Below are 144,179 nucleotides of genomic sequence, written 5' to 3'. Positions count from 1 at the left end.
AATATAGATATGTATATATGTTTGTATGCATGTGTATATATGTATATATGTGTTTGTGTGTGTGTGTGTAGCTTGTCATTTGTATATTTTCTCCTACTGACAATCTGTGGGAAAGAAAAACGTACCATAAGAAAACTGGTTTTCTTCTCTTGAATCACCTAATACCTGATGTACTTGTGGGGTTACTGAAAACATACTTCCCAACAAAACCACTAGTAATTATACAGATATCGAAATTTCCCAGTGAAAACAATAGTCCAGTGAGGTTATTGCTGCATATGCTATAAGCTGTTCCAGTGGTCTTGACACAGCAGTTTGGGGGATTTCTTAGATGGTATAAAAGGCCGTTGGCAGAAGCAGTAAAATTACAGGAGGCGCAGCCAACCTCACCTACCTGCCTAATCAGTGCCAGCTTGGGTGGGGCATACAGGCCACTAGCACTAAAAACCTAAGCTTTGGGTTGGACACAGTGCCAACCCCCGCCAACTCACTGTGACTTGGCATCCTAGCTTATGTATTCACAAAGCTCTGCATTCTCCCGTTGACAACCAGTTCACCCACTTGTCTCAAACCCGTGGGTCCTGGCACTTGACAGACATTTCAATCATTGATCCAGCCTAGCTTTTTGAATGACACCTGCTCTCCTCCCAACTCCTAACTTTGCCTCTCCTGCCCCAGGTGAAGATTATCCTTCACCTCACCCTAATCTCTGCCTCAGAAGGGGGTGTGAAAAAGCCTTCCAATGCAGCTTCTTGACTGAAGTAAATCTTATGTTGAGAATATTTTAAGATTAGCTCCTGGCCAGTGAGATTGCATCACTAGGTGTCAAAAAGGAGCCATCAAGTTCTTGCCAACTGGGTTGGCAGAACATGGGGAATGTCTTCTTTAAAAGAGCTACAGATCATTTCAGGCACAGCAACATGCCAATACCTGCTCAGATTGGGGAGAATTACACTGCTATTTTCCTTAAAGATTCCAGGAAGCAGAAAGTGGATTTTTGTAACAGAGGTCATCTTGAGGAAAGCATACCATTCACTATCCATCAAAGGGAAGACCAAGCATTGTCAAGGCAGTTCACATCACCTGGCACTGGGGGAGCTGGATTACAGCCAGGTCCCAGATGAGTATGAATAACAGATCCCTTGGAGTGGTTGCATGTATTCTAATTTGCATTATTCAGAGTTATAATTACATAAAATGTGGTCATTGGTTCCAGCCCACTAGAAATATGCAGTGTGATAATGTGAGTCAGGACTTAGCTGTAATTAATGGCAAAGCTTGAGAGTTGTGTTGTACACATATGGTCAATGGTAAGATGCTTCTGAACATTGCAATATTTAAAAGAGCTTTCACAAATGACTAGGAACACATAACTCTGGTTATGGTATATCAGTAGCCATTAAAGATACATATCACACAAAACTTTTTCACCAAACCTATTGCAAAGTTCTACAACTTTGCCTCATATGGCCTTCAAGATTATAACATTCACTCAGCTGGTATTTGTTCAAAGTTATATTATAAATGTGCTTCTTTCTTCCTTCATGGGCAAATTTCTATATCTAACTGGTGGGTGGCAAAAAAGTACTTTGGACAGGAACTGGTTCATACCACCAATGATTAGTACCCACTCTAGTTATACATTGAAACAGGAAGTTACCAGTGTATTTCCCAGAATATTATTCAAGGAATAAAGTTACGTAGGAGAAACTGTTTTTGGTACTGCAAGCCAGTACTACTGAGTCATCATTCATAATGAAAGCTTTTGCTTTTGTAAATGAAATTGTGTGTTGATTGTTTTTACATTTCTGCCAAAAATCCTCAACATTTTATTGTATCAATATTATCCTCCATGGTGTAGAGGGAAAACCTCAGACTGATAGTTCTACACTTATCTATAAAATGGAAATAATAATAGCACCTATCTCCCAAGGTTGTTGTGAAGAGTAAATAAAATATTTTTAAAGCACTTGCCATAGTGCCTGGCACGCAGTAGTCACTTAATAAATGATTCCTTCCTTCCTTTTTTCCTTGCTTGCTTGCTTCCTTCCTTCCATAGGTTATCAGAACCTGCGACAGACCTCACAACAGGCTGATTCACTATAATATGAACAGTCCAAAGTTACTCTTGGCTTGAACATATTGCCCACCGATAGCCAAAACAAAGAGGTTCTCAACTAGGGTTCTCAGCTCTCCTTGGGAAAACAAATAAACAAAACTAGTCCCCTAAGGTTCCAAATCTTATGTATGGAAATTCCAAGGTGTTTTACCAATATCTAAGAGTGTGGGGATTCCCCAGTTCTGTAACCTTGTCCTGATCTGCATAAAGATCTGATATCAGTAGCTCTATGGGTTTTTTTCTGATTTCTCCTGAACTAAGATTTCTAATAGCAAGAGCACCAGTGTCAGACAATACTCTGTTTTCCATTAGTTGGTGCTAGGAAAGGATCAAAAGCATTTGCCCTCCAATGATTAGCTGAGTCAGGCATTTATACTCTCTTTATTCGTGTGTTATCATAGGGGAATGGCAACATCTTTTTCCTGTAGGTGAATTTATGCTCATAGATTATTATAGGTGCCTTCAATCAGAGGCCTGAGGGTTTTCTTGGAAATTCAATTCTATTTTAACTCAATTCAATTATTAAGGGCGTATGGAAGATGCTATTACATGCTTAATAAAACTAATATCACTATTAAATTACTGAAAATACTAAATAAAAAGGTAGAGCCTACTTAGAGCCTACCGTGAATTATTGCCTCCCATAATGGATATATTTGGTACTTAACAGCTATGTTTTGCCGTATTCTGTCTCCACCAGAGGACCTTAAACAGAACTTATTTTTCTCCATGGAATATTACTTAAGATATCCTCTAATTAAGGTATCCCCTTCACAGATCAGAAATTGGACCTATAGTATGGAAATTACTTTGGTATATCATAGAACCCTTACATCATATAGTATATATCATTGTAAATCATATCCCTCATAAACTACAAATGCTAAGTTTCATGTTGTTGTTGTCCAGCTGTCTCAGTTGTGTCCAACTCTTTGTGACCCCATTTGGGGTTTTCTTGGCAGAAATACTGGAGGGGTTTGCCATTTCCTTCTCTAGATCATTTTACAGATGAGGAACTGAGGCAAACAGGGTGAAGTGACTTGCCTAGTCATACAGCTAGTAAGTGTCTGAGGCCAGATATGAACTCAGTAAGATGAGTCTTCCTGATTTCAGGGCCAATACTCTATCCACTATGCCACCTAGCTTCATAGAAGGGTGCAATGAGCTATTGCAGTAGTACTCACAGTCTGCCAACTCCCCAGACAGACTTTAGTACCCATTGAACCAAAACAATCTATTAGCTGAACACTTTATGACATCAGTCTGTTTGCCAACTACCTAATGAGAAAATAGATGAGGAGACAAGACATATCACTGGATTTGGAGTTGCAGGACTTGGATTCAAATTCTGCCTTACCGCCTGGGTGATTTTGTAAATCACTTAACCTCTCTTGGCTTCAGTTTATCTATATATAAAACAAAAGGGCTGAATTAGATGTCCTCTAACCGCCTTTCCAAACCTAACATTATGATATAGACAACTAAGGAAGGTATAGAGAAGGCAGAAACAATGATTCAATCAATAACTTTGCCCTCCTCCTCAAACCAAAATAAGAGCCAGAATTTCTTGACACCTTTAGGAGTTTCTGGCTAGGAAACTGGTAACATTAAGGCTAGGGACATACTTTCATGTACCTAAAGGAAGAGGAGGGAGAGTCATCCCCTGTCAATGGAGAGATTTTTAAAAAATACGTGATACATAAGAATTTGGATTGAACCAGGATATTGTTTGTGAGATATCATATTAATCATTTTATTATTCAATAAATAATATAACATTTTGAAGAAAAATGGAGACCACATGGGACCTAACAAGTCTTTTTAATTATTAATTTATTAGGGTACATCCATATCCATAGAGTGTCATCATGTATCTGCTTCCCCACTTTCCTCCTTTGTGCAGGTACAGGTGGAGGCTCAGATTTAAACTAGGTCACAGGCTGCTCACTTGCCACTGCTTCTTCTAATACCACACTATCAGAGCTCCACCAAACCCTCAAAGCTCACAACTGGACCACAGGGTACCATAAATAAGATTTCACCTCCAAGACACATGGATGATTAAGCCAATCACATACTGAGTGAGTGAATGAAGCCTGGTGGGAGAACATGCAAATCACAGGACAAGAGAAGGAGGGAGTCTCACCACATCTTCCAGGAGTTGGATGCTTCAAGTAATGTGATCTTGTCATGCAATGACACTACAATCACAATCCAGATTCAGCACCCCATGTTGTTTAACTTCAGCAAACAGGAGCAAAGATGGATGGGAGCTCTTCTATTAGTTCTTATAAAACCTGTCCTTAGGTGAATGCATTTGTATTTCTAGCATCTGTCACAGGACCTGGAACACAGTAGGCACTTAAAAATGCTTATTGGAGTCAACTTCCACTACTTTATTCCTTGAGTGGGGGTGGGGGAGAAGAGGGGAGCTTCAAGAGTGGGAACCCACTGAGCTGGGAACATACTACTTGCTCAATGCATCAACTAACAAGCATTTATTATGCACGTACTTGGTGCTTGGCATATGCCAAGCACTGTGCTAGTTGTTGAGGAGGTGCATATAAGAGTGAGATAGTCCTTGGCCTCAAAGAGCATATATCCAGTGCCTGTAAACAAAATTATTGCAACCTGCTGTCTAAGTGATTTTAATTCTCCAGGCTTCAATTTTCTCATTTGTAAATTGAAGGGATAAGACAAGATGTTCTCTAAGATCCCTTCTAATTCTAAACCTCTGATTCTACAACCCTATGGCCTAGCAAGCTGTGGGTATATTTCATAAGCTTTCTTATTTGATAATTTGAAAACTTGTCAGAGACACCTCAAAACACAGCTGGGGTGCAGTTAAGCAGAAGAGAAGGGCGGTTGGATGACCACACACCCCAGTGCAAATTGCTCTGCAGTGGAGATGAAGGCTAATCCATCAGATTGTCAGTTCTGGCAGTTGTGTGGAATCCCTCTCTGCTTGTTTCTGGCCCACAATCTCTATTGACTTTGCTGGAACTCATTTTCTACCTGCAGCTTTGTCTTCATTGCTCTACAGATCAGTCTCTTGACTACGCATATCTTACTGCAGACTATTTCTATTAGATTAGAAATTCATACCCCCCTCCTCTTTTCCCCAATATTATTGTGTTAGTGCTTATTTAAAGTATCAGGATGCGAACCAGAGCCTCCATTCCTAAGAAGGATGCCCAGGCCACTCATGTCTTCATTCTTCTCCAAGTTGTACTTCTGACTTTCCTCCCCAACTTTCTCTACAATGCCCTAGAAGCCTCTCCACCATGGAAGTTCACTCCATCCCTTGAATTGGCTAGTTCATACCAGAATCTCCATTTTAGGAAGAACACCCAGGTCATCATGTCTTCATTCCTCCCAGGCTGCACTCCTGATTCTCCCCCTAGGCTTTCTCTACCTGTGCCTCTGAACTAGGTACCAGACACCTCATCCTTTCCCAGTTTCCTCTCCTATTAGAATGAAAGCTTCTTGAGGTCAGGAACTGTCTTTCTTTCTGCTTGTATTTGCATTTCCCAAGTTTTGTACAATGCCTGGAACGTAGTAACCTCTTAATAAATGCTCGTTGATGTGATTTGATGTCCTTATTTCCTGCTATATTACACTGGCCCATCCTTGTAGGGCCATATACTCACTTCCCCCTTTCCCATCCCCATTAATTACACATTCAATTCAGGACAGAAAAATGTAAATAACTGGTTTGAGAAGTTTTGCCTGAAGAGAGAACAAATTAGTCAGTTGTCAGTGCATTCCTTTTTAGGCCTTTTTGGTCACTCCATTTAAGCTGTTTAACAGTAGATACAGACCTTTTTACCTTTGCAATAACTTTTTATTGAGTGATTGTTAAAGCAAATGAAAGGAGATAGCTTATAAGCCTACTAAGACTAGCTGTTGAATTTGTAATTGCTTATCTTTTAACAGACAAACCTAACATAGTCTCATTGTCAGAAAAATAATACTCCCTTAAGAAAAAGGTGCCAGTCATCTTTTACACATTTTGTGCTGAATAGATAATATCTTTCCTTGATGAGTTGTGCAAAGTGTGATGTTGAAGCCAAGCATTGCCGGGAAGCCTGTGCACCTTAACAAGAAAAGTCAAAAGTTACCCTGAGCCAGGATGCTCAGCTTGTTCTTGCTCAGGATGAGCCTAGTTGCTGCAGAGCTCATTGCAAAAAGCAAGACAGCCTACCCGTCCACCTGGCAGCTGGTGAGGCAGCCACAAGGCTATTTTTTTAGCCTCAAGGCATTTAAAAACATAAATAAGCCATATTTGGAAGTAGGAAAGTAAGGCCTTATGGGAGGGGTTCACCTGCTCAGGGCCTCTTGAGACCCACAGGACTTTAAACAGGCATAATGATTCCTGCACAGGCATTAGGCAGCTGATGAAGCAAACTTGGTGGAGATGAATCACTGGGAGTGGGTAATGAGTCACTGGAAGAAGCAAAGGGAGGATAATTGGGAGGGGGGTCCTAAGAAGGGGAAAGAACACTTATGGATTCTGAGGGGCTGGTGGGAGAAGGAAAGATGGAGGGAGCCATTAGAATATGTGAAGTATGGGATGCTGTGGTCTACAGTAACTACATTCAGCAGAATCATAGAATCTAGTAAGTATTGGGTAGAGAAGAAGAACCAAAGAAAGAATAGCACCGTTACTTAAGGTGAAAGGGACTGTTTACTGAAATTGAAACCAACAGCCTTTTCTAACGCTAGCCACATCACAGTATGGTGGTAACCCTGACTTCTTGAAGGCTATATAAGCAGTGCAGAAACTATTGAATTTGGAAAGGCTTTGATTATAAGCCCATGGATGGGCCACATGTCAGTCACACAAGGGCTAGCCAAGATACATATAAAAAGCTTATCCCAAGGTTGGCTAAAGAGAGATGAATTTTTGTACCACAGCAACTTTTAAAAGCAATCTACAAATTCATAGAAAGGTCATTGACTACATGGGTGGAAAGAGCACAAACTTATCCAGACTCTTGAACTTGAATCATCATATGTGACAGATTGTTAAGATGTATGGCGCTGTTTGTCCCTGTCTTAAAAGTCAACAGATTTTGATACTTAATTTATGTGTGTGTCTTAAAAATACAGTTCTAGATTCTTTCAACTACCTCAGGCATCTTGCCATCATCTCTTCCTCCTTCCCCACTTTCCCAGATGGAACAGCCTTCCCCTGCCCTAGATGCATAGAGGCCATGATTCTTTTCCTTTTCCTAGGGGAGATAATTTGCTGTGCTTTGGTACTCCTCCCTAGAGGTTGTGCAGTCCTGATTAGTTAACGAGAGAAGGAAAACTGGTCAAACCCACTTGATCTAGCTGGGCCCCTGACAGTGTTCCCCATCCAGTCACTGGGTCACCCATGTGCCTTGCTTGATGCACAAGGTACTTTACTTTCTACTTCTTTCTTTGAGAAAGTTTATCAAATCAATAGATAGTTGAGTGGCACAGTAGATAGAGCACTGGACCTGCAGTCAAAAAGACCTGAGTTTAAATCCAGCCTCAGACACTTACTAGCTGTGTCATCTTGGGAAAATCACTTAACTTTGTTTTCTTCAATTTCTCATCTGCAAAATGAATTGGAGAAGGAAATGTCAAGCCACTCCAGTATCTCTGCCAAGAAAATGCCAAATGGGGTTATGACGAGTAAGACATGACTGAAATAACTACACAACGATAACATCAAATCAATATTGCCATTACTTCTGGAAAGTGTGTGACTATTGCTATTTATGGCTCCACTCACTACTGCTGTGACTCCTCAGACTCAGACTCCCCTTCCTGGCCATCCCTGATTTGTGTTGTCTCCTCTTAAAATGTGAGCTCCTTGAGAGCAGGGGAATGTCTAACTTTTGTCTTTGTATTGCTAGTGCCTAGTACAATTCCTGGCACATATCAGGTAAGTAACAAATGCATTTTCATTTATCCATTCACTAGAAGTATTTTTTTAAAAGTTTTTTTGTTGTTTTCTTTTTAAACGATTGTCTTTCTCCTGTCAGCTTCCTGCAATTGAACCCTTTCTCATAATAAATTAAAATATTTAAGCAAAGTCAATCAGTGCTGAAAGCATATACCCCTTTCTGCAATCATAATCCTTCACCTTTCTACTGAGAGAAAGAAGGTCATGCCCATTGCTTCTAATCTACCTTCTGCTATAATCTAGGAAAATCTAAATGTTGGGCAGTAATCTTTGTTTTATACATAATTCCAAAATATGAGATTAATAATAAAATAATAGTATTTATGCTGTGCTTTAAGGTTCTCAAAATGCTTTCAAATATTATTTAACATAATCCTTACAACAATCCTGGGAGATAAAAGCTATTATTAATTTCATTTTACAAATGAGGAAACTGAGGTACACAGAAGTTAAATGACTTGCCTAGTGTCACACAGCTAGTATGTGTCTGAGGCAGGATTTGAACTCAGGTCTTCCTGACTCCAGGCCTAGCATTCACATCATTCTAGGTAAAAAGCTTGAGGGTGGTTCCATGACTCACTCTCGTTATGGAATAGAGGCATGAGCTAAATAACATCCTTGCTCAAAGACTTTTCCCTACTAACTTCAAGGTTAATCTATTAAACATAAAGATTTAAAGGAAAATCTGAAAACTCCAACATAAGCTAGAGTAGGTAATTCAGCTTTATACTCAAAAGTGGCTTAAATGAACAGGGGAAAGCTTTTCATTAGCATTTCCCCATTTAATAGTAACTGCAGCAATCCTAACTTTCTCTCATTCTGTGTGAGCGCATAATCAAAAACATCAGTTGTAGTTTCAGTAATGTCCATTCCATTTTGTAGCTCCTGGATGTTTTTCATGTTGAGTTCAATATTATTTTCCATTTCCTCTCCTTAAACTAACTTCAATCATATGTGCTCTAGTGAAATCTGATTTAATGTTAGTATGTTGGTCACAAAATCCAGCAATGGAAGGTACAAACATTACCTCATTGAAAAGAGGTGGTAGGGAAAAAAAAATTAGACTTCTCATTTTTTCCTCTTTGGAATCCTGAATTGACACATGAATGAGGTTATGCCTTCACTACACACTCTAGCAGAACCATCCAGGGACCAGGTTGCCTGGAAGTATGAGTCAATCCCATTAGCCTTGGTTGGGTTGTGTGATATGCAAAGAGTAAGTTGGTGGAGCCAAGGCACTGTCATGTAGGCAAAGTTAGGTAGTTAGACAGGAAGTTACCACAGAGTAGTCTGTTGTTCTGCTATTGAATGGACAGAAATAGCCAAAGTTACTTAACTGTCTTTCAAAACATTTGAAAATGATCTTTAAGCCCTAGAACTGTTCTGCTATTCTTGTAACTCAGGTTATAAGGGGGCAAATCTTTCCTGAGCTATTCTACCTCTTCTTTCCTACAACCTCTCCTGGCAATACACATGGAATCTTCCTTTCTATCCCAGAAAAACAATTAAGAACCAACTCATTCAGAGACTACAATGAAGTAGGTAACATTCTGCTTAGATAGTCACCTACTTCTCTTCTTGGAGGAAGGAAGTGTATTTCATTGTTCTGAGGCAGATGCCTGGTGACAAATAACCAGAATTTCTAATTGTAACTTTGGGCAAAACTAGCCCACCACAGTCAAATCACTGGCAGAGACCCAAAAGCATTGGTTGTTATGATTATGTGGTCTTTAAAGTGCCCTGCAATCAAGCAATACAAAACAAGTTATACTTGGAATAATAGCTGAAATTCATGTAGCACTTCACACGCATGATCATATTTGAGTCTCGCAACAACTCTGCAAGATAGACATTATGAGTCATAACAATAATAATAATAATAATAATAGTAATTATTATGATTTTACAAATGAGGAAGCTGAGGTTGAGAGAGAGGTTACATGTTTATAGTAACCTAACTAGTACAAGTCAGAGGCAGGATTTGAACTTAGTTCTTTCTGGACTTTAGGTCAAAGATCCTTCTACATAGACCAAGAAGTTTAGTGAGACGTGGTAAGTACACAGTTAGTTGGTAGGGCTATAATTCAGGGTGACCCAAAAGTCTTAGTGCTATTTTAAGCTTTAATAAGTTTAATAGATTAAATATTGTTTTATTAAATATTTTATTTAAAAGAAATATTATTATATGGTCTAATGAAAAGAATATAGTATTACATATTTTATTTAAAAGAAATATCATTATTTTATTTAAAAGAAATATTAGCATTGAATTTTTTATTTAAAATAAATACTATTAAATATTTAATAACATGGCTATTAATGCTTAAAACAACTTTAAGACTTTTGGTTCACCCTGAATATTTTTAAAGTGTAAGTATTTCAATATAATGGGAGTATTATGTGAGGTTCATACCTCAGATTATCTCAAAGGAGCATTAGTTGTGGGAATGGAACCTTAAACTCTTATTTTTAAATCATCTACCCACTGGGTTAAATGATTTGCTTATTGATAGGAGTAAGGTAGCCTAATCCTCACCCCTATTTCCCCCCCCACATAGTGAAGTCTCTCTGACTTCACATCCAGGCAATATTTCTACTCGGTATAAACCCAACATTTAAAAAAAATCTTCTCAGTGCTAGGAAATGATAATTAAAGTATGACAATATAATCAATGGCTAACCATCTCCATCCTCCCAAAGAAAATTATGTCATAGCCTACGAAGTAATGAAACATTTAAATATAAAAACTCATACAGTATAGATAGATTATAGACAGACAACACTTCGTTTGTACAAAGCATTCTACATGAAAGGTGTCCCAGAAGTCTTAGTGCAGTTTTAAACTTGAAAAGCTTAAAGCTTAAAACTGTATTAAGGCTTTTGGGACATTATCTATATGAATCTGAGCCTCAGAATAACCCTGTAATGTAATCAGTACAAGTATTATTGTCTCCATTTTGTAGTGGGTGAACTGAATTGGTGAGTTACCTTAAAAGGTTACATTCATATTTACAACATTGACAATTGAGAGCAGAGAGTTAAAGAACTATATATAGTTAGTTAGAAGGGACCATAGTGGTAACTGAGTCCAGCTCTCCTCATATTTTAAAATGAAGAGGCTAAGTTCTAGAGAGGTAAAGTAATTTCTCAAATTCCCTCATCTAGTTGAGAGCAGACAAAACGGTTTTCAGATAAAAAAATGCTAATTGTGAAAATAATAAGATCAGTTCTTTGTCAATATTGTTAATGAAATACCCTAGCATGACTGCTGCAGGCAGAGAATCTCTTTTGGGAAGGGATGAGGAGGGGATTTCAAGGACAGTGATTGAGAATTTTAATCTAGGATTTTCTTTTATTTTACAGAAACAGAATAAAGTGTGCACTTTTTGGGGGGGGCAAATGCTAACGATTATTAGTGCACATAGTACTTAATTTAAGAAGGTTTGGTGAAAAGGCATTTTAAAAGCTGATTATGACAATAGCTGAAATTTCTACATTTCCTAAACTTCAAGTACAACATAGCAATTTCTTATCTCTGCCACAAGCCCCAAAGAAAACCTATTATATAATTCTCTTGTTAATTTCCCCTTGAATTTTAGAGTATGCTCTCAAGATTTACTTACCCCGTCTCTCCCATAATAAAAATCATTCTTCATAGGACTAGAATATGGATTCTTCTCTGCCTTCTGAAAATATTGATTTCATTTTCTCTCCTCGAACTATTGGAACAGTTGCTTTAAAAGCAAAATTCCTGAGAACAGGAATGAGAGGGTGCTCAGTTATGCACTGTCTTCTGTTAAACCCAGAAGGGTTGGGGGGAACCTACAAAAAAGAAAACCGCCAGCCAGAATCTGCAAGTAGTTTGTTTTGGTACCTTCTTTTTTTTGCTCCTAATGAAATAGAGGAAAAACAAACCATCTTCATTCCAAGCAGGAGGTTCTGAAGATTAACATTAACCATAGTTGAATAGGAGATGAAAATACTTAGCAGTTAACTGTGATTAAAAACTACTAAATACAGCTGTTTAAGGCACTATCAGAGAAGCCCAGAGTCCCTACAGTGCCTAAGCTGAGGCTTATCATGATTTGGACTCTCTGCAGCTGAATGTGGAGGATGGGTGCACGGAATGACAATGGAGATACTGTATTTACAACTTGAGATTGTGAGCAAAAACTGAAGTGTTTTCAGACAGTAAAAGAAACCCTTATCATGAGGTAAGCAGTGTATCTGTTGTATTTCCATGGCAAAGATGAAAAAGACGGAATTAAGAAGCAGACGAATTCCCCAAGAGAGGGTAAAATCGTATGTACTAGGAAATGAACTCTTTGCAAAGGAAATCTAATAAACGTCGGATGACAAGACAAGCACACAAATAGCTTTAAGATACACACTTTGCTAAGTGTCCTGTTAAAATACAGAAAGTGATTCATTGTTTGAGCCATGATGACAGAGTACACGATGTCCAGCATTCTATTGCTTCATTCATCTGTAGCCAGGTCAGGCTGGTATCACTGAAGATTATGTAGTTACTAAAACACACACAGACACACACAGACACAGACACAGACACAGACACACACACACACACACACACACACACACACACACACACACACACACACACACACAGAACTGGTGGTAAGCCAAGGGGAAAGGGAAATGTCAACATTCCTTCTCTAATGTACCCAGGATTTACTTGCCTATAGCAAGCAGTATACATTTTTAAAATTTCTTGTGTTTATAAAAACAGTTTAGATTTTTTTTTCAAACTATACCATGTGTTAAGCATCAATCAAAGACAGCTCTTCCAATTGGCACATGGCCATTTATAAAATGTACATATGTTAGGTCTTAAGGAAATGTAAATGTTTTGCCATTTTCCCTTGGCAAAAATACTGTATTATATGCATAGCCTTTTAATTGCTCATCTCCTTCCAGCTGTTTTGTTTAATATGCCTGAACCCATGCATTTTTAAAAAAATTCATGTCCCCTGTATAGGTGAAAGCGTGTGTTCTTTGTTTTCCTTCAGGATCCGAGTTCCTGTAATAATGTCATGTTCACAGTGGACACTCAGGATTGGATTTGGCACAACATTCACGTTGTTTTTCTGCTACTGATGATGGATTGCTACTGATCTAGCTACTCTTTATTGCCTCCCCCCTCCCTTTTTTTGTCCAATGAGATATTCAGTTGTTAAATGCTAGATTGAATTAGCTAGAGACAGTCCGTGGACAGGGAATATAAGGAAGCCTTGGCTTTGTGAGCAGATTGTTCTAACTCAGTGAGCTCCAATTCTTTTGATCATGAATCTTCATCAACAAAAAATTTGAACATGCATCCCTAATATGTGTATATTTTCTTATTTATAAATAATATGTGTGCTACTTTAACAATGACTAGGTGTAATATAAAATTTGTAAAAATAGATATTTTAATAAGATGAGATGCAGATGAGTTAACAACTGCTAACAGAGTCAGCAGGGAGTCAATGAAGTTTCCTGAATAGGGGAGTGGCATAGTCAGATCGATCCATCCTTTAGGAAAATTGTTTTGGCAGTTCTATGGAGAATGGATTGGAGAGGGAAGATACTTGAGGTGGGAAGATCGATTAAGAAGGTATTGTAATAGTCCAGATGAATGATTATGAAAATCTGAACTTGAGTGCTAAATATGTACTTGGAGACAAGGGGACAGATGTGAGAAGTAATGGGACAGAAATATCAATGTTGAGCAACTGAAGAGGGGTGAATAAGAGTGAGGAGTCAAAGATGAAACCTGTGTCTTTCATAATACTTAGCAATGTTTGGAAGAGAGGAAGTTTTGTGGGAAAGATAATGTGATCTGTGATGAAAAATACAAGTTTTACCATGCCTGCTCATCCTATGGAATTTACTCTGTTCCACCTGTTAAACACCCAAAACAAAAATGGAGGAGATGAAACTTTTATTCAGTGGCAGAGGGACTACCTCTGCCTCTGAAGACTTTTGCCCTTTAAGAAGTGCCTTTTGGGGGCAGCTAGGTGGCACAGTGGATAGAGCACTGGAGTCAGGAGGACTTGAGTTCAAATCCAGCCTCAGACACATAACACTAGCTGTGTGATCCTGGGCAGTCACTTAATCCCATTGCCTAGCCAAAATTAAAAAAAAGTGCCTATTATAGCCACAAGATGATCTGGGTGACAGGGAGTGGTTATGCTGGGGGTGGGGAGAAGGGGAGTTGGGATTTTCCCAATGCATAGGCAAAGCTGTAGCTATAGGTGCTGTGTAGTGGCTAGATTACAACTGCCCCAAAGGATTGGTATCTAGCTGGTAAAGGTGGAAGTTGGGAACCTCCACAGTAGAATGATGAGAGAGTATGGGAGTTCTATGGTATGAAGGTAGGTGTGGTAGTGCTAGAGAAAAGACCCCTGACTGACTATTTTGGAGAGGGTGGAATGTGATTCACTTTCCTACCTTCTAATTGATTGATCACATACACCATGGGGTTAGATCACCATAGCTGAGGCCCAAAAGATAGAGGCCTCTGGATATATCAATCTCATAAGGCAGCACTAAATTCCAGCTACACATTATTGGGTATATTGCTTTGACTTGTGGTACAATCAGGCAGATACGCTAAAGAGATTCAGGAATTAGGTATGAAAATAGTTGTCTAAGTTTTCTCTATTTTGTTATACTTCTATAAAGTTTTGATGAGAAATTGTGTGTGTAGAGGGCCCTTTTATGTTATTATTCAGCTGTTTCAGTCATGTCCGACTCTGTGACCCTATTTTGGGATTTCCTTGGCAAAGATACTGGAGCGGTTAGCCATTTCCCTCTCCAGCTCATTTTACACGTGAGGAAAATTAGGCAAACAGGGTTAAATGACTTGCCCAGGGCCACACAGCTAGCTAGAGCCTGAGGCTGGATTTGAACACAGGAAAATGAGTCTTCTTGACTCCAAGCCTGGCACTCTATCCACTGTGCCACCTAACTGTTCATAGAGGGCCTCGGTATATACCTGATGCTACGATTAAATGATTATGTAACAAAAAATTCCAGCAAAAAAAGGTTTTGTTGGGAGAAAGAGAGGAACTAATCAATGTGGGTAAAGATATGAATTATGTGAAAATTTAAAAAAATATTGTTTTTCTGCATTTCCCAATGTACCCTTACTCTTTTTTCTAAAAGACACATCCCTTATTAAAAAGAATAAAAAAGAGGGGGGAAAACCAGTTTAGCAAAACTTACCAACATTTCTAAAAGGTCTAACATTACATATAGAGTTCCACACCTATAGTCCCCTACTTCTTCAAAGAAGGGAAGATGATATGCTTCATTATTTCACAAGCATTTAGTTTCAATTGCTTTGTTGTTCTTTACATTTACATTGTTGCAGTTATTGTACAAGGGCAAATTGTTTTCCTGGTTCTGCTTATTTCACTTTGTATTAGTTTATGTATTTCTTCCTTTGGTTTTCCATAGTCATTATTTCTTATGGAGTAATAATATTCTATCACCTGTATGGACTAGAGTAAGTTTTGCCATCCTCCAATTGATGGACATCAGCTCCCACCTTTCCTCTCCCCCACCCCCGCCCCACCCTGGTTCTATGCTACTACAAAAAAATTCTGCTACAAAGATTTTGTTGTATATGAGGTCTTTCTTTTTATTGTTGAACTCCTTAAGGTATGCTTAATAGTAGAATCTCTGGGTCAAAGGATATAGGCATTTTAGTCACTTTCTTAACATAATTCTAAATTGCTTCCTAGAACAGTTGGACCAATCTGTAGCTCCACCAACAGTGCCTTGGTATGCCTATATTTCCATAACCCCTCCAATATTGCCTGTTCCCATTTTTTGTTAACTGCTGGAGTGAGGCAAAATGTCAGAGTTGTTTTATTTGTATTTCTCTTATTACTGGTGATTGTGAAAAGTCTTTCTTGTGGGAGTTAATAGTTTGCAATCCTTCTTTTGCCTTGGATTTGAACAGATACCATTTTGTTATTTTTTGAGAGAATACCCAAGTATTGCTTTTCTCACTCTTTTATTGACTTTTCTCACCTTTTTATTCCATTTCTTCTAAGAGATTCTTGCCCACAGTAATATGTAGTGATCACCTGAATTTAAAATTCACCCATTCCCATCCATTTAAGTTCACTGACATCCAAGATGTTAATGTTCAATCTTTCCATCTCCTGTTTGACCACATCCAGATTACCTTGGTTCATAGAGCTTACATTCCTGGTTCCTCCACAATTTTAATCTTTACAGCATGGGCTTCCTTTCAGCTTTGGCCCAGCACTTCATTAGTACTACAGCTACATGTAGTTGTCCTCTGCTCTTCCCCAGTAGCATATTGAATACCTTCTGACCTGAGGGGTTTATCATCTAATGTCATCTCTTTTATCATTTTAGTACTGAACATTTGTTTTCTTGGCAAAGATATTAGAGTGGTTTGCCATTTCCTTCTCCAGTAGATCCAAATCTCTGATTGGTTTAAGATTGGAAAAGTGGTACGATAAAATTGTATTCTGTCACCTTATTTACATAACTTATATGCAGAGTACATCATGTGAAATACCAGAATGACTGTATCAAAAGTTGGAACTAAGATTGCCAGGAGAAATATCAATAATATCAGATATGCATATGATACCACTCTGATGGCAGAAAGTGAAGAGGAATTAAGAAACCTCTTGATGAGGGTGAAAGAGGAGAGTGCAAGTTGGCTTGAAACTTAACAGCAAAAACAAAAACAAAACAATACAAAACCAAACTAAGATCTTGGCAACTGGTCCCAACTTCCTGGCAAATAGAGGGAGAAGAAATTGAAGCAATGTCAGATTTCATATTCTTGGGCCCAAAGATGGCTGCAGATGACAACTGCAGCCATGAAATTAAAGACACTTGCTCCTTGGAAGAAAAGCTATGGCAAATCTGGACAGCATACTAAAAGGCAGAGAGATCACCTTGTTGACAAAGGTCCATATAGTCAAAGCTATAGTTTTTCCAATAGCAATGTATGGCTGTGAGAATTGGAATGTGAGGAATGCTATACACTACAGAATTGATGCTTTTGAATTGTGATGTTGCAGAAGACTTTCAAGAGTCCCTGGGGGTTTTTTGAGGGTGGTTTTTTTTTTTAGGCAATTGGGGTTAAGTGACTTGCCCAGGGTCACACAGCTGGTAAGTGTCAAGTGTTTTAGTCTGAGGCTGGATTTGATCTCAGGTCCTCCTGACTTCAGGGCCAGTGCTCTATCCACTGCACCACCTAGCTGCCCCTCAAGAGTCCCTTGGACATCAAGGAAATTAAATCAATCCATACTTAAAGAAATTAATTCAGGCTATTCATTGGAAGGTCAAATACTGAGGCTGAAGCTTAAATACTTTGGCCACATAATGAGAAGATGGGACTCATTGGAAAAGATCCTGATGTTGGGAAAGATTGAAGGCAAATGGAGAAGGGGATGGCAGAGGGTGAGATGAATAGATAGTGTCATGGAAACAATGAACATGAACTTGAACAGACTTTGGAAGAAAGGAGGATAGAAGGGCTTGGCTGCTATGATCCATGGGGTCACAAAGAGTTGGACATAATTGAAGGACTGAACAACAACAACAAAAATCCTTCTTGTGACAACTGTTCACACTCTCACCCACTTACCAATTAGGGAATAGATTTTGGTCATCGATATTTCTGGTAGTTACTTATATATCTTGGTTGTCAGACCCATAGCAGAAATATTTGATACCACAATTTTCTCCCCAACCACTTTCCTTAATATTCCGATTGCATTAATTTTGTTCATGCAAAAGTTGTTTATTTCATGTAATAAAAATTACCATTCCTTGTTTGGCTAAGAATCCAGCTGCTTGCCATAGATGCAAAAAGTACATGTTTTTATACTTTTCTAATTTTTTATGCTATGATATTTAATAACCTGATTATGAATCCATTTTCAGATCATTATGGTTTATGACATAAGATGTTGATCTAAACCTAATTTGTAATAGATTGCTTTTTAGTTTTCCCATCAAGTTTTGTCAAATGTAGAAGGGGATGGCAGAGGGTGAGATGGATAGATATGGTCATGGAAACAATGAATACGAACATGAACTTGAACAGACTTCAGAAGAGTGGAGGATAATTCGTGTTTTGAGGTTTATGGAACATCAGGTTATTGGGTTAAATTATTTCTTATTCTTCCATTTCTTGTCTGTTCCATTGATACACTTTTTTTTGTTTGTTTGTTTTAACCAGTACCACATGATTTTGATGATTATTGCCTTATAACATAGTTTGATATCTGGAAATACTATTTTCCCTTCATTCCTACTTTTCTCATTATTTCCTTTGGTATTTTAGATCTTTTCTTCCTCCAAAAGAATTTTTTTATTATTTTGTCTATTCATGTGAAATAGTTTGAATGCAAAAACATTAAATTTGTAAATTAATTTAGGTACTATAATTTTATTATATTATATATCCCAAACACGAACATTGAATATCCCTATAGCTTTTTAATATGTTCTCTTTTTTTCTTTCTTTCTATTTATTTTTAGGTGAGGCAATCTGGGTTAAGTGACTTGCCCAGAGTCACACAGCTAGTAAGTATCATGTGTTTAAGGCTGGATTTGAACTCAGGTCCTCCTGACTCCAGGGCCAGTGCTCTATCCACTGTATCACCTAGCTGCTCCTTGTTCTTTTTTTCTTTAAGTAGCATATTATAATTGTACAAATCCCAGTAATAAATATGCTTTGATAGATAAACTTCCTGATATTTTATGAATTTTGTAGTTTCTTTTTTTAAGTGGGACTTCCCTTTCTGGATTTTGTTATTGATACTGATTTGGGGGAGAAAAAAGGGGTGGCTATTGTGGAAACTAATACTGCTTCTGACATACTGATCATGTGATCCTAGGGAACTATGACTATATATGCAGAAAAGGTACTAATCTACACTGGTAAAAGCAGTTTTCTCAACTTGGAGTTCTTTATATTAGTGAAATGCAGGTCAAGTCTCTGTACTATCCCTATTAATTGTTTCAATAGTTTCTTTAACTATTTCCTAGGATTTTATAGGTAAATCATTATGTCAGAAAATAAGGATAATTTTTTTTCCTCTTTGCCTATCTTTATATCTTTAATTTCTTTCTCTTATGTTATTGCTATTGCTAGCACTTCTAGAGCTACATGGAATAACAGTAGGGAAAGGAAACATTCTTGCTTTATTCCTGCATTTATTTGGACAACTTCTTGGGCTTTCCCACTGCACATGATGCTAGCTTTTGGAAGCATGGTATAGTCTGGGCTCAGAGCTACAAAGACCTGGATTCAAGTCATATCTTTGATATGATCTGGGGTAAGTCATCGAACCTCTTGGTGCTCTAGGAAACTCTATAGACTATATGTTGCATAGAAGTAGTAGACCTGCACTGGTAGATGGAGCTTCCTCCCATGGAAGTTCCCTATTGCAATGAAATCACAACTCTAGTCCCTATATACTATACCTTATTTTTAATGTGATAAATTATGTTGTGTTTTCCTAATGTTAAACCATCCTTACATCCCTGTTATAAGTCCAACTAGATGCATGATTTTTGGTACAAACTGGCGTCGTGGGTTTGGTTTTTTTTTTTGGCCATAATTTTACTTTAACTAGTTTAATGGAGATAAAAAAAGAAAAGGATATAATATATACCTATAGTTCTGTTTCTAAGCTTTATTCTTCCATGGTTTAGGTATTAAGACTTTATTTATCTCACAAAAAGAGTTTGGCAGGGTGCTTTCTTTCTCAAATTTGATAATGATTTACACAATATTGATATTACTTTTTAATATCTATAATATAATGCCTACCTAATACATTAGTTTGGTAAAAGGTTGACAGAACTCTGCTTTAGGTCCATCTGGTCCACTGTTTCTCTTCTCCCACCCCCACTTCTGATATTTCCTTTAGAGTTAGTCTAATTTCCTGTCTCAGATTAGATTTTTTAAAAAATGTCTATTTCCTGTTCTCTTGGTTTGGGTAGTTTATTTTTATACATAATCCATATTTCTCTTAAATTCTCGGGTTTTTTGGTGTACAACTGCATATATCATAGCTTTTAGTTTTGCCTATTAATTCTAGGTTTTTTTAATTTCTAATTTATTTCTCTTCCACTTTTTAACATTTATTCTTTTTAAAACATTTTATTTTGCTCATTTGCTCATCTGTTCACTTTCTAATTTTTTCAGTCATATATTCAGTTTATAATCCTCTCTTTTTCTATTTTCTTAATGCATGTTTTTTTTCCTTTGTGTACTGTTTTAATTTCCAGTCTACTCTGACAGACAGGGAAAACAAATCAAATAAATACACAAACATTAGCTAAAGCAGCTTGATTTAGAAACCTTGGGTAAGCCACTTAACTCCCAGAGCTTCAATTTGCTCTTATATAAAATTAAGGGTTTGTCTAAGTGATTTTCAATTTGTCTTATAATGCAAATTTTCTGTGACTTGAAAGCTCTGAGAGTGTTTACTTTCAAAATGGGCATAGGAGACTTAACTAAGACTGATAGCTCCATGAGGGCAGGGACTGTCTTATCTAAAAAAAAAATTTTTTTTTTAATCTATTTCATTGCCTAACCTCTGTATGTATATGTCTATGTGTGTGTACACATATATCATATATCCAATAATATCTGTGGAACTTAACTTCTATGATGCTGCCCTCAATCAAAACACTTTTTGGGAACTTCTTTTTTGGAAAAGACTCCAAGGACAACAGCATATTCCTTTTAATTCAAGCCAACAAGCTTGAATTAAGTTCTAAGAACTGTGATAGGTATTAGGGAGATAAGGAAGGGAAGCAAAAAAACCCCCAGTTCCTGAATTGAGAAGGTTATATTCTGCTGGAGTGGAAAGGACACAACATACAAACACACAGTTAAGTAAATCCAAAATATATTGGTGTTGATGGTGAGACATTACCAAGTGGGAGAATCAGAAAAGATCTCATAGAACATATCAATGATGTTAAGACTACATGGTTGCAAGATGGATTGGATTTTTTTTGGGGGGGAAGTATATAATGAGACAGAATAAAGTAGAAGGAAATTCATGACACTGCAGATAAGCAGTGAAGTTTGATTATTGTATTAAATTAAAAACATACTTTTAAAAACCTTGCTTATAATAGTTCAGTTTCACAAATATCCTCTTTTTTCTGTTCTTTGTTTATTGAAATGTTTGTGCTTGTTGCTGTTTGTTAATTTATAATATTTTTTTAAAAGAGAAAAATGTATAAAGGATATTTGAGGCCAAGTCTGGAAAAATGAGACATTCAAGTAAGCTGGGTGATACTGTTTTGATTATTTAGAAATAGCTAGATAATGCCTGGAGCACCCCTCAACTTGCAGGGGGGTCCCTAAGACCTAACTTAGGTTCAAGGTACTCCTTAAGTCTGTTCTCAAAACCTTGGCTCAAAAGCCTCCATCAATGTAGCTACATTTTATAATCAGGCAGAAGACACAATTAGTTGAAAGCAAAAAGAGTTAACAAAATTACATAGTAAGAAAAGTAGCAATAAAACAAAATCCAGGTTCCTGAGCAGCTAGCCAGAGAAGAGGGGAATCCCCTTAATCTTCCACCCTTGTAGGCTGACAAGTCTAGGAAATTGTCTTATTCTCTTCACCCTTGGTTCAAACAAAGCCAAAGGGAGCTCCTTATATCTACCTAGAGCCTACATGATCCCATTTCTTTTCCCTACATCCCAGTACAGCTTGACCCTGGAAAGATCATCTCTCTCATCTTAATCTAAACAGAGCCATGTGTTTACTTATTCCTATACCAGCCTGAACCCCAGAAAACCTTATCACCCTACCCAAATCTAATTAGAGCCAGATCTGCCACATGTAAATGCCTTGGCTTCTACCATCTCCTGAGATCAGAACCTGGGAAGTCCCTTTTATTCCTCCATCCTTCAGGCTGATCTGAGACTTGGGAAGAATTTTCTCCTTTCTTTATTTACATTTAAACAGAATCTTGGACATGGAGATTTTCCCCAAAACTCCTAAGTCTCTTCCTATTCTGGCTTTCCTTACATCATGTTTTCCTATCAGTCTCCTCTTTTTTGTCTAGCCAGTCTATTTTCCTGCCTTATGATATGGGACATTCTTTCATATTTCCAATCATGTGGTCTCCAGAGGTACTCTAAAAATCATTCCATGCTCACAGTTCCAACCTTCTTGCTGATCCTCTACTTTCTCATCTCCACCATGTAGCAGGTAATGGCCACAGCTTCAGACTCCAGTAGCTGCCATATCAACCACCCATCAAAATTTAGCAGCCCCTAAGCTGACAGCTCCATGCCATAGCTCTGGCATTCAGCAACCACTGGGTTGGTCAATTGCCACTACTGGTCCACATACCAACAACAACAAGGCCATCATGTACCTCCACAATTTCAACCACCAGAAGCTTCCAGTCAACCACACTGGTCACCAAAACCATAGCTCTGGTTTCTAGCTTCCAGGCTGAGTTCTCTCTGAGTTCTCTGCTGCTGTGATTTTCCTATAGTCTTTAAGTTTCAGGCACCCCTCATAGCTCTTACCCTTAGGGTAAAATCCCCTTCATCTGCAACTCCTGTTCATGCTTAGATCACCATTGCTAGTCTTTTTTCTACCATTTAAAAAAAATTTTTGGATAGAAAAAAAATGTTGTTATAAGAAAATTGAGACATAACACAACATATTTTATAAATGACCTAATACTAATGTATATGTTAAATTTTGTATTATTAAAGTAATTAAAAGAAGGAATCTAGTTCATTTAAAGTATACATTCATAAAAAAAGTAGATATGAAGGAGTTATTAGGGAAAATGAAAATAAACATAAAAACTAAAAACTTGCAGCAAAGGATGTGGCAAATAACAGATTAAATTTTAAAAGATCAATAGATAACAAAAATAAAATTGAAGAGGAAGGGCAGAATATAGCAGAATTTGAAAAACAAGTAGTTATTATGAGGGACAAAGTAGCAAAATTTGAAAGAAAAAGCAAGCACAAACATTAAATTAATTTGGATTCCAGGAGGTACCCACAAAGAAAAAAAAACTGATTTAAATAGTGAAAACTTTCCAGAAATGACAACATCAAGCAACAATCCACAAGTTGAGAGGAGACATAAAATCACATCTCATATATCATTATAATTCTCATTTAAATTTTTTTTCCTAAATAATAAAAATAAATTGTAAATCTCCTTTCCACCCATCTTTACAATTGAAAAAGAAAAATGAAACAAAAACCATGAAACAATTAGGAGATTAGTCAAAATATATAATTTTACTGCAAGTTCATATGAAGAAGTAAACAACTGAGAAAAGCAAATTCAAATCAGAAAACATTAGCTGGGACAGACAAGGGTATTAAATAATGTTGAAAAATATATTAATGGACAACAATCCTCAATTTGCCAAAAAAGTTAAACCCTTACATTGAAGATGTCAATTACTAAACATATTGATATAATTTAGAGGGTCGTAGTTTCTCAGTAGGATTTGTGTATCTCCTCTGCAACAAGTATTGGTACATGAGCTATGCTTATTTTCTTGGTAGTTCTGGAAATGCTTATAATGAGCATCGCAACAAAAGAGAACCAAATGTCCCACGCAATGGTGTTTCTTGTTGCCTCTGGACGCACAGTAAAACCAGCTGTGCTAACTCTATTTGACTCTAAAAGCAGAATCTGTGAGTCACCCTTCCATTTAGTTTCAACCATTGTTTATCTTCTGGTTTTACTTAAAGAGTGAATGAGAAAATTTATAACAATTCGCTTCCTGCAGTAGTATTCCATTGGTTGGTCAGGAACAGGACCTTACACTGATAATACCAATAGCTGACTTAATGCTTGTAGGTGGTCTAAAAAACTGTCTGATTTTTATAACCCCTCTTACTGAATGCCCTTACCGAAGAAGTGAAAAGGAGCTATACAGGAGAACCATTTTTCATTTTACTTTGTTTCATGGCTCGAGATAGCCAGACTTTATTACTAAGCAGCAACGCAGCTAGATAGCATACGGAATAGATCTTTGGAGCTGGAGTCCTCAGTTCAAATGTAGCCTCGGATATATACTAACTGTGTGACCCAGCGAGTCACTTAACCTCAGATTTCTCAGTTACAAATGAGATAATAGCTCCTACTTCACAGTTGTGAGGATTGAGTGAGATAATATTCGCAAAGTGCCAACACAAAGTAATTGCCTAATAAATGCTTGTTTCCTTCCTTATTGGAGGAGTTAAGCTTCTCCATACCGAGTCTGGTCCTTAGAAAGTACTCAGAGAAACAGTCTGTTCTGGAATCTCACTTAAAGCTTTTCTGAAACGGTAGAACAAATTGTAAGCATTTGGCTTTGCTGGCAAAGCCTTGTAAAAGTCAGGGTGTACTCCATACTTCTGTGAGGCATCTGAGTAGGACTGTGTGGACTTTCTCTCTTTGATGTTAAAAAAAAGACTTTAAAAATGAATACATTTGAATGTATTGAATGTACAAATGAAGCATAAACCTAAATATACTAGAAGAACAGGTATATTCTGAAGGAAATGAAAACAGAGAGATTATGAGGCGAATAGCAGAAATAAACAGAATAGACAATGAAAGAATTGTGTGGTCATTCAGTAGTCTCTGACTTTTTGTGGACCACAGCAGCCAGGCCCTTCTATCTTTTATCTTCCACTCTTCCGAAGTCGGTTCAAGTTCATGTTCATTGTTTCCATGACACTATCTATCAATTTCATCCTCTACCATCCCCTTCTCCATTGGCCTTCAATCTTTTCCAAAATCAGAGTCTTTTCCAATAAGTCCCACCTCTTCATTATGTGGCCAAAAGTATTTAAGCTTCAGCTTCAGTATTTCACCTTCCAGTGAATACTCTGAATTAATTTCTTTAAGTGATTTGATCTCCTAGCTGTCCAATGGATTCTCAAAAGTTTTCTCCAGTACCACAATTTGAAAGATTTAATTCTGTGGTGCTCAGTTTTCTTTATAATTCAATTCTCACACTCATAGATCACTACTGGAAAGAATAGCTGAATTGATAAATAAAACCAGAAGCTTTTTAAAAGATCAATAAAATTATATACCAGCAAATAATATATATGGAAAAAGAAATATAAATCTACAAAATTGCAAATGAAAAAGAATAAATAACAAAAAAGAAATTACTATCAACAGAAAATATTATAGTTAGCTATTTGTTAACAAACCTGAGAACTTAAATGAAATAATTATCTACTAAATTACTAGTTAACAAAATAGGCATAAATGAACTATAATAACTTAAATGAACCAATCTCAGAATTGGGTAAGCCATCAATGAATTATCCTGTAAAATAAAATAAAATAAATCCAGGTGAAATGGATTCAAAACTTTCCCATAATAAGTGAATTACTACATGACTATTATAAATATGTTTTGCATGACTACACATGTATAACCTATACAGAATTGCTTGCCTTCTCAGTGGGGGGGGGTAGGGTTGGGGGGGAAGGGAGAGAATTTGGAACTTAAAGTTTTAAAAACCAATGTTAAAAAGTGTTTTTTACATGTTACTGGAGAAAAATAAAATACTAAATAAAAGCTAAAAAAATGAGTGAATTACTATAGGCTAGAGGGGAATTATGTTTTAGGTTTGAATAGGTGATGTCTGAGGTCCCTTACTTTTCTAAAATTGTAGTATTGCATACATAATTAATAAATACAGAGAAATTCAATTCAACAATTCTTGCCCATACTTTGACTTATATATGGTATTGATTAAAAAAAAAACAGCAAAAATAAGGCAAAAAAAGAAAATCACATTCCATTATGAACATAGATGTAAAATTATTAAATAAAATACTAGCTAAGAAAAACCAGTATTACACTTTTAAAATAATTCATTGTGATCAGTTAGGATTTCTGCCAGGTATACAAGGATAATTCAGCATTAGAAAAACTATCAATGTAATATATGACAGGGACAAGACTTGTGATTTCACTGGAAAAGGGAACCCCTCAATGAAGAAACACCTTCTACCAATGGATTTCAGTACCTTTTCTTCAACTTATGGTTTTATTTATTTATTTATTTTCAACTTATAGTTTTAGAATATGACCAAGAACATTGAGAGGTTAAGTGACTTGCTCAGGGTCACACAATCTGTGTCAGAGGTGATATTTGAACTCTGGTCTTCTTATATCTAAGGCCACTTCTCTCTACCACATCATGGCTACCATTCATGATACATTAGGGCATGAACAACAACAAAAAGTCATATATATATATATATATATATATATATATATATATATCTCAAAATGTCTTTGATAGAATCCAACATAAATTATAATAAAATGTTATATTGATGCAATTTGTTTTATCTAGCCCGTCATTTCTGAAAATATCCTTAAGCCCCCCACATTGAACCTTCCCTTGTAACAAAGAAAAATAGTAAGCAACATCCTATACCCACAATCCACTTTCCCTATCCTCCTAACTTACCCCATACATACCTGTCTATTAAGAAGAGGGATATGTGCTTCATTCTTTGGGACCAAGACTAGTCATTAAAATTATTCAGAGTTTAAGTACTGTTCAGTGTTATTATTTATATGATTATAGTCATGGTATTTATTCTTCTAGTTCCACTTCACTAAGCATCTATTCATAAAAATTTTTCCATTCAATATTCACATGTAACAAAAAAAAACTTTAAAGAGAATAGGAATAAAGAGATGTTCCTTCACCACAGTAACCTCTACCTTAAACTGAGAACCAATATAATATGAAATGGAGAAATATTAGTAGCATTCTCACTAAAAGAAAATGTACTGAACGGGGGTACCCACTATTTCTCTTTGACAAAATATCAGAAATAATAGCAATTGCAATAAGGTATTAAAATATATTAGGGAGTTTAACATTAGAAATGATGAAATCATTATTTGCAGATGACATGATAGTTTATCTTGACAACCTAAATATCTCAAACAAAAATTGAAATAATGAATGAGTTTAGCAAGACTGCAGGTTTTATATATATATATATATATATATATATATATATATATATATACACACACACACACACATATATATTTAAGGCAATTGGGGTTAAATGACTTGCCCAGGGTCACACACCTAGTGAGTGTCAAGTGATTGGTCTGAGCCTGGATTTGAACTCAGGTCCTCCTGACTTCAGGGCCAGTGCTCTATCCACTGTACCACCTAACTGCCCCCACAGGTTATATTTTTAACAGATAAACATTCTTCCTCTTTAAATACTATTTGCTTCTAATGACAAACAATAAATTCTGCAAATGGCCAGGAGAAAGACCTTCAAATATAAAGGGAAGGAAATATGAATAATACAAGACTATTCTCTACCCACCAGAAACTACAGAAGGGAATGGAATACTGTCTTCTGAAGAACAAAGAAGACCAAGATCCAACCCAAGGATGACACACCCTGCAAACTTGAGACTAATCATTTATGAAAAAAAAAAGGATATTCAATAAAAAGTGACATTCCTAAGAGGAAAAATAGACGTAAGCAGTTTCGGTGGTACATTGGATAAAGTGCTGAACCTGGAGTCAGGAAGGTGCGAGTTCAAGTCTGGCCTCAAACTCTTTCTAGATGTGTGACTTGGGGCAAGTTACTCTGCCTCATTTTCCTTTGTTGCAAGGGTCAAATAAGATATTTGAAAAATGCTTAGAATAGTACCTAGCACATAATAGGTGTTATATGCTTACTCCCTTCCTTTTCCTACCTGAACAAATTATTTGTTTTTCAAACACCCCAGAGAATAGAAACACAAGAAAGGCAAATAAATAAAACAACCAAGGACAACACCAACAGCAAAATAACAACAGAAAGACAATTAAGAGATTCCATTGCTGTTGAGACTCAAGTTCTCTGGGTTTTTAGCAGTGATTAAAAAGTGTTCTTTGAAACAAAAAATAAAAAAAGAGACATTTTACTTAAGAGTACAGAAGGAGACAAGGGTGAAAGAGGAAGGTAAATAAAAGTGATAGTGGAGAAACAGGTTTTCAGGTCTTGGACTAAACCTCACAACACCCTGCTTTTGAGTGAGTCAATATTTTTTGTGAGACTGCATCATAAAATAGGAGACCTCTTAAAAGGGGAGTGAGGAGGAAGAAGAGAGAGGAATACATATAATATACCCTAATCAAGTCAAACATTGACAATGAAGAAAAAATAATTCCTGTAGTCTCTTGGGAAGAAGAAAGCCTATAGGAGAAAGGGCAAAAATACAAAAGGAGGGATTAAAACTGGGGGAAATAAAGGAGGAAATCTTCTTCTAGTGGTGGGAGGTGGAATAACCATTGAATGCTCCCATGAGGGAAGAGAGATATTCTATAAAGGGAGATGGAAAACCTTACAATGGATGTGATCTACAGAGATTTGATGCTTAAAGTGACCACTTATCCTGACTCAGGGAATCAGAGCTTCTCAGGGCAACCAACACTCATAGGAGTGAAGGGCATGGACTCAGGGAGGAGATTTCATGGTAAATGGGGGAAAATTACCATGTGGAGGGCAAAGGTCAATAATGAAGGAAACAATTAGGGACATGGAACATCCCTATGATGGAGGCAATACCGTTTTAGTCACCTATGAGAACTGGTATTTATGAGAGTGTGGCACAACAGAAAAAAGAGGCTCAGGGGCCATGAACTACAAGGTAATAACAGAAAATATTTAGAAGAAGGAGCACGAAATAAATATCTTAGAAGGTTTAATTCCATGAGGAATATACAGTCTAAAGAAAGTCTGAATAAATATAAGAGCCACAAATCAAAGAATAAAAGTCTAGAGCAGACAGAAAGAGAAGGTAAATAAAAAAGATAATTAGGGAAAGAAACACTTTTACAAAAAGGAGGAAAAAGTGAAATTAAAAAGACTCTACAGACAAAACAAGTTGAAGGGGAGAAGAGGAAAGGTAATTTATCTGATGCCTTAATTGAGAGGGGAAAAAAGAGAGGAGGAATTAAATAATTAGATAAAATAAGAAAACAAAGGGAACTGATATGTTAATGAAAACTCCAAAACTAGGGGAAAAAGTAACATAGGGGAGGGGAGCTTGAGATTAAAAGAAAGAGAGCCCATTAGAATGGGGTTACCTTAAAATTGATTGAACTACAATAAGTAAAAATGCAAAGTATTGTGTTTGTGGAGGAAGAAAAGAAAAACTCTAATTTGGAAAAAAAATCTAATATTAGAGAAAAATGGAGTAATATATAAACCTAACTCTATAACTTTAAATTTAAATATGTTAAATGATCCAATAAAATGAAAGTGACACATTGGAGAAGAAAAAACAAAATCCCAAGATCTATTGCTTATAAGAAACACACTTAAAAACAAGACATAAATAGGATAAAAATGAGTGTCTGGAAAAAATATTGTGCAGAAGTTATAATCATGCTATCAAACAAAGTAAAAATAAACATTCAAAACATAAAAAGGGATAAATAAGGAAGCCAAATTATGCTGAAAGAAAACACAGACAACAATAATAACTGATATTTATACGATGCTTACTATGTGCCAGGCACTATGCTAAATGCTTTACAATTATTATCTCTTTTGAACCTCATAACAACCCTGAGATGTAGATACTATTATTATACCCATTTTGCAGATGGGGAAGCACAGTTAAACAGAGGTTAAATGACTTGTTGAGGGTCACAAAGCCACTAAGTGTCGAAGGCTGGATTTGAATTCAGATCTATCTGACTCCTGGGCTGGTGCTCTATATACTGCACTACCGAGCTGCCAATGTTAAATTTATATGCTCCAAATTTCTCAGCATCAGAATGCATAAGTGAAAAAGTTAACTAAACTACAAGAATAGATAGATTGTAATACAATAGCAGCTGGAGATTTCAATGTCTCTCTTTCAGTTTTGGATAATTTTAACAGAAAGATAAACAAAAGGGAAAACACAGAACTGAACAAATAGTTGGAGAAACCAGAGCTAAAAGACTTATGACTACTTTGAAATTGAACTCCTAAAGAATATATTATATTTTCAGTATAACAAGAAACTTCTATAAAAATGACAATGATTCAGGACACAGAAATGTGGCAAACAAATGCAAAAAGAAATAGTAAACATCCTTTATAGACCACAACACAATAAAAATAATAATCAGTTCAAGAAGCACAAGCAAAAGATATACACCCAAGTGGGGACTTAACAATAAAATTCTAAATAATGAGTGGATCAAAGAACAAATCATAGAAACAGTTACTAATTATGTGAAAGAAATGATAATGAAGAAACAACATGCCAAAATTTCTAAGATGCAGTTAAAGCAGTCCTCAAAAGGAAAAAAAAACAAATCTAAAATAAGCACAAAGAGCTATTAAAAAGTTGAAATGAATTATATAAACTGGAAACACAAAAAACCATAGAAATGACAAATTAAACTAAAAGTTAGTTCTTTGCAAATATAAATAAAATTAGTAAACATTTATCTAATTTGATTAAAAAGAGAACAGAAAAATCAAATCAACACAATAACAAATGAGTAAGATGAAATCACAACAAAATCAAAAGAAATAAAGTAATCAGAATCTATTGTACACTTCGTTAAGTTGTTTTTCAGTCATGTTCAATTCTTCTTGGGACTTTCTTGGCAAAGATACTGGAGTGGTTTGCCATTTCCTTCTCCAGCTCATTTTACAGATGAGGAAACTGAGGTGAACAAGGTTAAGTGACTTGTCCAGGGTCACACAGCTAGTAAGCTTCTGACGCCAGATTTGAATTAAGAAAGATGTGTCTTTCTGATACCAGGTCCAGCACTCTATTCATTGTGCCATCTAGCTGTCCACTAAAATACACAATTATGTGCTAAAACAAACTGAGAACACAGAAGAAATAGAATATTTTCAAAACCATAAATTACTCAAACTAACAGATGACCAAATAGAGATATTAAATAAGGCATTTTCAGAAAAAGAGATAGAGCTAGCTGTAAAGTAATTACAAAAGAAAAAAAACCCTCCTTTTCCTGCTATCTGATATTAGTTACAAAATAGTGAGGTAGATAGATGGAATAGAGTAGATAAGAGAGAATCAGAAAAAAAATGGAATTCAACAATCTAGTATTCAATACACCAGAAAACATAAGTTACTTAGGAAAGAACTCCCTATATGAGAAAAATCGTTGGAAAAACTGGGAAGTAGTCTGTCAGAAATTAGGCTCAGATTGTAACTTTATACCACACTCCACAATACATTCTAAATAGATATGTGACCTTAATATTAAAGATCATACTATAAAATAATTAGAAGAGAAACAAATCATATAACTTTTATAGTTACAAGTAGGAAATGTATTCTTAACCAAAAAAAGAGCCAGGGGACAATTACAAAAGATAAAATAAATAACTTTGATGACATGAAACTTAAAAGCTTCTGATCAAACAAAATTAATTCCTAGGGTGAGAAGGGAAGGAGTTGAATGGGTCAAAATCCTTCTATAAATTTCCTAATGAAGGTTTGGTATCCAACATAAATAAATATAGGTGTATATGTTTATATATATATATATATATATATATATATAATACACATATATATTATATATGTATATATGTAATTAACAGTTATGTATATATTTGCTTTCTATTTCCAATATATTTGTTACAGATATAATAAATATCCACATATTTTGAAAGACATCTCTAAACCACTAATAGTAAAGGAAATACAAGTCAAAACAACCCTGAGGTTTCACCTTTTAGTCTAAAAATTCTCAAAGATGATAAAATATTAGAGAATAGTCAATGTCACAGAAGGTATCAGAGGCCAAGCACACATTTGTTGGTAGAACTATGTACAACCATTTTGGAAAGCAACTTGAGACTCCACAAATAAAATTTCCAAAGCCATTCTTCTAGAGATTCAATTATAAAGCTTCTATCCCAAGGATGCCACTGATAAAAAGAATCTTCACATACACCAAAATATTTATACCAGTACTTTTTGTGGTAACAAAGAATAAGAAACATAATAGATTTCAATCTATTAGGGAATGGTTAAACAGATTTTGGTACATAAATGAAATGGAATATTACTATGCTGTAAGAAATGATAACTATAATGAATAAAGAAAAAAACGGAAAGATCTAATGAACTTATGAGACTGAAGTACACATCACTAAGAAAACAACATATACAAATACTACAGTAATGTAAATTAAAAGGACAACAACCACATACACACAAATTAAAAGCAAATGCTGCAAAATTAAAGATCAAACATAAGTTGAAAGAAAATGTAAGGGAAAACATGTCCCACTCCACCCCTTCACAGAAATGGGAAATCCTTAAGTGTTGAATGTTGAAATATCTTGAAACTTTCTTATGTATTGGTCAGTTATCCTGATTTCTCCTCTTCTTATCTTGAAAAAAACTACTATTTGTCATATGGGATGGCTCTCTGGGAATGAGACAGGGAGTTCTGAGGGAAATTATGTGATTTTAAAAAGACATCAATAAAAATGTATTTAAAAATAATTGGAGACTAAAATAATTCTAAGGAAAGAGTTACAGAACAAATTATAGAAACAATAGGAAATTTCATCAAAGAAAATAACAATAATGACACAACATATCAAAATGTATGGGATCCAGCCAAAGCAGTTCTGAGGGGGAAATTTTATTTTTAAACTTTTTCATCAACAAAATAAAGAATAAATCAAAGAATGAAGCATACAATTAAGAATGAACAAGTATAAATTAAAAAATTCCCAACTAAGTAACAATGTAGAAATTCTTAAAATTAAAGATATTAATAAAATAATATTTTATAAAAGACCATAACAAAACCAGGACTTAAGAAAAAAATAATTACCAAATTTTATTTTTAAAAAGAAGATTCATTGATAACTATAGAAACATGGACAATCATGCTCAATGATCCTCTGACTTCAAGTATCAGTTATCATTAAAAAAAAAAAGACTTGTGTTCTCCAGAAGATTTCACCATCGTGATGGAGGAGATACAGAGCAGAGTCTAAAGCAAAGAAAGATTTCTGGTGGAGGGTGAGGTTCTTCAGGTGCTCCAAATTATGGATGATGCTGTGATGACTGCATTAAACCCCAAAAGAGACTGCAGTTTCCTGGATGAGATCTGTAACTACTCATCTATACAGGATCATCTATACAGGAAAAAGTGAGTAGATGTCTCATGCCCAGATTATGACATGCAGTTAGATGGACAACCTATAGACCTTGTCCATCATTATTCCTGGGACAGATAATACAAAAAAAAAGTTGAGCCTAGAATTAAATAGGAGAAAGAGAACCTGAAAGAAACAGCAAAGCTTTTGTAATGATCATAAGCTTCTTCCCAAAACAAAGACCCATATCTTTAATACATCTCTTTAATATAATTTTTTTAAACTGGTGTTGTTGCATGGCTGTGACACATGGAACAAAATGGTCTCCAAAGAAGTGAAAATGAATATTACACTAAAGTCAGCAGAAAAGTGCATGGTGGGTGTGAACAGGCTGTAGCATTGAGGACCTAAAAAAAGAACAGGAATAAAAGATGTCATCAGGAAAAGGTATGATAGGAAACAGAGAAGGACTGGTCAGATATTGAGGGATGACAGATGGATAGCCCAGGTACTCTCCTGGTATCCCTTTGATGAAGTGAGGAAGGTCCACCTGCATTTTGGTTAGATTCTCTGTTGCAAAGTCATGGAAAGACATGGATAAGAGTCATAAAGAATGGCAGGCACGAATTACTTATAATCTACTTGATTATAGGTACATTCAAATTGATGAGGTCACAGACAGATTTGAGCATTTTATTTCAGTAAGAAGAGAAAGTTGGACTAGATTAGGGCTATATCCATTTTTTCCACAAGTGGGTCATATGATCAGAAAGTCATTATGCATTGGCCACCTGAATGTAATTAAAAAGTTAATTACATTCAACTTCAATTACAATGACTGATCTAGTCAGGTTTTTTTGCATGACACCTGGTAGCAATCAATTAAACTGTTACAGAACAAAGGGCAGGTAGTGAGGCTCTACTGGCCTGTTATTTTCTACTGGCTTGTGTAGGTAAATTATTATTGCTGTTTTTGTCATGGTCGTCATCATCATCATCATCATCACCATCTAAAAATCTCAGATAGGCTATACCATAGGGTCTGGTAAGCTATAACTGATCCTTGGACAACATATTAAGATTCTGTCTTTCTAAGGTGCCTTCTAGCCCTAAGACTCTTAGGATTTTTTTACATGAATTGCACTCACTGCTTGTTGCTACCCATTTGTTGCTTTTTGCCCCCTGTGCCTATGCATCAATATCTTTACTACACAGTTCAGGTACATCAAGTCACTAGCTTCAGGAATTGCAAAGGGATTGTTTGCTTTTCATATGGAGCTTGGAGGAAAAGCATTGGAGTACTTTAAAAAATAGGTCCCTGATTTCTAATTAATGAGCGTGCTGCTCAAGTACCACTGAACCCTGGTTGAACAAATTTCAGCCACCCTGCACCTAAGAAGAAAAGCACGCCCTTCTGGGTCCTGTTGCTATAGTAACAGATACTTAGCACTCAGTTCAGTTTCATTGATGAGTACTAACTGCCTTTAGGAATTTTGGGCATCTGATTTATGGAAAGAAAGATAGCAAAGAGGGAGAATTTTATGAATGTTCCTCAACATAATGGATATAGGGAGCTTCTATTGTTAGACCGTATGTATTTGGCTTCCTTCCAATATATCTATGTATGATTTAAGGCTTGAAGAAATGAAGTGTATGTATCTTTGCATGTGAAGATCCAAGATGGTTAGGAGAGGATAAAGGGATTTGTGTGCTATCCCTTGCTAAAATCTACTCATATTAGGAAGTCATCCCTGCCTGAAAAGAGAATCAGCTCCACTCTCTATACCCACAAAGGAGGAAGACTAAGAGATAGGTTGCTAGGCAACATCACACTGAAGATTGGAACTCTTTGAAATTAACATAGCTGACCTCTCTAGAGCTCTCTTATTCAAAACCATTTTTTGAAGCAGTAAGATGAATGTATTACATATAAATAGTATATATAACATAAACATATAATACTATTACAGTTTACTACTGTAACTATAGATACTATAGTATAACATAGAGTAGCTATTAGTATAGAAGTAATACTATTATGTTACATAGTATTATATTACCTAATATATAGTACTATTATGCACTATTTATATTATGTAACATAATAGCATTACATATTATGCACAATATAATCTATATTATGTATATTACATAGTATTATATATAGTATAGTTTACTTTAATAATAGCATACTTTATAGTATATATAATGTACTTTACACACACAACAATAAGATACAGGGAGGGAAACTACTATTTTCTAGCAAAAGCCAGGAAACACTCAGGGAACAGAAAAAAAGGAATTTGGAAATAAAGCTGTATTATAGAAAAGGTTGTGATTTACCATAAATTAGAATTCTATTTTTAATAATCTGAGATGAAATATTTATTCAATAAAATCACTATTAAAGATATTTTATAACATCCATACAAACTACAACCAGCCAAGAGTCTGGGGGAACAAATTAATCTGAAGCTTAAAAAAAAATTAGGATTCCTGAAAGTAAATTTTTTAAAAATTACTTAATCTGAACCCACAATAATCAAAATGTTATATCATACTTAGGCTATTGGTCTTCTTGACAGCTTCTGCATCTTTACTACAACATTGTTTAGTATAAAAAGTGATGGGAAATATTTGGCAAGTTGAGAGTTTTTTTAAGGATTGTCAACAAGGTTGGTCTATAAGTAAGGATAAATTAATTTTTTTAATTGATTTAAAAAAAACAATTCTATTACTTTATAATAACCTCTGACCACAATTGTCCCAACTAAAAATTTGTTGATGCTTAAAAGAATCATTGCTACTTTCCAATAACCTCTGACTGCAGTCCTCTCAGTGAAGTAGAGGGACTGGACCTCTGAGCTTATGGACATAGGGCATTCCCTAGTAAGGAAACTCCTCCTACCAATGTAGGTCAGTATCTTTTTTGCAATTTATACTCTTAAAAGAATGTCCTGGGGGCATTGACATAGTAATTGATTTGCTTATGGTCACAAAGTATGTATGTGTCCTTTAACCCAGCTTTTCCTGGCCTTTAGGGCAGCTCTCTAACCACTAAAACACAACGCAAAACAAATCAACATATTGGTCATATCTGAAAACATATGCCTCCCTCTGCACCTTGCTCCCAAGAAGAAGATGGCATGTTTAACTGTCAGACATCTAAAGTCAAGCTTAATAACTTTATTGATCAGAGTTCTGATGTCTTTTGATGTTGTTTTCCTTGACATTATAACAATTGTGTAATTATTCTCTTGGTTTCTTCATACTTTGTTCTATGTCAATTCATAAAAGCCTTAAAAATTTCTTTAAATTCTTTATATTTGTTATTTTTTATGGTGCAATAATATCCTATTACCTTCCTTAAGACAATTTTTCCAGCTGTTCCCCAACTGATGGGCTCCCTCACCCCTCGGTTTTGTCTGCCACAAGAAATCCACTATAAATATTTTCCTCTGTCTTTGACTTTTCTGGCATATAGATCTAGTAAGCATAAGGTACAGTCAAAGGCTATGTACATTTGAATGACTTTTCTAGTATAGTTCTAAATTGTTTTCTAGAATGGTTGGACCAATTCACAGCTTCACCAACGGTGTGTTCTTGCCTTCCCGCAGCCCTGCTAACCTTGACCATTTTCATCTTTTGTCATCTTTACCAATCTGATGGGTGCCAGGTAAAACCTCAGATTTGTTTTATTTGTAGTTATTTTATTATTAGAAACTTAGAGTATTTTTTCATACTGTTGTTGATAGTTTGCATTTCTTCTTTTGAAAAGTTCTGGATTATGTCATTTGACTATCTATTAGACAGTAGCTCTTGTTCTTATCTACAGGTGTTTGTTTTTTGAAAAAATATGCCATACTATCAAAACCCAGTAATATATATAACAGCACCAGGATAAGCAGTTAAATAGGACAGCTAGGTGGTGCAGTAGATAAAGTTCTGTGCCTAGAGTCAGGAAGACCTGAGTTCAAATGTGGCTTCAGATACTTATTAGCTATGTGACCCTGGATGAGTCACTTAACCTTGTTTGTCTCAGTTTCCGCATCTGTAAAATGAACTGGAGAAGAAAATGGCAAATCACTCCAGTATCTTTGCTAAGAAAACCCCAAATAGGGTCATGAAGAGTAAGAAAGGACTGAAAAGTGACTGAACAATAAAAAACCGTTAAATAATTCAATATCTAAAAGTCAACTGAGAAAACAATCTATTTTCACATAATTTGATAAAACAAAACAGTCTCATTGGTACTGGATTACTGAATATCTACCATTTTAACTCAGTAGCTTTGTCTCAGGGTATTGATTTGTAGAGGCACTTCCCATCAAGAGAGTACATACTCCCACTCCACAATGACCATGGTCCTAGAATTTTGCCTTGAAGTCCTCCACCAGGATATCTGCCATGGCATTTCTCTTACATCTGCCTTTCTCCCTTATCTCCTAAAGGTTAGCTTTGCCCCTTCCCAGCATGATCCCTTTAATTGTCAGACTGCCCTTTGCATTGCCATCACCGCCTCATACTTCTTAACCAAATTTCTCTGAGGTTCAGAGATACCTATTAATAGGGGCTTGGAGCTATAGAAGGGAGTTGTTGGTTCATTTTTACAATTTCCCAGGGCAGGGAGACAATGTTTATACTTGAGTCCTGTAGGCAATGAAATTAACCATCATAGTGACCATGACTAGTACTAAGGTAGGGCCTTCATAATTTTTCTTCCTACAGGGTTTTCCCGGCCTGGTTTGAAAAGAAAGCCACTCCTCCAGAAGAGGAAGGGCAGAGGGCATGGCCTTGGGGAAATCAGATCCAAGGAGAGGAATAGCCAGATTCACAAAAAGCTGGAGGCAACTAGAAGTGACCAACAAATATGTTCTCATTTCACCATAACACCCCCACACCACTGTTAGACACCACTGATGATGATGATGATGACAGTATTAATAACAGCTAACATTTATACAGGACTTAATATGTGCCAGGCACTGTGCTAAGTGTTTTACAAATATCTCATTTGAACCACACAACCATGGGAGGTAAGTGATATTATTATCCCCATTTTACAAATGAGGCAAATAGAGGTTAAGTGACTTGCTAGGGTCCCACAGCTAATAAATCCAATCCAAAGCTGGATTTGAATTTATGTCTTCCTGACTCCTGGCAGATGCTCCATCCATTGTGCCACCTAACTGTCCCAGAACCATAAAGTTTTGCTTTGCTTTATAGTTATTTGCTGTTTCTTTCCTCCTTGCTAGATTATAAACTTCTTGAAGGCAGGTACAGGATTCTATGTCTTTGGATTTCCCTATACTATGATGCTTTTAGAAAGCACCTAAATTTTGTTGAATAAATATTGAATGAAATTGACTTTAACTCTGAAATGTACAACGGGATGTATTTTTAAGTAAGGAGAAAAGTTACACAATTTTCACAAATTTCTCATCTTTAAAGTTTACATATTTAACCATTAAGTTCTTCAGATGATCCTTTTTTAAAGTTTCCTTTCTGGTATAAAAGTAATTTGGAGAAAGATAAATATAATATATGTGCTATTTGAAGACACAATAGTCCAAAGATTACCCTAGATTCCAAGGCTGTACCGCTCGGAAGGAAGACATTCAGAGCCTACTCATTACTCAGCTTTCCTCATTTATGGGATAAAATTGCCTTTATGGGCATTCTGCCAGTAGCATTTATGTACAGTGTAAGGCAGATTGCTAGAGGAAAGTACTTTTCTAAAAAACATCTGTTCCTCATGAAGAATGTTAGAATATGTATCACCCATTATTTTGTCCATGACTATTATATACTTCATTACAGAGCTGCCCTATTGGTTTAGTGGTCAGACTTCCGGTAATCTTAACCACCAAACCACAGGCACAAAAGTGGAAGGAAGTGAAAAAACCTCTGAGCAGCAGGAAAACAGATGCCATTATGCCCAGGAAGGCAGCATGGCCCGTCAGGCTAAAGCTTGTTGACTTAGAAATACTGTAGAATTAAGAGTCAGCTTGATGGAGTAGAAAACTGAACCAAGAGATGTAAATTCCAGTGCTAGCTCTGCCTCTAATAAGCTGGGTTATATTAAGAAAGATATTTCATCTCTCTGGGTCTCAGTTTCTTCCTCTGAAATAATAAATAGTATTTATATAACATCTATGATGTGCTAGATGCCATGCTAAATTCTTTACAAATACTGTCTTATTTGATCTTCATAACAACCCTGTGAAGTAGGTACTATTATCATCCCTATTTTACAGCTGAAGAAAATGAGGTAAACATAGCTTTGCCTCTGTGACTTGGCCAAGGTCACACAGCTAATAAATGTCCAATGCAAGATTTGAATTCAGATCTTCCCGACTCCAGACATAGCACTCTATTCATTGTGCCACCTAGCTCGCCTTTGTAAAAATTAAAGGGTTGGACAGGACCTCTAAGTTCTTTCCAGGATTAGGATTTTATTATTCCATTCAATTGCTTAATTGAATGGAGCAGACTAGTTAATTTCTTTTGCAAACTTCTAGTTGTTTCTGGGTTATAGCTAACTATTAAAGGGTATATATATGCCTGTGTGCATGTGGGAGTATTTAGGGGAGAATCCACTAGAAGATAACACATTGAGAATTAGTGGTTGATATGGAAGAAGGGAAGAGGTGTAGAATTGTCGGTGACAAACATAGGTGAGATTTAATAGGAGTGCTGGTGGTTTAACTTTGGTTAAAAATTCAGTCAAAGGGGGTGCTGAACTGACTCAGAGTGCAATATCTCAGGTAGCCACCAGGTGGAGTTCTATCTGAGCCATCTTTCCTAGGCTGCAAATGAGCAAGATGATCAAGCTTTTTATCAGGCTTTAGTATCCCTGCTGGCCAGTAGAGAGAGGTCAAAACCTTCAAATACCTTGTTGCTTCCCTCCACAGTGGTGTGATTTTTGCATTTAGTTCAGAAGCAGATTTATGCCTTGTTAAATGCTATTAATTCCACAAGTCCTAGTCTAGGAGAGGAAATTAAATGAAATTATCTGGATTTTGGCTCCACTTTTATCCCTTGGAAGAATTCATCATTTCTCAGTTTTCCTGCTGTCATATCCATAGATTTAAATACAAGGCAGAAAAGTTGACTGCAGCTTTCTTGTACATGGAATCTTCACAGAAACAGTGAAATGAGGCAAAATTTTCCCAGGCTATGCAGTCATAAGTTGGTCTGGGGCCACTGAGTTCATGGGCAAACATTTCCAAAGTTCTCATGTTCTATACTAAATAAGAGATGCACATAATTTTGATCCCAAATCATTAAAAGTCAAAATTATGTTCAAAGTCTTCTCTTTAAGGCAGTGAAATGTGTAAAATTGTTTTACATGATTTCCATTTTTTTTAAAAAGACCTCTGATTTTCTTGATGTAGGGAACTCCTAGGAAGGAAACACTCTGTATCAATGCACAGTTGTCTGGGGGAGAAGAGTTTAAGTGACTTATTGTATGTTGGCAGCCATTATGCATCAGAGGTAGGATGTGAACTCTGGTTTTATTGACTCTGAGTGTAGGCCTCCAGCCATTAAGCCATATGGCCTCTTTATTAAACACTATAAGAAAAGTTTCTTTTGCTGTACTTTTCCTCTCCCCAGTCCCCCTTCTTCCTCCCAAAGCACCTAGTAAGGTGTTAGGTATTGAGTAGGCCCAATGATTACTTGTCAAATTAAGTGTTGTTACTACTGTTCTTCAGAACAACTCATACATAGATTGAGATCTGGAAGGGATCTTACAGGCTATGGAGTCCAGCCCTTGGGGGAAATTAAGCAAAGATTGGTTAAGTGACCAATATTCAGCAGATAAATGAGGGGATAAACCAGGTAACCAAATCACAGTGGATGGGGCTTTACAGTGGGACTTTTGATCATTAAAATGCAGGCTCCTTGAGGGCAGGAACTCACTTTCTTTTTGCTTTTATTTATATTCCTAGCATTTAGCACAGTGTATGATGTATAGCAAGCACATAATGAATGTTTGACTTTTGAAGTCACAGAACAATTATATTATTCCTGTAGTCCTTACAGCTGATGCTGAGGTTCTGGTGGTGCCAATGTGAGGAAGAGGAGATGAGGTCAGATGAAGGTACAGGTAGGTGCCGATTGTTTTGAATAATGAGTCCTGTGAGTTAGTCACATTATTCAAATTCATACTCTATACATTGATTGGGCTGGAACCAATGACTCTATTTTATACAATTATAATTCTAGTATAACATTTATACAGCACTAATTATGTTCCAGGTACTATGCTAAGTGCTTTACATATATTACCGTATTTGATCCTCTACTATATATGCCTACTTCACAGGATTCATTATTCACATTAATTGGGACTTATCTATAGAGAGAATCTAGAGGACCTCAGTCAGCTTCTTTGCATCACTTTCTCTTGGTTTTTTAGGAAAACCCAGGGACATATTCCTGTGTACACACTTATCCCACGACTAAGGAATTTTTTTTCCCTAAGCAGAAGATATAAAACTTTGTTTTTTTAAGCCCTTAATAACCAACGCAGTGCATTTCCTTTGTACACTGTACTGACACGCTTCCCTTTAAATGATATTTGAGAAAGGATTCAATCAGTGGATTTAGTTAGTATGTTCAAACTATGTCACAAATAAACACAGAAAGTGAAAATTGAAAATAGGGCCAGAAAATGTTTTTTCTTTCATACCTTACTCCTACAGTACAAGTAGCAATGTGTAAAATTCTAGTAATTTGGCTGCATTTTTATTTACTAGTTTCAGATTGTCTTAACACTTCTAATTTGAGATCTGAGGTGATTCTTTGTACTTTTCCCATTAGCTGAACTTAATATTACTTGCCTCTTTCCAGGGTTGGTGCATTCCTATAATGTATTATAGTGTTTTGAGACAGAAGGATATCATGTCTTATAAAGGTAAATACTGTAATATATGTTTCACATTTTTTTAGTAGTACAAGTAAAACTAGATGATCTGTAGGTCCTCTTCCATCTCTAAAATCCAAATATTAAAGTAATGAGGTTTCTATTGGAGAGTTTTAGTCTATAATCTGATTTATAGGATTATTACGCAGTTTATTGCATTTGAAGTGTTAATGTAATTTTTAAACGTTTCTAAGAAGGCAAATTCTTAGGGAAGACATAATAGCTGTTTTCAAGTATTTGAAGGGCTGTCTTAGCCCTATGGGTCAGAACTAGGAATAGTAAATGGAAGTTGAAAAGGCATATTTAGCTCCATGTAAAGAAAAGAAAGCTCCATTATACTACTACTACTACTACTACTACTACTACTACTAATAATAATAACACTAAACACTAACATTTATATAGCACTAATTATGTTCCAGGTACTATGCTAAGTGCTTTACATATGTCATCTTATTTGATCCTCATAACAACCCTGGAGTTGAGCACTATCATTAATCTCATTTTACGTATGAGGAGAGTGAGGCAGAAGTCAAGTGACTTGCCCAGGGTCACATAACTAGTGAGTGTATAAGACTGGATTTGAACTCAGAAAGACTGGACCTGACAGACCTGGTGCTCTACCCACTGTACCACCTACCTTTCTATTCTCCAAAGGTGGGATGAGTTACTTCCTCACTAAAGGTTAAGCAGAAGTTGAGATGTTTTACAGGGGATTCCTGTTTAAGATGGCATCTGAGGTCCTTTCCAACTCTGATTCTGTGATTCTATTTTTAAGTACTAAAGGGCACACAGACAAAAAGATAGAGTTATATTAGAATGAACAATTCCCTTTTAACATATCCAGTTGCTTAGAAGACTAAAGAAAAATGCAATTGAGATGAACACAATATTGAATTAGAAAATATTTATTAAAACAAATTGATTTTCTCTTATGAGTTATTTACAAATGACATTTAGACTGATTCCAACAATTGAAACTGCTTAAAAATATTAACAGAAAAGAAATCTCATTGTTTTAAATGCATTTTCATGAAACGAACACAAGTATTACATTAAAAATTTTGGCATTAAGTTTGTTTTAATTTGATTTTGTGAAGACATTTTTTAAAGAGAAAAGCTCTTCCTATTGTGGAAGACTATAGTTTTGGAGACAGTTTTTAATCCAAGATAGTCAATAAAAGACAGCTCTTCTCAATTAACTTCCCCTATGCTTGAAAATATCTATTTGAATGTTTCTCTTCATATACAACAGCAGCCTCTGCTGGAGAATAACTATCAACTCTGAAAAAAATTTTTTCTTTGTAAAATAAATTTGAGCCAAATCCTAACAACAATAGAAATAATTTAACATCATATTTCTTTTTTAGTCTCTGCTTCAATTTAGGAATCTAGGGAGGATAAAGTTCAAGTTCTTAAAGCTGCACGTGCTTTATCAAGTATATCTTTTCGGATTTTCGGATAAGTTGGATGCGCTTCGAGAACCTGTAAAGTTTAAAAAAAGTTAAAAATAATTACTAAGTGTACGGAACTAGGAAATCAGATGAGCTTTCTGATTACTCATTTTTACAAAAAGAGTTATGATTTTCTGATGAATATCTTTCAAAAGATTTTGGAACCTTAGCATATTAAAAAAAACAACTAAAGAAATCTCAGAGTAACTGAATATGAAGTGATTACATGTCAGAGTGATAACAACAGGATTTTACTGCATGTTTTAAGAAAAAAGGATATGATTTTTCTCATACTATATCTATTTAGTCTTACATTAGGTTTACTTTACATTTAACCACCCACAATTAAGGTTTCATAAAACCAAGGTTAAATTAAATCATCTCAAGTTGTAGCTTAAAAGATCAGCTCAGACAACTGATTGTCCTCTAGATACTTCATTACTTCATTCCTGAATTTGAAAGTACATACATCAAAACAATTTATAATGTAGTAAAAGCTTTATCAAACAGATCTTAAATACAGCCTCTTTTTTCCATTTTAATTACATTTAGGAGAATCAGATCACAAGAAAACAACCTGTCATTAGAGATTTATTTTAAAATAAAACAAAATTTTATAGGCCACATCCTGGGGGCAGTATACATTTTGCTTCATCTCTTACAACTTCAACACCTACAAAACTATATTATAAGAACTGTTTTGAATGATCACCCTGGGGCACTAAAAAGACCTCAGCTAATAAAAAAGATTTAATTATATTCATTATGTTGTACTTGTTAAGACATGAAAGTAAACTAATATTTTAAAAAAGATTTTAACAACAAAAACCAAAACCAAAGCATTTGCTTTCAAATAAACAGTATGCCAACTTCCTCAGATATTGTGGTTCAAATTTTATTGCACTGGCAGGATACTCTTATCATGGAAAGACCCCTTTCTTATCATGATTAGAACCTTTTTAAAAATCATGATTAGACCCTTTTTTTCCTGAGAAATAACTGACTTGTATAAATACATGTTAGTTTATTTAACAGGATGAGCTATTCATAGTGGTAGTTATCATGAGTCTAATGACATCACTGAGATACAATAAGTGAAGGGATCACCATAAAACATATCAGTTGTAATGTCTCAATTTCATAATTTTAGGAATTTTTATATGAAAAAGATATGACTGATTTGAAGCATCAAATTCCTAAAGAGACTAGATAACAGTAAAAATGACAAAAACTATTTATTTAGCATAATTACATTTCAGTGCCATGAGAGGAGTAATTTAATTTCAATCTAATATGCTACCAAACTGAAGCAACGTTCATCACCCAGAATTCTATTCATCTGAACTCTATTTGCTAACATTTAAGCCCCTCAACAACAGAACTCTCTTTGAAATTATGCTCAAGATAATTTTAGTGTTAAGCATATTTTGTCACATTCCAAACTCTGTGAAAATTTATAATTGAGATTTAGGGAATATCGACTATCTATAATGACTAGAACACTCCATTTCACAGCAATGCTAGATAAGAGTGTTTCTGATAGTTGTAATATAGCTAAAATCTATCTTGAGGTTCACTAAAAAAAGGCTATTACATAGTTACACCAATGTCTCATTATCTTAAACTGTGTAAGTAAAAAACTATTTTTATTTTAAAAGTATTTACCTTGTGACATATATCAATGGCATCAACATATCTTTTCCCTTTTAAATAATTAAATGCAAGTTTGTAGCCTATAAAGAAAAAATGATAGTGATAAAATATATATTTATAAATATGCCCCATTTTTTTTACTTATTCTACCAGTTTGCTTTAATTTTGTGGGATACAAGGGACTGCATTGCGATGGGCAAGAATGAAGCAATAAGAACAAGACAATAAGGTAGGAAAACAATTACAAAAAGACACGGCAGAGAGTATTTGCTGTTATTCAGAGAAGACTCTGTCAGTCAGGCAAAGAATGTTTGTAAGGTGCCTATTATGTGCCAAGTACTGTCCCGAGATATCAAGAAAGGCGAAAACAGTCCCTGCTCTCAAGGAGCTCAGTCTAATAGGGAGGCAATAGCAAACAACTATGCACAAATGAGCTATATACAGGGTATCTTGAGGTAATCTCATCAAAGCAAAGTCATTAGCCTTAAGGGGAATCAGAAAAGGCTTGCAGAAGGTGGGATTTTCACTGAGACTTAGGATGACAGGGAAGCCAGGAGGCTGAGGTGAGGAGGCAGGGCACAGGGAAAACCAGTAAAATGTATGGAGTTTGAGATGGAGTGTCTTGTGCAAGAAACAGAGGGAGGCCAGTGTCAGGATTATGGAGTATGTGGAGTGTAAACAGAGTGGAGAGATGGGAAAGGGCCAGTTTATGAACAGCTTTAAAAAGCAAACAGAAATTTTTATCTTTTATCTTGGAGGTAACAGGGAGCCATCGGAGTTTACTTTCACTTTGGGAAGATCACTTTGCTATCTGAGTAGAGGATGAAATCGAGTGGAGAGAGACTTGGAACAGTGAGACCAGCCAGACCAAATGGGCTCACACATTATGACAGGTTGGAAGAGATCTCATAATTCACACATACCACCACAGAGTTTTTTGGGATTTCAAACTTCTGTTTTTGTAACAACCTCAGTTATCTAAACTTTTCCTGGGACCTCCAACTTCTCTTCTGAGAAATACTGTACTAGAATAAAGTGAAAACCCATCCCAAGACACAAAAATCCTAAGGTATATTATAAATAAAACACTAGAGAATTTCAGGATAAATCTACTGTGCATCTAAATCACTAAGTGCCACCACCAACAGTGTCACGGTAAACTATACACGTCTACTTAATCAAAATTGAGAAAAGTGTCTCAAATTACCAAATTCATATACAAAATTAAATGTAGGATCAGAAGGAGGTAACCCAGAGTTTTTTTGAGCGACCTGGAGGAAGATGGATAATAAATAAATATATGTTGACTTGAGCAATGGATTTAAATGAACAAAATAAAATTTAATAGGAAAAGATATAAAGTCTTATATTTAGTTTCAAAAAACATTTATATAAAAGCAACATGAAATATCCTTAAACAAGCAGCACTTCAAGTGAAAAATACTTAGAAGTTTTAAACACAAGTTCAATATAAACCAATCTGACATGGCTACTAAAGAAAGGGCAATATAATCATATGCTGCATCAATTCATTAAATGTATATGCAATAGCCTTTCCGTGCTAGGTGCTGCAGGAGATAAGTCAAAGAACAAGTCACAATTAATACTCTTATGAAGCTTAGTCTAATAGTGCCTAGATCTTCAACCTGTGCTGGTCAGACTACAAGTGAGCATTGTGTCCAATACTGGAAGTGCATTTTAAGAGAGACATAGAGTACATAGATGGATAGCAAGGATTATGAGCATTCTGGAAACTATTTCATATGGAAAATGATTGAAGAAATTGGGGATGGTTGGCTTGTATAAAACTGAGGACATGCTAAATGTCCTAAAGCACTTCAAGATGTGTCATGCAGAAGAGGGATTAGGCATGTTTGGGATACTGCACAGGGGATGAACTAGGATAAAAAACTAGGTGCTTCTATTGGGAAGAAAATTGGACTAAAGACCTTTTTTGTGGTCATTATCAACTCTAAGATTTTATGAACATGTAATATGTTAAAAGAAACAGTGAACGATGAAAAGTTTTAAAGAATTGTCCCTTGCAAGCATGGCATAGTTAAAAGATTAGTCAGGATATCAAGATATTCTCATTTCAGGAGGGCTCTCAAAAGAAAGATCTTTAAGTAGCTACTTCTTACTGTAGCTTCTGTTGTGTATCCCATGAACAAAACCACACAATCCTATCTAAGTGAAGATTTAGAAATAAAGTGTGACCATTTACTAACTCTTTCCCCCACTCACCCACTGTTGGATTTGTCTGATTGCCATATTTCCATGCCATCTCATAATTCACAGAAGCATCCTTATAAGCTTGTTCTTTCTCCATTATATATCCCATATATTCATAGGCTTTGCAGCAAGACTGAAGAAAAATATTTATACAGATATATATATAAATCAATACCTCCAACATTTCATTCAGAAAGTTTGAAACTATGTACTTACAAGAAATAATTCTTTTTTTTTTTTTGGCAAGGCAATCAGGGTTAAGTGACTTGCCCAGGATCACACAGCTAGTGAATATCAGGTGTCTGAGGCCGGATTTGAACTCAGATCCCCCTGACTTCAGGGCCAGTCCTCTATCTACTGCGTCACCCAGCTGCCCCAATAGATAATTCATAAAACTCTTTTATTTACTTTTGTTAAAGCAGTCAACTCCTTAAAGATTCCAAAGTGTTTAGAAATGCCATAGTACAATAATTAGAATACAATTTATCTTTTCCAACCTGTCATCATCAACTAACAAATATCTGGAAGTATGCATATTGTTTTTGAGTTACTTAATTACAATCAATACAAAGGTGCCTTCAAATGAGAGTAAGTGAATATACATGAGAATTGTAAAACGTGAGGTTTCTAAGCTATAGGTTCTTTTTCCCAAGTCTCACTTTTTATGAATTTATAGACACAGGAAACCAGTGAGCATGACTGCTGTCTTAGAAAAAGCCACCATATCCAGGCATACTGTGCCAAGAGGCCACCAAACTGAAATTTGGTGTGCCCCACGCCCCTCTCACTGCTGAATAGACTGTTCTTCCTCTACTGCGTCAAGCCTAAACACATGACCAGGCCATATATTTATTTCTACAGTTTCTCACATTTTTCAAAGTTGTGTTTTAAGTCTAGTTAAAATGCTGTCTACTTCATCATTTGGGAAAGACAACTGATAAATGACTTATCTTTAAGTTTCCTAAGAACTTAGTAACAATATTCTTTCATTAGAAGGTCTCATTTATCACTCTAGAAACAGTTTTTGCTAATACATTTCCCTGAAACTACAAATGCAGTTTAGGTTAGTATAGCAGAGATCCTGAAATAATTTATATGAAACTATAATAACAAATATCCCCAAGAAACTAAGGTAAATTCAAGGTACTCTTAGAGTAATTAGATAAATTAATTTTGAAAGAATCACATATTTAAAATAATTTTGCCCCTTATGAGAGAATTCCATGTTTAAAAATAATTTTGTTAAAAAGGGCTTTATGCTGTAAAAATATATACTACATTTTGCAATTGAACATTAACATTTTCATTAAACAATCCAAATTAAAACCTGAAAAGGCATTTTTACAAAATGTATTTTGCACAGAGTATTTTAAAACATGGGAATGGCATCCAGCTGCAGTAAATTCAGTGTTTCTTTTAGCAAATGAGTCAGAAGCCCACAATTGATATTTTTCTGCAATTTTCATTAGCTTTGGATAGGTTAGATAATCAGAGTCAAACACTTGACATTCCACAAACACCTTTAGTAAGTACTGTATACTCACAGCTGAAACTTGAAACATGCATAAATTACTTATATGAATGAAAATGACTGAATAGCATCTGCAGTTATTTATTTTTTAATTCAAAGATAAATTGCTTATCTCCTGTTTTTCTTAAGTTTATTTCCTGATCATGTCAAGAATAAGCATTCCATTCTCCACCCCAACCCTGCCATTCCAACTCTTGCAAAGGAACATAAAAAAAACTTCTTGAAAATGAACAGCATATAAACAGTACAGTTTATTACCAAAAAAAAAACCCTCTGAATATACTTCATAAAACAAAGGAAATTACTTTTATTACTTACCCTATTATGACGCAGGCATCGTCTTAGCAGTTCACCCGCCATATCATATTTTGCTGATTGAATATAAATATCAGCAAGCAGCAGCCAACTCTTTTCAAACTCCTCAGCATCAATAGGATTCCAATTCATTTTTGAAATTCGTTTCAGTTGATTCCTGGCTCGTGGTGTCTGTTTCAAGATCATAAATGCTGTTGCCATCCCCAAAAGTGCTGGAATGTGATCTTTCTGTAATTAAACTTTTGAAATTGAGACACTGTAGATACACATATAGATTACTAGTTTTTCTTAAGAAATTTGCTAATATGTTATTTGTTTATATGCAATACAGAACTAGAATTTGACAGAAGGATCTTATTTTGGGTTCCATCACTTCTCAAATATATAATTATTTGAAATGGTCATCCTTAAATGACATTCTATATCCTCATATTCAAAGCACTACACTAGAAGCTAGATGAAGAAACTTTGGCACATCTAACAGGGAACACATAATTCCTATGCAAGTAACACATCCTGATGCCAGATAATTAGTCTGACTCCCCTTTTGGTGTGTTTTGTTGTACACATGAAAACAAGCATTTTAAACACAGTCCTTACTTTTCAAGTGTTTATGTTGAAAAGTCACTTAATATTTCTGTCAGTTTTCCTAAAATATGCATTATAACAAGAAATGAATTTGTGTATATGTAATTATATATGTAACCTTATCTTCCCGCTTTTTAAATTAGTCTCCCCTTTTTCTTTTTTTCCTCACCTTTAATTTTGTTCATCTTTCATCCAGTGCACCTGACCAAATATTAAAATTGGTGTGGATTATCTTTCTTTTAAGTAATTGTGAGAAATTTCAAATTCGTATTTATAAAATGCAGAGGAGACTTAGAGGTCTAATTCAGCCCCACTATTTTTTCTGAAGAAACGAGAGGCCTAGAGAGGCCAAATGACTTGGCTGCATAGGTCAAGCAAGGCTTTAAACCCAGGTTTTTATATGCCAAATCCTGTGTTCTTTCCACTGTACTACATTTCCTCTTTGGAACAAAAAGTGAGAAACAGTAAAGATAATCAATTATTTATGATTGCAAGGAACAAAGTTCATCCATGGACAATACACCTGCATTTGAACCATGGTAAACAGAACGTACAGAGAAGCACTAAATGTATGTTCCTAGAAACACTGTTTTTACAGTATAATAAAATATTGTGGAAGTGGTATATAGTATGTGGGTCAGCAGTTAGAGGGGAAAATGTGGAGAACAGTCTATTCAGTTTTGGTGAGAATACAGATCACATATAGCTAAGTGAATTAGTTTAATATCATAACCTACATCTTAAAAGATTATGATATTACTATTATTCACATATGTGCACACGAATGAAATTAATACAGACACAACTGTCAACAATGACAAGATGCATAGTCTATTATTTGGAAGATAGCTGTAATTGGCTACAAGACAGCAAGAAGGATATCAGTCACTAGTTCTACCTCTTTTTCTCTTTTCTCACCTCATGGGGAGCATAACACCCTTGCTCACAATGAACTCTTTTTGATTATTACACACTCAAGTGCTGTTTTTCCAGCATTCTGCAGCTATGACATATCACTTGAAACTGAGTTTCACTCTGTTCTTACAGATTTTCTTAGACTTGGCAAACTTGTAATTATCCTCCGTCTGCACTGCAGATAGCAGCTGCTGTCACCCATCTGCCACACACATACATTTCAGCAAAGTGAAAACTACTGAGGGCATTGTTAGAATGTTAGTGGAAGATTGTGCTTTAGGACCTTGCTATTAAATGATGCCACTTTGCAATTTTATATTTACATGTATATGCTAAGGGAAAATGAAACTGCTCAAGAATCTGATCATGTTCAAAATATTTATGGCACTCCTACTAGGTACACAGCACTGCAAAAGAACCTCAATGAATGGAGCAAAATGACAAATTATCAGCAGAATAAGATGAACATAACATAAGAACATAGGGCTAAAATCTTTTGAGCTCACTAATATGACCTCATCAGTATTTACTTACACAAGATGCCCCAAGAATCTTAATGTAAATTTTAAGTCTTCATAACTTCAGAAGTATGAATGCTTCAAAATTTAAAAAAATTATTGGAAGGTTAATTATTTTTTATATTTAGTCTTATGAATTTTTGATTATTTTTAATTTTAATAAGAAGGAGCACCCAGTCATTATACATTATGTGTGTTGAAACTTTCTGGCTGACACTTTCTCAGACTGGTGTAGGAAGTCATTTTGCCTGGCCACCCTGATCACAATATCTCTCTCCATTAGACTTTTTCTTGTGGCGGGGGTGTCACACCAAAGTTATTATGTATATATCAAAACCTTATTCTTTGGATGATCTTAAGGCTGTGATTACAAAGGCAATCCTTTTAGTCACTGAGCAGCAGCTGATGAAAGGTTTTTACCTACAAAGTTTGAGAACTGAATACAGCAATGTATAATACAAGATCATGATTACATTGAATATTAATAAGAAAAATCAACATTTACAAATTCAAATTATTAACCTTTCAATTTTTTTAAAGTTTGTAGCATTTACACTTTTTAAGTAATGAAAGATTAAAACTGAACTGAGATTTTTGGCCACTGTATTTCAATACTTTTAGAAGCAATGTTTAATCTATGTGATTATTCCTTCCATGGTCACAGATTATAATCCTTTCATGTAACTTAGTAGGCAAGTGAATTAATGTAGCCAATTTTCTGATAATGAGTCTATGAACTTAATATGGCTGATCTCCATATGACACACACAGTTTGCTACCAGGCCCACACCTGAAGCCCTTTCAGTGCAGTAATATCTGCCAAAGCTTGTATTCTACTGGCATAGCCTTTGAGAACCCAGAATCATCTCTATGCCACCATGAGGCATCACAAAGGGACTCTCAGTGGAGGCACTAATATTTATCAGCATTTAAATGATGCAGAGAGGTTGGGGGACTATAAAATATATGGTAATTAAATAGTTAAAAGACAGACCAAGGAAGGGCCAGTATTTCATTTTCCTTTTATCATGTCTGTATACAAAAGGTAATATAAAGACAGGGGTATTAAAATAAATAAATGGAACCAAGAAATATTCAGACACAAAATTTCATAATAGAGAAATGAGAGTTGGATATTTTGTAGCCAAAACAGCCATACTGATGCTCTGGGAAAACAAAGCTGCTGGGGACCCTTCAGCACCTTTCTAGGTTTGGACCAGAGTAAGCTTTGGGGTATCTTGTCCTGGTCCAAATTAGAATCAGAGATTAGTGTGATTCTGAAACAGAAATCTGGAACTGCTGGATCATTCTGTGAAAGGCACAATCACATAACTAATCATGGTTTCTTTGCAACAGTCAGCACTTGCTCTCAAAGTGTGGTGACTTCCTAGGGCACTAAAAGTAGGATTTAAGTAACATAATGTTATTTTAAACATTTGTGCTACGTTTAAGGAAACATTCAGCTGCTGCTTGTCCAGATGTCCAACTGGAGACAGCAAATTACTAGTTTCCAGTGGTCAGTAATGTGGCAAAATAGTACAAAATGGAGTATCTTGGAATTAGTTTTCACCTGAAAGGAATAACTAAAATTTCCTCTTTGCCATTTTCATACCAACACCAGAAATGTGGTAGTGTGGCTGAAGGGAAAAACGAACACCAGTAAAAAAGAAAGTTGTTTTTGTTTTACCTTAGGAGTGGGGAGAAGTTGGTATAGACTAAGAAGGGAAATGATTCACTCCCTCTTCTAAGAAAAAAAAGGTACAGCTGAAAGCTTCCCAGGAAACAAGTGGGAAGAGCTGAAGGTAAAAATCAGTTTCCTGTGGCTAGAACTTATGCAGTATTCCTATACAAGTAAGTCATTATCTGCATGACTGATAAGTAATATATTCACACACTGTCAACACTGTCCCCATTTAGCCTCACAGTTGGAAATATTCCAAGTTCCCATCAGTTGATAAGCTTGGATACCTTGCAGCAGCCAAATCTTTTTTTCTTAGAGAGTCAAACAAGGACACCTTTATAATTTGGAAATTCTCCAGAGGATTCATTCAGCAGTTGCCCTGAGAATTAACTTATGATCTACAAGCCATATTGGGGATTTTCTGTTCTTTGCATCCTAACAGCAGCTCTTAAAGAATATCCACATCAATGACAGTTCTAAACACAGAAACACATTATCTTCTGAAGTAGGGATTTGCTAAGAATTTTTTTTGCCAAACAAACATTTATTTAAAAAGCACCAAAGGAACTAAATTTTGGAAATAAACAACTATTTAAAATATGTACTTCTGTAATACTTTGGAAAGAAAATATGCATTCATTAAATAAATTTAAAAAACCTACTAACCTCTGAAGTTGCTATTTCAGTGAAGGTACTTAATGCTCGCTCAACGTTAGCTTTCTGTTTAGTTGCCATTAAGCAATAGTTCTCCATTATTCGAAGCTGTATGTGACCTTGGACAGTCTGAGGCTTTAGTTCTTTGAGGAGTTTTTCAGCTGTTCTCACAGCTAACTGCACAGATTCTTGTTTCTCTGTGGAATTACTATATGAAAAAAACAAACGATATAACTCTCTATCCATAAACATACACACACACACACACACACACACACACACACACACACACACACACACACACAGAGAAAACCACTCCCTCCTGCCTACTAAATAAGGTTTGCTGAAATTGGAATCAGATCATCGTGTAAGTGGCCTTGTTTTAAAAAATAGGCCACTTAGTGTTTTCCTAATATAAAGAACATAGTAAAGAATGTTGAGAATGTTTTTAAGACAAGATGAACTCAGCTCTTAATGAGAAAATATTCATCAATTCTGATTTCCTATGGAATAAAAAGACAATTTATGTGACGTTTGTGTGTATGGTAACACTTCTGTATTATGAATGTTAGTTTAGCAGATGTTATAAACTAGGGAAATTAGCAAGCTAATATTATTAGGATGGAAATGATAGGATAAATATTAGTAAAAATGGTAAATTCCTCATATGTGACATTGTCAAATAGTGTGCCTATTTAGGTAGCAATAGCATTTTGGTCATTAACAGGTTATAGATTTCAGATGCAATAGAACATGGAATGCTCAATGACATTTTACTTACTAAATATTTTGTAAACAAAATTTATTAAAACTGCTCTTGAAAGATTCCAATGGTCTCCCTTTCACCAAACCCAATGGGTATTTCTCAGTCCTCATTCTCCCTGATTTCTCTGTAGTACTTAACCCTGTTAAATACATCCCCCCCCCCACTGTTAAACTTTGTCCCTGTTTCTGGGATAATACACTATCCTGGTTCTCTACCTTTCTAATTATTTTGTTTGTTTGTTTTCTCTCTCTTTTGTTCTTCTTCAATGTTTGCTTTACCTAAGACTTGGTCCTTGGCCATTTGTTTTTTTCTTGAAACTCTCAGCATTGGGTATCTCAAGATTTCTCATTCATTCTCACTGCTGCAATAATCATCTATATGCAAATGACAACCAAATCTTTATCTTTAGCCATGACCTCTTTTCTAAAGAGTTCTGATTCTGCATTTCCATCTAGCTACTGAACATTTCCACCTGGATGTTACTTCACAAGGAACATTATACCCTCTCACATACCTATACTTTCCTTTCCACTGCCAAGGTTGTGACTTTATCAGGTCTTTACCATCTCATGACTTGACTAATGAAATAACCACTCAATTAGTTTCCTTTTCAACCTTCAACCTATTTTGCATATTATTATCAGATTGCTTTCTAAAAACACAGCTTTTATCCTATCATTTCCCTGCTCCTTGAATTTCCTGTCCTGCTATTTAATGGACAATGGCCCCTGTCTCCAATCTCCCTTTTCAATCTAACCTCCTATTCTTCTTCTTCATCCCTGACTTATTCTAGCTAGGCTGATCTAGTTGGGCTCCCCAAGCAACACTTCAGCATACTCACCTGTGTGGTTCTGCCATTTCTCCCCACGTGAAATATCCTTCTAACTCCTATCCATCTTCCAAAGTCCAGTTCAAGTCTTACCACCTTCCTGCAAAATCTTCCTCAAGCACTACAATCCACAGAAGTCTCTTTGCATTCTGAACTCACTTCTTGTCTTTAGATTAATTTTGGTACTTAATTAAATATTATCTTCCAATGTTACTGAATTATTTAATTTATTTCAATTATTTCAACTAGATGGGATGCTTCCTGAGGTCAAGGATCATTTCTTATATTTTTTCTGTGTTCTTAATGACGCTTTATGTTGGAGAAACGAAAACACATGATATTGACTATTTCTGACTGATATTTGGCTACTATTTAGATAAGAATGTAATAACTAAAAATTCTACAACTTACCCTGTTTTGTTTCCAAACTAAATCTATTTTAATTCAATATATGATTGAATGCCTACTATGTATAAGGCAGTATGTTCAGTGATGCAGGGGATGAAAGATGTATAAGTCACAGTACCTTCCTCAAGGAATTTATAATCTAATGGGCAGATAACATAAGATCACAAAGAACTGTAACTCAAGTCAAAACAAATTAAATCTAAATAGATGTAGAAAAAAAGCTATGAGAGTTCCAGGGATAGAGAGCTAACACTTTAGTGGGGGTAAGGATCAAAGAAGGACGAATAGAAGAGGTGGCATTTAGGAAGGTACTTGGACGAGAAAGCACCAGAAAGATCATATATAAAGATGTGAACAGAGGAGACCTCAAAATACTCAGCAAGTTTGGTTTAATTGAAATGTGGAGTACTGAAAAGTTAAGTGGTATGAAATTACGACAGAGAAACAAATCTGAATTCCAGGCTAAAGAATTTGGACTTTATTCTACAGGCAATGGGAGCCACTTAAGACCTTTGAACAAGCAAGTCCCAGGATTAGAGCTGTTCTTCTGGAAGATGAATCTGGCAGTGACAGCTAATTTTTACAATTAAAGTCTGTTCTGATTCAGTGAAACTCCAAATACTTTCTCTGTCTCTGGTCCACTGACCAAAAGGTCAATTATTCAGTTGAGACCAGCTTTTCTGACCTTTTGGTAGTGCTCTCACTAGAACTTTACTTTTCCTTGTACAATGGCTCCATATCTCTCTCCTAGCCAAGCTGTTAATAATGAAAAGAATGACAGATTTTCAGTGACTCACCCTAGGTCTCCATCCAGATTTTCAAATACTTCACCTCCAACAGTTTCATTATCTGGGTTCAAACAGATTTCTATCATGTTATAAATGGCATTTTGACCCCAGTCACTGTCTTTCCGGGCTTTATTAAAATGTCGAAGTGCATCATTTGGTTCTCCAGTATACCTTGGTGGGTTAAAAACAACAAACAACAAAGTATTTATTGCTTTTTTCTTTCAAATATCCAACTACTATGATTAAACTTTCAATTATAAATCTTTATTTTGTGTATTAAATATAAAGTGTAAGAATATTTCACAATGTTCAGATTGTACAATAAAAAAGTAAGTTTCAGTTTAACACAATGGTAGAATTAAAAGAAACCATTACAAAGTAAATTTATTTACCAAAGATAAAGTCCTCTACAGTATTGAAATCCTGGCTCAAATTTGGCTCTGGCATTATGTTTCTCAGCCATCAAAAGAAATCTTGGAACATCTTCAAGTTTTCCAGCTCTTCTTAGTAGATCAATTAAACGAGATAACGTTGTGTAATTGTCTGGCAAGACACAATATTTAAGATTTGAACAAAATGATAAATGAAGTGTTAAATGTACTTGAAAGTATATTTCAAAGGTAAACATGAAAGCATATTATGATGGATGGATAAAAATGTATTATTGGATGACTGGATGAACCACTGGATGGGTATGGGTTAATTATATTGGTAGCCAGCCTATCCTGGCAGTCAAAGTCTACACCATCAAATCTGGAAGTTATATCTTCACTGGGAATTGTCACTCATTTCTCTGCTAGGGCCACTGGCCTTTAAGCATATGAGCCACATTTCACTTCGGAATAACTCTTCAATATTTCCATGCTACAGAATTTAGGATCTATGTGCCACATCACTTTTGACCTCAAAGTCCTCTTTCATATTTATGTAAATGTATTCACATGTTCATATGTTGTATAGAATTATAAATGTACATATATTTATAAGTATATATATTTGACAGTTTATATTTACACTAAATGGAAGGTTAAGGATACTTGCTGTCTAGAAAGGGTTTGACAGGTAACTTTGCTGCAGCTGACAATATCTGATAGCTGGCAAGCTAGGAGTTCTATTTTCTTATCCTCTTTCAGACACTTACATACAAAGCATATGAGATAGATGTCAACATATAATCAACACTTTTATATCTATTTTTTTCTTTTTAGACAATCATAATTGATCTCCGTCCTCTTCCACATAAAATAATTAACTCAGTTTTCTTAATATAACAAAGTTTTATTCGCAAGAAGCCATCCTTGATTATTTATATTTTTGATGACTGTACTTCTATTCTGAGTATTCAAATATTTTTATTCATTTCTTCAGTATTTAAACATACAGATGTTACACAAAATAAATTAATACTCAACTTTATCATGTTTGTAATTTTTAAGTTTCTTCATTTGTGCATATTGTGTATCTCTGGCTAAAGTAAATGGAAGATAACATCTACTTTTGTATAAGCAGCTGGTACAATACTATAGACAGTCATGATTTGTGAATATTACCAACTGACCAACCCAATTTTCTGTGTCAAGAGAGGTTGGGCCAGTATTTAAAAACAAAAACAACTTCTACTGTTGCAAATTCTTGGATGAAAGGAACTTCCTGTAACTTCCCTTCTCTTCTCCAAGAAGCCATTGCAGTAGGGTATCTACTGGAAGCTATTAAGTGATATGTACATATTAAGTGCTGGGTGTCCCAAAATATAAGGTCATTCATAAATGGAAGGAACTAGAGTAGAGTTTCTTTACCATTTTTACCTCTATTTGGAAATCTGGTGAAGTCTATGAACCATTTCTTAAGACTTTTTTAATGCAAAAAATAAGACACATAGTATAACAAAGGAAACTGATTTCATTGAAATTCAGATATCAAACTTTTTTTTTAGCATTTAAATTATTTTTATTAGTGAGACTTTAAAAATAGGGAGTGGGTTGCAGAATTGGCAGGCCCACTGCCCCTACTGATAATAAAGCTCCAGGTTCATTCCATCATGGATCTCATAATCACCCAGGGAAACATGGTCCTGGAAGATTGTGTACCATTTCTTCAGAACAATCTTGTTCCAATGGGTGCCTGTCTGAGCCGCAATCAGTTTCTTCAGATCTCCTATCGTGTCATCCGTGTTGTACTTCACACAGACCTTCTTGCCCAGCCGGTCGTTACACACAACCTCAATCATGGTTCTGGGGACCACAAAGGATCTGAAAAGTCTGGGCTCGGGTCTTTCTTCCAGCCCACCTGGCCTCTTTGCCAGCTCTCAACCCTGTTCTTGCTCCCCTTCGCCTTCAGGCACAGCCCCTGCCTCACCCAAAATATTTTTTAAAAGCAAGATCATGGAACCCATTAAATCTATCCATAGATGCTTTGGGTCCATGGACCCAAAGTTAAGACCTATGGTCTAGAAGATCTTATTTTAGCCTTGGAAATTCTTTAATTTGAATTCTAAGCCAGACATTCCATGATGGTGACAAATACCTTTGGTAAGTATATATCTTCCTATTTTATGTTTCATGTAATATAAATAAGAAGGGGATGAAACAAGGTTATAATTGTTATGTCTTTCAGGAACTATTATATAATTCACTTACATGGGAGACACATTGTTAAAAGAAAGCCCTTAATGTGGCCTTTTACTCTATAAAGCAAATGCTTTTTAAGTTAACAAACAATAAGCACTATACGATTTTGTATTCTTTAAAACTTTTGGTCAATTATTAAGATATTGGGGGCTACAGAATATTGTTTGTAAAAGCACTCCTGTTCTCTCCTGATACTTTCATCAAGGATGCTATGTATGTATAATCTTTATATACATGCAGATCATTCCCATAACATTCTGTAGTGGTAAGTCTCACAAAAGGCAATGAGAAATGCTGATGCATGGTAGACATGAATATAGTGCAAAGCATTTGCTTAGAATTCAAATTAAAGAATTCTTTAAAACTTTTGGTCAATTCTTCCGTTGTTAAGATGTATTGAGGGATCCCCTGTAAAGGACTTACAGAAGGATGTGCACAAGAATCACACAGAAATAAAAGATCGCAGATTCAACGAAGATTCAAAGTAGAATTTTTGGTTTCAGATTAAGAGGTCAGTCAGTCAAGCATTTATTAAGCAAAAGGAAAGTGTCTTAGGAGTACTGTGCCTCTGATTACTATAGCTACTTCATTAGATTGTAAGATCCTTAAGGCAGGGACTGTTTTGCCTCTTTTTGCATCCTCAGTGCCTAGCACAGTGCCTGGAACATTGCTATTGTTTTGGATGGCAGACAGATAGTCTTGGTTTCAAGATAGTCTCTGTCTATCACCATTTTTACTTACTCTAGTAGTCTGCCACTCATAGGCCCCTGTCCTTCCTGTGTTGTGACAAACATCATTAAGGTTTTTGGTGGATAATTATATGGCATCTCTTTTATGAAGAGATTTGTTTCCAACAGTTCTTATGTGATTTACTCTGTCTTCTAGGTTACATAAAATCACTGATATCTAAGGTCAACCCAAACCCTAACTTCCTGAATTACTAAAGCCTTGTAATATTGCTAAAAAAGCAAAATGTAATAGTGAGAGAGCACTGGATATATACTTAGAAGAACTGGGCTTGAGTTTCAGCTTTGCCACTTACTAACTAGCCATTTTGCTTTGAGTAAATTACTTAATCTCTTTATCTCCAAGTTTACTTAATTTTCCACAGATTAAATAAAATCTGGAACTGTATGTCGTTTCAATTTCAATATAAAGATGCTGAAATCTTACATTTAACAACTAACCATGTCTGCAAAGTACTTTAAGCATTTTTCCTCATTTGATTTTCACAATAACCCTGGAAAGTTGCTACTTCAAATAAGATCTCCATTCTACATATAAGTAAATAACATCATGGGGGAAAAAACCTATTAAACTTGATTGACATGGTGTTTGTTGTTGTTAGACGGTACGCTTAAAGTAAGATCTTTTAGACAGCTAGAAGGAGTTAAATCAGACAGAAAATAAGTCTGAAATAGTTATGCAGCTGAAGAGAGGGCAGTGGTGGATAGAGGTTGGCTGGGATGAACAGAATATTTTGTAAACATATACAATCCTGCTACATAAGTTTTACATTTTGTTTACAAATGAGTATTAGTCAAAATACCCTCTCTTCTCTAGATTTTTGCAACAGTGCTCTTTCTTGGTTCTCTTTCTACTTCTATGACCATTCCTTCTCTGTCTCCTTTGTTGCATCTACCTCCACCCCATGAACACTACCAACATATGTCCCACAAGGCTCTGTCCCTGGTCCTTTCTCTTTTTGCTCTACACTCTTTTATTTGCTGATTCCATCAGGTTCCACTGGTTCAATTATCATGTCTATGCAGATTATTTACATATTCAGCCCTATTTAGTCTCTTTCCCGAGCTCAAGTCCTTTATCACCAACTGCCTTTCAGATATCTTGAATTGATGTCCTATAGGCATTTCATACTTAATATACATAAAACAGAACTCTTTATCTTTCCTCCCAAACCTTTCCCTCTTCTCAACTTCCCTGTTACTGACAAGGTCACTACCATCTTCCTAGGTAGCTGGTGGCACAGCAGATTGAATTCGGGCCTTGAGACAGGAGGATGAGTTCAAATCCCAGACATTTAAAGCTGTGTGATATCAGGCAAGTCACTTAACCTCTACCTGAGTTAGTTTCTGCATCTGTAAAATGGGGATAAGAACAGTACCTACCCTCTTAGGTTTTTGGTAAGGATCAAATGTGAGAATATCTGTTAAGGTGCTTAGCACAGTGCCTGGCATGTAGCAGATGCTTAATAAATACTTGTTCCTTTCCCTTCCCCTAATCACACAAACATGGCGTCATCCTTCACCCTTCACTCTCAGTATCAAATCTTGTTTCTACCTTTACAACATTTCTTGTTCATATTCCTTCTCTCTACTCATACCACATATTAGTTCAGGCTCTGACCATATAATACTCTCCTTTTAAAATAAACTCCAAGATCAAATAAACTGCTCTGTTTGACATATAAAGGTCTTCATAACCTGGCCCCTATGTTATTGTTAAGGAGACCTTTCTAGTCTCCTTACACTTTATTTCTCTCCGTGTACTATATGATTCTGCTACAATGGCCCACTTGCCGTTCCCACACTCCATCTTCTGTCAGTTTCCCTGGCTTCCTCCAAGGCGGTTCAAATTTCACCTTCTTCAGGAGGCTTCTCCTAGTCCTTTCAGCTACCTGTGCCTTCTACCTACTCTATATCTATTTCGCATGTACCTATTTATACTCTGTCTTCTCCATAAGAATGTAAGTTCCTTGAGAGTAGGGGCTAGTTTCACCTTTATTGGTATTCCTAGTATCTAAGTAGTTGTGCCTGGCACATATTAAGCACTTCCTAAATGCCTGTTGACTATTCAGTTATACATGCCTAAGGTAGCCAACTCACTAAGCCAAAGCTGCTAATATTTGGAACCATTTCTACCTGGGTGACAGGTAGTGAGATACAACTCCTAAAACTGAAGGGAAGTAAATAAAACTCCTAAAAAAGGTTAAAAGATGAACGGCAGAGAATTATTACAAATGGTTTCAAAATGTACAGGAAGTATATAGGTCTGATTCTTTTAATTAAGCAGTGAAGTTACATGCTTTACCTAAAAAAGTATCTCTGAATTAGGACAGATTGGGGGTAAATACAATGATATCACATACATCTATCCCCTTCAGAATTCACTGATATACTAGGTACAACATGGAAAAAAAAGAAAAAAAGGGAAAAGGGTAAGAAGAGACTTAAAGAGAGCAGATGGCAGGACAGCTGACATGATGGGAGAAAATTAAAGTTGCTTAGAGGTATTTAGCCCTCAGAAAGTAACAAAAGTGGTAAATAATTAATACTTATATTTTCCATAGCAGCCTATTAAAAACTGAAACAGTCAAAGCTAGAAGCTTTAAAAATGACCTCAGGCACCTATAGGCATGACAAATGACAGTCCAATGGATAGGTATCAGTGACCTCTTTGATGAGGGAACTCCTGTTCATCTTGTACAATTCTTATCCACATCCTCCCACAAGATTGCCACAGGGGATCCACCCAAGGTGTTAGAAACCTTTCTCTCAGAGATATCAGTGGAACAGGAAAGAAATAATGAGGGAAATGGAAATTAAAACAATGAAATGGTTAGTAATGAACTACTTCAAATTTTTTTTCCTTCTTAGTCTTTATTTTAACTGGACCTTTTCATGGTTGAAGATAGAAGGCATCAATAACAACTGACCTATATTATTTACTTTCTCATCTCTATAAAAAACTTTATAAAAAGGATCAATGTATCAATAATGAAAACATGAGAAAAGGTTAGGCTTTCATGGATGACTTTTAAAAAATATTTTTATTTTGTTAAATATTTCCCAATTACATATAAAAAATTTTAAACAATCATTTTAAAAACAATTTGAGTTCCAAGTTCTTTCCCTCCCTCAAATTACAAAACAATTTGCTATCAATTATACATGTGAAGTCATGCAAAACTTATTTGTATATTAGCAACATTGCAAAAGAAAATAGACAAAAAAGAAAAAAGAAAAATAAAGAAAGTAAAAAAAAGGATGCTTCAATTTGCATTCAGAGTTCATCAGTTTTCTCACTGGAGGTAGAAAGTATCTTTCATCATGGGTTATTTGGAATTCCTGGATCATTGTCTTGATCAGAGTAGCTAAATCTTTCACAGTCGATTACTGTTATAATATTGCTATTACTATGTACAATATTCTCCTGGTTCTGCTCACTTCACTTTGCATGAGTTCATATAAGCCTTCCCAGGTTCTTCTGAAACTATTCTACTCATCACTTCTTACAGCACAACAGTATTCCATCACAATCATATGTCAAAACTTCAGCCATTACCCAAATGATGGGCATCCCCTTAATTTTCAATTCTTTGCCATCACAAAAAAGAGCTCCTGTAAATATTTTTGTACAAATAGGAGCCTTTCTATTTTCTTTGGGATACAGACCCGGTAGAAGTATTTCTAGGTCAAAGGGTATGCACAGTTTATAGCCCTTTGGGCATAGTTCCAACTTGTTCTCCAGAATTGCTGGACCAATTCACAACTCCAATGACAGCGCATTAGTGCCCTTATTTTTCCAAATCCCTTCCAGCATTTGTAATTTTCCTTTTTTGTCCTGTTAGTCAATCTGATAGGTATGAGATAGTATCTCAAAATTGTATTCATTTGCATTTCTCTGATCAGTAATAACTTAGAGCATTTTTCCATGTGACAACTGAAAGCTTTGATTTATTCTTCTAAAAACTGCCTGTTCATTTCCTCTGACCATTTATCAGTTGGAGAATAGCTCCCATTTTTTAAATAAAATCGACTCAGTTCCCTATATAGCTGAGAAATGAGGCCTTTATCAGAGAAACTTGCTGTAAAAAGTTTTCCCCCAGTTTCTTGTTTTCCTTCTAATTTTGGCTGTATTAGTTTTGTTTGTGCAGAAGTTTTAAAATTTAATGTTATCAAATTATCCACTTTACTTCCTGTGATCCCCTCTATCTCCTGTTTGATTATAAACTCTTCCCTTAGCCCGTAGATCTGACAGGTACATTTTTCCGTTCTCCCCTAATTTTACTAAGTCATTTATTCATGTTGATCTTATCTTGTTATATGGTGTGAGATGTTGGTCTATGCCTAGTTGCTGCCAAACAATGTTCTAGTTTTGCCAGAATTTTTTGTTAAAGCTTGAGTTCTTACTCCAGAAGCTTGGATCTTTGGGTTTATCAAACACTAGATTACAATGGTAATTTACTACTATGTGTTCTGTACCTAATCTATTCCACTGACCTATGACTCTATTTCTTAGCAAGTGCCAGACTGTTTTGATGAGCATTGGTGGTGTCAAGTCATTTTGGCCGTGTCTGACTGATTTCATTTGGGGTTTTCTTGGCAAGGATACTGGAGTGGTTTGCTATTTCGTTCTCCAGCTCAGTTTACAGATGAGGAAACTGAAGCAAACAGGGTTAAGTGATTTGCTCAAGGTCACACAGCTAGTAAGTATCTAAGGTGAGATTTGAACTCAGGCAGATGAATCTTCCTGACTTCAGGCCTGACACTATAGCCAATGCTCCACCTAGCCACCCTGTTTCGATGATTACTATTTTATAATATAGTTTGAAATCTGGAACTGCTAGACCACCTTTCTCCATATTTTTTTCATTGATTCCCTTGATATTCTCAATCTTTTGCTCTTCCAGATGAAATTTATGATTTTTTTTTCTAGCTCTACCAAAAAAACCCCACCAAAAACCCAAACTTTGGTAGCTTGTTATGGCACTGATTGTCATTTTTATTATGTTGGCTCAGCCAATCCATGAGCAATTAACATTTTTCTAATTGTTTAGATCTGACTTTGTGTTAAAAGTGTTTTGTAATTGTGTTCATATAATCCCTGGGTTTATATTCACAGGTAGACTCTCAAGTATTTTATATTGTCTGCAGTTACTTTAAATGGAATTCCTCTATCTCTTGCTGAAGGGATTTGGTGACAGTATATAGAAATACTGATGATTTATGTAGATTTATTTTAAACCCTGCAACTTTGCCGACATTGCTAACTGTTTCAACTAGTTTTACAGTTGATTCTCTAGGGTTTTCTAAGCATACAATCATATCACCTACCAAGAGTGGTAGTTTTGCTTCCTCATTGCTTATTTTTATTCCATCAATTTCTTTTTCTTTATTGCTGTAGTGAGAATTTCTAGTATAATACTGAATGATAGTGTTCACCTCTGATCTTACTGGGAAATCTGAGTTTATACCTATTACAGATGCTTGCTCTTGGTTTTAGACAGACAGGAGTTATCATTTTAGAAAAGGTTCCATTTAGTCCATCCTGTTTTCTTCTGTTTATTCTTCACTATCTCTTTTCATTCTGTGCCTCCTCTAAAGTCTGCTTTGCTTCTGACCGTTGCTTTCTTTTATTTGCCTCTCTGACATCCCTTTTCCCCCTTTCCCTTATGCTCTTCCTCTTCTACTTCTCTATTACGTAAGACAGACTTCTGTTATGGGTTCAGTGTATGTGTGTATGTATGTATGTATGTATGTATGTATATATGTATCTTCCTTCTTTGAACCAATTAGATGTGAGTGCAGGTTCAAATGTTGTCAACCCTCCCCCACCATTTTCCCCTCCAGGGTAAAAGCTCTTCATTGCAAACCTCTTTTATGAGATATATTTTCCCCTATTCTTTCTCTTTCTTCCTCCCTTTCCCAAGGCATCCCTATTTCTCCCTTATCCATTTTCTTACATCATCTCAACATAATTGACTCACTCCAGCACCTTCTATATAGAATCCTTCTAATTGCATAGTAATGATAAAGTTCTTACAAGTTACATGTATAATCTTTATATGTATGTATATATATGTGTGTGTTTGTATGTAAACAATTGGACCTTACAGGTCCCTTATGATTTCTCTTTCAAGTTTACCTTTTATGCTCCTCTTAAGTCTTTTATTTGAAAATCAAATTTTTTCTTCAACTCTGGTCTTTTCATCAGGAATACTTGAAAAGTCCTCTATTTCATTAAATATTAATTTTTTTCTTTGAAAGTTTATACTCAGTTTTGCTGGATATGTTATTCTTGGTTGTAATTCCAGGTCTTTTGCCTTTGGAATATCATATTCCAAGCCCTCTGCTCCTTTATCTGACAGCTGCTAAATCTTTTGTGATCCTGATTGTGGCTCCATGGTATTTGAATGGTTTCCTTCTGGCTGCTTGAAGTATTTACTCTTTGATCTAGGAACACTGGAATTTGGCTATAATATTCCCGGAAGATTTCATTTTGGGATCTCTTTCAGGTGGTGATCATGGCTTTTAGGTAATCCAATAATTCTTTAATTATCTCTTCTTGATCTATTTTTCCAGCTCAGTTATTTTTTCTGATGAAATAGTTCACATTTTCTTCTATTTTTTTCATCCTTGGTCTCATTGTTTCTTGATGTCCATGCAGTCATTAGCTTCCACTTGTCCAATTTTAATTTTTAAGGAATTATTTCCTTAGGCGGGCTTTTGTACCTCCTTTTCCATTTCACCAATTTTACTTTTAAAGCAGTTATTTTCATCAGTGAACTTTTGTACTTCCTTTTTCATTTGGCCAATCCTGCTGGTGTTTTCTTCAATATTTTTTGTGTCTCTTTTGTTGTTGTTGTTGTTGAGTCATTTCAATCATGTCTGAGTCTTTATGATCCTATTTGGGGTTTTTTTTTTTTTGTGAAGATACTAGAGTGGTCTGCCATTTTCTTCTTCAGCTCATTTTACAGATGAGGAAACTGAGGTGACTTGCCCAGTCACAAAGCTAGTAAATGTGAGAGGTCAGATTTAAGTTCAGGTTTTCCTGACTCCAAGCTCAGCACTCTATCTATTGAGCCACTTGGCCCTGTGCCTCTTTGACCAAACTGTTAATTGTCTTTTCATAATTTTCTTCCTTTGCTTTCATTTCTTTACCTCATTTCCCTCTACCACTCTTATTTGACTTTCTTTTTTTTTGGCTAGGCAATAGGGTTAAGTGACTTGCACAGGGTCACACTGCTAGTAAGTGCCAAGTGTCTGAGGCCAGATTTGAACTCAGGTCCTCCTGACTCCAGGGCTGGTACTCTATCCACCGTGCCACCTGGCTGCCCTGACTCTAACCTGATTTTGAAAATTATTTTTTAGCTCTTCCAGGAATTCTTGTTCAATGTGTGTCCAAATTCACACTTTTTCTTTGAAGTTTTGCTCATAGTTCTTTTGACCTAATTGTCTTCTGAGTTTGTGCCTTGAACTTCAATGTCCACATGATACCTTTTGATTTTTTTTCCTCTCACTTTTCCTCCCCATTTCTTGATTTTGAATTTTAGGTCAAATTTGGGCTCTGTTCCTGGTGTTGAGTGGTCAGGCCACTGTCAATATTCAGGCCTTTTCACACTTCTGTTTTGAGAGCTAGTTCTGGGGGTTTGGAAGTTTTTGGTGCTTTCAAGGTGGTGTGATCTAGGGAGAGGTGTCCTTACCCAGAAAGGGTCCCTGATATCGCAGAATTATAATCAATACTGTTCCTCAGGATCCCTGATTCTGTGGGACCGGAAGTGATATTATTCCTCAGGGTCACTGATTACTTGTGACCAAAAGTGATACTGCCTCTCAGGGCTTCCACTCTCTCTTCACCCTTGATCTACAGACCCAGAAGTAGGTATAAGCAATGGAGTTGCCAAATGGCATCTGATTCTGCATCCAGTGCTAGCACAGGAGTCTCCTGTGATCTCTTTCTGACTACTTCTCAGGTCTCCTTACCATCTCTGGCTTTAGAGCTCCTAAAGCTGCTGCTGCTTTTGTTAGTACCGTCTGGTCCCACCACGGGTGTTTCATTTATTTGGGCTCTGTTTAGCTTCTACCCCTACATCACAGATTTCTCTTTCTGACTTCCTAAATTGTCTTGGACTAGAAGAATGTCTTACTCTCTGAGCTTTTGTTGGATCTGCCACTCCAGAATTTGACTTGAGGTCTTATTTAAAAGTTGTTTGAGGGGGGGGTGTTTTCTCTTCTCCACTATCTTGGCTCTACCCCTAGAAGTCTTCTCACTGATAATTTTTTGAAAGGTGCAGAGAATACAAGATTCTGCTATGTTTACTATGTTAATTACAAAAAAAAAAGCATTTGATTCAACAGAACAAAATGCTACCTTTAAGTCTTTTAAAATTCTTCTCCATAAATTATGTTCCATGCATATTTTAAAATCATACAAGACTCTGACACAGAGATAACATTGTTCAAAGACTGTCTGAAGTGTTAACAAGAAATTTGCCAAAGGTGCTTGCCAGTGTCATAGAGGAAGCTTACTCATGAATAGAGGTGTCTCCAGATGCTCCTGTGTTTAGATGGCCCTGAAATTATTAAATGAAGCCTCAGAACATTACACAGAGTGTAGATCAAAGAGCTCTACAGACAGACAAATTAGCCTAGCAATCCATATGGGAAAACTCAAGCAGATGAGGAATTAGAGAGGCAGGCTTTTGAGTTAGTAAATCAGTATACATACCTTGGGTGAATACTGGCAAATGGACAATCAGCAGGACCCAGAAATGAGTAAGAGGAGACAAGCAGAATATGTAACATTTGAGAAACTGCTCAAAGTTTTCAGTGATCCTAAGCTTGTACTATCTCCTTACCCAGGGTTGAAAAGCCTGTCTTTTAAAATGTCAATATTCTCTCCTGGTGATCCTGTGTGGCTATAAATCTCATGATCTCTAACAATATGCATAAGTGGAGTGCCCCAAGAAATGATAATAGGTTCAAGTATAAGTAAAAAGTGAAGTTAATGGCATATATAATTGTCTACATACTCAAATGCATTTGCGTTAAGTAAATACACTGAGTGGCATCATTTTCAATTCTTTGAGTTGTCCACACATTAAGAAAGACTAACCACACTGGTTATATTATCTCAGGATCACATATCACTTAAGTGATATAGGACCCTGGAACAACCAAAAGACTTACTGGACTTACCTTGAACCACAAGTTCTTTTCAATGACAAAAATTTCACAGACATGCATATTAAGTATTATTTTAGCAGCTTTACAAAAAAATTATGATAAATTATTTATGACTAACATCTACTAGAATAGGACCTTAATATTATTTTCACATTTTGAAAGTATACTTAGAAAATATTTACCTGGTTTGCGTTCTAAAAGCTGTTGGAAATGAAATACTGCTTGTTCATAGTCCTGTTTTCTGAACATGAGATCAGCCATCATCTGCAAAAGGAAATATTAATTGTTTTAAAAATATTGTCACATATTCAAAAGTGTTTTCTGTAGTACTGGATTTATAAACATGAAAAACATAGCCTGAAAACATGAAGAAAGTACAAAGATATATGAAAAGGAGTCTTTTTTCACCCTACAAGATGGGTGGGGTGATGATTCCAGCTCTCTTTAAATCAACAGGAGCTTTGCTCTGAGATTAGCATGGTGGGAAGTAATGAAAGATGAAAACTGGATCCCATTGTTAGCATAAAATTATATTTTCATCAATTATATGTTTCTAGGCATAATTTAAAAGGACTGATTGCCTAAAATGTTTGGTCCAAAAGTAAGCTGACAAGTATATTTCACTCTCACATTGCTGAAAGGGTCATACTAGACCAAAATGCTGCCCAAAATTGACAGTGGAAGAGGTAAAATAGTATTACCATTGGCTACAGTTTTGATCGATACTTTAATAGAATTAAAAATTAACGTCCTCATGTGAGTCTCTTTTTTTGTTTATACTTTTAAAAGTGGGCATCTCTTATGCTTTTCACCTTAGATATTTCAATAATGCATCTGAATCACTGAATAAATAGATAATAGTATTTTAATCTTGGAAGACTGTAATCTAATCTAACCTTTTTTTTTTTCATTTTGTATAGGAAATTGATGTCTACAGAGGTTAGATGAGGGGCAGCTAGCTGGCACAGTGAATAGAGCACTGGCCCTGCAGTCAGGAGGACCTGAGTTCAAATCTGGCCTCAGACCAAACACCTGACACTTAGTAGCTGTGTGACCCTGGGAAAGTCACTTACCCCCAACTGCCTTTAAAAAAAAATAGAGAAGTTAGATGATTTGACCACGGTCATATCAATGACAAGTGATAAAATGAGGCTACCAGTTCCTTTCTTGAAATTTCCATTGAGTGATGAATTGTGTGGAGGTGAGGTGGACTGGAGTTTGAAGGAGTTGACTTTCTAAGAATACCTAGTGCTTTCCTTGTTTAACAGTGCTTCAATCAGAGGATGGTTCCTCTACAAGTCAGTAGGCTGTAGGAGTTCCTGCAGCACCCCAGGGAATAAGGGTTGATTTTTCTATAAACCCCAAATGTTGTCCCCTTACAATGGAGCCCTGACTCTAAGTGGTCGATTGTTATCGGTCTTCTTTGGGGGAGGTGAGACTCATCAGTGGCAGGAAAGAAGTGTTTCTGACTGTTTACTGGCTCTTCGTTTAAGTCTTTTGTGTTTAGAGTTTTTTGTAAGGTAAAATAAAACCTTCTCGGTATTCAATGTTTTGTTAGTCTGAGTATTTGTTTTCGTCAGAGCTGAAAGCTCTTTTACTTTTTTTCTGTGGAGACCTAGACATGAGCTATATTATGATATTCCCAAGGGAAGCTCTAGGTGACATAAGCCAAAGTGAAAATTTTGTGAGAACCCTTACCCTCTCTTTCCCAAAACCTTTTCCCAAAACTGAACCCAGTCCCTGTAAACCCAGACATTAGGTCTGGACTACACGTTTTATCTGTTACACTATCATATCATCTGCAGTTTTCTTTGTATGAACTTCCACAAAAACCCAGCCTTCTCTCCAAACTCCAAAGAACATAACTCAAACACACTTTTTAAAAACATGTATCAGTCCTAAAATAACCTGAGCAAAAATATGATGCTGGATGAAAGTGACATCAAAAATCAAATTATCTTACTGTATCTGACCAAGTTCTTAATTTTAGTCTCTAATATATGAAAGTAGTCTAAATATCTTTTTGGGCAAGAAGAACAATTTAGTGCTAAAAAGACAAGTAAAGACTTGAACTGTACCATTATCCTATGTTCTGAAATAACTAAAACACCCTCATGTATACCATAGCAATGAAGGCAAAAAAAAAAATCTGAATGAGGGAATACTACAGATCAAATACTCTGCTGAATAAGCGAAATATTCTTTCAATACTATATATGAATAATCTTTAAATCAGGCAGCATAAGCAGATCCTGAGAGTTCAGCTTTTAGACACTAGTTCCTGGTCAAACAGATTAGATTATTTGCGGGTCAATACAATCAATTGAGAATTTATCTGTCAAGCTATAGAAATTGTCTGTGTATATCAAGTCTAAACTTCTGAAGTTAAATTCTGTGAAAAAATGAAGTAATAACGATAGCTAACATTCACATAACATCTGCTATGCGCTATACACTGTGCTAATTATTATCTCATTTGATACAACCACCCTGAGAGTTAGGTGCTATTATTATCCCCCTTTTATAGACGAGGAAAACAAGGCAAACCAAAATTAAGAGACTTGCCTACCAGTCATACAGCTAGTTAGTATCTGAGGACAGATTTGAACTCTGGTCTGCTTGATTCTGATCCCAGTGCTCTATATACTGGCCTATCTACCTGCCTTAAAATAAATCTTTCTATCCCACAAACACTTGAAATGTCAACAAATATTGTTTTCTAGTCACAAATTTAGTGATAATATCATAACTCTATTTATTCTTCAAAGAATAAACATTAATTTGATTTTTTTCTGATTAATATTAAGAAGTCAACTAATGGAAGTATAAATTCAAGTTTTGACATTATTCACTTAACTACGATGCATTTTTCTTATTAATGGTAAGAATAGTCTTAATCTTTGCAATGTAGGTAACTCCTTCCAGTATTGCAGATTGCAACCACATACACATTCTGCTTGAATCTTCAAGTTCTCCTATAAATCTTCCACAGAGGTCCACCCAATGTCCTGGAGATCTTCCCCCAGATCTTGACAAGCATGTGAGCCAGCTGTCATCCCTCACTGTCAGTTCTGCCTTTTCTGGTAAGACCTCTATTTCTGATAGTATCCTTTACAGAATGCACAATTCTTTTAGTAACACACTGTGGCTCACTCATACCCATCATGCACCTTTACCAAAAGGCATTCCCTTTTGGTTGACCTGTGACTTTCATTCCACAGTAACTGACTCACAGTCAAACCTTAGCACCAGATGAATACTGATGTTTACAAGATGGGCTTTTGTTTCAGAGAGGGGACTGGGATCTTTAAAAGTACTATGTAATTTCCCAAATGTCATCCTATTCCATTCTGGGGCCAGTTCATTGTCCAACCAGGGTGCTCATAAACCAGCTCTACGAGCTGTGCAGTTAAATGCAATAACAGGCAGTAACAGGCAACAGGATAACAGACATCCTTCATCTGTGTTGTTTTTCATGTAGAAATAGTTAAACCAATATTTTTTGAATGAATCATGTGAGATTGATTGTATATCCTTTGAAGTAAGGTGGCTATAATAACAGATCAAGGGAATACTGCAGATAAAATTCACCTAGATTTTAATAAAAGTATTATAAGTCTCTCATACTGTTTGTGTGAAAAAGAGGGAGAGACAAAGACTAGACTAGTATAACTATGTGGATTCTGAATTGTTTGAATGGCTGGGACCAGAGAAAGTTACTAAAGATGTGATGCCAACTTGGAAAGAGGTCTCCATAGAAGTGTCTTACAGATTGGTGCTTGGTTCTGTGTGGTTTAAGATTTCTATTAATGATCTGGAAAAAATATAGGACTTGGATAAATATAGGAATGACAAGGTTATTCAATTTACAGGTGAACAAAGCTGAGAATAACAGCTAAAACAACAGGTGGCAGTTGGCATTCAAAAAAACCTTGACATAACACAGAACTGAATGAAAAAATACAAAATTTAGTAGGGATAAATGTAAAAGTCTTATTCTTGGGAATAAACAGATAAACCTCACAAATGCAAAATGAGAGAGGCACTCAAGACAATAATACATGTAAAAATACTTGGAGGTTGTAGTGTCCTTTAAACTCAATATGAGTCAATAGAAATATGAATATGAAATAGAATATGAAAGACAGCTAATGCAGTTTTAGTCTGCATTAAGGGAGGCATAGTTTCCAGGGATAAGGAGGTAACAGTCCTTTTGTATGGTGTCCTAGGCAATGTTTAGAGTACTGTGTCCAGTTCTGGGTGCTAGAGTTGAGAAAGCACATTCCAGAATTTCCAGAAGCCAGTAATAAGAGTCATATCACATCTGTGTTCCATGCTATATGCAGATTAACTGAAGGAATAGGAAAATATTTGCCTGGAGAAGAGAGGACTTAGCATTCTTCAAGTATGTGAAAGGCTGTCATCTGCTTGGCCCCAGAGGGCAGATCTAGGAACAATGGAAGATACAGAGGAAAAGGTTGACTTGATGAATGTAAAAACTTAATATTAGAGATATAAGAGAAGTGGAATAGGCTGCCTTAGGAGAGGCTTCTTCTTCACTGGAGGTCTTCAAGCAAAGGTTGAATGATCACTTGTTTGTTATGTTGTAGAACAAATGTGTCAAACACGAGGTCCACAACACTCCTGAGTGCAGCCTGAACCAGATTAAAATGTAATTGTGAAATATTAACCAAAAAATACAAATAATGTTTACATGTGCTTTTCGTTATGCAGGCCATAGGGATCCTTTTGCATATGTTAGTGGTCTTTGTTTCTGAGTTTGACACCACTGCTGTAGAAGACTTTTTTTTTTTTATCAAGTATGGGTTGGACTAAAATGGCAAGTGAGGTAAAATTCTAACTCTGAAGTTCTGTTTCAGACATTTTTTTTTGTCAAGATTGATATGATTCAATTCCTCTGGTAGTACATATATAGTCACTAGAGATTAAAAAAGGATCTTACATTAAGAGTATTAATATTTAAGTTAATGTTTACAGGTTGTCTAAAATGGTGCTTTAGCAGTTTTCTGCCACTATCATTGTAGAAATGGAAGGAGGCCTCATAGGACTGACAGACAATTTGTATTTTTCTTTGTTTTATAAGTTGCCATTGCTGAAGAATGCATCACTAAGTGGCAAGTTTACTGATAATGAGCCTCTCCATAATTTGCTAGGCTGGTCCTTGGAAAGTTACCTTAGTGTAATACCAGAACCAAGCCTTTCCCACATCAATGATCTGATGAAACTTGTGATCCTTGTCCATCGTGTTTCTGTACCCAAGGTCATTTATGTCACAATGACTCACTGAAGCAGGGACTTAACTCACAACACAAAGAATTTCTGAAACTTTACCTGGAACACATAATTATTTCAGCAACTTCTCTTGAGAAGGTGTAAAGAAAAACAAATACCTATATTTGTTCTAGTTGAATTTCTTATAGCAAAATTCACTAACCATGGTAGCAGCTTCATTATCTTGGTTATTCTTGAGTAGGAGTGTACAATGACGCTGACAGGCATCCGGGTCATCTTGTGCCAGGTACAAACGTGCAAGTTCCAACATTGCCTATGTATATGAAAAAAAAATGAATATATATCAAATTTTTCAGGAATCTCTAGAACTATATTGTGAATAAGAGAAATATTTTGCCAAAGTCTAAAATTTTAGGGTAGCCAAAAAATAGCTGAGTTGAAAACTACAGGGCTAGATCCTAAATATAATATTATGGTAGTAGAAAAACATCAGATGCTTTCCATGTGTTTTTTGTAATTCTTCCAGGATTTTAAAAAATCAGCCATTTCAACTTTTGTAAAGGCAATGTGGTATAGTAGAAAAAGTACTTAACTTGGAGTCACAAGAGTTGGAGAGGAGAGTAGGTCAAGTCCTTTCTCTACCATGTCTAATTAGCTGTGTGACTTTGGGCCGTGTATGATTTCTGTAGGCAATTTTCTTTACTTGTAAAACAAAGGGGTTAGACTAGATAATTTCTAATGTTTCTTTTATTCCCTGATACTCAACAAATACTAAACCTTTGGTTACTAGGGAAAGGGAAGTGTTTGCTTTGTTATATTTCAGTAATCCTTAAAGAACACTTTAAATTTTGTTCTCACTTCCAAAAAACAATATATTAGGTTCAAAATTTGCAAACACAAGCTTTAACTTTCGGAATACAGTGATGTTTGTCTCTTACTCAAGAAATTTTACAAGCACAGTATGCTTGTTTAGCTTAATAATATACTAAGTAGATCGAATTTCAGCTAGCAGAAGCAGAAAAATGAATTAAGCTTGCCCATACATTTTTATTTTAGATATACCCACCAAATACTTTCCCACCCCAATTTCACTAATCATGCCCTAATCACAAATTTATGCATCTAGTCTGAAATGGTCTAAAACTGAATACTGAATCACATGATGAAGAACACTTGAAAACAATGACTTAGAGATTTACTTTACACTTATACATGGAATTTTTTTCATAATAATTTCATTTGCTAAACATTTCCCGAGGCATGATACCAATATCTTTGTTTTTATTCTGAATGTGTTTCCTAACAGCATTTCTTTCATTTTCTTTTAAAATGCAATTCATGTTAGATTTCTTCTCATATGTTTATGTGACAAGATAGAATTTGGTATTATGAGAAATTTGAAGATATCTGGTATCAAAGGCACTATGGAAAATTTATGAGAATTGACCTTGTTATCTGTTTCACAATAAACAAGAGCCTCTTTGTAAAATTTAATTGATTTCTCATAGTCTCGCTGAGCAGCAGAATGTTTTGCAATCTCTGCACAAATTTCAGCTGCTAACTGTTTCTGTGTGGGAACTGCATCCGGCTGCTCCATTTGAACACGTTTTAATACTCGGGCTTGTAATTCTCGAGCCTGAAAGCAATAAAGGATGATGACATGAGAAAGTGGAAGAAAAAGAAAAGAAAAATTGCATTACAAGTAAATAATGTACAAATAACTATCACATAACATTTAATTTCCCACATTATTGGCCTGGTAGTTTATTTGCAAACAAAATGCCTAACCTATATCTCATTTTGCATTCATAATTAATTTTAAGTGAAAATGTCCCATGAAAATTTTTGCAAGTGAGACAACCTATATTTTTTTTCAAAGTGTATAAAAATGAAAAATTTTTAATGACATGAGCAATAAAATTTATTTTATTTATAGTCTCATTTATATAGCACTTAAAGTTTGCTAATCACAGCATACATTATCTCAACTGATTCTCACAATAGTGGATCTGTCTTTCCACAACCCTTCCAACAATGAATTTTCTAACCTTTTGTTATCTTGGTTGCTTTGCTGGGTGTAAGGTGAAAAACTTCAGAGTTGTTTTGATTTGCATTTTTCTTATTATTAGCGATTTGAAATAGTCTTTTATACGGTTGTTAACAATTTACAATTCTTTTAAGAACTGTTTGTTCATATCCTTTGACCATTTATGTATCAGGGAATGATTCAGTCTTAAATATTTGTGTTAGTTCTCTATATACATTTGAAATCAGAACTGAATCAGAGATATTTGATGCAAATATTTCCCCATTTGACATCTTCCCTTTTTACACTAGTTGCATTCATTATATAAGTGAAAAAGCTTTTCAATTTTGTGTAATCAAAACTATTCTATGTTTTGTAATAGCTTTGATGCTCCCTATTTGATCCAGTACTCCTGTGCTGGCATAGCTGTGAAAAACACCTTATCTAATTCTCTTTTTTCAAAAATTAAGTTTGCATTTATGTGTTCTGTTTCCTACATCATCAGAGTTATCCCCAGTATCTATTCTACTACCCCTTCCACAGCCATCCCATATAACAAATAAAATTTTTTTAGAGACTTATGATGTTTAGGTTTTCTCTAGGTATCTTATCTTCAAGATCAGCATTTTTGCTTACACAGTAAGCATATTTTCTTTTAATGTTATTGTTTCTCTTCTTGTAGATTGTTTTTCATTTTTGTGTATTTGCATTCCCAATCTATTTTTTCTTTTGTGAAACTTGCTATTGCAAATTTCATAATTTCTATTCTGTATTTTCTATTAAGTATTTATATTATATTATTTTTTGCTATATAGGCCATAAATTCTGTTCTCATAATTCTCATTTCTTTTTTTAAATCACTCAGGAACAGTGCATTGTGGTTCCATATTCTTGTCACATTCCACAGGATCCACTGTTTCATTCTGTGTTGGATCATTTTATTTTGCAGTATTAATTCACAGATGCCTGAACTAATTTATTAGATCTGCAGGTCATATTTCTATCTGCTGTTAATGATTCCTGTTGATTTACTTGTATGTTCAAGGTCTTTTGAGTTTTTCTCTTCCTGAGATCTTTGGTACTTTGAAAATCCTTTTTTAAAGTTCTTTTTTCCCCTTCTTTTTCCATATTACGTACTTTCTGAGTATCTGACTCACTCCCCTCTGATAGTGGTGTCTCTCAAAGTGTTTCAGCCTCCTTCTGTGCTGGGCAATTCATAGGACACCAACCTATGTCTTTCCCTCACTAAATGCTGCATATTTTCCCTCAGTCTTAGTGGAATGTCACACAGCCCATACATACTGTGTCCTGCACCTGTATCCTGTCCTGTTCCCTCCATTCCTCAGCATTCTGGCCAGGCACTAACAGTTCAGAGAGCTGCCATTCTGGTGCTGTGAGTGTGATTTTTATAGTATGGGTCTCTGAGGCTCTGGAAGGAGAGAAGGGTGGGATGTGGTGTTGAGTTCTATTTTAAGCCCAGATATATGTCTTGCCCCTTTCACTCTGTTTCTGGCTTTCCTGCAGACATTTTTGCAGCACATAACACTGCCTGCTACAGTGCTACTGTGTGGCCCTGACGAATTTCCTTAGTCTGGGGTGTGGCAGAAGCATGCTGGTCATTTGTCCTGGCCAAAGCAGATTTCCGCAGCTTTGGGCTGGGATCTCCATGACACTGGAAAAAAAGAGATCATGTTGTTTTGTAGGGCAGGCTCAGGGCAGATAGTGTGGACTGTAGGTACAGGGTGATGAGTGAGCAAAATGTAGAAATCAGTTCATGGTTTTTTTCAAACCTCCTTTTGGATTCCAGGTGTTCTAAATCATGGAGACAATGGAAACTTCTTTATCTTTGGTGCATATTTTCCGTTTTGGAGAGATTTGAAAGGTTGAGGGATCAGAAAAAATATCTAGTCATCTATTTTATTTATTATATTTCCCAAAAGTCCTGATTCTAATCTAATTTATTTTTAATCATGTGATTTTTAATACATTATTCAAGTCACACACCCATTTTCATTTTATTGTAGCACATGGTGTAAAATGTTAGTCTAAACATTAATTTCTGTTACAATCCTTTCCAGTTTTCCCAGCAGCTCTTGTCAAATAGAGAGATTTTCCCAGGTAACTTATATTCTCAAGTTTATATAACACTGGGCTACTGAATTAAATTTTACTCAATTCTTACTTCAGTGTTTCACTTATCAAGCCTTCTATTTTTTGTTGTTATTGTTATTGTTCAATTGTTTCAACTGTGTCCAACTCTTTGTGATCCCATTTGGGATTTCCTTGGCAAAGATAATGGAGTGGTTTGGCATTTCCTTCTCCACCTTGTTTTACAAATGAAGAAACTGAGGCAAACAGGGTTAAGTGACTTGTCTAGGGTCACACAGTGAGTAAGTGAGGCCAGATGTGAACCCAGGAAGATGAGTCTTCCTGACTCCAGGCCCAGTACTCTATCTACTGTGCCATCTAGCTGCCCCCTTCTACTTTTAATCAATAGCAAATAATTTTGATTATTACTGTTTTATAATTTAATTTGATGTCTGGAAGTGTTAATCCTCCTTCATTCCTACTTTAAAAAAATTATCCCCCTTGAGATTATAGTTTGTCCAAATGAATCTTTTTTGTTGTTTTTGTCTAGCTCAATAAATTCTTCACTTGCTGGTTTCATTGGCATAGCACTAAATTAGATTAGGTGGAATTGTCATTTTTTATTAAAATTGGCACTGTCCAAACATGAGCAATGAATATCCCTTCACTTATTCAAATCATTCTTTGTTTCTTTAAAGACTGTTTTATAACTGTATTTGCATGTGTGCCTTGGTAGAATAACTCTCAAATATTTAATGGATTTTGCAGTTTTTGAACAGTACTCCTATTACATATTCCTGGACTTTGTTATTTATAGATAGAAATGTGGCTGATTTTCTTTATATGCTACTATTTTATTGAAGCTATTGTTATAATTAGCTTCTTTCCTACTTCTCTAGGACTGTCTTATTGTGAATTCTTGAAGCATCTTGTACCTTATGCAATTTTGAAATCAATTTTGTATAGCAAATTTGTTTGTATATATATCTTATCTCTGCCTGCTGAACTGTAAGATCCTTGGAGCTTTTTTATCCAAATACAAGGTTTATTAGATCATCAATCAGGGTGGTCGAGATTTTAGGAATCCGCCATACTGGCCAGACTCTTAAGGAATCTAAGCATTTGTATCACTAATGCAAGTGGGCCAGATTTTAAGAATTTGAGCACCTTAATGGTGGCTAAGAAGGAACTTATATACAGAAAGATTGTGGGAAGGATGTAAGAGTGGCCAAGTAGTCTGGCGTGACTGGAGGAGGGGTCTAAGGAGGATCTGGATAGGAGTGGCCAGTAAGCTGGGGTGACTGTGATGCAGCAGAACACCAAGGAAATGGACCACATGGCCAAGGGAGAATGGAGTCTAGATAGGATTAAGAGTTGGAAGTGGCCAGGGGCAATCGGGAGGTAACAGAATGGAATTGGGAGATTGGCAACAGAATGGAATTAGGAGATTGGGCCTAGCTACAATGAAAGGCCACTTGAGTTGATTATACTCTCAGGCAAATGCTAGAGATTTGGTCATGTGGGAAAGTCCAGGGCTTTTCCTTTTTGGGGTCCAGATCCCAAAGACATGGTCTTTTCCTTTTTGGGTTTCAGATCCCATCCCAATCATTCCCCGCCTCAAACAAATGGGACTCAAATTCTTTTGGGGTAAGGGGCAAAGGTCTTGGCTTCTGAAACTGCCTCTTGCTGGCAAGTGACATAGAGTTGGCCCTGCCTTGACAGAGGCTGACTAGAACTGAGCACAGGCTGCATCCAGGGGATGATGGGGGGTCCTTGGAATTATTGACCATCATTCCTTCACTCTCAATTACTTAGCATGCTACCTAGACATTTCTAGGTCACGTTCAATAAATGGTTGTTGAATTGTAGTGCACACTATTTCAAAACCAAAGGAATTAATAATTTTAATAGAAAGTTCAACCTACTTAACTGAATTGTGACTGTTTAAGCAACTTCCACAATTTTCTAACATCTGCTGTATCTTTCTTCTGAAAATTCAATTTTATGTAAGAAGAAAAACCAGATTATTATTCTTTCAAGGCAGCCAGGTTAGGTGCCTGTAATCCAAAGCTACACTGAAACACGTCTCTATGCACGCAAAAAAGTTATTCATATTTCTTATAAATGGGAAAGTGGCAAAAAGAAAATTGACTTTTTAGATGACAAAGACAAAATAGTACATTCTCATTTTGTGCGAGCAAAGCATTGCCTCCCTACTAGTTATCTCTCTATAGGAAAACTATAACTTTGTTATAGTTATCTAACATTTGTGATGCCACTTAATCATATGTCTTTTCTTCAAGGGTTTATCAAATGCACTAACTGCCATACTGGGATTCAAAAATATAATAAAAGACTAAACAGTTATTTTAATAATATCTCAAAAGCTTTTAATAAAGTGTTACTTTTAATTACCCTAAACTAAAAACAAAAAGGCTATAGAATGTTAAAGTTGGTCCCTATGGTGCCTTACCACTCTGCCCCTTTTAATAGAATAAGAAATTGAGGCCTTTAAAAGGTTCAGTTATCTGTCTGAGGTCAAAGAGCTAGTCAGTGGTAGATCTGGGACTAGAACCCACACCTCTTGACTTGAAATCCAGGGTTCTTTGCCACGACATTGCTTCAGTTTCAAAACAGTTATTCAAAATGTTAAAGCCAGAATGACTGCCATTTCATATAGCCTCTATATTTTCTGAATTTTCTTTGTATTGTAAACATACCTCATTTAGATCCATTTTTCTGGTCCCTGCTCTTCCTGATTCAATTGTTTGGGGTGGGGAGAGGTGAACACATTGTTTCCATGCATGCATACATGTAGTATATTTCCTCCATCATTACCTGTTGCAATGCAATGATTGCTTCAGCAGTCTTTTCCATTTTGCTGTAAATTTTTGCTAGGAGAACTTGATAACGTCCATCTTCTATTAGAGCAGATAGTTCATTTACTACCAAGAAGTTAAATGTTGAAAAAAAGAAAAACATTTGTTTTAACTAAATAATAAAAAGTAAAAGCATTTTTTAAAGTTTTCAATTTTTCTCTTGATAAACAATTAATTTTCAAAATACAGAGTAATAATTACAAAATATCCAATCATAGTTAGGTAAAAGAATCAGACGACAGATGATTAGATGATAACTGAATGCAATTTCTACATTAAAAACAAAATGTCTATAAATACAAATGAAAAACTTTAATTTACAACTGTCTTTTCTTCATCTTTTCCCCCTTTTCAATGCTTTCCCCTGCCCCTATCAGATCAAGTGTTGTACAGTACTGTGATCTCCTAACCTTCTTGCCAATGTATTCCTACCCATCAGCCCTCTTGGCTGGACACTAACCAACCCTTTTTTTCTCCCTCTTTCTATCTCTACCACTGTAGAAGAAAAACCAGAATTTCTTTCAACTCATACCCTGAGGCCCCACTCCCTATGTTGGGTAGGACCCCTCCAGGCAAACCACCAGTCTCGAATAACTACTCACAACTTTTGGATGAGCAAAGAATCACTAAATATAGTTTTACTAGTAAGATGGAGAACATCCAGTCCTTATCAACTATCCTGTCACAGCATCCTGCCAGGACTTACTGCCTGACCTGCTGATGTACCTTAAGAATTGCCGGGCTTTTCCATCAACTATGTTAGCTAGACTCTATGTGCCATCTCCTCAATTAGAGTGTGAGCTCCTTAAGACCAGGGACTGTTTCATTTTCTGATTTGTATCCCCAAGGCTTAGCACATCATAAATACTTAATAAGTTATTTTTCAACCATTTATAAAAGATTTGATTACTATTTAAATAAAAAAGTAAAGCACAACAGCCTAATTTATGATTTCTACAACTATTGTTATGATTGAAAGTGAAAAAAAAAGGACTCTGGCTTGAACATTACTTATAGAAAAGCTATCTATACTACTGAAGCCAAACATTGCTTCTCACCATTATCCAATTCAAAACTATTTCTAGTATTTAACATTAAAATGCTTAAAAATGAATAAAAGACAAAAACATTTAAGTGAAAATTAATTGAACATTTCATACCTTCAGCACCACTTCAAAATTCTAACAAATCTACACATTTTGTATAAAACTGCACTGCAGGCAACAGGTGTGTTCTTGAAAAGTATAAACTTAAATCTTATAAATTGTATTTTATTTTAAATGCACTCAAGGTGCTAGCCATTTACAAGAAAGAAGCCTTCTAGAGAGTAACAGATCATTTTATAATGTAAATAATTATCTCCCCATGAATTTGTTTTGGACTTTCAATTATGATGTTTTAGCAAAGAGTAGTATACTGGAATATTAGATAAAGAATAGCAAACACTGAGAGTACTAAGATTTACATTTAAGCAAAAATAAAAAAACTAAATTAGACAAATATGCCATATGTTATTCTAAATTAATAAGACATTCATACCAGGTTCATGGGCTAAAGCATGTTGAAGAACTTTCTCTGCTTTTTCATAACGTTTCAGTTTCAATAAAAGCTCAGCCAGATCATAACAAAGAAAATTTTGTTGACCACTTTTCAGTGCAGCTTCATAGTAAGTGATTGCCTAAACACAGAACTCTTTTTAAGGGGGAAAGGCAATTTAAAAAGTATTCAACAATAGTTATTTTTCATGTACCACAAACAACAAATACATTAAAAACAATAAACATACATAACTAATGAGGATAATCTTGTTCATAGACACATTTCCTGAAATAGCTTAAATTTGTGAATTATACATATGAAAAAAGGGTTTAAAACTTCAAATATAATATATGACATCAAGCTGACCTTTTTTTTTGTGACTAGGTCTACCTTACCTAAGCTAAAAGTACAGCAGCTACTCATGGGCCCAATTCCAATGCTATTCAGAATGGAAACTTGAACTTGTTCCATTTTTCCAACCTGTGCCAGTTTGTCCCTCCCAAGGCAATATGCTGCCCACTATTGCTAGGGTTGACGGCATTTGTATCAGACTAAATCTAGACTCCCACTGCAGCTCAGAATTCCTGAACTCAAGAGATATACTTACCTCCACCTCATTTAGTAGCAAGGATTACAGGCTATCTCATCAGCCCTAACATTCTTTCTTACGAGCAATTAACTCATTTATGGAAAACAAAATGCAAATTAAAGTTATGGGTTCAGCTTCATAGACTAGTTAACCTCACTGTACTACAGGGGTAGATGTTGAATATAAATACATAAGGCTAATCATCTCATGAATGTGACAGTCTTGAAGAAATCCGGCAAGAGTATATACGCAGTGTAAATCCATAACCAAAAACAAATCAAAGTGTTTATTTACAGTGGATCAAAAGGAAGTAGGTGGATTAGGAACATTCATACTTTATCATATATGAATAGCAACTGCAATGTAACTTTTAAAATGGTGGTGTAGGCCTTAGTGTACTTAGTACTTAAGGAGCAAAAATCTACTGTAGAAAACTGAAAAATTTCTATGTGTTCAAAAAGTGCTGAAAAAAATATAATGACAAAGTTTTTGAGGTCAGTCATCCAGTCAGTCAATAAACATTTATTAAACGATTATTCTGTGTCAGGCCCTGTGCTAAGTGCTGGAAATACAAAGAAAGGCAACAGTTCAACAAATATATATTAAATACCTGTTGTATCCACAGAGTACTATCCCAAATGTTGAGAAAAACACAGTTTAATTAAGATATGATTCCTAATCCTAGGGATCTTACCAGCTAAGTGGGGATAAGATACACAGGTAATTATAATATGCAACAGTTAAGTGCATTATAAAACTCTTTGAAAGGGAAGATCTGAGGGGAAAAGTTTTACCAAAAGCAAGAGATGGGTCTGATAAGACTTCCTAGAGGAAGTGGCATTTGTCTTGAATTTTAATCAGTCAGTCAGTAGCATTAAGTGCTTACTATAGGGCTAAGCACTGAGATTCAAAAAGAGGGAAAAGATAGTCCCTGCTGTTAAGGAGCTCAGTTAGAGGATGGAAAGGAATTTAGCAGGTAGAGAGTATGAGAAAAGATATTTTAGGAACATGGAAGAAAATGAATAAAGGTGGGAATGCAGGGCATAAGTGGAGGTAGGTAGCAGAGCATAGAGTTCAAACAAGGTAGTCAGAAGAGATAAGTTGGTGCCAGATCATGGAGAGATTTCAATGCAAGGTAAAGAAGTCTGAACATTAGGGCAGTAGGGAGCCACTTAAGATTCTTGAGCAGAGAAGTGACATGACCACAACTATGCCTTCAAAAAGAAATTCCAATTTATGAATACAAATTCAGAGTTCTGCAAGCTTCTGGTCTGTGCATTATTACTTTGTGAAGGTCTACTCCATGGCATAGGGCATGGGAAATTTGGTCCTGTGGATTTATAGAATATGTAAGTACCTTGGAATAGTTATGAGTTTTGACCAGGGCTTTCCCAATCTTACTCGCCAGAGTGCCATCTTTTGGGTTCTGCTTGAGAGCTTGCTCATATGCTTCTATGGCTTCTTCAGGCTAGAGTTGTCAGAAATAAGAAGAAATAAGAGTAACTAACTAGACCTGGCAAATTAACAGAAATCTCACACTTCCCTCATTAACCTATTAATTTAGGCTATTTCATAAAGCTAGTTACATGTGTAGCAACACTGAGAAGCTGTATTTGTCTGACTGGCCAACATTCAAGAGTTAAAAAGGATCAGTCACCATCATCAGAGCTACCTTTGTGTGACGCAGTAGCACAACCACAACTCATTTAAAATGATCCCTTCCCTCCTAAGGTAGGGTGGCAATTGACAGGGTTTACTCTCTCTTACCAATTACAGAGCCTGAAACTTAATAATGAAGGACACTTTACCCATGTAAAACTGACTGCTCCATTACTGTGCCTAACTAAAAGGGCTGTTTATTATGATTTTGGTGATCTTTTAAATTTTAAATTTTAAAAAAATCTGCACCCGTGGCCACCAAACTAGTCATCTATTTCTTATACTACAATTTCCCTTTTGTAATTACTTGACATTGTAATGTCAAAATTCCTAAATCATTTTCATCAATGTAGAGCTGTTCCTTGAATGATGCTGAGCACAAGCAACCATGCCTGTGCATTCTGTACAACTCACATTCATGCACTTTCCTAAATTCATGACACAGTCTACTCTACCTGCTAGAGGCCTGACTCCTTGCTTTCTCCTCAGATAATGAGGACACCACCTAAACACACAGGCTGTTCACTGGTTATTGCTTGCTCCTGTCACATGACATGTGAATAGTCATCTTGTTCCAATTATCCATGTCTCCTACAACATGTTTTACTTCAGCTCTTTACTGTACTTAGTTTTTTGCTAACATGTTTTAGCCAGCTCACTCATATACACCAGAGTGATATTCATTTTTAGTCTTTGGAGATTGGAGTTTTCCATGACATACAACCATGTAATAATACTAGAAGAATTATTATGCAGTTAGATGTGCTGGATTTGAAGTCAAGAAGACCTTCAAATCCTACCTCAGACACTACCTAGTTATATGACCCTGGGCAAGCTGCTTGATATTTTTTGCCTCAGTTTCCTCATTTGTAATAATAGCACCTGTACTACAGGGTTGTCATGAAGATCAAATGAGATGCCATATAAAAAGGGGCTGGTTTCCCAAAAAAGGTTCAGATTACTGGTTGTGAAAGTCTCACTGAAGATGTCTTCAACGTGTCTACAGATGATTTCAATAAATACATTTTATATAGACAAGTAGGCTATTAGTTGATGTGTTCTTTTGTTTTGAGGGGGGAGGAAGTGGTGGTGGGTATTAGCACCACCTTTATTTTACATTAAGCCTTTCCATATTCTCTACATAGTTACTAGTGCCTTAGTCCCCAAACTACCCTGTATTTATTTTACTTATATTTGGTAAATATTTTCTCCAAATATGCATATGTCAATGAAAACATTTAAGCTTTTTGAGGACACAGTCCATTTCATTTTTGTCTTTTTACCTCCTACACCTGGCACGTGGTAGGCACTAAATAAATGCTTACTGAATGAGTGAAGTTAACAAAGTATGAGGTTTTTTTTTTGTTTGTTTGTTTTTTACCCTCACTCCTTTGGTATTTCTTTCTTCTTTTAAAATATCTTGTGAACTGATCTCTCAATACCCTCTATGGATATGTGGTCTAATCCACCTGCTTTTCCAATTATTTTTCTTTCTTCTTTTTAGTGCCATTTCTACATCTTCTGAAAGCACATGTGGAACTATCAATTAGAACACAAGTGTGGTGGCTATATTGTTTTTGACTGCTTAAAAAGTTTGTTACAAAAATGACTGCAAAATTGTTCCATTTTTTCTTCTATTAGCTGTCTTTCATTTTCATCCTTAAATACCATTTGCTTAGTTGGTTGGATCTCTTGCTGAGCTTTATTTGAACTGGTTCATGGTTTAAAATAGATAAGTATTTTAAAATGTTATGACATCTTTTTCTCATTTTTATTCTTTCTTCTATCTTTGCACTAATTTTGATCTGTGCTCTAGCCAGGGGAGGTTACTTTTACACAAGCATCTGATTCAGTGATGACTTTCTGACACCAATAACAAGTCACATCTTGTCCATGAAAATAGAATCAATTTCATTTTTATTGTATATCATTTCAATAATTAAGAGTAATGATTAATAAATTGATGGTCTTACAGTTTTTACTACTTTATCTTAACTATCCATTTCATAAGAATATTTAGAGTCAGAAGTACTTCAAATTCTTACCTCTTGTATGTTCATGTAGGCATCACCAAGGAGAAGAAAAGTATGAGGATTGGGCGATTTTTCTACGAGGTCTCTAGAAGACAAATTTTATTGATTAAATTTTTTTTAATATGTATGTGCAAATATCTGTCTAATCCTAAAACTTACTTGTTCTCCAACTCATAGGTATATGACTTATATAAACTAATAAGTAATAATGTACTTACTATATGCTTTATATTGATCTATTTTTATTATTTTTATTATTATATTTTACCATTTTATTATTTTTATAGTATAAAACTTACAAAGTCAAATTTTATCATAAACTGTAACATCTAATATCTCTTCTTAAATAGGGAAAAATACTTAAAGTATATCAGTAAAATCTTGACTCAAGCTCAGGGAACTGGGCCTTCTATATAAATGAATTTTCTGATTAAATAAATATTAACTAGAAATTCTGTTTTGTTTCAAATATTATTAAATTTAGAAAGCTTTCTAAAATATATGAGGCTAGTTTTTTGCTTTTAGCAACTAAGTCAGGTAAATATTTTTTCTTTGATGATGCAAATTATTGCAGTATCTAGATAGGACAGTGGATAGAGTACTGGATCTGGAGTCAGGAAGACCTGAGTTCAAGTCCAGTATCAGATTGTGACTTACTGTGTGACCCTAGGTAAACCACTTAACCTTAACCTCAATTTTCTCATTTATAAAATGAAAAATAATAATGATATCTACCTTTCCAACACTGTGGTGAAGTTACAAAGAGATGTCAGTAAAGTACTTTACAAACTTTAAAGCTCCATATAAACACTATCTATTATCTTTTCTCTTCAATCACATCCCAGAGTACCTTCAGAAGTCAGTAAAACTTCCCTTATCCAGACTCATATGAAAATGTTCCATTGAGGAGAAATCAAGTTTCTGGATACTTGAGGCTCAAATATTCTGAATCCTTTTAATTCTTTTGATGGAAACCTTTCTAAAATGCAATATATACATATATATGTACATATGCACACACATAGGTACATACACATATATCCCTACCTTCCTATAAAAGAGAAAACTAAATATAACTTGTCTTAATGACTAAGCGTCATCATTTTGAATACTGAATACATTCATATCCATTACATGTAGATAGTATATGGTAATGTATAAACGCAAACCCTTTAGAACTTGTTTTATTGGAGAAAAAAATCTTGATATCTTTTTCATTTTTGGTCACTCATCTTTCATAAAGATGTGCAAAGAATAGGACTTCCTGGATGGTATAACATTATTAACTTTGTGCAAAATTAATTAGTGAATTAAGAATGGAAGTAGCCTCCCCAGTGATTTTCTCTCAATTTTTTTCCTTCACCATTCTCAATAACTTTTGATGGATCAGCAGTATTCAAAATATTATTTCTGTACTGCTAATAGGAAGGACTGCAAATAACAGTAGCATCCAATCCTCTTTCACATTTGCTACTTGTTCATAGATATGAAGTATTATTTGGTGTTAAGAATTTAGGTTATGATGCTTTGGGGACCATTTATCTCAAAGTTTACAAGTCGTGGTGCTTACTAAATATTTGCCAGTTTATTGTCAGTCAAAAAAATTTATTAAGCACCTACTACACACCAGGCACTATGCTAAGTGCTGGGCATACACAGAAAAGCAAAATATAATCTTTGCTTTCGAAGCTATAGACAAGTTTTACGTAACTTTTGCTCTAAGTTCTTGCTCCTTCACCTGAATTACCCAAAGCTTTGAGAGGATTTCACCCTTAGGTTAAAATGCTGTTGACTTTGAAATCTCTAAATTTTCCACTTAGAGATTAACAAACTCCCTCTTAGTCATACCCTCCCCATTCCAGTGATTCTGAACCACCTTAGGTTATCAATTAAATCCCAGTACCCATCCTGCACTGCCCAAGTCTTTATTCCCATTTCCTTCAACTCCCTTCTGCTACAACCAAAAGGTATCACTATGTTCTCTGGAATGCCTGCTTCATATGGCAACAAACTTGCTCTCATCTTAAATCCTTTCTTTTACCACTCCTTCACCTCTTCCTGATGTCTCTGAGATCTGGCTCTGTCTTGATGACACAGGATCCTTGGTCACCCTTTCCAGTAATGGCTGCACTTTCACTCATTCCTCCCAACTCATTGGTTGAGATGGGGAGTTGTAATACTTCTTGTTCCCCACTGTCACTTCCAGGTTCTCCTCCAAATATGTCTCCTCCTTTGAGATTTATGCAATCCACATCTATAAACCAACCCAAACCCTTATAGCTGTTGCCAACAGATTTGCAGAATGCTCCGCTTTTCCTCAATGAGTTCACTACCTGACTCACAATGTTTTTCTCTTCTCCAACTCCCACTCTCATTCTAGGGAACTTCAATATACAAATTAATATTCCCTCAAATACCCTAACTTCCTATTTCCTCCACTTAATCTTTTCCCATGACTTACTCCTCCATCTCACCTCAACCACACAACACAGACGGTCATGGAGGCAGCTAGGTGGCACAACGTATAGAGTGCTTCAGAGCACAGAGTGAGGAAAACTTGAATTAAAATCTAGCCTCAATCATTTATTAGTTTTGTTCCCAGGGGCAAACCACTTTAACCTCGGTTTGCCTCAGTTTCTTCACCTGTAAAATAGGGGTAATAATAGCACAGAATTGTGAGACTCAAATTTATAAAGTGTTTAGCAAATGCCTGACACATATTAGATGCTATATAAATGCTAATTATTCTGTTATTATCACTGTTGCTACTGTCATTTTACCCTTAATCTTGCCATTATTAATAAATGCATCACATCTAAGTACAAGAGCTCTAAAAGTACTTTATTTGAGCACATTCTATTGACTTTTTACCACTCCTTCTGCCTTCTAATTCTAAACCCTGCCTTAAATGTCTACACTGTGGCCTCCAATCCCTTGACCCCTAAGTTTTCTCCCAGGCCATAACCTCTGTACCAGCCATACTTTTCTCCTTTCCCCATCCTGAATCCTTGGTGAACCAACTCAACTCTATGCAATGACCTCTTCTCTTGAGTTTTTTGCCTCTTATCTTACTGCCAATTGTGTCCTACCAAGTCTCAGTCCTAGGTTACTCCCATTAACCACTGCCTTCACTTATATGCTGAATAATATTAGAAAATCACACAACCATCCTTACTGAATCCAATACAGATTTGCATTACATATCCTCTACTGGTCCCTCATTGTAGTAAGTCAATCCTTTTCCACCTCTCTACTTAACTCACTAACCCCCTCACCACAGTGGTTCTTCCAAACCTTTTTAACCCTCCTGAAAACTCCCACGGCTTCCCCAACTCCTCTCAACTGAGAACCTTGCCTCATATTTCACTGAAAAAATGAGGCCATTTGCCATGAGCTTCCTCTTTTCTTCTCCTCATCTCACATATCCCAGAGGCCTTTTGTCATTATATCTGCTTCTACTTGTCTGACATGAATAAGTAGGCCTTCTCCTTCCCAAGCCCAACCCTTCTACATGTACAAGTGATCTCATTCTATCCCATCTCCTCTAGTAGACTTCCCCCCTTATAATCCTCGCTCTCACTTACTTTCAATCTCTCCCCATCTACTGGCTGCTTCACTTTGCATACAAACATTCCCATGCCTCCCCCATCAACAAAAATCCCTTTCTTGGTCCACCCATCCCTGCTAACTATGATTCATATCTCTCCCCACAAAAAGAGTTTAGTTCAACTCCAATAAAGTAAAGTTAATCAGGGCAGAGCTCTTGAGGAAGTAAGTTTTGGGCACAGTGATTCAGTAAGAATTGGTGGAAGGCATAAGAAGAAATAGGAAGTGACAGCCTAGGTAGGTTAGGTCATTCTGAGGTTTTCCAGAAAACGCTACCAGAAGCATTTGCATATTCATTTTCATTTTAATATGCATATGGCAAAGAAATAAAATTTAATGAATGCAGTTTTCTCTGAAACTCCTCATACTGGTCTCCTTCACCTGCCCTCCCATCTCCAATACAATAAAAGTCAGATCTTTGTGAAATTTTCTTAACACTAAGCATAGTAGAAAGAACTCTGGATTTGGAGTCAGACTTTAAATCATAGTTTCAAATCCTGGTTCATCAACCTCTATGTCTTTAGCCAAGTTACTTCCATTCTCTGGGCCTCAGTTTCCTTATCTGTAAAATGAGAGAATTAGACTAAATTCATTCATTCAGCAAGCGGTTATTCAGTTCCTATAATGTGTGAGCCACTGAATTGAGCTCTGAGAATACAAAGACAACAAATTTAAAAGAAGCAGTTTCTGACTTTGAGAAACTTACAGTCTAATAGAGGAACTTACTTCTGGTCTCTTTCAGAAATAAATATATTACCCAATTTGTCTTTATCTTGTTTTTGCCTACGATCACACATGACTTATACCTAGATTATAAATCCCAGAAATGGTGTCATATTTTTTTTAGCACATGGGCCTCAATGGTTTAGATTATGACAAGTGAGAACATCTTTAGGCCTCAGTTTCCTTATCTGAAAAATGACTTGAACTATATTAAATGTCACTGATGATCCTTCTAGTTCCAGATCTGTGGCTGCACAAAGACTTTGTAGACATGATACTGAGCCATAATTCTGTCATCTAATATTTAACACTGAAGGGCATTTCATATACAAGCAACAGAAAAAATGACATCTTTAATGTTATAACAGGAATTAAAGTCATATGTGGGGTATTCAATAGTTTAAGCTATTGAAGTTTAAAACTTGACAAAAACTTTTGGGACAACTTATATAGCACCAATATAGATTTATTTTTTCTAGGACATCTATCTAATAGTAATAAATATTCTAAAAAAAAATACCCTATTCCACAAAGATGGGTAATCAAATTACAATGGAAAGGATGGCACTAAAAACATGCAAAGACACCAATAAGAAGTCACGCTTATACAGTATATAGGTCTATAAGGCACTTTCTTCACAACAACGTTTATACATTGAGCCTTATGACAACCTTGGGAAGTAAGCATTATGGGTATAATTTCCATTTTACAGATGAGAAAACTGAGGAACACAAAGGTGAAGTGACTTTCCCATGGTTAAAAAAATAGTAAGCATCAAGTGTTGGTCCATCTGATTTTAATTCCACTGCTCTTTTTATTCTAGCACAAGAGAGCCTTTAAAACAACATTTTACTTTACCAAATCTAATACTTTTTTGTAGTAAAAACGAATGGGAAAATGGGATCTTACGTTTTTGGTACCCTTCTTTAGTCCACTGTGTCACACTAAAATGAAATCTCCAGGAGAATACTTTTTGTGAAAGCATGTCTGTCAGTTCCCACTTCATACCTTAATCAACGATGCTCAGTTATGTAGATATAAATTAGTCTTATGAAAGCTTTGTAGAGAAGAGAAAGTAGGCATAGGAGTCAGCTGCTTTTTTTTTTTAATCATCTTTTTCTGGCTGTAGTAATGACCATAACTTTTTTTCCAGGTTTTTTTTAACATCTTTCCCATACCTCCATAACTGATTCCTCCATATTCTCAAAACTGTGTCATGTCTAGCATGTCACTAGTCCAGCAAGAGGCTGGACAGTCTCATCCAGTTGTTCTGTCTCTGGTGTGTGTGTGTGTGTGTGTGCGTGTGCTACTTTAATTTCTGCAAGAACAATTTTGGGAACTGGGACAGCTCTCCTGTCAGTGACGGGGAAAAGTTTTTTATAGAAATCTTAACAAATTTTTCCATTTTCCTTCTGTTCATTGTCTTCCTTCCATTCCTACTATTAGAATCTGAGCTTCTTGGAAACAAGGATTGTCTTATTTTTTAATTTATATCTTTAATATTTAGTACACAGTGCCTGATATGTAGTAGGTACTGAATAATGCTTATTGATTGATTTATCCTGGACAATCTGACTTAAGTCAGTTGCCCACCAACTTTTCCTCTCCATTTCTTCTAGATATTTTATAAAGTAATACCACTCAATCTTCAACTATCCTCCTCTGCAGTAAATGTGTTTATGTTCTAAACTGGCATTGTCCATAGCTGCTATTTCTCTTTGGTTGATAAAAAGACCAAGTATCTGCTGGCTCAGGCAGTCCCCTTCAGCTCTAAATCCTATGATCTTTCCTCTAATCTTGCTTCCATATGACAGCCCCTCAATTATTTCAAGATAATTCTCACCCCCTTAACACTCCAAAAAAAGCTATCTAGTCTATAAATACAAAAAATAATTCACCTGAACTTGCTTATAAAATATTTTACCTTTTTAATTAATATTGAGTGACAGGGGCACTCTCTGATCTTTAGTGAAAACCACTCATACATAAAATTTGATATGAGTGCTTTAATTTAGCTGTGTGCAAGTTGGAACAATATTCAATGGCATTAGCTGAATCAGAATCTTCAAAGAATTTAAACAGCTGCCTTAATGAATCTTTCTATAAGGAAAGGCAACAGAGTATTGATCTATAAACATTTACATAGACTATGAGGTAATAACTTTCTGTACACATTACAGTGTGTGCATCCTCCATACTGCTACACTATACACTGCATGGCATGCACAAGTGGGTGCAAACCACGACTCTGATGGGTATGTTACCATGGGAAACTCACAACCTCTCTGTGTCTTGATCTCCTAATCTCTTCCTTGGATCCTACAAGTATATGTAGTATCCACTCCATAAGGTTTTTGTGCAGAACAAATGAGGCATTAAATGTTAAGCACTTTATGAACTTTAAAGCACTAAATAAATGTTGGCTACTGTTACTACTAGGTATTCTGTTTACATTTTAAAGTCATTCACTACTTTGCCCCAACCTATCTCTTCACTTTCATTATATATTAATCCCTATCCCACAGTGTATGGCCCAGCCAAACTGGCATTCTCCTTGTTCTTCACATGCAGTATGCCATCTCGCATCTCTGATGCTTTGCACGGGTTGTCTCCCATGCCTGCAGTGAAGTCCCTCTTCATCTTCACCCCAAAGAAATCCTTTCTTCCTTCAAAATGCAGTTCAAAATACTACCTTTTACCTGAAGGCTTTCTCAAATCCTAACGTCCTCTCTTTATATTTATACTATAGATACTTACACATATATACAATGGTTCATCTAACAAAATATTAATCCTTGAAAGAAAGGATTGTTTCATTCTTCATCTGTATCCCCAACACCTAGTGCAGCATCTGGCACACAGGGATAGGGATTGGACTTGTGATTTCAGGGATATATAGGTAATTCCTAGGTGAGGAAACTCCCTCTACTAATGCAGGTCAGCACCTTCTTTGCAACTCTTAGTCTTGGAGAGTCACATAGAATAGGAGACTTAAGTGACTTTACCAGAGTCACATACTTACCCAGTATTTGTCAGAGAAGGAACTTGAATTCAGGTCTTACTGGCTTCAAGTTCAAGTCTTTATCCACTGTGCTATGCTGGCAAGTAGCAGGCACTTAATAAATGCTTACTTATTTATTGATATGATCATGCTATTAACTACTAAGGTACAAGTGAATGTTTTTTCTGCCATTCTTGCTCCAAAAAGGATAGAGAAGTCAGATATGATACAGAATACTGCTTTTCCCATGCAGAAGTATTTTATCTACTGTATTTTTGTTGCAAGCTCTTTTTTTCTCTGATATCAACAGTGTCTGCTGTTCACTGATCCCACAACCTTCTGTGCTTCTAATCTCTTATAACCTATTCCCTTTTCTTTTTTCTTGGGTCCCATGGTGTTTTTACTGGAATTCTCAGTTTTCATTTGAGAAAGTTGGCTTGTTACAGAGAAAGCCAATCTGAATGTTTCTTTCTCTTTGGCCAATGAACTGTTTTTGAGTGTTGTGGGTATACTCTACAACATTATTTTGCAGTTTTCATTGTTTAGATGGTACTTTGGGACTCCTATTTCAACACCAAAGGTTGTTTTGTTTTATCCTCTGACCTACTTCTAGGTTGTGACAATTCCAGATGGCTGACCTCCAAGCAAAGCTAAGGTTTTACTGCAGAGTATAGCTGAGATTAATTTGAATCTGTATTATGATTGCTTTTTAAGAACTATAGTCCTTATATTTAAGGGTTTTTTTTGCCATCACTTGTTTCTTTCTCATGAAAAGGAATAACCAAAGCAACTCTACTGAAGGATTCCAGTTAGCTGGATACAGTTAACTGAAGATTTCCTCTATTATCACAGTACTTCAGTGGATCCATGATTTCTTTTTTTTGCTTTTTGCTAGGCAATTGGGATTAACTGACTTGCCTGGGATCACACAGCTAGTACGTGTTTTGTGTGGTGTGTCTGAGAAACTGGATTTGAACTCAGGTCCTCTTGACTTCGAGCTGCCTCTGGATCCATGATTTCACTAATGTGGGTACTCCCTTCATCAGTGCACACTACAACTCATCTATGGCTTCTTATACTGTGTATCCTTGTCCTGGTTTTCCAATAAGTCTTCTACAGAGGATCCACCCAATATAGTGAAAGACTTTCTCTAGGTCTTTTTTATATTTCTTAGATGTAAGAGGAGTACTCCTGATATCTGTAATCCCTCCTTCTTCATACATGATTTCACATGTCTTTTTCCTACCAGTCCCTTATATAGCTGGTTAAGCATATGCTGTCACCAGGAATAAGCTGCATCCTGTTTGTGCCCAACATTCACACCCTCATTTCCCTTTGGGCAATGTTGATGATTCACAGAATATGATGTTCGGAGATTCTAAATAATATGTTTGTAGTTAGGAGAACATATGCATTTAAAAAATGGGTCATTGTGTTAGGGTAAAGCTTTGAATGATTAAAAGCACTATGCATTTTCCTAAATGCAACCTAGTCTACTCTATTCCTCTAATTCAATTCTGGGCCCAGTTCATTATACATCTGCAATGACCTCAAATATGTGTACTGATATATTACTTATCTAGCTACATATAAGACTCTGGACAAAAGGCATTTTTCATTCATTTCATTTTTCCCAAATGGATTGTTAGACAGATCTTATGAGTAATCACACATCTCCTGCAACTGCCATTTTGGAGTTACAAGCAACAGGTTAATACTGTCCACAAATAGCAGCATTTCTTACCATCTACATAAGGGTTCTTAACCTGGGGTTTATGAACTTGTTTTAAAAAATATTGGATAACTGTATTTCCTTTGTAATCCTATATATTTTACAAGCTTACATGCATAGGCTTTACCAGACTGCTAAAAGATCCCCTGACCCGGGGATCCCTCTTCCAAATATGAATATGATATATGTGATAATATACTGTTATATTATTATGCAAACCAAAATGCTGTTTTCTAGTTTTGTCCTGATGAATGAGTTTTCCATGTAACTAAACGTTTGGAGTGATAAGTTTCAAAAATTTTTTAACTGTTGGTGAATTTTTTTCCAAAACGGATTCCATACTTCTGTATTTAGTAAACAGTATATTACACATTTATTGGTGACCCAGCACTCTCATTATGAAAAAAAAAATATTGTACTCCATTTGAGCAATAACTTTCAAAAGCTACTGGGGACACTTTGACTTTAAAGTGACCTTTCCCTGAATCCCTCTAAATGCTTTCCCTCTTTTCTTGCATGTGACCTCTGTTTTCTATGGGGTTGGTCTCTTGGCCATGCCCACTACTACCTGTAAAGCTGGTTGCCAGTTTAGCCCTCTCCTGCTTCTCCTACCTCCTATTCTTTTCTCTCCTTTAGGCTTTTCCTAATGTTTATTTCATACTTCTTAGGTTTCATACTCAGAGTTTAGCTTTGACAGTTACCACTAGTCAATGAAAACACACCATTTTTCCAGGCTAACAAACTGATTTAAAATATTATTTAGCACTTCTTACTGCTGGTTGTACCCAGAACCTGTTTTACCTTCTTACAGATTCATGGTTATTTAGGTGATGGAATCTGACATCTAAGATAACTGAAGCATTACTATACTATTTTGAATTGCAATGGCCACAGAATTATTATCCTTGTAAAAAGTTTTATGTCTTGTTAGAAAATTTCCTATCAGTGATGATTTGCAAGGAAAAAACTCAGGGTTTAGAACTGAAGTGTACTGAGATTTTGGAAAGCAAGATGAGCCATAGGAAGATTTGTCATAAATGAACCTTATTAATAAAGGAAAATTGGGGTTGGGGAAAATGTAGCCATGGGTAAAGAAGAATGGGGAAAGATAACCAGTGGAGGACTTTGCCTTAGGGAAAAAACACTTGAGAAATTAATTTCTAGTGACTACTTGATAATTAAAAAAAAACTGAAATAAACTTTTACCTGTAACAGCTGACATATAATTTTTTCTCTTTTCTATGCTTTAGATAAATGTCTGCCATTTTCTCTTTGGTTTCAACAAAATAAGGCTGCTCCGGTGTGACATTTCGGAGCATGCTTAAGGCTCGTTCAACCTCTCCTTGGGCAAGAACTAGGTCTGCATTAGCAATAGTAACACGCAATTCTTCAGGCGTTCCAGAAAATTCATTGATGGCATCTTGCAAAACTTTTGCTGCTTCATGCTATACAGATGAAACGAAAACATTATCTCAAGCAAAGATGTATATAAACATATGTACACCAGAAGGGAAACATTTCCAATTATCAATAAGAAATATAAACTAAGCTGTATAAATAATGCATGGACAAGACTGATTTAAGATGTCAGAATAAGAGGATGAAAAGAAGACAAGATGTTCACACACCCTACAAAAAAATAACAGAAAGACTGACTTGGAATATTTCATCCTCTGAGACAGTCAGAAAGGAAAGAAGATACAGTGATGATACTGAGAAGGAGTGGAGTAAGGAAGTTAAAGGAGTTCCCACCAGATGGCATGAATTTGGTGAAATGGTAAACTAGGTAATCTGTGATAGACAGGTGAAGATGATGTTGGAAATATGAGAAAGGGACAATGTGTGGAATCTCCTTGTGAGGGAAGGAGATCAAGAACAAGTACAGAAAAGAACTAAGCAGCAGAGTCCAGTGAAATAGTATTATTTTTTAAAAATTGGTATGTGAGGCAGTGGATAGATACAATAGATAGAGGGAAGCCTTTGAGTCAGAAAGACCAAGGTTCATGTCCTGCCTCTAATACACACTGCATGTGTGACAATTAACAAGTTAATTACTCTCTAAATGTTCTAGGCAATTCTCTAAGGCTGCAAGTTAAAAATGTAAATTGGTCAAAACATGCATTGGTTAAGAGGTTTTTACACCAAGAGTTCCCTAGACCATTGAAATCACAACACTGAACCAAACAAAGCAAAATAAAATCAAATCAGTACAAACCGATTCTTACACTATATACATTCTAAGCCATGAGAAAAAGAATGTTTAATTTTAGTCTGCTGTTATAGGTATATCTCAGTACATCTCCTAGTTACTATTTTCTAATATATTCTTAGGTTTGTAGCATCTTTACTATATTAACTTCCTAAAGACTATAAGCTTGCTGAAGGAAGGGGTTCTATCCCTAGCACTTAGGACAAAGGAATTAATCATTCAGCACCATTTCTTAAACACCAACTATTTCCCAGGCACTGTGTTAAGTGCTGGGAACATAAAGACAAAAAAAATCAAAGCATCATTCCATCACAGATTTTACACATGAAAAAACTGAATCCCATAGAGTTTAAATGATCTGGCTAAATCAGCTAATAATTGTCTGAGGTGAAATTTGAACCCAGGTCTTCCTGATTTCAAGCCCTGCACTCTATCCATTGCACTACCTTCCTGCCCTCAAGGAACTTATATCCCATCAAGTGAAACAACATGTACATATACAAATATAAACAGAATGAATACAAAATAAATACAAGATGGCTGGAAGAAGGAAGGCATTAGTTGGTGGAAGAATCATAAAAGGCTACATGTACAAGATGGAACTTAAGTTGAGGCTTGATGGAAGTAACGGATTCTACAAGATGGAGAAGAGGGAATTTATGTCAGACAGCAATAACAAGTATAAAGCCCAGGGAAAGGGAGATGGAATGCAGAGTATGAGGAACAATAAGAAGGTTAGTTTGCCTACACTGTAGCATGTAGGAAAAAGAAGTAATATATAATACAGCTAGAAAGGCAGGCTGGGGCCAGGATGGCTTCCATTTTAACCCAGAAACCATGGGGTGCCTGAAGTCTGAGAAGGTAGGGTGACATAGTTGGACTTGTGCTTAAATGCAAGTTTTGACTAATTTATTATCTATGCAGAAAATGGAATGGAATGGAAAGAAATGATTCAGACTGTTGTAATAATCTAAGTAAGAGGTGATGAGGTTCTGAAATAAAGTAGTCACTGTGTAAATAATGAGAATAGATGCAAGATGTGGAGGTAGAAATGATAGACATTAAACAATTATTAGGCACCTAATATGTGCTAGCTAGACACTCTGCTAAGACCTAGGGATCCAAAGAAAGGCAAAAGACAATACTTAGTCTCAAAGAGCTCACAGTCTAATGGAGGAGATAACATACAAACAACATATATGTATATACTCATATATGTAGATACATGTATACCATATGTGTACATATACACATATACATGCATACACACACACACACACACACACATATATACATAGGATAAACTGGAGATAACCAAAAGTGGGAAGGCACTGGCATTAAGGGGGATAAGGTAATGCTTTCAGGAGAAGGTGGGGATTTTAGTTGGGACTTGAAGCTACACAGGAAAGCCAGGAAATGGAGCTGGGGAGGAAGAGAATTCTAGGCATGAGAGACAGCCAGTGAAAATTTATGGAGTCAGCAGATGGACCATCTTGTGCCAGGAATAGCAAAGTGACTGGTGTCACTGGATTGAAAAGGTACACAAGGAGGGGGGAAGGTGTAAGAAGACCAGAAAGGTGAGGGGGAGGGGCAGGGAGTGGCAGATCATGAAGGGCTTTGAATGGAAAACAGAGAATTTTATATTTGATCCTACAGGTGATAGGGAATCAGTTGAGTTTATTGATTAGAGGGGTGACATACTCAGACTTATGCTCTAAGAAAATAAGTTTGGCAGCTGAGTTAAGGAAGGACTACAGTGGGGAGAGACTGGAGGTAGGGAGACCAAACAGTAGGTTATAGCAAGAGTCCAGGCATGAGGTTATTAGGGCCTGAACCAGGGTGGTAGCAGTGTCAGAGGTCAGAATGAGGGTATATGCTAGAGATGTTACAAAGCAAAAATAGTCTTCAGCAACACACTAGATATGGGAGTTGAAAAGTAGGGAGGAGTCCAGTGTGACACCTAGACTGTGGGTGTGAGCGACTGGTAGAACAGTGGTACCCTTGTTACTAATGGGGAAGTGAGAAAGAAAGGAGGATTTTGTGGGAAAGTTTCTATTTTAACCTAGATAATGAGTTTGTTTTTGGGCAAGCTGAATTTAAGATGTCTATTAGACATATAGACATATATAATAGGCAGGTAGAAATGTGAGAACGGAGGTCAGCAGAGAGGTTAGAGCTGAATAGCAGATTTAAGAATCATTAGCATAGAAAGAGTAATTGAATCATGGAAGCTGATGAGTTCACTAAGTGATAGAGGGCCCAGGACAGAGTTCATCCACATATTTAGTGGACATGATCTGGATGAAGATACAGTAAAGGAGACTGAGAAGAAGTGGTCAGATACATAGGAGAAGAGTAGTGTTATGAAAATTTAGAGAGAACAAAGTATCAAGGAGAAGAGGGTGACTGACAGTGTCAAAGGCTGCAGAAAGGTCAAGAAGGAAGAAAATTGAGAAAAGGTCGTTGGATTTGGCAATAAAAAGATCACTGGTAAATTTGGAGGGGCTAGTTTTGGTTGAATGATGAGGTCAGAAGCCAGACTATAGATTTGAAAGAGTTAAGAGAAGTAGAAGTGGAGGCACTTATTGTAGACAGCCTTCACAAGGAGTTTAGCCACAAAAGGGAGGAAAGATATGACACAATAGTTAGAAGAATGGCTCAAATTAGGGTTTTTTGAGGATGAGAGAAACATGGGCATGTTTGCAGGCAGTAGTGAAGCAGCTAATAGAGATCAAAGTGAAAGAGTGACGATAACAGAGAAGGCAATCTTCTGGAGAAGACAGGACAGAATGGGATTACCTGTCCGTGTGGGCAAGAAGAGCCATCTCATTATGTGAAATAGGAGTGAAGGTGGAGACAGTGGCAGGAGGCACCTGGGAGATGTGAGTTGAAGAGGAGGAGAAAAGAGTAACATCTTGGTGAACAGACTCAATTTTTTTTTTTTAGTGAAATAAGAGGCAGGAATCTCAGAGAGATTAGGGAACAAAGAACAATCAGCTATTGTGGTTAGTAGGTCAGTAAGTCAATTAGGGAGGAATAAAAGGATTGCCTTATTGCAATGAGGGCCCACTTGAGTTTACATAACATAAATTTAAAATGGATTCAGCCAGGATGGTTTTGTGACTTTCTCCAGCTTCATTAGGCAGTTGAGTGAGTAGAAGCAAAGGCACTGGATGGTAAGAGTAATTCAGGGTTGAGGTTTGGTAGAGCACATTAATGACAGGATAAAGGGAGAAGGGATTTAAGAGAAAAGGACAATGTAGAATTGGACTGGTTCATCATGAGATCAGTATAAGAAATGGAGGAAAGTAAAGCCAGTGCAGGGGTGATGGCTTAGGAAAGAAAAGTGAGGATGAAGAACAGGATTTGGAGTTGCAAGGCAGAGGGAATGACAACAGACTGTGATCAGATAAGAGAATTTCAAAGTTCATAAACCTGGAAGTAGAGCATTTGTGGATGTAGGCAAGATCCATGTAGCTGAAATGTGGTGGAATAGGCCATGGGAAATGATAAAGTTGAGGAACTAGGAGGTAAAGGCGTTTGAGGAAGTATCAATATGCATGTTCAAGTGCCCTAATATGAGGGCAAGAGTTGAGGAGAAAGAGCATTTGGTGACTGATGAGATATGTTGGGTGAGGGAGAATGAAGAGTTAAGGATAACTTTAAGGATGCAAACCAGGAAGAACAAAGGATGGTGGTATCTTCAAAACAAATTGGGAAGTAAGCATTTGTTGAACTGAATATCACAGGCACATTATAATATTAGTTTGTTTAATCAATAGCAGCCAAAATGATATAGAGACCCCATCTGTCCTCACATTATTTAAAAGTAGCATGCTTTTAGGTAAGATGCAGTGTGATAATAATGGAAAGAATATGAGTTCTTGAGTAAGAGGGCCTGGGATAAAATTCTGTCTGACACTGACTTACCTGCATGACCTTGGGCAAATTATTTAACTTCCCTAGGTCTCAGTTTCCTCACCTATGAAATGAAAGAATCGACTAAATGGCATCTGAGAATCCTTCCAGCTCTAAATCTATTACCCCCCAAAATTACTCAGGATACTGAGGAAGCTTCTTCCTAAAACCAAGTGCAGGTGGTTCTAATTCAAGGCAATAAAAAAAATTTTTTTCTTGAGTCTTTTGGTAGAGAAGGATGATCCTTGTTTTGTGCTAATTACTAAGTAAGACTAACAAATAACTCTACTAAGCAGATTATCTGAATTATATTTCTACCTACCTGTTCTCCATTTAAGCGATGAGCATCTACCAATTCAAGAAAGATGGACAAACGATGACTTGCATCAATTTCAGACTTTTGGGATTTAGATTTTGAAACTCCAATTCTTCTCATCCCAGGCAAACTCATTGCCATATGCAAAGTTTTAACAGCTTCTGCTATCTGTCCCATTTTCTTCTGTGTCTGGGCTTTTATTAAATGATATAAGGGATATTCTCTAACCTGAAAATATCGACATGCTTTAATTATTTGAGATAATTTAAAAATGCTAAAATGAGAATATACATTTAAGATAAACAAAATCATTTAGGAAAGTATAATGTTTACTTGTACTTATTTGCTTATGAGATTTATTTCCTTCTTCTTTTTCATTTTTATACTGTCATTCATTTAAGTAAGATAAATATAAGGAAACCATTACTACTGAGGATCTCCAAATGTCCTTCCCTACAGAGCAATAAGATAGTTTACTTTCATTTTCAGAAAGACTAAAAACATAAGCCTCCAACAACATTTAATATAACTATTATTCATAAACTGCTGTTGACTTTTATGGGCTGAAAAGAAGCTAGGTACACAAAGAAGTCTGTGCTGGAGGTGATAATTTTGAAAGGTCTTAAAGATAAAATCTCAAGATATTTCAAAGAGAGGAAAGTTAAAAAAAGCAGAAAAAAGCTCATGTACAATGCTTTTACTTAAGGGTACTTGAGAAGACATTAACAGCTATTGACTCATATATCTGCTTTCTCATCTCTATATAAAATCTTTATGAGAACAGTTTATGCATACATTGAAGACATTCCAAATGAAATCATGAGGGAGTATGAGGCAAGCTTTCATAGGCAGTTTGCTAAAGCAGAGTGTATTTTTTATGATCATAAAGATGACTGAGAATCACAGAAATAGAAGATTATGTTGTATTTATTGATTTTAAGAAACATCTGGAGCCCTCTTTGTGGTAGCCATCTTTGTGGTAGCAAAGGACTGGATATAAATTGTTTACTCATTGATTGGGGAATAGGTATAAAAACGGAAATAAGAATGTAACAATATTATTTTGCAGTATGAAACGACAAATCTGAGAAATTCAGAGAAATATGGGAAATCTATATGAACTGATAAAAATAATGAGAGATGATTACAACAATGTAAATGAAAAAATATCACAAAACTTGAATAATGGAAAAATCAATGCAGGTACCCAGAGAAGAGATAATGAAACTTACTTCTTAATTCCATAGCAGACAGATTTGGACTATTAGCACAGGATATTCTATACACTGTCAAACATAAGTTACCGTATTGGATGTTTTTGTTTAACTGTTTTTCTTTGTCCATGACTCACCCATTTGCAAAAAATATTGACTCACTGATCCATCCATCCCCACTAGCTATCATCCTATATATGTCCTTCCTTTCCTGGTTAAATTCCTTGAGAAGGACATCTATAATTGGTTTCAACTTCCTTTCTTTTCTTTTTAACTGCCTGCAGTCCACCTTCTGAGTATAATATTCAACAAAAACTGAAACTTTCCAAAATTACCAATCATCTCTTAACTGCCAAAGTTAATGGCCTTTTCTCAATCCTCATTCTTCTTGACTTCTTCACAGCTCGAGTCTGTCCTCCTTGATACTCTATTCTTTCTGGTTTCTACAACAATGGTCTGTCCCAGTTCTCCTCCTATCTGAGGAGGAGAATCTGACCTCTCTGGAGGACTGCTCTTCCATTTCCTCTGCTAAATCTTTATCCATGAAGCCCCTGTAAACATGGATGTCCTAGAGGGTTATATCCTAGATTCTCTTCTTCCTTTATGCTATTTCACTTGATGATCTCATCACCTTCCATGGTTTTAATTATCATCTCGATATAGATGATTCTAAGATCTATTTATCCAGCTTAACCTCTCCTAACTTTTGATCTTGCATCTCCAATTGCATAGGAGACATCTTGCACTTGATGTCCCATAGACATCTTAAGTTCAACATGTCCAAAAAATGAACTCATTATTTCCCCCCCAAATCTTACCTTCTCCCTAATTTCCCTATTATTGTCAGGGGCACCATCATCCTCCTTGTCATCCAGGTTCACAACCTAGGTGCTATCCTTTACTCCTCATTCTTTTTCACCACCATATCTAATATATTGTCATGGCCTGTCATTTCCACCTTCGCAATACCTCTGGTATGCTCCTCTTTCTCTCCTCTGATGCTGGTGCTCCCCTTTAATCGTGTCACACCTGGAATGCTGCAATAGCTTTCTGGCTGGTTTCACTGCCACTCACCTCTTTCCCTACTCCAGTCCATCCTTCACTAAGTAATCAAAGAGAGCTCCTAGAGCACTGGTATGACCACATTATCTCTCTGTTCAATAACTCCAGCAGAATCCTATTATCTACAAGATCAATGATAATACTCTGGTTGGCCCTTCATAACCTGGTCCTTTCCTATCTTTCTAATCTTCTTATATTTTATTCTTTGTTCTAGTGACACTGGCTTCCTTACTATTACTTGTACAACACTGTCTATGCATTTTCACTGGCGGACCCCCATGCCTGTGATGTTCTCTCTCCTCATTTCTGCCTTCTGGTATGCCTATAGGAAATCTTTCCTGATTCCCTCTTAGTATTAATGCCTTCTTACTGAGATTTTATTCAATTTATCCTGTATATACAATGTTTCAAGTTGTTTTTATGTTGTTGTTCTACCTTCCTCTTCCTCATTAGATTGTGAGCTCCTAGAAGGCAAGAATTATTTTTGCCTCTCTTTGTATTCCCACCCTTTAGCACAAGCTTCACACACAAAAGATGATAAACAAATACTTGAACTGTCACAAAAAAAGGTTCATTTTGGAGGGAGATTAGAAAATGATAAGTAAACATACTTTTTCTTTTTTATAAAGAAAAGTGTTGCACAAGGGAAAAATTCATTTGGCTCAGGAGAGTAAAATGCAGTTTTATTTGTTTTGGGTTTTTTTGTTTGTTTGTTTGTTTTTGGCTAGGCAATGGGGTTAAGTGACTTGCCCAGGGTCACAAAGCTAGTAAGTGTTATGTGTCTGACCTGGATTTGAACTCAGGTCCTCCTGAATCCAGGGCCGGTGCTCTATCCACTGTGCCACCTAGCTGCCCCTAAAATGCAGTTTTAAAAGCTCTTCTCAGATAAACTATATTCCACCTTTTTCAAAAGTACACAAGACTCCTTAATGGACATGACTGCAGAAGTTACTTTGTTCAATGGTCTCTAACGAATATAGAAATGGAGTGATGTACTCAACCCAAAGTGTTTACCAGAATCATGGAATATATCCTATGTAAAATCTGAACAGAAGTATTTCCCATTGATGGTAAAATTCTCCAAATGTTCCTAAGTGAAGGGGTACCTGAAACACTACAAAGTCTCCCCAGTTAACTCCATTATAATTTGAAGGAAACTGGTCTAGTCATTCACACCAAAAAACAAAGTAAATGAAAAATGCACATCGCCAGGAATGTAGAAATTTTCCCCAACATGCATATCATGGATAATCCTTCAGATAGAGAATGAGTGGGATCTAAAACTGAGATCAGGCTATGCTGCATTTTGGAAAGTTCAAATTTACCAATATGCACACTGTCTAAAAGCCAATTTTGTTTTAATAGGAATGATGATAACATAATCTTAAAAGAATAAAATTATATCTAACTTAAAGGGCAATGGAAAGATTCATGCTGGGAGTAATCTAAGAATGGAGCATGTGAGCAGTGATGACTTATGTATTACAAGAAGAGAAAAAGATATCAAAGATATGTACAATCAGAAAAGGCAGTGTTGGTCAATCACAGAGCCAGAGAGAAAACAAAGAAATGAACAATCTTGATGGTATATTTTATTTGTATCCCTTATTTAAAAAAAAAAGCTAGGGCTCTAGCAAAATGTGTCAATGGAGCTACTCTATGAAAGATTCATTGTACAACAAAGGCAGGAACAAGATGAAAATATATTGTCATTTGCATTGAAAGGAACACCCACATGAATAAAATCACAGACCATAGTATTCAAGTATCATCTAAGTTTCTGGACAATGAGCAAAAACTTTTTTTTTGGGGGGGGGAGTTTAGGAATGTAATATACAGCTAATTATAATCCATTTTTCTATCCAAAAATTTACAGCACATTTTATTCAAACACCTTTAGATACTATTTCTGTGTATAAAAGTTACATGAGACAGGTTTCTAGGTGAAGACTGCAAAGACCCCTAAGGAAGTAAGTATACAGAGGAGTAACCCAGACAATACTGAGATATAAGAAAGTCAGTGAAGAAGATGCCAAGAATAATGAAAAATAAGGTCCACTGATTAAAAGTGAGGATGTGAGAGACCTCTCAGTTGCCCTATGAAATAGCTTTACCAAAATGGCTTATGATTCTATGAGTCACTATTACGAGGAGATTCTGGAATCTCTACATGAGCACATGATGAGGGTAGCCTTTTCGTCTGAAATTAATTTAAGAAGAACCTGAACTTTGCTTTCAATGCCAAAGGACGCAATACTAGAGGATAATTAAACATAAACGGCCAAGACAAAAATATGGCATACCTACACCTTTAATCCACGTGCTGATGTTCAAAATGACAAGATAGCATTTAATTATGACATTATTCTACAAAGTACATCATACCACAATTCAAAATTTCTCGGTCAATATACAAAATCAGTGACAGGATTTGTCACCATTTTTCTATGGCTTAAAAGGTCTGAAAAATTTTAACAGCTCTCATTTCGCCCTAAAATATATAAAGTAAATTTAAATTATAAGTAAAAAAAATTGTGTTAAAATTAAATAATCCTTAAAAATTTAATTAAGTTCCATGGAGAGCAGTAGTCTTACCCATTTAAGTCTGGAGAACTCACCTCAAAACTGTAACTCAGACAAAGTTCAAGAGATTGAGAGCACAATTTAAAATTATCTTGAGACAAATAAACCTGAGCCATGAGAAGATGAGCATCTGCATAGGAAGGACTGTGTTTCAGGCAATGCTTTAGGTTATTATGGGATGCTTCAATATCACCTAATAATGCAAACAAAACATAAAAGCAAATCATAATTTAAGCAATTAAGTACTTAGGGATATTTCTATAGGAACAATTGCTACTTCAAATATATCTCTGGTTGGTTTGTTCTTTTAGTTCTTACAGAGACAAAGCCATAAATTGATTACCTTTGCTCTAGAGTTCATTGTTATAAAACTTTATCTTTAATTCATGTTAGTCAAAAGATAAACATAAACAACTATTAACAGCTTCTTTTCAGTTCTGATAAGGGAAGAAGGTTAGAGTTTGGCCTCAAAGTAACAGATTGGTGATAATTCTAGGAGTCAAGGGATACTGAAGACAGTTTTATCTAGCATTGACCCTGTTCATAAATGAACAGTTTAGGAAAAATATTTTTGCCCTTTATAGCTGCACTAAATGCTCCTTTAGCTGGATCATATCACTTGAAGGTTTTTGTTTTTTCGAGGGAAGAAATGGTACCAAAGTAATATGGCTATCTTTAATTAAATGAGCTTGATTCCAAGAAAATTCATTAAATGAGGTATCACTAGATTGTAGTTAATTTATATTAATTCTTAAAATAAAGAAAAAATACTAACTAAATAAACTATAGTAACATAAGTCCTCAGTTTTATTGTATAAAAGTAGCTCAATGAAAATAACATTATTCAATAACTCTACAACTGAACTGAAGAAATTAGAGAGTGAACCCTAGAAGGGATCTTAGCATCTAGTCTAAGGATTTCAAAATGAATTTTTCTAAGATAGGTCAAAGGAGTATGTAATTTAAAATCACTGTGAAGATAGAAATTTAAACAGTACTGAAAAAATTTGCTGAAACTTAAAACTTTCCATTTGCATTGGAAACCACTAATTTATTGAAAACCTCACCTGTACAGAAGAGAAAATGGACACCCAAAGAAGTTATGTGACCGGCGGTATACCATAGAGCTACTTAGTAGTGGTAGAGCTGGAACTTGAAATCAGGTCTCCTGATTCACAGTTCAGTGCTCTTTCTATTCCACAAAATAAAAATTACTGTATTAGATGGTAAGCTCCTTAAAACTAGTTTCTTTCCTAAGAGCATTTCAGGGCTAATTAATTTTTATTTAGCATCCAAATATGTGCAGGAGCATAAAAAGACATATTAAATGCTACCTATGCTTATACTTATACTTACATAGTTTCTGTGATAACTGTGATATCTTCAGAAGATTAAAAAGCTAATCAAAGAAGGTAACTACTTAATACGTTCCAAATGTCTAAAAAACAATGCTTGTGGTCACAACTGTCCTGCATTTGAAATACCAATCTAATATGGTATGATTGTGTTTTTCCAAGAGTCTATTTTATGGTCAATGATTAACATTATTTAATAAAATCTCAAAAGTACTCCAGGGGCATCTAGGTGATACAGTGGATACAGCTCTGGCCTTGGAATCAGAATGACCTGAGTTCAAATCCGGCCTCAGACTAAACACTTGACACTTACTAGCTGTGTGACCGTGGGCAAGTCACTTAACCCCAATTGCCTAAAAATAAAAAAATAAAAAAAAGGAGTACTCCAAGAGAGGAAATACTGCACTACTTCATTTTAATTTGAATCAAATATACATACACATATTCACATGAAGGATAATCATATAATTTATTTAAACCATTTAAACACCCACTTTGTCAATATTATAATGAGCAAATGTCACTTAAAAGAAGTTTAATTTTAAAGATATACATTACCTGATAAATATTTCACTTTCGCAATCAGGAAAAAAGCCTGCAGAAGACCTGGTACAGTTCTTACTATAGTCTCCAAGACTGAAGCACAATGTCTGAGAAGTGGAGAAGGTGGCTGTCCAGGGCTTGCAGGCTAACAATAAAAACAAAATAGATGATTACCTTTTACCATGATTTCATAACAGGTTTTCCTCAACAGAATGCACACATTCTCATTCTCTCTCTCTCTCTCTCTCTCTCTCTCTCTCTCTCTCTCTCTCTCTTTCTCTCTCTCTCTCTGAGAGAAGTACAGAGAATATATACATACACACACACATTTCATTCTGGTTGGGAATTTTTTTTTGGGGGGGGTGAGGGTTCATAACTGTGATTTCATCACTATAGGAAGATACAGATGGAGAATTCTATTAACACAGATCCATGACTTACATAGTCTTAGAGCCTTGCCTGGGACATTGACTGAAAGGTTCAGTGATTTACCTAGGTTCACAAAGCCAGTATGTCAGGTGAGACATAAATCTAGGTCATCCTGACTCTGAGGACAGCAGTCTATACAAAATGCAATAGTACCAGTCATTTTAATCTAACATTTTCCACAAAATATTCTTATAGACATTCAAAGAATGCTTTTGGTTAAACAATGTCATTTATTTGGCTCCCCAATTCTGTAAAGATGGTAGGTGAACAAGAGTTCTACTTAGTTAACATAATTTCATAAAGTACAGCTTTATGCAAGCAGTTTGTTGAATGACTAGATAAGGATATCTACAAAATATTGACAACTAATTTGAATCAAAGCAACATGAGTCTAAAATCTCAGATTGTTAGCCTCAACACAGCTTTAGACTAAAAGATTTTTCTCATTCTTAGCTACTTTCCCATGGCACAGTGTTAGACTTGGAGCTGGAAGACACGGGGGTTGAATACAGTCTCAACCAATTACCAGTTAGGTGATCATGAGCAAATGACTTATATTTCATTGTCTAAGCTTCCTCATCAGTAAAGATGGGGTTGTTGTGAGAAGAGTTCTTTGCAAATGTTAAAGAGCTTAAAATATGAGTTCTTGTTAACCAACACAATTATTACTTGGAGGTACTGTGAACACTAATTTTAAAAGAACTCACAAGCTTTTAGCCTTTATAGAGAATGGAAGGTAGAATACACTATATGTTAATAGTTCACTATGTCTGAAATAAGATTTACTTTCCATCATGGAGGTGTTTTCCTAATTCTTGCTATAGGTGTTATTTTGTCTTTTTGTATGGCCATCTAATACTTTGAAATTTGTCATATCTTGAATGAGATGTCCAGTAGACATCTTAAACTCATTATGTCCCAAACAGAATTCATTGTTTTTCCTTTTATAGCTTCCCCACCTCCTACTTTCCTTATCACTGTAGAGCAGGGCTTCCCCTTCAGTGACCCAGGTTCACGATCCAGTTTAAGAAGCTCTGTGAGAGAGCAATACCATTCTCAAAGTTTCTCAGGCTCCCAACCTAGGAATCATCCTGAACTCCTCACTATCTCTCACCCTCCCCACGTCTAAGCTGTTGCCAAGATCTGTTGACTTCACCTTTGCAACATCTCTCTAATGTGTCCCTTCCCCTTATCCTCTGACACTGCCACTACTCTAGTGCAGGCCCTCATCAACTCACACTTGGATTTATTGCAATAGACTGCTGGTGGGGCTTCCTGATTCAAGTTGCTCTCCAATCCATTCAGCCACTAATGTGATTTTCCTAAAACACAGGTCCAATTAGGTCTTCCCCCTACTTAATAAACTCCAATGGCTTTCTATTGCCACCAGGAGCAAATACAAAATGTTCTGTTTGGCATTCAAGGCCCTTCATAACCTGCCCCCCTCCTACCTGTCCATTCGTCTTAAACCTTACTTCTCAAAACGTATTCATTGATCCAATCACACTCTCCATCTGGCTGCTCCACGAACAAGCTCTGGGAATTCTCTCTGGCTGTCCCTCATGTTTAGAATGCTCTCCCTCTTCTTCAACTACTGATCTCTCAAGTAAAATCCCACCTTCTACAAGAAGCTTTCCTTAACCCCTCTTAATTATAGTACCTTCCCTCTGTTAATTATTTCCTATTTATCCCATATATAGCTTGCTTTGTATATATCTATTTGCATGTTGTCTGCTTCATTAGATTATAAGCTCCCTGACAGCAGAGACTGTCTTTTGCCTCTTTTTTGTATCCCCAGCACTTAAGCACAGTAGCTAGCAAATAACAGGCACTTAATAAATGTTTAATGATTGATTAATAATAATATATACTAAATATAAGACAACATTAAACCAAATCTGTATCTAACATACTATCCCAAGAGTCTTAGTACCATTTAAGCCTTAATAACAAACTTAGTGATAATAAGCTATTCAAGCTTAAACTGCAACTAGGATTTTAAAGACATGTAAAATCTGGTCAAAATACAATAATTATCTCCTTTAAAGGGATACATTCATGGAATTTCAGAGATAGAAGGGATCTCAGAGGCTATTTGGTCCATATCTGAACCCATATCTGAACAAGAATCCCCTCAATACAGTAACACACAAATCAAGTCTTTAACTGAAGATTTCAGTGAGACAGAACCAAGGAAGTCCATTCCACTCTTGGATAACTTCTCATTTCTAGCAAGCATTTCCTTTCATCAAGCCTAAGTTTGCTTCTTTGCTACTTCCAACCACTATTCTTACTTAGGTCTAATCCTTTTCCTATATATCAGCCCGTCATGTGTTTTAAGACAGTTATCATTCCTCCTGTCCTCCTCACCATTGTGACCTTGACTTTTTCATGTAAGCATCAACAATTTCTTTTATGGATCTTTATATGGCATGACTTTAAGTACCTTCACCATTCTGGCTGGTCTCTTCTAGCTGTTCATCAATATCTCTCCTAAAATGTGGTACTCAGAAGTGAACACAGCTGGATTATCTCTGTACTATTTGGATCACACACTATTTTAAGCAAATCAGATACTCATTCCTATCTCCATGCCTTTACTCTTAAAAAATTCTTATTTTGAAGTTAATGAACATTAACAAACATAAACATTCCCACATACCAAAAAACATTAAAAAAAAAGATCATAATGAACCCCCATTTCTTTCTATCTGCGTTACTTTTGGACTTTACTGGATCTCTCCATCACACCTTTCTTCTTCAGGAAACTCAACATGCTGCAAGACTGAATCTGCCCAGTCCTCCCATCTCATCAATAGCCTTTGACCCTCTGACTGCAGGGCAGGGCCATGGGCCCCAGGGCCTCTATTTAAAGGAGAGCAGGCCAGGTTTTTCTCCCTATTTCTCACGAGCTACACTGCTTTTGGACTTCTTTGGAACTCTCCATCATCATACCTAACCCTCTGTAAGGATTGTCTTTATATTTATTTGCATCCCTAGTGCTCAGTACAATGTCCAGTGCCCAGTAGGAGCTTAATAAATGTTTACCGACTAATGACTTGCTTTTAAAGTACATATTAAGTTTAACTTGATTTAAAGCATTGCTCTGCTTTGCTTGCGTCTGACCTTCTGAACTTCCTTCTACTCTCTCTTCAGTGGATATTTGTTTCAATGTTGCTCTTTTTCTTGACCAAAGTTCTTAAAACCAACAGTTGTTTCCCTATAAAATGTTGCAGTAATGGTATAATTGTTTTCCCAGTACTTCTTACTTCATTCTAGGCATCAATCTATAAAAATCTTCTCAGTTTCTATGAACCTATGAATTCTGTCTTATTCGTACAGAGACACAATGTAGCGTAGTGCATAGTCAGCCTTGCAGCTAAGATCTTGGTTGAAGTCTTACCTCCGAGAGATACTGGCTGATATGTTGTTCTAAGCCTAATTCTCCCAGTAGTTTTTGATGAATGGTGAAGTGCTTTCCCCAGTAATTGGTGTTTGGGGGTTGATTTGAACACTATGATATTGGCTCTTGTGTATCTAATCTGTTTCTGTTTCACTGACCAATTTTTTTTTAATGTAATCTCAATTAAAAATTATTACTGCTGTGTAGCCTCATACCAGATCTGGTGAACTCCAGGTCCCTTCCTACATTTTCCCCCCTCATGATTTCCTTTGAGATCCTTGACCTTTTATTTCTTTACATATATTTTGCTATTACTTTGTTTAGTTATCTAAAATAACCCTATGGTGGTGTGATTGGCAGGGCACTGGATCTGTAAACTAATTTAGGTAGTTCTGTCATTTGTATAACACGTTATTTTTTCAATTAACCAGATCAGACTCAGAGTGCTAGTTCTTTCTGGTGCTAGTGTACTCTAAAGTACACTTTCTTTCTCTTTGTTATTCAACAAAGCTTGGGTTTCACTCATGACTATTCTTTTTCCTTTCTACGATCCTTCTTAAACACCATTTTCCCACTGCCCACTTATGTCCCTCTTAAATTTACTATATCTCTAAACTAAATAGTGTGTGTGTGTGTGTGTGTGTGTGTGTGTTGAATACTGTTTTGTCTAGTTCAAGTAAAAGTAAGAGTTCATGAGATTTCTACCTTATCCTAGTAGCCTTCTTCTCACATAATCAATAACACTGAACAAAACCACTCCCAGATTTACAGGAATTTCTTTTTTAATGACCTCAAACCCTCAGGGTACCTACTCTTAAACCCAGAGTAAGTGATGCATCCTGCCTGGCTCTGAGATAGCGAGTTGAGATTATACTGTACATTTCATGTTGGGCATTTTGGAATTAGCACTTTGAAGTCTGTATTAAATTCAATTCTTCCATATAGTGTACAGAAAGTGTTCCTGTTAGGTACAGGAGATAGGAAGTTTAAAAAAAAAAAGCTCAGTCCCTGCTCTAAAAGGGCTTAAAATATAAGACAAATACTTAATAAGAAATAATACCAATACACAACGGGCATTTAGTTTATATGCAGTCTATCATTATAAAGTCTGAAGCCCCAATGGTATTCCTACCACTCATTCTGTATGTTCCCAAAACTACTGCTGTTGAAGCACTGTTAAAGCCCTTCTAAATTCTTTCCTCCTGGAGTTAGGTTACCACCACCACTAAGGAACAGAAGCCAGTAGATTTCCCATTAACTGCTGAGACTGTAGAGAGATTTTCCCAATAGCTCGAGTGGAATGCACCAGCTACTCAGTGCTATATGTTTCGTATTACTTCAGATACTAGGGCTCATCTTTACTATGAACTTCATAGATATAGGTAGACTAGATTCTCTTTAAGATATTTACAAAGTTTCAGTTGAGTCATTCAAAAAAAAAAAAAGGAACCAATATTACTTACCTGAGCTGGACAGAAATTTAGATACTCTGTAATGATTTCTAATAAAAAGTCAGGATTTAACTTTTCAAAGTATTGTACACCAAGGGGTAAGGTTTGCAAGTTTGAGAAATGTGTATCCAGGACATCATTTAACAAATTAATAACCTCTTCTTGTCGTTTATGTTTCTTCATGGCTAGTACTGCATGCAAATAGGTCAGTTCCTAAAAGAATAAGTAGTTTTATTTGGAAATATTGTACTTGATTGAGACCTGGAATAAAAATATAAAATACTATTAATGTATAATTTTTATGCTCCAATATAATCATTAGCTTCCATATGTGAACTTAGATATCTTTAAGTCATATCTAATTTTACATCTAGGTAAATAAAGAACTTGCTTGATGTTAAAAAAAACTATTATGCATTTATAAAATGGTGTCTTTACTAGACAGAAAGTTTGATTTTAAGTTTTGTATTTTCAAGTTTGTATTTGTTTTGCATTATCAATTATAAGTACCTAGCTGAAAAAAAAATATCTTACTGCAGACTTTCCAACGGACTGCTGAATTTCATTAAGGAATTCAAGTTGATGATCTGCATCCTGTAAATGCCCTTCTATTAGCTGACATCGAATAATTCCTATAAAAGGGAAAATTATTCAAGCTTATTATCATTTTAGTAATATCTCCAAAATAAAGTTAACCCAGACAACATCATTTTAAAATGGCCTTTACTGTTTAATTATAAGGAATTAAAGGATTAGATGAAAAATAATAAAATAAATATCATCTCCTACTTTCTGCCACAATGTATACACAATTCAGATTTTATAGAATGGAATTTAAAGCTTACAGAATTGACAAAACAGGGAGCAAATTCTGGCTATACTTCGTCCCTTGGAGTATTTTGAAAGGAAAGCCACAGATAGAGACCATAGCCAAAGGCTATACATGCCTATAATTCTATTTTCCCATCAACTATCATATAAAAATAGAAAGTTTCTTTCAACCAAAATGACTTGGATATAGCAGAGTATATGTAAATAAACCTGCAAATGCATTCCCACACACATGACTTCTACTCCACATAATTGCCTCCCAAAATTATCTCCTTTTGTTGGTTAGATAGAATAGAGAAAAAGAAGAAAGAAACATTCTCAAAAAATTAAAACAGAAAGAAAGCTACTCAAAACTATTACATTATTCTATTAGCTCAATAGTTCTACTTTGGTCTGGACCTGTGATTTTATCAATGTGGGTGAACTTCTGATGAGGAAAACTCTCTCCAACTTGTCTATAATCAGGGGTGTGCTACAGTCTGCTTTTATTGGCTCTAGCTTGTTAAAATGTCAAGGTGAGTACTGACTTATTAAACATATCTTGAGAAATCATCAAATGCTACACACTGAGGCTTGATTTATCGTTTTGTTGACTGTCTAGACTTAAGAAAGTGATAAAGAAAACAGTAATGATGCAGATTGAATTTAAAAACATATCTTGGGTACATTCCTTCCTCCCCCAACTCCTCCCCACACTGCTCCCAGCTGGTTGTTAAATGTTTACAAGCATATCACTATATGGTCTTAAGAGTTCTGCCTAAAGACATTGAGAGGGTATGTGATTTACTGATGGTCACACAGCTATCATACATCAGAATCAATACTTAGATACAGATCTTCCAGATCCTAAGACTACTCTGCTTCTCTTAAAAAATAACCTATTTAGAAATGCCTAGAGAGAAAAGTGTAGAGTTCTGTCTATGCATTATTCAATAATATTTAGAGAACCTTATGGAAGTTTGGTAAAAACAAAAGCAGTTCCATATCTTTAAGCAAATTTGTGATAAAAGCTCCCTACCTACCTTAGTAGTAGTGAATAAGGTGCCTCTACTTATTGGCAAGGCTTTATATGTATTAGTAATTCTCCATATACTTGGTAAAATCACTGCTTGTAATATCCTTAAATGTATTTAAACATTCACTGCATCTTTCATTCAGCATACAAGTTAATATAGTATTATTTTCTCCAAACAGTCTTTTCAATCTAATTTATAAAGAATTATATTCTTTATAGCTCTTTATGAAGTATTCTAATATCTCAAGGAATATACCATTTACTTTTGTGGAAGCTAAGTAATAAGACACTGCCCACACCATTTCCTCTTTTGGCAAAATATGACAAATAATTTTTACTTTAGTCTGAAGTCCTTTGAAAAGCACACACAGACAGATGACCTTATTTTCCATATCACTTACTATTAAAGATTAAAGAGTTGAACAAGGTTATCTCTGTTGTTGTGTTATCCAGTGAATCATATATAATTTTGACATATATTAGTCTTTCTTTAGCTATCCTGAAACAATTTATTGTACTGAAATCTTTTTACATCATTCTTATCAAAAGGCCAGTTTATAAATGAAGAGGCCTGATCAGACCAGGATAGCGGTTAGGGTTAATGATCAGACTATCAAAACGAAGAACTCTTAATAATTCAGTTAACAGAAATGTCTCTGGAGCTCACCTAATTTTTAAAAGGTGGAAAAGAGAATTCTTAAAGGGAGTAATTAAAGCAGGACTGGATGGTTTTAGGAAAACAATTATCAGGGTCCACCAAAAGTTCTGCTTTTTTTTTTAATCAATCAGGGTACTTACCTGAACTTTATTACTATGTTTTCTGACTGTGGAATTCTGTCTTTTTTGGGGGAATACTATAAATCGTGTGAAGAAAATGGCTTTGGTTGACACATTTGCAAAGTATGATGGATTTCCCTCTGGATTTTCTCTCCACAGAGATATTTAGAACTAAAATTATTTAATAAATCTGTCCCTGGAAGGCTTGTACCCAAAATACAAAACACAGAACTTTTTAAAATACAAATTAAGAACTAATAATTGCATTTTTGGGAAGTTATAGACATTTCTAATATGGAAAACATCAAAGGTTTTTTAATATTCTGAAATACTCAAATGGATCTGTGGTTTCCTTGATATAGCTGTTTTTTCCAATGATAGACAATCTAACCATATCTTGCTAACTCTTGTCCTTGTCTTTTCATAAGTTTGATACGGAGTTCCCCTCAACAAGACAGGGGCCTTCCTCACTTTCTCTTGATGCTTCAAGGATGCAAATGGAAAAGTTTTGTTCTAGTCATGTAATAGGTCTATTTTTAGCTTATACATTTATCTAATCATAACTTTACACTGCTTCACCTTTATAATTCTTTTGTAATGTGTTAGATTCTTGTTATATACACATTAAACTAATGTGTATTAAAAAGATGACCCATTGTTTCAGGGAGAAAATTTGGATCATTGGGAAAAAAAATGTTCAACTTCTCAAAGGCGATCCAATTGTTTCTCATCTTCATATTTAATTCTGACATTGACTCTGTTCATTTTCAGCGTCTAGCCAAGATTATATATAAACTATATAAATTATATAGATTGTTGATTCAATTGAATATCATAGTTGGGACAACAGGCATTCTCTGTCTAACCACTTCAAAAAATCCTGTGTGTGCATATGTACGTATGTATGTATGTATGTATGTATGTATGTATGTATGTATGTGTGTACATGTGTGTGTGTGTAAGTAATAAAATAAAAATGTGTGTATTAATATTTCAGAGCAAACTTGAGTGATTATCAACTTTAATTAGGTGGATATGCACTGTTCTGGGGCTTGATGTCATTTGCAAACAAGACCATCTAAAGGACCTTCTTCCTTGAATAAGACTGTTACAGAATGCTTTGATAAACATATATAAACATATACACTTGTTTTCTGTATCCCTTAATATTAAAGATCAGAGGGTTGAATAAGGTAATCTCTGTGGTATCATTCAACAAATCATATATGATTTTTGAGTCCATGAAAGACGTACTGCTGGAAGAAACTCTTTAAGACAATATTTTACTCTACAGAATCAATATTTTTTATACTCAACAAATAATAAGCAATTTTTTACTCAACTAACAGTAAGCACTGTGGAAGCCAGTAATTTGTGTATCATTCAGTCAACTGCATGATGATAAACATATAATCTACTAGAGGATATCACCTGTGAAAGACTTATTATTCACTTCTAATTAAAGATAATCATGTCTTCAATACATATGTAGATTTTTCTGACAAAAAAATTTAGATAGGAAAATAAGAATATTGGCTGGTAGTTGCTCCTTTAGACACCATTTTCTAAGATTTCTTTTCCTAGACTTTTGCTATATTCCTTTTCTTCAGGTAACTTGTGAATCGATTCACTGACTTCATCTGTGTAAACTTTGTGTAGTCCAGTTGCTTTTCTCATCTTTGCTGCTGTTTTCACTTCTTTTATAAGCATATTCAGGACAGTAGTTCAAAGGTGGTATCTTCAATCATCTCAAAGGTGAAAAGATATAAAATGCAAATCTTTTTCATATTTCCTGTTTGACAATCTTCCAGTTTCATCCTTAAATGCTCTCAGGAAATTTTTTTCTTTTTGGTAAACTGGTTTTTCCCTACACTGCTTCTTACTCTTTTATAAGGTAACAGTACTTACAGTCTTTAACAATCTTTCTTAATTAGATTTTAGAAATGAGTTTATATTCTAAATCAGTTTTATCCTTAGCTGTCAAATCTTTCTCTTTGGCAAGTAAGTCAAGTGTTTTTTCATTAAGATGCATTTTAGGGTATATTTGTTTCTAGTCACTTGAAGAGTAAAGAAAACTTAATAGCTCACATTTCCATTTTACAGGTGTGGAAACTGGAGACCAAGACTATATAATTTGTTAGATTATGTTAGAGATAGAAGGAATTTTGCCAATCACTTAGTTTAAATACCCTTATTGTGCAGATGGGGAAACTGAGGCCTAACGATGGGGAAAGAAATGGTTTGTTCAATGTCATACAGGTTATTGGTAGCAGAGATGGGATTTGATGCCAGGTTAACCAATTTCAAATGCGCTTTCTCTTTGGTCATTTATTTACTGAAATAGCCTCGTGATTAGTTTCTTTGTATCCAATCCACTCTCCACTTCATCTTTCACAAATGTGCAAAACTGATATTTCTATATCAAAGGTCTGACCACATCACTCCCTTGCTCAAGAAAGTAAAGTTGCTCCCTTTTGTCTTTAGGATACAATACAAATACCTATTCTTAGATTTGAAGGCCCTGTACAATCTTGCTTCAGCCTACCATTTCAGACTTAACGTACCTTATTCATCTCCCTTTGTTCTATGTTCCAGTCAGACTAACCTATTTGCTGTTCTCCACATAGGACATTCCATCTCTCATCTTTGTGCCTCTGCCCAGCTCATTCACTGTGTCCGGAATGCATGTTCTCCTCATCTCTGTCTCAAAGAAATCCTGACTTCTTTCAAGACAGACCTTTCAAAACAGAAGGTGAACCTGTTTTCCCTCAACTGCTAATACCCTGCCTCCAACAATTACTTTGTATTTACTTTGCATAAATTTTACATTTTAACTTTTTTGTGTACATGTTTTTCTTCCCAATGGAATATAAACACTTGAGAGCAGGGATGGCTTTTTTTTTCTTTTATCCTTTGTGCCTAGCACAATGCTTGGTATACAACAGGAGCTTAATAAATACTTACTGAATCAATATCAGTTAAACAACATTTGAAATTATTCTAACTGGTGTTAATATATCTTCATTCATTTCTCACTTTCCAGTCAACAATTTGTTTAGATAAATCAGGTAGGAATTGTTTTAATTACACAACATATTTTTTTCACTTTTATTCTTCAAATTTTGTATTATTTTGACCTTTCCCCAAACAAGTCAGTGGTCTGACTATAATAGGCAGATGGATAATTTAGGAATAGTCCTCTATCGCATATCTCTCTATCTGTGTACATGTTACTCCCCCATAATAAACTCCTTGTGGGCAAAAGCAGAGATTACTTTGTAGTTTTAAATTTCCAATGTTTAGCATAAATCTGATACACAGTATCACTTAAATTATTGTTGAATGAATGACTCCCACATTTCTATATCTGAAAAGATATAATCAATAATAATGACTTTTAATGATGTTAGCTGGTGCTTACTCTGTTCCATGTCTTCAGATTATTTTTTCAAAGAGCAAGCCCATGATGTACTGCTGTGAGGCTTCTGTGCAGTCAACAAAAAAGACTTTGGCTTCTATTATTCCTTATGCCTGAACTAAGTTTTCCAATATATTTTTCATTATTCTAACTATTCCCACTTTGGTATGAAGTCAACAGGTATCTGCTGAATCTCATTAGGTTTTTCATTTAATTTTTCTACCCCTTCCTCCCATATGTGTTGATCCATAAGGTGAAATTATTTTCATGGTGATCTTTTTGCAAATCAAGTACTACAATAAAAAACTATGCATGACAAAACCAATTCCCCCAATTTTTTTCTCTGATTCTTCAAAGAAACTGTGAGCTATCTTTCCACTTAGCTGCAGTATCCTTCCGTCTTCTGGTTTCATTTATAGTGATAATGCCAAGGTTCATATGATTAATTTCCTCAAACAATACATGTACTCATTGGTTAGTAGAAAGGATCTTAAATTTGGAGTACCAACTGAAAAGATGATCTTTTTAGGATGTCAAAAAATTTTGTGACCTTTTAGCATTCTGTCTCTTTTTTCACCACACTGCTATCATCACTACAGAACATAGGTGACACAAGACTTGGTCATGGCCAAAGACTTCATCACCAAATGGATAACCTACTAGTGATGGCCCTCCAAAAACAAACACAGCATATTGCTAAGAGTATACTTGAATTCTTTTCCTGCATGGTGGACCCTTTCCAAAATGTACACTTGGCTAGCAAAGCCTCTGAGAATTCAGATTACCTCCATATCCTGATAAAGTATTAGAGGAGAACTCTGTGGAGGCACTTAAAGTCTTTTAAAATTTTTAATAAGTTGTAAACAAAAGTATTACATTTGCCCTTTTTAAAGAATTTTAAATGGTATATTAAGTAGTCAATAATTCCTTGAGACAATATTAAGAAAAAGTTAAGAGGTGTGCTATCATACCTATTAGTGAAGATACACTGGTCTCATCAAGTGTCATTGCAGTTTTATACCATTTGAGTGCCTCTTTAACTTTTCCTTGTAATATCATTTGATATCCAAGTTCTGTAGCAAATTCTGCATCCTGAGGAGCTAAACCAAATGCTCTCTCAACTAACATTTGAGTTTTCTGAAGGATAAGTTGATTCCGTCCACACTAAAATAAAAACAAAAAGAGCTAGTAATTGAAGACCAATACCTTGTCTCACAGAACAGTGGTATTCTTTAATACTATACTTTTCACATTTATCTTTCACAAAAATGTGAGGAAAAATAAGGAATCTAGCCAATTCATAATCATTCATCTGCAAAATTCTCTTAAGTATACATGTTCTAGTGAAGTAAGAAGACTAAGATCATGCCAGAACTTATACATTTGCAGGAGTATTACCCTTCAAAGTAACAACTATTTATTCCAAGGAGGCTGCCTCCAATTTATTACAGCATCTTCATGATCAAACTGGACAATGTTACTTATAGTGGCTATATATTGCTGGATTTACAGCCTCCCAAGGTCATTAAAAAAGAAATTACTGTAAAGTAATATTTCTAAAATGAAACAAATGTTTAAAAACAACCATTTAAAATTAGCAATATTTCCAAAAAATAAACTAGGCTGTGGTTAAAGAAGAAAAATTTTAAACTTGAATTAGTTGAGCATGCCCCAATTTGCTAAGAAAAAAAGAAAATTTTGAAAAACTGAACAAGTGTATATGTGTATGTACAAATATGCTCATTCCTACACAAACTTTTCCAAATATGAAACTTATAGTAGAGACATACACAAACAAAGCCAAAGATGGTATTTAAGAATCTTTTCTCCTGTAAACATTTTCAGCTGAAACTGCAGGTATCCTTTAAAGCTCAATGCAAATGTTGCCTCCTTCACAGAACCTTTTGTGAGCTAGTCAACCAAATTTCATTTTTTCCCTCTGGAATTTTCATAAAACTTTAAATCACTCATGCATTTTTACAGTACAGTATATTTTTTCAGATATGATTCTTCTCTATCATAGTGCAACTCTTTGAGAGCAAGGACTATACTTCATTTCTCTTTATATTCTTACTTCCTGCTCCATAGCTTCTCCTTGCAGAATGCTAGAACACAGCAGGCATTCAATAAATGTTTTTAATTGAACAAAAATGATACTTTTTCCTTAAGAGCAAAGAATGTCAATAAGGTTGTCCTTACAAATTAAAAGTGTTAAATTATTGCTACATAGTAGTTGTTATCCTATTTTTAAATCTTAGAGAAAAAGAAAAATTTGCGCATCTTGCTTCAGAACATAAGGAAGTCTAAATTCTTACAGTTCTGCTGAAAGCTAATGCCATTGTGTAAAAAAGTTGAGCATTCTGTGGTTCCACCGCATCTAATGCACTAATTAAATCACCCAGCATGTTGGTAGCCTAGAACAAAAATAAAAACAATAAAATTTTAACAAGTATGTATGTTAAATATATACATTAGGCTAACAGATTCATATCTTGCTAAAAATTTGGAAGGTGCCAAGTTTTTAAAAGCCTGGAGTGATGTGATATATAGTTTCTATTTTTCTTGTCTAATCTACATTGATTATTATTACCTAAGATTAGTTAATAAAATATCTATTTATTTATAAAAAATTTAAAAGAAACTCCTTTAAATGATTTAAATTCAAGGTTCTTATTTAAGAGTCCTAACTGTTCTATCATTTCTGGTGGCAATGACCTTGTCTTAAATTGCTATTTTAAAAATATTCAGCTTACCAAGATACACATAAAAACTACATGAATACAACTACAAAATACTGTTGACAGAAACAAATGAAATATTAATTGTTCATGGATAATCCAAGCTAATATAACAAAAATGACATTACCTAAATTAGTTTACTTATTCAGTGTCACAATAATGAAACTACCAAATGATTATCTTACAGAATTGGAAAAAATAACAACAAAATTAATCTGGAAGAGAAGGTCAAGAATATCAAGGAAAATAATAAAACAATAAGAAGAAAAGGAGGTAGGCAGTATCAGGTGTCAAATTATACTACAAAGCAGTAATCATCAAAATATTTTGGTACTGGTTAAAAAATGGAGGCTGATGACTGCAACAGATTAGGTTTATAATATATCAAAGCAAATGAATCTATTAGCCTAGTGTCTCCATAAACCCAAAGACCTCAGCTTCTGGGGGAAGGGTTCAGGTTTTGACAAATATTGCTGGGAAAACTGGACAGCAATTTGGAAGAAATTAAGCTTAGACCTCATACCATATACCAAGATGAACTATAAATACCGAGATATATGATGTAGATAATGAAAGGTCACATCATAAACAAAGAAACAAGGAAGAAAATACCTTTTATATCTATGTTTAGCGGAAGAAGTCATGACTAAAAAAGGGATAGCAAGGGCATTAAAAGATAAAATGGACAATTCTGATTACATACAATTTTAAAGTTTTTGCACAAACAAATGCAATGTAATAACTAAACAAGAGCTAGAGCATCACATAAGAAAAAACAGAAAATGTTGATTATATAAAATTTAAAACTTTTTACACAAACACATCTAACACAGGTAAAACTAGAAGGGAAACTGTGAACCGGAAAAAATATTTGCAGCAAGTTTCTCTGATAAAGGTCTCGTTTTCAATATATAAAAGGAGCTACTCAAGATTTACGAGGATAAGAGCTATTCCTCAGGACAGGAAGAGGTAGTTCTCAAGGGAAGGAGTCCAAGCTATCTACAGCCTACAATAATTTTTAAAATTAGCAATAATTAGAGAAACATAAATTAAAGAAACCCTGAAGTTCTACCTCTTATCTATCAGACTGGCAAAGTTGATGAAAAATGAAAATCACAACTGCTGGAGTGGTTATTAGAAAATACGCATGGTGATGCGCTGCTGGTTGGAGCCATTAATTAGTCCAACAATTCTGGAAAGTAATTTTGTACTATAATTATAAAGTCATTAAACTGTGAATATTCTTGTCCCAGTAATATCACTATTAGGCCAATACTGAAAATAGATCAAAGAGAGGAAAAGGTCCGAAATCTACCTACGTGGCTCAGTGGCTAGAGTGTTGGATCTAGAGATAGGAAGACCTGAGTTCAAATCTGGCCTCAGACACTTACTAGCTGTGTGATCCTCTGTTTGCCTCAATTTCCTCATCTATAAAATTGGGATAATAATAGCACCTATTTCCTAGGGTTGTCGTGAGGATTAAATGAAATGTTTGTAAAGTGCTTATCACAGTGACTGGCACATAGTAAGCATGATATACGTGTTTGCTATTATTAACTATTATAAATGTGTAAAACTATTTATAGTAGTTATTTTTGTAGTGACAAAGAGCTGGAAAGGGCCTGCCCATCATTTGGGGAATGGCTGGATAAATTATGACACAACATATGAATGTAATGGAGTACTAGTATACTGTAAGAAATGTTGAAAGAGATGGTCCCAAAAAACCTGGGAAAACTTGTATAAACTGATATAGTGTGAAGTGAGTAGACCAGGAGAACAATTTATACTATTATAGCAACATTGTAAAAATGAACAATTTTGAACGATTCAAGAAACTTGATCAATACTAAAATTAACTATGACTCCAGAAAATCAATGATGAAGCAGGCTATTTATCTTCCAACAGAAAGGTGACAGACTAAATAAGCAGAATTAGCATACACATTTTGTCACAGCCAGTACGGAGATTTGTTTTGTTTTTCTCTTTTTTTTTTTTTTTCAGTTAAGGGAGTGGGGTTAAGAGGGAGAAAACATTGCCTAATCATTGAAAAAAATTATTTAAAAAACCCAGCAATATATAAATCCATTTATTTCTACAAACAAATATGCATGATTATGTCATTCACTTGATGCTTCTTAATACATTATTGACTGAATTCATGTGCATTTTGTCTATGGGGGCCTTTTGATACCATGATTGGATTTTAGCTGTTTAACAGGCTCCATTTAGAGGGGAACTACTTTGTTATATTTGAGAAATCAATGATGTATACCTGTTATCAGCCTGGGCTACTGCTTGGTGAAATAATATCTATCTATTCCAAAAGTATTTCTGTCCATTTTTGACCCTTTCATGATGTGCTCAAGAATGTCTATTAGTCTTCTTCCTTGTTTTTGGTAAAAAAGTGTTTATCTTTATAGCTGTCTTAGGGTTACAAGCCCTGTGTTTTGTTAATATTTTAAGAATTTTTGTTAATTTGTCATAGTTCATTTAAAAGTTAAAACATATACATTAAGTTTGGGATTATGGAGCTATTAACTACTTTAAATGTGTTCTTCCTTTTCACTTGGATTTCAGAGCATCAATAAATTAATTAGGTTTTTTTTAGCTATTAGATTTGTTTGTATAAAAAGATTTATGACTAAAAAATATCTCTTTGATATCTTCATCCTCAATGTGTCTTGGGTGGAGACCAATGTATTTGTAGGTATCGACTTTATCTAATGATTCAATAAAACTCCAGATTCAAGCAAAGAATTTTCAATCTATATCATCTATTCATGCACACTGAGAATTTTATCCCTCTGAATCCAAATGATATTTTCATATCATTGGAGAAAGATTCTATGAAATGAACGATCTGTTCAAAGTGTTTCTTAAAGTGATAGATAGATAGATAGATAGATAGATAGATGATAGATAGACAGATATCATTCACAAAGATCTCTTATTATGAATCAATAATATGCTTTGGTTCAACTTCCTCTTTAATTTGGAAAATCTATTTAGTTTTATTTAGGAAAAGCAATGATGGATTTCAGGTAAGCAGAAGCATAATGGGCTTAAACTGTCTCCCCAGAAAATTGCATTTTCTATAAATTATTCTTGACATTAGTGTACTTATTTCTTGTTTAAAATAGAGAATGGATTTCCCAGGGAACATCAGAAACTTGCATTTTCACTAAATGGATCTATTTTTACACATTTGCAATATATAAATAAACTATAACTGAAGAAATGAGTCAAAGGCTTTAAGGTAATCAACAACAGCAGTATAAATGTTACAGCACTTTGGGGCACTTTGAAATAATCAATGAAGGCAGTATAAATGTTATATAGCACTTTGGAGCTACTTTTTCAATAATAATAATAATAATAAGTAATAATAAGTCACACTCACACCACTAGAACTTTTTGGCAAATTCTTTTTGTTACTTAGCCAATATGTTGTTTTCTTGTTAGTGTTTATAGATTTTCATGAAGTATGTAAATAACTATCCTACATTTTAAGGGGTTGCTGGTGTTTTCGTCTTTTGATAATAGACATTTCATGTCTTCTGTTGGATGACACATCTGAGATAAAGCTGGATGATATTTCTACTGATGATGATGTGCCAACCAACTGAGTTTCATTACTGAAAGATTTGAATTAATGTTAATTTGCAGCCGCATGGAGGATATAAATTAGGGAGGGAAGAAACTTGAAGGAAAACAATTAGGAAGCTATTCAAAGTTCATTTAACCCATAAGGTTAAACTGCACAGATTGCAATTACAGGCATCAATGTTTAATGGCTTGCTATGTAGGAATATTAAGTACTTTAAGATACTTACCTCTTGTATATTTCCCTCCCTACACAAATAGTAAAGAGCTAGCATTCTTAGGGATTCCACATTTTGATTATCTTGCTGAATTAACCTGTAGGAAAACATTCCAATCATTATTAACGTAAATGTACTTTTCTTTTACTTTAGGGCATGATCATATAGGTCTTTGGTTATGTTGACCCAAATACACAATTTTTAATTAGTAACATAACCAATGGAACTCCCAAACTGAAGTTAATTTACTAATGTTAGAAAAACAAGCATCAAGAGATTTCTGTGTTCTTGTGTTGCAAACTTATGGAAAACAAAGAGTGCACATAGATATTTTTCCTCATTCCCCTATATGTAAACAAAGTCAAAGATGATATTTAAGATTCTATCTTTACTTAACCTTCGTGCTGTCTCAACAGTCTGATACCAATCTTGCAAGGCTAACTGCAACTTCATTTTCTTTACAAAAGCAGGAAGAAAGCTGGGGAATTTTATTGTTATCTGGTTCACAGTCTCCAGAGCTCCTGAATAATTCTGGCGTATTTCAAGGTACTGGGCCTAATGGGAGAAAAATGTTATAACAAAATAGTGATCCCTATGAAGAGTTAAAAGTGTGTTAATCCATAAAAGTTAAACATTTCATTTAACACATTTACTAGAAATTTCATAAAATTTTTAAAACGCTATTGCAAGAGGTAAATAAAAACAGAAAACAAAATGTATTCTAAACACCTTTTCTAGAATTAAAAAAATTGAGAGATTAGTAAATAGTTTATAGATTTTGATAGTTTTTTCATCCCTTACAGGAAAAAATTGGGGAAAATGTGACATGAATTTTAAAAGCAAAACAAACTAAGTCTAAAATGTTGAATGAAAGCTTTTAAGTGCAGATGAGAGAACCATTTTGCATATATAATATTATTATATTTATTACATTTAATTTATTATTATTTTATTACATAATTATATAATATATTAAATATTGAATTAATATTATTAATTCATTATATTTAATTTAATGTTATTATTATTATTATATTTAGTTTGATATTGATGCCCACTTGGTGAGCTCAGTTATCTTCTACAGGTTCAATTATTTTCTTTACATTGATGACTAGCAAATCTATGCAAACTTCTCTAATCTCCCTCTTGAATTTGTACCACACTGACAATTGTTCACTAATCCTCTCTTCCTGAATATCTGTTCCATTCAGCATCTCAAACTTAAGATGTCTCTTCCCTCTTTAAAAACCATCCCCTCCTCCACTCCAAAGTTCCTTATTTCTGCTTAGGGCACAAAAAGCTACATGTCATTGAGTATTCCCCTTTCTGTCATATCCAATAAGTTTTCAAGTCTTATTGATTCTACTTTTGCAAAATCTACTTTTTGCAAAAATTTCTCTTTCTCTCCAGTCAGAAGGCTACTAACCTAGTTCAGGTATGTATTATCCATCTAATAAAATATTGCAAAAGGCCCTAATTAGTGTCCCTAATTGTAATCCCTTCCTTCTCTAAATAACAATCTCTTAACAGTTATCAAGTTAATATTCCTAAAACACAGGGCTATGTCACTCTGCTTCTCAAAAATCTTCATGGGTTCCCTATTGCCTCTGGGTTAAAATGTAAACTCCTCAGCCCGCATTTAAAGCTCTCTCTATAATCTAGCTCACACCTACATTCCCACACTTATTCCATATTACTTTTATTCACACACTCTATATTTCAGGGAAGAAATGAAACAAAACAAAGAAGCCTAGTCTACTGGCTGTTGCTAAAACTTGGCTTTATACCTCTATGCCTGTTTAAAAATTGACCCTCAAATCTGAAATATACTTTTGTCCTCACTTATCTAGTTTTTTTCAAGGCTCAACTTATGTGCCACTTTCTAGCAAAGCCTTTATTGACATTCCCTTAATTATTAGTACTTTTTTCCTCCTCAAATTATTTCATCTACTTGTCCATGTACATACCACATCTCCCAGGAAGAATGTAAATTCCCAGAAAGCAGGGATTATTTTTTTTCTTCTTCATTTCCAAAGCTTAGCACAGTGCCTGGGATATGATAGGTACACCTACCTCCTTTCCCAATCTCAGCTTGGTCTTGTTACTCTCAAATCCCTTGCCCCCTCATAATACTGATGCTCGTGTATTATCAAACCCCAACCCTGGATTACTCCCAACACTCACTTTTTCTCCTCCTACTCACTTGAGGCTGCATAGAGCTAGAAGAAGCCACATAATTGTGCAGACTGTATTCACTACAAATTTGTGTTAACTAGCTTCAACTGGGCTCTCCTTGTAGCAAGACAATCATTTTTTCTTCTCCTTAACTGATTTTCTTTTCTACACCGGCAATTCCAAACGTTCTCTTCTCTCCTTGATTCTCATATTATTCCCTCTTACCATTTCAGCTAAGAAATTACAAGACATTCATCTCATACTTTTTTGAGAAGAGGACTTTCACAATTTACTCCCTTTTGTCCCCTTTCCTACATCTTAAAACTCCAATATTCCAAGCCTGGAATATACTCTTTCTTCATTTTATATCTCAGAGTCCCAAGTCTTCTTTAAAGCTCAGCCAAGTGATATACCTTCTACATGAAGCTTTTTCAGATACTCTGGCTGCTAGTGTTATCCCTTGAAAATTATCTTGAATTTATTTTGTATATTCTTGTTTATGCACATTTTGTTTCCTCTGATATAATGTAAACTCTTTGAAGGCAAGGACAATTTAATTTTTGTCTTTTTGTCTGGCAGAGAGTGTGAATTGAGTAAATGCTTGTTATTTGAATGATTTGTTGAAAACAATTAAATTTTAGTATTTACTGACTGCCTCCTGCTCTCTTGGGTAAGTCTATGTAGGGGAATCAGCATTAACCCCAAAAGACTGTGTTAATTGGGCTCAAATGAATTAAGATTCTCAGTCTAGTTTTCATTACTGGCATTGATGTAACTTTGCTACGACGTAAAGGGGATGATCTTATGGATGCACACACCATAAGATCATCCCTTTAATACTGTGCCACATATATATTCATGCATATATACACAGAGCTACCTGGCTTTTTATCTTCAGGCATATATTATGTAACATTACTTTGATCAACACTGTATTGCAATATTATTATTAGTACATTATAAGCAAACCCTGCTATAACACTGCTAATTTTATAACTTGATTCGACAAATATTTAAGTACACTTTTATGTGCAAGGTACTGTGCTAAGCTCTGGAGACAAAGACACACACAAAAAAGAATGAAAAGCTGTTCTGTCCTCAAAAAGCCTATATTCTACTGGGGGATACAATGTAAATAGTTAAGTAAATACAAAAGAGCTGCCCCTTTAGAACTAACTATTCTTTTTAAGCTTGTTTTATATAACGCCATGATTTTGCAGAACCAAGTATAAGTATAAACTCAAATTTATATAGAATATCACATCAGTTGACACCAGTCTGTGGCATATAGTAGGTATTTAATAAAATGCTTCTTGACCATGGTGCACCAAATACTTTAGAATTAATGTATAAAAGCTGGATATACTTAACTCCATTTTAATGAACTCACCTTACCCAGCATAGCAAAAATGTCATTCCCCTCTTGTATGGCTTCCTCGAAGTACCTCAGTGATTTTTTAGCATAAGCTTCTTTTCCACTAGTTACATCAAGCCATGCTCTCAAAACTAGTCCCTGTAAAAGGAATAATCTAGTCAGATTTCTCTTTGTTTTGGAAATTAATATATACATTGATAAGGAGCAGAGAATAAAAGTCTTTTGGAATTTATAATATAGAAAAAGCTTTAACAAACTCATGAAAATACATTTTAGTACTACAGAGTTAGATTTTGAACACTTGCGAGCCATGAGTCAAAGAAACTATAGATTACTGTGGAACTCAACAAACACCAATTCACTGTATTTGGCATTGAGAAACATGCCAAATACTCCATTACTGCTAAAACTGATTTATTGCTGTTTTCATACTGATTTGGTGATTTACCAGTATAATTTTAGCATCTTGACTACTCTTCTGATATGTTAAAAAAACAAAACAAAACATGAGCACCTAAACAGACAAGGAAAAGTAGGTCAGTAACAGTGCCATTACATCCATTTTAGGTAAAGACAATCTTTACCTCTATCAGTGGCAAAAGCTGCAAGAGATCAAAATAAAAGGATAAATGAGGTCAGAAAGAATGGAGCATTAATTGATATCACTGACATGACCATTAATACGTACTATGGAATTAAATGGTAGTGAGCTGGTAGATTTTTTTTTTGACATATGCAATTACAACAGCTGATGTGGCTGATCTAGCCTGAAAAGGTCAAATAATTTCAACCGGGGAAATACACAAACACACACTCATACTCTCTCTCTCTCTCTCTCTCTCTCTTTCTATCCACTGATGCCTTCTGTAATTTAGGATATAGCTTTCATGAGTTACTAAGGCTGAACGATGTATCATTATGCATTCAAGTTTGTGATACGCCTCTTATGAATTTCAGTACACTGATCCACAGACAACAGACAGCTACCAATACACTTGTCACTGGGGCCACACTAAAGTCTTTCCCAGATAGATAAGAAGCGTTAAAGCTTTCATTTGGCTGGCATAGTCTATAAGTCACCTTGATGCCACATTGAGGTATCAGAGAAGGTATAGTATGCTAGAAGGAATGATTAACCTAAGTTTCCTCATCTGTAAAATAAAGGAGTGCTACTAAATGGCTTTTAAAGTTCCTTACAACTCTTAAACTATGAACCTAAAACAGAATTTCAAGCAAATAAAATTTTTTTCTTAATAAATCTTTTTCTTAACAAAACATTAATTTAACCACAAAAATCATAATAGAAACAAACATTAGAAAAAGTCTAAGAATTCAGTTAAATATTTATGTTGTCAATTTGTAGTTAGGTAATTGACTTTTTCAATTAAATATCGGGCCAATTCTTAAAATAGAAAAGCCTATTTCTATTTTAAAGTTTTAATTTAACCACTTGTTTGTTTTCCATGAAAATACAGATAAGTAAACTGAAGTAATGTTCCCACTACTGACTAGTTCAGATTAGGCTCTTCACTTAATGGAAGAGAAAATTTTACAGAAAACTCATTAAGTAACACAATGAAAACCAACTTTTACAATGTCAGAATATAATACAATACATTTTTAAATGTAGTAGTAGTGATCAAGAAATGAAGATCTTTTACGCTTGAATTGACAATTAAGAAAACTAACTACCTCTTTACTACCATTAGAAATTTTGATCATTCTGTCAATATACTCCCGAGCCTTATCATGACGACCAATATGCCACAAAAATAACCCTGCATAGTAGAGAGCCTTTGGTCCAGCTGTTTTACGATGCTCCTTCATTTTAGCATCCAGTTCCAGGATGGCTTCTCGATCTGGATGGGGAAAAAAAAACCCTAAAATGAAAATTAATTCCTCTAAATTTAGGATCTGGGGTTTTTACATATCAACTTTCCCATATAGATAGGTTATATGTCTTATATTTAATTAGCTTTACAAATAGTCCAGGGCAGGGGTTTCCAGATTCAGGGTACCTGCAGTTAATAATCAGTAATAACAGTTAATAGTCAATCTTGTGTTCAGATGACTAATTACTCTTAAATCTTTGAGAAGTGATGCAAAGATTTAGATAGTGTTCTTCTCTATGCATATCTAGAGGCAGACTGGGTTAGTAGGAAGAACAGTGGATTCATAAGTCAGAAGACCTAGTTATAAAATCTGATTGGTAAAGCTCTTGTAACTTTAGTTTCCTCGTCTATAAAAATGAGGATATTAGTTTGAATTACCTACCTCAGGTCTTTTTGTAAGAAAAGCCATTTTTAAGTTGCAAATTTTAATACTAGGACTTGTGATTTTTTTTACCAGCGCAAGTATTCCCATTAACAATACTCAGTGTAATCCCTCTTTATTTAGCAGCAGATCTCTGAGAGTAGCTGAACAATTTTTCACTCTAAGGCTCATCCTTCAGATACTAGACATGAAACTTATGACAAGCCTGGGCTCGGCTGAAATGAATTTAGTTGAATCCTTTTCCTGCATGGTGGGACCTATCAGAGAAAGCTTACAATCTACTAGTATAGCCTTTAAGAAACCAGGATTTTCACACTCTGAGGGAAATAATTTTTTGGCAGATTTAAGTATTACATACATGCAAGTTGTTATCATTAGTAGGAGATTAATGATATAACAAATATGAATTTGAGTTTGAGACTCTAAAACTAGCTTATGTCAATAGACTACCACAGACATATTTTTAAAGAGTTTTTTTCATTTATAGCTCATACTTTGATATTTAAGTGGCTCTGTAATCAAATATGCCAGGTTACCTGCTAAAACAATACACATTTTAAAACAAAACAAAACATCTTGCACAACTTTTGTACTTGTTTCTTCATAAGGGGTCTATCTAATCTCTTGAAGATCACTATGGAAATCTTCAAGCAGAGACCGATGTCCACTTAGTGGTATATGCTGGGGAAGGGGTTCTTGTTCAGATAGAGGTTGGAATACATGACCTCTGTATTCTACTCCACTCCTAATATTATGTAATTACAGAAAAAATACATAAACTTGGGTGGTAGTATAACTAGTATGGTGAGGGAACTCAAAACCATGGGGGAAAGACAATGAGCTTTGTTTTGGACATAATGAGTTTAAGATATCTACTGGAGGTGCAGTTTAAGATGTCTGAAAGGAGCTGAAGATGCAAGATCAGCAGAGAGATTGGGGCAGAATAGGTAGATTTGAGAATCATCAGAGTAAAGATAGTAATTAAATCCATGGAAGCTGATGACATCACCCAGTGAAATAGTACAGAGGAAGAAGAGAAGGAACCCAGAACAGAAACCTATGATTAGGGGGCATGATCTGGAGGAAGATTCAGCAAAGGAGACAGAAAAGTGGTCAGGTAAGTAGGAGGAAAACCAGGAGAGAGTAGTGTCCTGAGAACCTAGAGAAAAGAGAGTATCAAGGAGGAGAGTATGATCAACAGGGTCAAAGGCTATAGAGAGGTCAAAAAGAATAAGGACTGAGAGGAGACCACTGGATTTGGCAACTAAGAGCTAGTTCATTAGTAACTTTGAAGACAGCTGTGGAATGATAAGTTCAGAAGCCATACCATAAGAGGTTAAGAAGAGAGTGAGAAGAAAGAAAGCAGAGGTACCTATTCTAGGCTTTTTCAAGAAGTTTAGCTACAAAAGGCAAAAAAGAAATAGGATAATAGTTAGCAGGGATGGAAGGATCAAGTGGGAGATTTTTCAGGATAGGAGAGACATGGGCATGTCTACAGGAAGAAATAAATGAACCAGAAGAGAGGAAAAGATTGAAAACAAGTGAGTATGGAATGATGGAGGGGGTAATCTATTGGAGGAAACAGGATAGAACGCAATCACTTGAACAAATGGAGGGGTTAGCCTTGGTAAGGAGAAAGATCACTTCACTATGTGAAACAGGGGTGAAAAAGGAGAAAATGGCAGAAGGAACCTTAGTGATAAGAGATAAGGAAGAAAGGGGAAGAAAGAATGGCCTCATTTTTTTCTGTAAAATATGAGGCAAGGTTCTCTGCTGAGAGAGTAAAGGGAGTGACAGGCATGGGAGGCTTAAGGAGGGATGAAAAGTTTTGGAAGAGACACTGTGGAAAATATATCTGAATGAATATCCAAAAAGACCTTTCCAACAATATGTAAATTCTGGAACAAACAGTATATATTGACAGTGGACTGGATCCAGATTTGGAAATGAAGAGGAGAAAGAGCTGGATTGCATTTGGGAAATTGCAAAGCACTTTACATACCCAAAATTTCTCAGCATTTCCAACCTTTCAACACGAATATTTTACTGTTGTTGCTATATGACAGTGATGGAAAGAAAGTACATGGTTTAAGCTGGTAGCAACACATAACTAACAAGAATGTCAAGAAGGTAAAAGGAGAAGATAAGCAGACCATACAGTGACAAGGGATGACAGGTAATTGGCCAGAGTGCTCTACTAGAATTTTCACTAGGGAGAAAGTGAGGAAGTCCTCCAGCATGCTGGATGAATCTCCAGTGGTTAATCTTATGGAGAAGATGGGCAGAGAATGGGCAGACATGGGTGAGATGCCATGGAATTCCCAAATCAATGAGATCCTACCGAGTGCTCAAGAGTATAAATATTATGGGAGTAAGAGAAAGATAAATGTGAATGGCGTAGGCCAAAAGTCTTGAGTGCTTTATTTTTAAATGTCTTCAGTGCTATGATAAATATAATGTTGACTGTATACTATACCTGGATTAGAACTCATTTTATGAGCATATATCAATGCAATCAAGGAGCAAAGGGATACATCTTGTTTGTTTTTAATGGCCTCCAATTCTCGAACAGCATCTTGGTTTCTACCTAAAAGTGAAATAGGATTAGGATAAAGTCGAAGTTTTTTCACCTAACAACAATAATTTCAAGCATAAAGAACACATTCACTAAAATAGTACATACCTTCCATTAATGAGCCATATGCATGGTAAAACCTGAAAACTGGATCACCGACATACCTCTTAAGTCCGTCACTTGCAACAATTATCACATGATGGAAAAATCTCTCTTGACAATAATAGTTGATCAAAGTCTGAAAGAAAAACAAATTTGACAAAGAAAAAATTTATAGCTTTTAGTGAAAAAAGCACTGAATCTGGATTGACATGCTCTAAGTTTGAATCCTGACACTGCTACTTATCTGTGTGACTGTGAACAAATCACTTAACCTTTATGTACCCCAGCTTCTTCATCTTTCAAAACAGGGGATTGGATTAGATGATCTTAAAGGTCCATTCCAGCTCAAGATCTGTGATCCAAATGAATGAACAAACAGAAGCATTTTTTTCTCCAAGAAGGGCCATAGTTAGGTATACTGACTGCCACAGGAAGGAAGCTAAAAGGAAAGTTACACTTATTAAAAATCATAGACCCATCTGGAAGGGACTGAGACCATCTAGCTGAAACCCTTCATTTGAAAGCTAAGGTAACTGGGGCCCACAGGAGAAATACTAACAGGTAGTAAGCTGTAATACCAGGGTTCAATCCCAGATTCTCTAACTTCAAATCCAATTATCTTTCCAATGAACCACCCTGCCCGAGATCACTGTCACCTCTTCCCTCATTTTGGTCCAACCCACATCTCCACATCCATCACTTCCATCACTACCTATATCCTACATGTGGGTGAATGTCCAATAATAAAGAAGCATTTAAAAACATTTTTAGAAAGAAATCACATTAAAGAATCCTGGATGTGGTTAGAAAAGAGAGGTAGAAAAGGCACTAAAAAAAGACCAAGATTACCAAAGATATCAGGAAGAAGAAACTCAAAGACTTTGAACATAAGAAGATAAATCAACAAAGAAAACATTAACAACAGAAGAAAATATGGCCTTCAGATTCTACTTTGGGCATCTATGAATACTGCAAAACAAATAAAAATGATCCAACATCTGATGAGACAGAATATCCTGTGGAATTTGAGAATATGAAACCACAATACTGTTCCTGAGCATTCAAAAAAGAAATGAGAATTATGAGAGCAGAACCTGTGATATGTACAGCAAAAATAATGGGTAAAATAGAAAAACTGGAATCTATGATGGTAGGTTTCACCAAAGAAACAAAAGAAAGAACAACAGGAATGCAAACGTATTGACATGAAGGGCAATCTAGAAAAAGAGAAGTGACAAAAAAATAACATTTTTTAAAAATTTACTATACAAAACAAAACGCCCTGATTTTGAAGACAGGGTTTTCAGAGACAATTTAGAGATCACAGGTCTCCCAGAAGAACACAAGAGGACAAAAAAACCTTAATGCAGGAAATAATCGAAGTACACAGAACTTCTGACAAAGAAAATTAAATACTAAGCAAAATGATTCACAAATCACCTCCAGGTGAAAAAAAATCCAAGACTTTAAGACATGTAGTGATTAAACTGAACAATTCAATTCAGAAACAAGTTTTGCAAGACATTAGGAGAAAGACCTTCAAATACAAAAGAAAAAAAATTGATTAACACAAGACTATTCTGTGCTCACCAGAAAACACAAGAGGGAATAGAATAATATGTTCCAAAGAACTATGGAGCTCAAGATGCAGCCAAGGGTGACCTACCCTGCAAATTTAACCCTAAACTTGCATGAAACAAGGTGAATGTTCAATAACAAAGAGGCATTTAAAATCACAACTGAAGAGATCATTTGCTTCTTGAATACCCCAAATATCCCCCAATGCAGGAGGAATGAAAAAAATAAAGCAACCAAAGACAAGAGCAGCAACAGAGTGAGAGCAGACAGCCTAGTAAAAACCTTTTCTAAATGTAGGCAAGGAGACAGAGGTAAGGGTGTAAGTATGGTGGAGGTAATAGTGAAGATGCAGACAAGAGGAATTATGGACAGAACCTGGAGACACCTTGCCTACCTGCCACAAGTGAACAAACGTATGTGTATGTGTGTGTGTGTGTGTGTGTGTGTGTGTGTGTGTGTGTGTGTGTGAGTTTGTATGTGACTACATTACAACATGGAAGGGTACACGAGAGGAAGTGAAGGGAGTAGGGAGATATAGAGAAATGCCTAATTCACTGGAGTCAAATTAAGGGCTATAACAATGAGGGGTATCAAATCTCGAAAATAAATGGCCAAAGAGCCACAGAGGTTATAGGCAAAAGGCCTTTTTAATTCTATTGGAGTAGGGAAACTAGACACACGTGCCAGGATGTTCTCTAAGAATGAGAAGATTCAAGGCAAGAAGGTGAAGCTTCAATACGTATAGCTGTGGCTAGACAAAGAACCAAGCAGTGATGTGTAACCACAGCAGTGAGGTATAACAACAACGAGGCAAGTTTGCTTACTGACAGTCTATTCATAGCTGGGCTTCATGACAGGAATGTGGTTCCTGCAGGTGTTTGTCCAAGTTCAGGGACCACCTGGGGCTGGTTTGAGCCAATTCTGTGATTTTGCTACAGCAGAGTTCATCCAGAGGGAGAGCACAAAGGATTGTTGTTATGCCAAGCTCAGGGCACAGCTTGCTTGCCAGGCCTTAAGCTCTGCAAAACAAGGTGTCTCCTAATAGCAAGAAAAGAGAGGAGTGAAAAGAAAGGAGTGGTCTTGGTGTGGGGATCTTAACAGGGGATCTTTTCTCAGAAAGAAAAGAGCCTACTGGAGAGTGGATGAGGAGGAGGTAGGAAGTAATGAAAAGATGGAAAGAAAAGAGGCCTTATTTTGGTGATGGGAAGGGGCTCCGCTGATGAAGACTCTTATGGATAAAGAGAGACCATATGGTCTGTAAAGGGAGATTGGGATCTTGTTTTGGGTACAGTCTGGGGGATCTGGAACTTGAAAAGTCTACTCTTCCTACTTCAGGAATGAGGGAGATGGAACTCCTTGGGGCAACTGGAAGTTGTGGGAGTTGGAAAGCATGAACAAAGGGAAGAAATTTTGAGACAACTGGGGGAAAAAAAGGTAACCAGGTGAGAGTATAGATTAGTGATGGGCTGTATAATAAGGGATTTGGCCCCAGGGCCCTATCATGAGGCAGTATCCTCTCTAACAATAAATGCAATAAATTGGTATTGTTCTGGGAGTGAGGTACAGTGGAAAAGAGAACTCCATCCAGCAAGTGCTGCAAAGTATTGTCAGACCACCTTCAGGGGAGAGCTCAGAATGGGTACCTAGGAAAATTTGGTTGCATGAGGAATACAGAGAAAAGAGAAACCAGATAATTATAGGGTTCATGAATTAGAGAACAGAAGTTTAAAGTAGAAAGAGAGGACGAATAATAGAGTGAAAGAAGTCCTTTTTGGAAAGGAGCACAAAAATGAAATACAAAAAATGAACATGACTAGAAGCAGAGAAGGAGAAGAAAGGTAAATCTAGTTGACTGAAAGGAAAAAAGGTGGTGGTGGGGAAGGAGGGAGAATTATATAATCAGATTAAAAACAGGACAGAAAAATAAACTAATAAGCAAAACCCAAAGAGAAAAGGGTAACAAATGAAAGGAAGGGATCAAAAGTGAGGGGAAGAGAGGCATGGGAAAGAAGTCACCTTAACAAAGATTAAGGCAATGTAACTGAAGTAACTGTAAACTAGGGAGAGATAAAACACAGAAAGAAAACAATAGGCCAATATAATTAATGAAGACTTATTCAAAAGTGTCCAACAAAATTCTATTAGACTCAGCAGTTTATCCAAGAGATCATCATTATGACCAAGTGGGATTTCTGTTAGGTATATAAGGATGATCCAATAATAAGCCGAAAATAAACATAATTAATCATGTTAAAAACCAAAACATCCAAAACCAGGTAGTCATCTCAGTAAATGCAAAAGAAGCCTCTAAGAAAGTATAATGTTCTTTTGTGCTGAAAATTATAGGCACAAAAATTATAGGCACAAAGGGTCCTTTAAAAATCACAAAAAGCATCTATCTAAAAATTTTTAAAATTATTATAAAAAGCATCTATTTAAAACTAGAAGCAAGCATAATATGCAATGACACACTAGAATCTTTTCCAATAAATATGGGAGTGAAGGAAGGCTGTCCACTATCCCCACCACTTTTTGATATAGTTCTGAAAATGCTAGCAATAACAATAAGACAAGAGAAAGAAACGAAAGACATAAAGATAGGTAAAGAGGAGATAAAACTATCTCTATGCTTTACTTGTAAAATCCTAGGGAATCAGCAAAGGCACCAATTGAGACAATAGCTTCAGTAAAGTTTCAGGTTACAAAATAAATCTTCAAGAATTAACAGCATTTCTACACATTAATAAAACACAAGAAGTAATAATAGAAAGGGAAGTCCCATGCCAAATATTTACAAAATGCATAAAATATCTTGGGATCAGCCTACTGCAAAAGACTTACAGATACAATTACAAAGTGCTCCTTAAAGAAATAAAGAAAAATAGCAGTAGACTAAGTGCTTTAAGAAATGAAGGGTGTGATGAACAAAGAGAAGCATGGAAAGAGTAAGATGGACTGATGCAGAGTGAAATAAGAAGGGTCAGGAAAATAAATATTCAGTAACTATAACAACATAAATGGAAAGAATGACACAACAAAAAAATCAAAAGTAAATGTAACAAAATTACAAAGATCAAGCAGAACTTAAGAGATACGAGAGGGCACCCCCCACCAACCACTTCCTAAAGGTCCACAGGTATTACAAATTGCATGTTTTCAGACTTTTTCAAGGTATTGGTCAGTTGTACAAAGGTTTTGTTTTGCTTTTTCTTCTGTTCTAAAAATTGCTACGAGATGGCCTAGGGAAGCTGAGTGGTTCAGTGGTTAAGAGTACTGTACCTGAGTTAAAATATTTACTAGCTGTGTGACCCTGGGTAAATCATTTAATGTTGTATGCTTCAGTTCATCATCTGTAAAATGAGTTGGAGAAGGAAATGGCAAACCACTCCAGTTGCACTGAAAACCCTAAATGGGGTCACAAAGAGTCAGACAGAACTAAAATGACCAAACTATAACGATGACAACGATGACGAGATGGCTCTTTGGGTGGGGGAGAGGAAGGAATACTTGGGATAATCATGATTGAAGAAGCAGAAGATGTCAATACTCATTAAAAAAATGAAAGTTATATTAACGAAGCTATCAAAGGTTTCTATAGACTTATAGATGATAGATTGTGAATAATATTGTACTAGTTGCATCAAGCCTCATAACACTGAAAAGCCTCCTGGATAAGACCAAAATGCCATCACTCAAAAAAAAATTTGTCTAATCATATGCACAGGAAAAACTAAGTAGATAAGCAGTATCTAATGTATATGCGATTACAATGACAACCTAAAGAGCACATCCTTAAATATATCTGTACCTTGGACAGACATAGCAAATGGAAAATTGAGTAAAGAATTAAGCAGCAGGAAGAGAATGGACGGGATTGTTCATGGAAAATTATAGCACTCCATTAATGATCTCAAGCTTCTCCATGAGATAAAGTTCTACATTTTTATTACTAATATTTTACCATAGTCAACATATGGCTGAATCATAGAACACTACAGAATTAAAATTGAAAATCATTTTGAAGGCAATGGAGAAGCACAAGGTAGCTGTGAAGATGAAATATATTACAATAATGAATTATTAATAAAACCAAGAACAAAGGATATCATCAGAGAAATACTTGATAAAAAACAAAAGATAGGCTAGATACAGGGAAAGGAATAAAAAAAAACCCTGCTAAATGACCCATTTGGTCTAATGGTTATCCTCTCCATAGCAAGGGAAATTAAGGAAGTGCTTTAGCATGTGCTAAACATATAAGGATACCTGATAGAATGGCATGGAGGAATTGTGATCTCCATTCACAGGAGGGAATATCCATAAGGATAAAAGATCAAGGATTTGAGTATTTGAGAATTCTCACCTACTGATAATAAGAGATGGCTATACTAATAAATCTAAAGCACAGATGAAATGATCTAAATTAACAAGAAGAAACATTTATTAGGCACCTAGTATATATCCTGAGCTAGGTTCTCAGAAATACTGTACTTTCTCCCCCAAATTTTCATAATACGCTAAAGAAGTTTCCTGTTTAGTAAAGGTATTAGAACCCCCAAATTTTCATAATATGCTAAAGAAGTTTCCTGTTTAGTAAAGGTATTAGAAACAACCCAATAGCATATAATATTGTGTACTATGATTATAAAGTAAAGTGCTGTGTTAAGTAAAGGGAAGTTGACAAGAACTGATTGGTCAAGGAAGGCTTCAAAGTGGCATGTTTTAAAGTATGTGAGATTTTGCCAGGCAAAAATAGCACTGGAAGCCTTCTAAGTACAAGGAGGAGCCTGAGAAGAAGCACAGATTTAAGAATACACAATACATATTCAGGAAGCTTTAGAGATATCCAATATAGCTAGGGTTCAGAGTACAGGGAGAGAAGAGTAATAAGATGAAAGGCTGAGAAGGTATGGTGGCATAAGGGTGTAAAAGTGTCTTGAGTGCCAGGCAGAGGAACCTGAACTTTACTTGGTAGGCAATGAGGAGCCATGGGAAGTTTCTGAGCAGAGGAGTGATGTGACTAGATCTGCACATAAGGAACTTATCAAAACATTCAAGTTGTAATTCATCATTCTCATTCCTGCTACCTCTAACCTAGAGATCATGAACAATACCAGCCACAATCTTTAGACTACATCACTTGATTTTCCAGCTGCCAAACATGCATCACATCACTTTGTATTATACCTAATCTTCAAAGTAAGATTCCTAAAACTCAGACCCTCCTAATGACCCTCCTTTTTCAGTGAACCCTGAGGAAAGACCTGGGCAGCCCTAAATCAGGGAAAGAAAATGGGAGATTTGGGAAGGAAAGAGTACATTAAACCAGCCTCTTTTGTGTTTAAGCACGGTCTCGGAATTAATTCCATTTTCTCCCCTCCTCTTCAAACACATTTTTATATTGGGAGAGGAGGAATTAACTCCCCTCTCTTCAATTACACAATCCCCTAAACTGGCAGTAGGGGAGATCCACATAATATTAAAGGAACATTCATCCTGTTATCATTTCAAACCTATTAGCAGCAGCAAATAAACACAGGTTTAGGGTGAGGAGCCCAAGTCCAGACAGGACCCATAAATTATCCCAGTGGGGGAGATTCTGGTGTGGATGCTCCCTCCATGATTGCTGGTGATAACAGCTAGCTATCCTTTATGTAGTGCTTAAAAATTTGCAAATTAAAAAAAAGTTTTAATTATCTTACATGCAATCCTCACAACAACCCTGTGAGGTAAGTGCTAGTACTATCCTCATTTTACAGATGAGGAAACAGAGGCAGCCAAAGGATCAAGGGCTGTGCATATTGTCACAGGGTCACAAAGCTATTAAGGATCTGAGGCCACATTTGAACTCAGCTCTCAGCCCTTCCAGATTCCAGGTCTCCATCCACAGCTCCAAGACATAAAAGAGTTGGCCAGGCCCCATGACCACTTAGAATCAGAACCAGAATTTGAATCCGGGTTTTCTTCGAAATTCCAGGCTCTACCACAAACTTACCAGTAACACCAGAGCAGGGACGTCTTTTGCCTTTGTTGGTATTCCCAGCGCTTACCACAGTGCCACGCACACAGTAGGAGCATAATAACTGTCGACCGAATTGAACTGAATCAATTCACATTAAGAGACCATGGCACCGTGTGGTCTCGGGGTCAAAAGAAGGGGTCAGGCCCTGGTCTAGACTCAATAACAAAGTGACCCCAGCCCCAGGCTTTGGGGGTGGAGTGGAGGGGGGCAGCCCCGACCCAACCCTGGAGGTGGGAGCCGCGGGGTCCCCACGGGCCCAGCACCACGCCCCGAATCCAACGGCGTCCGCGCCCCGGATCTTCCTCATCGTCATCCCTCGCCCCAGGCCTGGCCTCACCCCCCACCCCACGCCCCCTTCCCAGGAGCTCACTCGCTCACCTTTAGACCCTGAGCGTCCATGGTTCGCTGGACTACGGAGAAAACGGGCGACCGCCCTCAGGAGACCCGGCTGAAGGCCCGCCCACCCCGCTGGACCAAGGCCCTCCCATCAGCTTCCTCTGCTCCCGCCTCCGACTCGCGGGCGCGCGCCCCACCCAGACTTCTGAGTGACGATCGATGCGGAGGGGAGCCTCGCTCTGGGTCTGGAGGCGGGGACGCGCTCTGGGGGCCGGGCTTGGGGAGATAAGGGGGCGGGACTCGAGGCGGGGACGCGCGGGAAGGAGCTCAGAGCGTGCCCAGGGGACCGGGACACGCCTCATGAGCGAGCTCCCCAGCTATTGGCTGTCATTTCAAGGGGGAGGTCCCGCCTGCCCTGACAGGGAGGAGGAGAGGATTTGAGGGGGTAAGGAGCTGGCTCATAGGGGATTAGGGAAAAAGAAGAG

General features: G+C 35.7%; 1 protein-coding gene and 1 pseudogene across 3 annotated transcripts; both read right to left on the bottom strand.

The window, feature by feature from the left end:
* Nucleotides 1–43,044: 43,044 nt before the first annotated feature.
* On the bottom strand, nucleotides 43,045–143,846 carry TTC21B (tetratricopeptide repeat domain 21B). 3 transcript variants are annotated; one of them, XM_020990878.2, is made up of 29 exons: nucleotides 143,737–143,840; nucleotides 135,765–135,894; nucleotides 135,558–135,668; nucleotides 132,500–132,666; nucleotides 130,823–130,945; nucleotides 127,655–127,812; nucleotides 127,270–127,354; nucleotides 123,009–123,107; nucleotides 121,665–121,857; nucleotides 115,187–115,284; nucleotides 114,665–114,865; nucleotides 109,385–109,514; nucleotides 107,507–107,664; nucleotides 102,619–102,840; nucleotides 97,376–97,614; nucleotides 87,119–87,191; nucleotides 84,772–84,882; nucleotides 82,826–82,964; nucleotides 81,246–81,352; nucleotides 75,741–75,929; nucleotides 74,496–74,606; nucleotides 69,223–69,304; nucleotides 56,877–57,027; nucleotides 56,494–56,655; nucleotides 53,706–53,901; nucleotides 49,341–49,565; nucleotides 47,504–47,624; nucleotides 45,272–45,339; nucleotides 43,045–43,637 (listed from the first exon to the last, which is right to left on the bottom strand). In XM_020990878.2, exons 1-29 carry the CDS (start codon nucleotides 143,755–143,757, stop codon nucleotides 43,560–43,562), a joined length of 3,948 nt encoding a protein of 1,315 aa, XP_020846537.1. In that variant the 5' UTR covers nucleotides 143,758–143,840; the 3' UTR covers nucleotides 43,045–43,559. The 3 variants fall into 3 exon arrangements, with proteins under 3 accessions (XP_020846537.1, XP_078003115.1, XP_078003116.1); XM_078146989.1 differs by lacking the exon at nucleotides 143,737–143,840 and adding an exon at nucleotides 143,332–143,626; XM_078146990.1 differs by lacking the exons at nucleotides 43,045–43,637; nucleotides 45,272–45,339; nucleotides 47,504–47,624 and having other exon boundaries at nucleotides 49,433–49,576; nucleotides 143,737–143,846.
* Nucleotides 58,407–58,817, bottom strand: LOC110211522 (ubiquitin-like protein 5 pseudogene; annotated as a pseudogene).
* Nucleotides 143,847–144,179: the final 333 nt, after the last annotated feature.

This window comes from Phascolarctos cinereus, unplaced genomic scaffold (genome assembly GCF_003287225.1).
Source record: "Phascolarctos cinereus isolate Bilbo 61053 unplaced genomic scaffold, phaCin_HiC Scaffold_726;HRSCAF=1367, whole genome shotgun sequence".
Taxonomy (NCBI): Eukaryota; Metazoa; Chordata; class Mammalia; order Diprotodontia; family Phascolarctidae; genus Phascolarctos; species Phascolarctos cinereus.
The sequence above is the reverse complement of the archived record's forward strand: the minus strand, read 5'-3'. Positions and strand labels throughout refer to the sequence as shown.

Bases quoted from the DNA above. Each gene is read 5' to 3' on its own strand.
- TTC21B (XM_020990878.2), bottom strand. From the start codon at position 143,757: ATGGACGCTCAGGGTCTAAAG. The intron at 114,866-115,186 runs GTAAGATATTTT...TTATTCTTTTAG, and splicing joins AGTCCGTTGGAAAGTCTGCA to GAACTGACCTATTTGCATGC. The intron at 81,353-82,825 runs GTATGAATGTCT...ACTTCTTGGTAG, and splicing joins TGCTTTAGCCCATGAACCTG to TAAATGAACTATCTGCTCTA.